The 133,690-nt window shown below is 43.0% G+C and overlaps 8 protein-coding genes and 1 non-coding gene across 17 annotated transcripts; 3 read left to right on the top strand and 6 right to left on the bottom strand.

The window, feature by feature from the left end:
• The first annotated feature begins 12,786 nt into the window (after positions 1 to 12,786).
• AK3 (adenylate kinase 3) lies at positions 12,787 to 24,228 on the top strand. 2 transcript variants are annotated; one of them, XM_050328536.1, is made up of 5 exons: positions 12,787 to 13,245; positions 17,448 to 17,567; positions 20,422 to 20,594; positions 22,119 to 22,237; positions 23,874 to 24,228. In XM_050328536.1, exons 1-5 carry the CDS (start codon positions 13,098 to 13,100, stop codon positions 23,995 to 23,997), a joined length of 684 nt encoding a protein of 227 aa, XP_050184493.1. In that variant the 5' UTR covers positions 12,787 to 13,097; the 3' UTR covers positions 23,998 to 24,228. The 2 variants fall into 2 exon arrangements, with proteins under 2 accessions (XP_050184493.1, XP_050184494.1); XM_050328537.1 differs by lacking the exon at positions 12,787 to 13,245 and adding an exon at positions 13,541 to 14,864.
• Positions 24,229 to 27,442: 3,214 nt separating this feature from the next.
• On the bottom strand, positions 27,443 to 35,655 carry CDC37L1 (cell division cycle 37 like 1, HSP90 cochaperone). Its single transcript, XM_050328529.1, is given in 8 exon segments — positions 27,443 to 28,188; positions 29,122 to 29,277; positions 30,164 to 30,286; positions 30,569 to 30,684; positions 32,712 to 32,802; positions 34,014 to 34,295; positions 35,552 to 35,595; positions 35,598 to 35,655. Coding segments are annotated over 8 exon segments (972 nt in total). The 3' UTR covers positions 27,443 to 28,086.
• Positions 35,656 to 44,397: 8,742 nt separating this feature from the next.
• On the bottom strand, positions 44,398 to 47,392 carry LOC126646862 (killer cell lectin-like receptor subfamily G member 1). Of its 2 annotated transcripts, none has more exons than XM_050328534.1 (6): positions 47,259 to 47,392; positions 46,477 to 46,575; positions 46,033 to 46,173; positions 45,459 to 45,613; positions 45,128 to 45,237; positions 44,398 to 44,706 (listed from the first exon to the last, which is right to left on the bottom strand). In XM_050328534.1, the coding sequence occupies exons 1-6, from the start codon at positions 47,329 to 47,331 to the stop codon at positions 44,538 to 44,540; spliced, it is 747 nt and encodes a 248-aa protein (XP_050184491.1). In that variant the 5' UTR covers positions 47,332 to 47,392; the 3' UTR covers positions 44,398 to 44,537. The 2 variants fall into 2 exon arrangements, with proteins under 2 accessions (XP_050184491.1, XP_050184492.1); XM_050328535.1 differs by having other exon boundaries at positions 46,477 to 46,591; positions 47,259 to 47,363.
• Positions 47,393 to 49,916: 2,524 nt separating this feature from the next.
• Positions 49,917 to 53,300, top strand: LOC126646868 (C-type lectin domain family 2 member B-like). The gene is made up of 5 exons (XM_050328543.1): positions 49,917 to 49,974; positions 51,236 to 51,334; positions 52,024 to 52,196; positions 52,531 to 52,637; positions 53,087 to 53,300. The coding sequence occupies exons 1-5, from the start codon at positions 49,917 to 49,919 to the stop codon at positions 53,298 to 53,300; spliced, it is 651 nt and encodes a 216-aa protein (XP_050184500.1).
• On the bottom strand, positions 52,319 to 56,238 carry LOC126646864 (butyrophilin subfamily 1 member A1-like). The gene is made up of 3 exons (XM_050328538.1): positions 56,099 to 56,238; positions 54,989 to 55,091; positions 52,319 to 54,563 (listed from the first exon to the last, which is right to left on the bottom strand). Exons 2-3 carry the CDS (start codon positions 55,062 to 55,064, stop codon positions 54,052 to 54,054), a joined length of 588 nt encoding a protein of 195 aa, XP_050184495.1. The 5' UTR covers positions 55,065 to 55,091; positions 56,099 to 56,238; the 3' UTR covers positions 52,319 to 54,051.
• A 3,719-nt stretch (positions 56,239 to 59,957) lies between these two features.
• Positions 59,958 to 66,048, top strand: LOC126646855 (zinc finger protein RFP-like). 3 transcript variants are annotated; one of them, XM_050328526.1, is made up of 9 exons: positions 59,958 to 60,109; positions 60,597 to 61,623; positions 62,317 to 62,412; positions 62,502 to 62,720; positions 62,823 to 62,845; positions 63,135 to 63,250; positions 63,589 to 63,711; positions 63,856 to 64,040; positions 64,202 to 66,048. In XM_050328526.1, exons 2-9 carry the CDS (start codon positions 61,228 to 61,230, stop codon positions 64,220 to 64,222), a joined length of 1,179 nt encoding a protein of 392 aa, XP_050184483.1. In that variant the 5' UTR covers positions 59,958 to 60,109; positions 60,597 to 61,227; the 3' UTR covers positions 64,223 to 66,048. The 3 variants fall into 3 exon arrangements, with proteins under 3 accessions (XP_050184483.1, XP_050184482.1, XP_050184480.1); XM_050328525.1 differs by having other exon boundaries at positions 63,664 to 63,711; positions 63,856 to 66,048; XM_050328523.1 differs by having other exon boundaries at positions 63,856 to 66,048.
• Positions 66,049 to 70,726: 4,678 nt separating this feature from the next.
• LOC126646847 (glutamine-rich protein 2-like) lies at positions 70,727 to 78,836 on the bottom strand. Of its 5 annotated transcripts, XM_050328504.1 has the most exons (16): positions 77,027 to 78,836; positions 76,673 to 76,777; positions 76,315 to 76,419; positions 75,612 to 75,926; positions 75,408 to 75,478; positions 75,109 to 75,259; positions 74,774 to 74,956; positions 74,375 to 74,500; positions 74,090 to 74,152; positions 73,575 to 73,739; positions 73,300 to 73,418; positions 72,561 to 72,626; positions 72,155 to 72,256; positions 71,638 to 71,737; positions 71,372 to 71,465; positions 70,727 to 71,002 (listed from the first exon to the last, which is right to left on the bottom strand). In XM_050328504.1, exons 1-16 carry the CDS (start codon positions 77,444 to 77,446, stop codon positions 70,953 to 70,955), a joined length of 2,235 nt encoding a protein of 744 aa, XP_050184461.1. In that variant the 5' UTR covers positions 77,447 to 78,836; the 3' UTR covers positions 70,727 to 70,952. The 5 variants fall into 5 exon arrangements, with proteins under 5 accessions (XP_050184461.1, XP_050184459.1, XP_050184460.1 ...); XM_050328502.1 differs by having other exon boundaries at positions 73,300 to 73,739; XM_050328503.1 differs by having other exon boundaries at positions 73,300 to 73,739; positions 74,375 to 74,497.
• Positions 78,837 to 78,973: 137 nt separating this feature from the next.
• On the bottom strand, positions 78,974 to 132,940 carry SLC1A1 (solute carrier family 1 member 1). The gene is made up of 12 exons (XM_050328518.1): positions 132,690 to 132,940; positions 117,916 to 118,056; positions 100,817 to 100,909; positions 99,046 to 99,160; positions 96,792 to 96,834; positions 94,853 to 94,960; positions 93,340 to 93,524; positions 91,813 to 91,920; positions 85,652 to 85,774; positions 84,935 to 85,129; positions 84,324 to 84,458; positions 78,974 to 81,096 (listed from the first exon to the last, which is right to left on the bottom strand). Exons 1-12 carry the CDS (start codon positions 132,778 to 132,780, stop codon positions 80,850 to 80,852), a joined length of 1,584 nt encoding a protein of 527 aa, XP_050184475.1. The 5' UTR covers positions 132,781 to 132,940; the 3' UTR covers positions 78,974 to 80,849.
• On the bottom strand, positions 131,456 to 131,528 carry TRNAG-ACC (transfer RNA glycine (anticodon ACC)). The gene has a single exon. It is a non-coding gene; the product is annotated as a tRNA-Gly (tRNA).
• Positions 132,941 to 133,690: the final 750 nt, after the last annotated feature.

Genomic DNA, 133,690 nt, shown 5'->3' with positions numbered 1-133,690 from the left:
AAACCGAGTAGAGGAACGAGGCAGTGTGACTTGCAGTCCTTGGGCCAGCCAGTTTGCTAAGTGACAGTGCCAGAGCCCAGCTGTCCTTATTGAGAAGACCGAGTGAAGCGTTCAGCCTCTGCTTCAAGAGAAACGACGATTACAGTGAAGATGTAACAGTGTCAATTGCTAGGCTACATTTAGGTGTGTTGAAACGGAACTTAGAGTAGTTCCAGTTGGAAGGAACCAACAACAGTTATCTCGCCCAACTGCCTGAGCACTCCAGGGCTGACCAAAAGTCAAAGCACTGTCCAAAGAGTTATCCACTGACAGGCTTAGAGCTTCAGACCGCCTCTCTAAGAAGCCTGTTCCAAGGTTTGACCACTCTCTCTGTAAAATGCTTCCAAATGACAAATCTGAATGTCCCCTGATACAGCTTTGAACCATTTCCACGTGTCAAATTACTGGATCTCAGGGATAAGAGATCAGCCTTTTCATCAGACTAGACAAGCCCAAAGTCTGTAGCAGCTCCTCACAGGACATGGTAACCAGTCCTTCCACCAGCTTTCTTGCCCTATTCCAGACACATTTGAGGACCTTCACATTGCTCTTAAATGGTGGGGCCCAGACCTGCACACAGCACTCAAGGTGAGGCCCTGCCTTAACGCTGAATACAGAGGAACAGTCACCTCTTTTGATGGCTGGTGTTGCTATGTTTGATGCACCTAGGATAGGGTTTGTTGCCCTCCTGGCTGCCAGGGTACATTGCTGGCTGCTACAGAACCTACTGCGAACCAGCACCCTAAAGCCCCCTGTACAAGGCTACTCTCCAGCCACCCCTCTCCCAGTTTAGACTTGTGTCTGGCCTTTCTTTATCCCAGGTGCAGAATCCAGCATTCTGACTTGTCACTTTCATGCCATTTGTGGTTGCCCAGTGCTTCACTCTATTCAGACCCCTCTGCAAGAACTCTCATCCAGCAAGAAAGTCAATTGCACCTCCCAGTTTAGTTCAGCAAAGGTCAGACTGCTTTCCTTACAAAGAATAACAAATTTTTTTTCTCAATAAATTGTTTTTCGAGACCAAAACTTTTTTTTTTTTTTTTTTTTTAAAGCCATGATAGGGATGCTTTATAGAAACTGCAGGAACTAGACCTCCTTTTGATGGCTGCTTGCTGACTCAGTTTTTCTGATCAGCATGCATAAAGATAATTTTTTGTGTTAAGAAACCAGTCTGCATCTAAGTATCCTAGAAAAACAGAATGACTTGTGTTGGAAGGAACCTTTAAAGATCACTTAGTTCTAATCCCCCTGCCATGGGCAGGGACAACTCCCACTAGACCAGGTTGCTCAAAACCCCATCCATCCTGGCTTTAAACACTTCCAGGAATGCAGTGTCCACATCTTCTCTGGGCAACCTGTTCCAGCACCTCACCACCTTCATTGCAGAAAAGTTCTTCCTTATGTCCATTTTAAATCTACCCTTCTTTCAGTTTAAAACTCTTGCCCCTTGTCTTGTAACTACTTTTTGGTAAAAGGTCTCTCTGATAAGCCCCCTTAAATACTGGAAGGCTGCAATGAGCTCTCACCAAGGCCTTCTGTTCTCCAGGCTGAACAACCCCAGCGCTCTCAGCCTTTCTGCAAGGAGAAGTTATTCCAGCCCCCTGATGATTTCGGTGCTCCTCCTCTGGACTGTCTGTATCAGATCCATGTCTTTCCTGTACTGAGGGCTCCAGAGCTGCATGCAGGAATCCAGATGGGGTCTCACAAGTGGGGAGTAGAGTGGGACAATCACATATCTTGACCAGCTGGCTTTATGCAGCCCAGAAATAAGGTTGGCTTTCTGGGATGCAAATGTGAATTGCTGGCTCATGTCCCATTTTTCATACACCCAGATTTCTTCTCCACTCAATTCTTCCACCAGCCAGTACGTACAGATATTCTGGATTTCCCAGACTCAGTTGCTAAGGCAAAAAATCAAACCCAGAAAAATTATATGGGTGAATCAAAAGGCCACATCTGTGCTGAAACAAAGCCTAAGAAATGTTCTTAAAGGAAGCAGGCTGAGAAATTTGTGAAAAATGAGGATCAGAGAATGACAGTGGTAATACTGCATTAATTTACAGTTGCAATGCCCTAGATTTCTGAGATAGGGGTGAAAGGGTCTAGAGCTATTTGTGTGCAGATGAACATATGAGTCTTGTTTAGAAAAAGGGGAGTTTGTCATGTTTTTGTGGAATCAATGGAATGTAGTTTTCTGTGTGTTAGAAATTTGTTGTCAGTTGCAATGAGCCCTGCTACACGCCTTAGTAAGGAGGCTGGCCCTGTCTTCTCAAGTAACCTGCTCATGGGTGTTAGAAGGCTGCTATTAGGTACCTTGAAGCCTTCTTTCCAGTCTCAACAAGCATGGTTCTATCAGCCTATGGCAGGGCTTCTTCTACAACCCCTGATCATCTCGGTCACTTCCTGCTAAACCTGCCCCAACTGATCAATACCTGTCTTTTACTGAAGAGACCAAAACTGACAACAGTACACAGGTGTGACCTAAGGAGTGCCTGATACAGGGGGCTAATTGTTTCCCCTGATGTAGCGGCTACCCTCCTGTTAGTATGGCCCTGGATGTTAGTGGCCATGTGCTGGATGGTGCTTAGCTGGCTGTCCACCAGTATCTCCCACACTTCTTCAGCAGGACTGCTACCCTGCTGGTCAATCCCTAGCCTGTGCTGTTGGAAGCAATTTGTGTGTCCTGGATGCAGGATTTTGCACCTGCCTTTGCTGAATTGTCATGGTTCTGCTTGGTCTCTTTCCCCCCCTGTCCCTGCTGAACTCCACCTCCTGCCCCTGGGCCTGCCCACTATGGTTGCATGGTTTGGAATTACTTGCAAAGTTGACGAAGGTGCACTCTCCTCCCAGGGCTGTTTACAGACGTTAGACAGGACAAGGTCCCAGGGCAGATCATGGCAATCCACACTCATTAACAGCTTCTTGGTACTGTACAAAACTCTAACCACTACACTTTGACCTTGATTTTCACCTATCTAATTGTTCACCCATCCACCCAAATGAGTTACAAAAATTATGTGGGAGGCCAGATCAGAAGTCCTAACAAAGTCAGTATACTATAACTTTTTCCTCATGTAAGCAACCATTTCATTTTGGTATACAACAGAACACTTGGGAAGTACTTACCAAACAGTACTAAAGGAATTGTGTATCAAACGCAAAAGAAAGGATTTAGATTTCCAAGGAGCAGACATGACAAAAACTCCTTTGACAATTAAACCTTAAAAATCCTATTTAAGGAATTTCTCATGTTTGAAAAAAATGCTGAGAAATCTGATAGATTCTCTACAGTAAAGAACATCTGGATTTGTTTGAAACAAGATTTTGATTTCTGTCCAGTTGTTGCCCGTAATGAGAACACAAACTAACAGAGTGTCAGTTTATGCGGTGCTTTATTCAGGGCCCGGGGTCCCTGTGGACTCCTGTCCCAAGACAGGTACCCAAAGACCCACATTTTGAACGCATCTTTTATACTATTTTCCAAGCAAGGTTGCATGATTGGTTTTACATTTCACAGGAGACATAGCAGTTAAACATAAACTTACATATCACTTTGATTATATTCAAATATTAATCCATTTACCTGACTGTTAATCCATTTACCTAACTGTAAACATCGTGTAATTAAATCCCACCACCAGATTACATCCTATCTCTAGTTGCAAATTTTTCTTGTCTCGGTTCTGCTTGACTTATTGATTCTTTTTGGTCAGCACAGCCTTAATGTCCAACCAGTCCCAACTTAGCTCTGACAAGCCCTGACTTGTTTCTGGCAGGGGCCTTTTCAGGCCTATGCTCCCGACAAGCCTTGACCACACTGCAACAACTCCCCCCTTTTGAGCATTCTTCAATCTTCAATTGCAAGGATGCTCAAAGCTTTCTGTTGTCGCTTATGATTCTTCGGGAGGAGAATCACCGTCCGGAAGAAGGACTTCTTTTCGAGTCAGCGCCATCATAACTCGCCGAGTGTGTTGTCCTTCTTTTGCGATTATTCTTAAGAGACACTTATATACTATTAAAGCAACAAGAATTATTATGCTAAACATTAAAACATATTGAATGATGGAAGACAGCCATCCTGACATATGAAGACCGAGGGAGCTGAATAATTTGCCGATCCAATTATGTTCTGCGTCTTGTTGTAATTTATGCATGTTTCCTTCAATTTGTTCTAATTGAGAAATATCATTTTCAATCTCATGTGTGACATTTGGGATGTGGACACAGCAGTGCTCATCCCGTGCGTGCAGGTAACCGCAAATCCATGTTGTTTCAATAAAATTAAATCTAACGCCATTCGATTTTGTATGGTCATGCGTGTGGTTGCTTGTAATTGAACATTCATATCATGAAAACCTTTCTTGGTAACTGCAGTTAATCTTTCAGTTTGTCGCATTAGTTTAAACAGCATTTCTCTATTGCGATATGATGCTATCGGTGCGAACAAAGACTCCATTGCCCACCCAAATTTTATTCCGTCTGACGGGTCATGCCAATTTTCAGAGTCTTGTTCTGTATCTCTCTTTTGCCTAGGTTGCATGTCAAGTGTGGTCAATTTTCTTGATTTCTAGTATGGGCAAAGCGTAGGAACACCCAAGGTAATTTGTGTCGCCGGTCCATCTACGGGCATGTGAGTGGTCCATTGTCCATGTCCTATTACCCAGACTAAATTTCCTGGACTTGCCACCGTGGTAGTTAGGCAGTCGAGACTACGTAAATTGTTGTGACCTGTCATAGAGTGATTATACCCACGACACTCATAGTCTAATTGTAAAAGTATTCTTACAGGGACTAAGCTAATGTCATTATTGGGAGTGTCACATGTGTAAATTCGAGTGTAATTCCACAGTCCTGTGGGTGAGACTATTTTCCGCCACTGTTTGTGTTTCGGATGTAAAAAGGAGTAATCCTGATTTGTGGTACCTACCCAGTGGATGCACCATTGTACCTGTCCAATGTAACTATAAACTTCTAAGAGGCTCGGCCCCCAAATTGTTTGCCATTCTTTCATTGTAGTGGAACTAGTAATATTTTGACATATCCATAATCAAAACTCATTCGAATCCATACTATGCAGGAATATACACCATTTGCATTAGAGGTTACATTGGGTACCTGCAGGACGGTATAGCCTTTTTGCTGTGTCACATTCCATACTGTAGTCACACCATTCATCATAATGTGGTCCTGATCCATCTTTCGCCATCTAGCACTCACTTCTTCTAATCCAGCTCCCTGGTCGTCAGAGAAGGAACAGGTCAGATTGACAGCTGTACCTTCGGGTACTAAAAGAGGAATTAGAAACACTGACTTTAACAAATGCATTAGTAGTATTTATCAATAATAACAATATTATCGCTCGTGTTACAGTCCTTATTTGACTGGCCGGAACACCATTTTGGTCGGTGCAATGGGTTCTACAGACCACAGCTTGGGAACTTTCTTGACCCTCGTGTAGTGAATCCAGTTGTCGATGCCTTCGACCTTGACTGCTGTGTAGGTTGTCATCAACACCTGGCGAGGCCCGTCCCATGATTCTCTCAGTGGTTCTGCTGACCAATTCTTCAGGTAGACCTGGTCTCCTGGAGAGATGTCATGCACTGGATTTTCCAGAGGCAGGGGCCGATTCCACTGTAAGGCTCCTCGGAGTGCTGCAAGGGTCTTATTTAGAGACAAAATATAGTTAAATACAACTTGGTCTCCCAGTATATGAGGATCACCCTGGTAGGTTGCTGCATGGTATGGTTTTCCATATAGGATCTCATATGGGCTCACTCCGATTCTTTCTCTGGGTTTAATTCTAATTCTTAACAGAGCAAGCGGCAATGCTTGGGGCCACTGGATTTTTGCTTCTTGACAAATTTTCTTTAATTGATTTTTCAAAGTCTGATTCATTTTCTCTACCTGTCCACTAGATTGTGGTCTCCATGGAGTGTGGAGATTCCATATTATTCCTAATGTTGTGGCTAAATCCTGTACAACTCCTGCAATGAAATGTGGCCCTCTATCTGAGGACAATCCTAACGGTACTCCAAACCTCGGAATGATTTCTTTTAGGAGGGTTTTCACTACTTCTTTTGCCTGATTAGTTCTACATGGGAAAGCTTCTGGCCATCCTGAGAAAGTACACACGTACACTAGTAAGTACTTGTATGTTTGAGCTTTTGGTAATTCTGAGAAATCTACTTGCCAATAATCCCCTGGAAGTTGCCCAATTTGAAGTTTCCCCATTTGTACCTGTTTCCTAACTATAGGGTTATTCTTAATGCAGGCCGGGCAGGTTGCATTCACCCTTTTTGCTAGTGTTAACATCTGATTTGAGAAAATCTTATGTTTTAGAAATTTTACCAAAGCCTCTGCACCCCAATGGCACTTACCATGTTCAACTTCAAGTACTGTCTTCATTATTCTGATTGGCAGTATTACCTGTCCAGTAGGGGCAATATACCATCCTTTCACATTTTTCTTTGCTTCCATCATTTGGGCCAGTTTCTCATCCTCTGGTGTATAATGGGGTTTTTCTTCCATGTGCACTGTTGCTGGATTATCACGAGTTGGTAACAAAGCCATTTGAGTCCAAGTTCCTGTAGCTACCCGCCGAGCTGCCTGATCTGCCAGTCTGTTCCCTTGAGACTCGGGTCCTGAATCAGGCCGGTGTCCTTTCACATGCATTATTGCTACGGCTGCTGGTTGATGTATGACTTCCAGGAGTTGTAGTATTTCGTCTCGGTGCTTTATGGCTGAGCCTTGGGAAGTAAGTAGCCCTCTTTCCTTCCACAGTGCCCCATGTACATGGACTACTCCAAAGGCATATTTAGAGTGAGTCCATATGTTCACCCTTTTTCCTTGACTCAGATTCAGGGCTCTCACTAGTGCCCAAATTTCAGCTTTCTGTGCGGATGTTCCTGGGGACAGTGGTTTTGCTCCTACAATCCCCTGTGGAGTAACCACCGCGTACCCAGCATACCTGGTTCCGTTTTCCACAAAACTTGATCCGTCTGTGAACAGTTCCCAATCTGGATTTTCCAGCGGTTCATCTTTCAAGTCCTTCCGACTTGCATAGACCTGCTCGATAGTCTCCATGCAGTCATGTTCCAGGACTCCCTCTTCCTGTGTGGACCTGAGAAACTCAGCTGGATTGAGATGGTTAGTGACTTTTAATTCAATGTCATCCTGTTCTCTGAGCAGGGCCTGGTATTGCAACATAATTCTTGTTGTTCAGTGCCCAGAAGAATGTCATCAACATACTGTAGTATTATGTAAGAGAAAGGAGAGTCCTTTACCTGAGTTGTCTTCCAATATTCGAGTTCCTTTGCCAATTGATTACCAAATATTGTAGGCGAGGATTTGAACCCTTGGGGTAGCTGCGTCCAGGTGAGTTGTCTTTTCCTTCCAGTGTCGGGGTCTTGCCACTCAAAGGCAAAAAGGTGCCAGCTTTCCGGTGCCAATCGGATGCAGAAGAAGGCATCTTTCAGATCTATTACTGAAAACCACTGGAATTTCTCAGAAACAGATGTTAACAGGGTATAGGGATTTGCTACGAGAGGGTAAATGTCTTTAGTTAACAAATTGACCGCCCATAGATCTTGTACCAATCTGTATTTTCCGTTAGGTTTTCTGACTGGAAAAATAGGTGTGTTAAATTCTGATTCACATTCTTGTAATATTCCAAGAACTAGAAACTGTTTGATTAAAGGTGCTACCCCTCTTCTTGCTTCTAAACTGATTGGGTACTGTTTTACCTGTACTGGCTGTGCTCCTTCCTTGAGTTCTATTACTACTGGGGTTGCTGCTTTGGACAATCCTGGGGCCCCAGTCTCCCATACCCAAGGGACCACTGCTTGTTCTATTTCATGAGGAATTGCTTCTGTTTCTATTTCATTTACAGCAAATATCTGTGCCACATTTTCTTCTGGAATCTCTAATTTGACCCTACCCTTTTCAAACACAATTGTGGTTTGTAGGGAAGACAACAAATCCCTCCCTAATAAACATTCCGGGCTATTAGGCATGTAAAGAAATTGATGATCTAATTGCTTTCCTCTAAATTTAATATCCAGTGGACGCAAGAATGCCCTTTCCTCTGTTTGACCTGATAAGATCTCAACCTATGATAATCATCTGCCACGTTCAGATTCCATTCTGGGTCCCCCCCGCGGCACCCAATCATTCACTGTCCCCTGTCCTGGCTGAGCACGTATCTGGTCCCTGGCTTTTTCAACCATCACTCGTAATACCATTTTTTTGGTAGAATCCAGAATTGTATCCAACAAAACCTGTAAATCATTCCAATCTGGATTCTGAGTTTTTATAACCATTTTAATAACACGTGCCACGCGCTCAGGGTTTTCCCTGTATGTTCCCGCTGACTGTTTCCAAATTAACAAATCATTAGGTGAAAAAGGAACTTTTACCATCACCCGCGCTCCCCCCCGCCCCAACCGCTTCGAGCAAAGGAGCCATTAACCTCAGAGGGGAGGGTGACACAGCCCTCCTTTGTTCCCGGTGTTTCCCCCGCTCCCTTCCCCCCCCGAGTTTTTCTCGCTAACGGTGTTTTATCAAGGCGCTCTTTTTCTTCTTCGTCCGTAGATGATTCTAATGGAGGCATGGGTGGAGAAGCTGCAAGCACAGGGGGTGGGGGTGGAGGAGCTGCCAGCACCGGGGGTGGGGGTGGGGGTCTGTACGCATCGGCGGCGCAGTAGGGGTAAGGCTTGGGGATACCAGCAAAGTCCTCCTCGGGTTCTAGAGACCGCATTTTTCGCTCTTTACATTTCACATATTCATTTTGTGATACCTTTTAATGCCAGCATCCCAGATTCCTCCAGCCACTCAGGCTTACGTTTTAAATAGTAAAACAAGTCCAGATATGGTATTTCCTCCAACCTATTATTGTCTCTCAGATATTGCATTAAAGGAGTCATTATTTTTGATGTTATCGTGCCGTTTCTCGGCCATCGCACCCCCCACAGTATCATACTGGGGCCACACAATATTACAGTAATTGATTAACTGTTTCTTACTCAGTCCTTGCCCAAAATTTTCTTCTTTCCAGTGCTTTATTATACAACCGAGCGAAGAATCGTCAGGAATTTCAGAACACGATAACGCTTTAGAGGCTTTAAACGGCATCATACCCACAGCAACACGAGACACGTACGTGAACTACAAATACCACAAGTAGTTACGAGACTGGATTTTACAACCCGCCGGCCGGAAAACGCCGACTTACCACAATCTTGCCGAGCTCTGCTGTTTTACAGCGAATGCCGGCTCCGCGCAGTTTCTGCAGCGCCTACGACCAACGCTATACGCGACCACAAACAATTTTCGCCGAACCCCGCTGCTTACGGCAAAATGCTGGCTCAGCGCCGCTTTTCGCCGCGTCTAATGAACTAGCTACCACAACCAATTCCTGCCGAATTTCCCTGTTTCCGGCAAATGCCAGCTCGGTGCAGCTTCGCTGCGCTTACGGCTAGCAGCCTTTTCCACAACCAATCTTGCCGATTTCCCCCTTTCGACAAGTGCTAGCTCGGCGCAGCTTCGCTGCGCTTTGCAGCTAGCAATCTTTTCCCACAACCAATCTTGCCGATTTCCCCCTTTCGGCAAGTGCTAGCTCAGCGCAGCGACCGCTTGCGACTTATTGGCTAGCGCCTAGGCTTCCCCAAATTCCTCTCTTTCGCCCAGCCCAGCGGGTATACACAGTCCCGTCTAACAGGTAGGCTTTTACCACCGATATTAGAATAAAGCACCTCCGGGCTTACCGCGTATGGTTGTCCGACGGGCGCGGGGTCGGTCACGGGTAGATGTTCTCCCCAGGAATCACCTGGCCGCCGGCGCGGAGTAGATCGGCTCGTGATCCGCCCCAGCGACCCTCGGAGTCCCTTCGTGGTCGCCAGAAAACTGTTGCCCGTAATGAGAACACAAACTAACAGAGTGTCAGTTTATGCGGTGCTTTATTCAGGGCCCGGGGTCCCTGTGGACTCCTGTCCCAAGACAGGTACCCAAAGACCCACATTTTGAACGCATCTTTTATACTATTTTCCAAGCAAGGTTACATGATTGGTTTTACATTTCACAGGAGACATAGCAGTTAAACATAAACTTACATATCACTTTGATTATATTCAAATATTAATCCATTTACCTGACTGTTAATCCATTTACCTAACTGTAAACATCGTGTAATTAAATCCCACCACCAGATTACATCCTATCTCTAGTTGCAAATTTTCTTGTCTCGGTTCTGCTTGACTTATTGTTTCTTTTTGGTCAGCACAGCCTTAATGTCTAAGCAGTCCCAACTTAGCTCTGACAAGCCCTGACTTGTTTCTGGCAGGGGCCTTTTCAGGCCTATGCTCCAGACAAGCCTTAACCAAACTGCAACACAGTCATTACAAGGGCTACTTCAATAAGCTTACTGAGCAAGAGTTAGGATTTTAACTTACGACTGTAGGATACATATGTGAAAAAGATTAATCGAGAATACAATGCAAGTTGCATTAATTAAACATTGGCTAATGTGTTAGGATATGAATAATTAACTCTGAATTAAGACAATACAACATCATGTCCCAAACACCAAAATTAGGGCTGAAAAAAAAAATCATTTGTAAGTCTTTAAATACAGAATAGTTGCTTAAAACACTATATACAAACTAGTGAACCACTGACCTATCTATCCCATTGTTTCCTTTTCTAATTCTAAGTATGTCACAACTATTGCACAAAACTACTAGGACAAGATTTGGACTCTGGCCAAGAAACAAGGAACAGTAATTTTTTTAACTAATAATTTTTGTAACATAAGTACCCACTGTTGTTCTGCAAAGGTCATATGTTAGTAAGCACCTCTGTGTGTGTGTGTGTGTATGAGAAGTGCCTTTCTATCCATTTCCACCCCTTCTTTGTGAATCTGTTATGAAGTTCAGAGAGGCTGCTAAATAGTCTTTAACAGTGGGATTATTTTAGCATTCCTCTCTGGAGTTTTTCTGACCTGCTCAATAACACTTGTAAAGAGGCTGAACATCGGGTTCCCGACTTAAACAGGCAGATAAATTATTGGGTTTTTTTATATATGGTGGCATTGGAGATAAGAGTTAACAATCTCTCTGACTAGTCTAGTTATTTACTGGAGATTATTTTCATGTAATACCTTTCATTTTCCCACATACTTGCTTTACGGACACTTGATTGTTGTCTACACATATTGTGCCCTTCCACCATTCAGAAATCTGTGAAGTGTGGAGCTTAAAACGAACAGCAGAACTTCTAACATTTAAATAGCTTTGTGCTGCCAAATTTTAAGACTCTGGTGCTTTGGCAGACTAACGTGTTGCCCTGGAAACATTGCGAAAGCCCTGAATGTTTCACTGTTGCTGCCCTACTGCATTGTGGAACAGATGTATTACTAGGTTCAATTATGGAGTTCCACACTGCTCAATGTAATAAGATTTATGCTCTTAGTAAGCTTTCTGTGCAAAGCCAGTGCCTTCCTACTTAATTGTTAAGGCAATGTATTTTGTTGACTGGGCAGTTTGGGGGCTATATGCCTATTTCCATATTGTCCTTAAGTATCAAACATCCTTTTGAATGTATTCTTGTTACTTTACTTGTTTCAATGAGAGCCCCTGGTGGTCTAGTGGTAAAGGCGCCACACTGTCACTGCCGAGACCCGGGTTCGATTCCCGGTCAGGGCCACTCCCGGGCTGATGGAGCTCGTTAACCCTTAATAGGCAATCCATCTACGTCCTAAGGACCTCGCTGCCACCGTCCAAGCTCGCTTGGCCCCGGCAGATGAACCTTAGGATTAAAGGGTGGGCTCAGTTCCGCGCACACTCTGTCTCACCTAAAAAATCCAATGCGCAGGCTGGAAGGTGTAAAGACCTTCCCCGGATCTTCGCTCGCGAAGACTGGCCATTTATTACTTGTTTCAATGTAAGACCACTGAAATGAAACAAGATTTTAAAACAGAAAGCTGAATTTCATTATTGTTTTGGCTCTAAGTCTGCTTTCTGTGGGATCACTTTTTCACTGCGGCTCCCAGTGGTCGAAATCTATCAGCATCTCCTTCTCCGGCTGTGGACATGACAGTGAACAATCAGGACACAGAACAATCTTCTGTTTTGGTGAAAACATTGTGTTCTGCCGTAGCTGAGAATTACTGAATCACATCTGTGGGAAAGGAGTTCTGCGTGTCCTTTGGAACAACATTGCCCAAAAGAACCTGCAGCTGTTCACATTCATGTATCTTAAACAAAGCTCAGGCGCAGCTCGTTAAAAATGCAGCTTCCTGCTGCCAGGCAGTTGGAGCTTATTCTTTAGAGACCATCAAAAGCAGAGCTGCTGGCATGGGGGTGAGTGGGCCGAGTGCTGAGCACAGCACACAGCCACAGCCTCAGGGCTCTTGAGCAGGGCGGGGACAGCAACGGGACGTGTCCGCAGCCCAGCAGTTACCAGGTGACGGCCAGGTAAGGAGTCATGTTCCAGGTCTAGGAAATCCTTGTGAAAGTTCAGGGAAATGGGGGTGTCACTATCCCTGGGGGTATTTAAAAGGCGTGATATGTCAGTTATAGGTACATAGTTCAGGGTGGAATTGGCAGTGTTGGATTATTGTTGGACTCCGTGACGTTCTGGGTGTTTTCCAACGCAAATGATTTCGTAATTCTGTGAGTGAGAGCGGAGACAGGCAGTGGCAGCGGGCTCCGGGAGCATCTAAAATGGGTCTCCTGGGCAGAAGGGCGTGGGGATGTTGGTCAGGTCCAGTTCGGACAGTGATGCCTTAATGCAATCTGATGCGACTTTCTAAAATGCAATTTGCTTTAGTTATCTTTTATTATTATTATTATTATTATTATTGTTCATTTATCCCTCCCTCCCGCCGTGCATTTACGTAAAGGATCTTTCCTTCCTGCCGCTGATTGACAGCCGGAGAAGCCGCCGCTGTTTCTCCCTGGGAGGACCGGGCTCGGTGCGAGGCGGCGCTCCCGGGAAGGCGGCGCTCCTGCCGCGCCCCTGCCCGTGCCCGCCGGCGGCCGGAGCGGCAGGAGGGCAGGGGCAGCATGGTGGTGTCGCCGCTGCTGCGCGCCGTCATCATGGGGCCGCCGGGCTCCGGGAAGGGCACCGTGTCCGCTCGCATCATCAAGCACTTCGGCGTGAAGCACCTCTCCAGCGGCGACCTGCTGAGGGACAACATGCAAAAGAGGACAGGTGGGAATGGGGACGGGGCGGGGGTGTGCGATCCCTCTCCCCGCGCCGCTCCACGGGCACCGTCCCCACGCCGCCCGGCGGGAGCCGCCGCCTGACGCGGCCCCGGGCACACGGCACGCCGTCCTTCCCCAGCCGCCCTCCCTCCCTTCTCCCTTCGGGAAGCCCTCGGGCGCTTCTCGATGGGGGGTTTGCTGTTCCCCAGCCCCAGCTCAGTGCTCCCCCCTCACCCAGGCAGGGGCTGGGTGTCTTCACACAGCTCCTCTGGAGGCCGGGGGCAGCGGAGTAGGCCTCGTACCTTCGGCCCCGGGTCCTCTAGGAGGTGCCACTTGGCATCTTTGAGAAGGTGTACGGGGTTATCTGGGGTTATGTCGCTTTCCTTGCTTTGTTACACCTCATTTTTTCCTCGTCTTGGTGCTTTTTGTAAGCACACAGTAGTTTTTGTAGGTGTTTCTTATAGCTCTGCTAGTCTCTGATACTTTTTCTAGCTGGCAGCATGTTAAAAGAGAAAAATACACTTTTTAACAGTCAGGGCAAGAGGAGGGATTCTGGGCAATTAGACTTCTTCAGATCTCCATTTGATGGCTAGGAGTACAGGCACCTAGAATTATTACAAGCTATTCCACAATTAGAAAGCCTTGTCCCAAACAGGCAGGCATAATGGTAGTGGTGCTTTCCAAAAACGAACAAATTTCAAACTGCTTATCTTACGCTTTTATTAGTATTGTCATCTTACAAGTTTATATCATACTTAGGTTGCAGCATGGTCTGTGTTTGCATGTAGCACTGCTTGTATGAGGTAATGATGTGAATTATTCTTGCTCTATAGTCCTAGCTTGACCTCTGGCCTCTGTTGAGATGCCATAGCCCCTGCCTGTGGGGGATTTTTGCAATGATGAAAGGTCCCCTCCTGACTTCCATGCCTGCTTTTCTTCATGCTGGGGTGAGAAACCTTGTAAGAACCATTTCTGGTTGCATATGATGAAGCAAGAGTATTGTTATTTCCAACACTTTAAAGCTGTATAGATAGCATTGTATTAATCTCTGAGTATCATGGTAACTGGTACTCTTTGTTTTTGGAAACTCATATCTGTGTTTGTAGTTGAAAAATTAGCTGCATTGTGAAATCAGTTGTGGTGTGATTTCCACATCTCTTCACACAAATTCTGTTTGCCCAGTAAGAACAATGACTTCATCATAGTGACCAACTTTACTAGAGTTGATATCCACAAGTTAAGGATTTGCTAGGAGCACCCCCTGTGCAGGCATATCTGATCATATTCATGGTATTTCTGTCTGGTTGGTTGCACAGTCAAAAGTTTTTATTTACCGAGGGTCACAAAACTGTTTGTTATTACATTTCAGTGTAAGACCTAGTGGGGCCATTTTGGAAGACAAAGGAAATGTGTTATTTTTACCAAGTGCTTTGGAGTTTATGTTACTTACTAAATACTTTAAGTTTTGTGCTCTTTCAATATGTCTTGGAAGCAAGATCATAAAGCACCAGAATCAAGCTGAAGGATGTGTGAGAAGAGAAAATTGCAAGAGGAAATACCATGTTGCTTGATTCGAGGAGGGAGCCATGAAGTGGTGGAAAGAAGTGAATAGGCAAAGAATTCTAGGTGGGTTGGAGAGATGACAGAATGTGAAGCAGAGCAAAGGTGTGAAATGAAAATGTAGCAGACATGTTAAAACCCTGAATGGGAGGAGAGAAGCCAGTGGAGGGTGTACGTAGTGATGGTTTTCTCTGACTTGGCTAGCACAGAACTTAACAGAATCTGCTATAGAGTTTTTCATTCACTAATTAACCCAAATAAAGTTCTATTGTAATTTCATTGAAAGTCAGTCACTAGTTACAGAAATGGTCTCTGAAGGGTTGAGATGAAGTATGAGGTAGCAGGAATAAGTAGTACACTGAAGATAGGAGAATAACAGGCAACTCAGAGAGCTTTGATAAGTTCAGTCAAGGCAAAGCATTTGAGTTTTGATCATAATAGAAGAGTCCAGAATTTCCCTTTCTTTGGGAAATGTCGTATGCTAAGATGGGCAGTTAAAACACTTGGAAAATTAGATATAATTAACAATAGTTATATGGTGCAAATTTTGGCATTTGCTGTCTTGTGAAAATGGACATTGTTGAAAAGTCCTGTTGAAGATGTGTCTGTAGCAATTTGCAGTTACTACCACGTCCTACTGCTTTGGAGAGTGGAGAGTCTGTGACCACCTCTCTAATGCTAAGGAAACTATTGTCTGATTATGGCTAGAGCTTGTTTGCTGTAATGTGGTTAGAACATGCCAATCTTTTGTAAAAACCTGAAATGTGGATACCTGTTATCACCTAGAAAGAAAAGAAACCTGTGTTCCCTTTAATTCCCAAAACTGCCTTGCCTATAATGTTTTCAGACCCAAGCTGACAAAAACCAGAACTAAATAAACCCAACAAAACCTCACAAAATCTCCCTCCCAACAGCAGGGAAACAATAACAACAAAAAGCTATGATCTAGTGTGTACAAACTTTTTGTCTTAATATAGAACTCTTTGGGTAAAGTTTTGCCTATTTTTCTCCTTCTGTAGTAGTAACTTTCTAAAGTACCTGAGTTCTGTAGAGAAAGGTAAGAGGCACTACGTTTCCAACTCTTTTGGTCTAATAATAGGACCTTGCAGCTTGCTGTGTTCTAAACCTCTCTGGGCCCAAAAACTCATCAGTCTTTCCAAAGTATATTAGAACTGTTCTCTGTGAACTTTGCCTTGCACATATTTTTAGATCTTTGTGGCTAGAGCAATGCTGCAACATAAATCATAGCAGACCCAAGCATCAAGTAAACATTAACCTATCCAGAGGTGATTTGTTCCTCCTCCCAGTCTACTTTTGCAGGGTACATGGTTTAAAGTGCACTAGAATAGTAAGAGGTGTGACTTGCTGATCTTGAAGAAGGAAGGAAGGGAAGGAAAAAAGCCCAGGCAGATTCAGTGTCTATTTCATGGTCTTCAGGCTTTTCAAGCCTGACTACAGATGTGAACACTCAATACGGGGGAAATAGCCTCTTCATTGTTATGGAGGGATTTTTGTTTTGGTTTGGTTTGTTTGGTTGGTTGATTGGTCTTTGGTGGTTGGTTTGGTTTTTTGTCATCACCAAAGCTATTGTTTGTTTTGCATGTACTACTTTTCAATTGCCTTATCTGAAAAAGAGCCTCTGTACTATTGCATATTCTGTGCACTCAGTGACTGGACTGGCATTTTTCATTGCTTTATGCTGAAAGTGGTTATATCTTGTGTTGGTATGTCAGTCCATCCCATTTCTCTTCTGCTTAGTTTTCTGTAACTAGATCTGAACTGGCTGCAAGTAAAGGCTTCAGCAGATACACAATAAAACCAGTCTAGCTGCTGCTCCGGGTGACTTAACATAACTGGGTAATTGTTTTGCAAATGAAAGCTATGGAGACTTTGTGCCTGGGACAGAACTGAGTTTCTTCCTGGCTGTTGCCAATTATACAGCATGCAACTGCCTGTCACGTAGGAGCATGGTGTGTTACCTGGAATCGTGATGTGTGGATGTAATTTTAGTGAGCCAGTGGGCTAAATGACTGGTATTAAAGGTTAGTCAGTTCCATGGGAAAATACTAGTGCCTGTGTGCTCCCATAAATAGTTTACAACATCTATAAACATCCTGTTGTAACTCTAGTAATCATAAAAATACATATCTGGCAAGCGTGTCACACTGCATACTACTCTCTTAAATGCCAAAGACATTTTCTCTTCGTAGGGAAGAGTTAGTAGCTAACTGAGAAACTAACTTTTTTTCCTGGAAATCTGAGGACTGATATATTAATAAACTTGTATCCTGTATATTTCTTACTTTGAAGACTCTTTTGCCTAATGGTCTCTCCCAATCTTAGTTTTATGAACTTACTATTTCAAATACTTACTAGTAAACTTTTTCAGGGGGTGTGGGGATAGAGGTGTGTTCTGCCCTATTGCTGTCTGTCAAACTGATCAAATGAATCCTATAAACATTTGCACAGTCAGATCCTACCTGATCATCTGTTTTTTTTTTTTTTTTTAATTTTAGCAAGCATACTGTCTGTGTTGTTTACAATTTTTCTGTGCCATCCTGATCAAAACAAATTTCTTGCAGGCTTGTGGGAGGTCTTTGCTTGCTGGAGGTCAGAGATAGTGTAATACAACTTCTCTTACTTTTGCAGAAGTTGGAATCCTTGCCAAGTCCTACATTGATCAAGGGCGGCTTATTCCAGATGACATCATGACACAGCTAATGCTGACTGAGCTAAAAGGTCTAGATCAGTACAACTGGCTGTTGGATGGTAAGTTAGCATACTGGTAATCAGTGTATATGGAGAGAAAATCTGGTCTGGGAAGCTTGGAATGCTTTAGTCTCTTGTTGCCAGCTTGTGAAACCTTCAGCAGCTAGTCTGCCTCAGTTTCTTTGGCTGAAAGATGCTTTGGGTGCATCCTGCCTTCAGTACATTACAGGGATATTTAACTCATGTTGAAAACTCATGTTCAACTCAATATTCCAGTAAAATTTCAAAACTGGCAGTTCTGGTAGTTTTTATGATAATGATTCACTGAGAAGTTTATTTTTTTCATGTCTTTTCTTGTTAAAGTCCATGGGAATGGAAAAACTTTTGAAGGATGGGGCTGAGTAATTATTTAAATAGAAAGATAGGCATGTGATGCAGTTGACAAGGTAAGTACTGCACCAGTGTGGTGTGTAATAAATCACTAACAAAACTAGTGCTTAAGTGCTCTAAAAGGTCTCTTTCTTTTTTTGTTGGGTTCTGTTCTCTAGAGTGAACTGTTTTGCAGTTCTGCAGTGTAAGCTCATGCTTCAGCATTCACACTAGAGAGAAAATGCATTTGCCAACGACTTCATGAACTGGATGGTTCTTCTTGTTCTAGCCCATGAGAGTACACTTGGATGAGCAGCACAAAGACAGTGCCTAGGCTGGACTTTTCAGACTCCAGTCACAACATGTCTCAGTAGATAAAACTAAAAAGTTATTGGTGTGGCTTTTTTTTTTTTTTTTTCAGAGAGAGTGAAAAATCCCCAGTGTTCTCTGTCCTTAGTGCTTTATTATAATTGCTTCTAAGTACAGTGATCTGTTCCGATGGGTTTACTCACAGTAACGTTCCTCCCTGAGACAAAGGCTTCATTCCACAGTGAACAGCACAATGTAACCTAATTAATAAAGCAAAGAGCTGCAGGTTCTTTTTTCTTTTTCTTTAGTTCCAGCGCCTGTGTAAGCACAGTTCGAGCCTTGTGGATCTCAATTTGCAGCAGCATAGCTGCACACATTGGCAGATCTAACCAGGAAGATTGTGTGGAGACCATAAGAGAATTTAAGTCAATTTCTGTTGCATGTTAACATGCTGCTGCCTGTAAACTTTTGGAGCAAAAATTTTGTCTGCATCAGCATGTGGAATGAGACTCAGTGAATTTCACCAGGGTAGAGCTGGCGTAGTAGGCTTTGTAGGAACAACACTGTTCTGTTGAAAAATGTTAATCTGAAATCTTTAGTTTGATAACTGTAATGGAGAACAAACAGCTGAGGTCAGCTGTCTCAAGCCAGAGTTGTTGAACTCCTTGTATTCTCACTTAGCCAAATAGCCATTTACTGCCTTATGATAGGTTGGTGGCTTCTAGAATTATAGCAGATATGGCAGTCTAAGTCATATATGTCTGTGGTTATAATCTGTTTAGATTTATGTGTGGTATAATTTAGGGCACTTTTCTGTTTTCCTGGAATCTTCATCACATCTTGTAGATTTTTTTCTGTATCAAGAAAACACTGTGTGCAGCAAACACTGGTTTATTTTTAATGAAATGTTTTTGTAAAGGCATTTTAATTTGTTGAGGAAGTTTCTCATTACTCAGTCCCACAGGAAACTCCTTTTCCAGCTGCATAACTGAGATGTGTGGTGGCTGACTATCTCACCAGTAGTAAGAACAGCAGTGCTGAAGTCACAGCTCTCCCTCTGCTCTTAACATTTAGAAGCACTTCTACGAGATAATGTGAATGTGTGAAAAACAGGATGAGGGCACCTGATGACTGTGATGCAAACCAGGTGCATGAGACTTAATGCACAAGCAAGAGCTTTGTCTGAGTTAATTAGCTCTGTCCTTTTATCATGTTTTAGATCAGACACAGTAGCCTTAAGACTTTTTTTTTTCCTCTTGTAAGACTAGTTCTTTGCTTGTTCAGGCAGTTGACTGATCAATAAATGCTATTCAAGAAGAGTTTCTGAAGTTTGTGCTTCTAGGTACTTGCCTTTATGGAGAAGTTTACTTGTGTAGTATGATGAAAATTACAAGCTACTGAATTACATGAGACTATGCTAGAGCTTTGTGAGTAGAGGCATTGTTTCAGTGAATAGCATGTTCTGCAGTAGCTTTGACCACCAAAGTTCTTGTTCTTAATTTTTCATTTTCAATTCATTGTGGAGACCTTTGTTTTCTTATTCTTTGTTTGCTACTGCATGCTTTCTAAAGTTTCTCTAATAGTTGAAATCACAGAATAGGGAGCTATAAAGTTCATGGGGCAAAATGCAGTCTTTTAGTGAAAAGACAGGTTTCTCCTGTGCAGCCTGGGTGTTCTCACAGTCATCATACCCCAGGACAGCTTGATACTCTAGAACTTCTAGAACCCCTCCTAAAGCTACACTTTTATATAAAATCAATCCTGGGCTGCCTCTGGTATATATTTGGTTTACTGCAACTGAATAAAACAGGTTTGTAGTGGTCACCGCCTTAAACCAGACTTGCCCAACTGTGGAAATAAGAGATGTCACAAATGCTTCTAAATTATTCCAGACATCTCAGTGAAGCTTTTCACTGGAGCTTTTATTGTTTCAAATGCATATATAGTGCTTTTATGCAATGTAGTGGTATGTGGTACATATCAGTATGGGTTCTTTTTGCATTTATGTGTTACACTTTTGGGAAGATGATTCACTGAAATGAGGAAATGAAAGCTGGGAGGCATTTAACAAGTTAAAATGCTGTTATAGACTGAAAAATACTTGGGAAATCTGATATCTCTTCAACTTTTAGAGTATGATAATGGTTTTTCTTTTTATTTGATAATTATTTTCTCTAATGACTGAATCCAGGTAACTCTGCTTTTGGAATTTTATGGAGTTGTTTCCTTTCAAAAGGTTTCCCCAGAACAGTTGCTCAGGCGGAAGCCCTGGATAAAGAATGTCACGTAGACACTGTAATTGACCTAGACGTGCCATTTGAGACCATAAAGTGTCGGCTCACAGCACGTTGGATCCACCCTGCGAGTGGCAGAGTCTACAATCTTGAATTCAGTCCTCCCAAAGTGCAGGTAAGCATAATACATGTTGGTGTGGCACTAAATAAATGCTGCATTGGGTAAAATGTTGTTTGCATATATTGTTTCAAAACACAGTGGCTCAGAAAAAGAGGGCTGATTTAATCTCTTGGGAGCGAGCATAGAATCTTTCCGGTAACACCCTGCCTCTGAGAGAATGTTAGTGACCTGGTAGAACCTCAAGCTGGAATACTGTCTGCCTCGCACACTGGCATAGGATCTGGGCATATTCTTAGCCTGTTTGCAGGCTGTATAAGCCAAAATGTAGTTTCCTTTTCCGTCCTCCAGAGAAGTAATTGTATCTAGGAAGCACAGAATCCTCAGTCAGAGGAATACACTTAGTGCTTTCCCTGTGTTTATATTTAAATAGGATGGGAAGGGAAGGGAAGGTCAGCTGTACTGCAAAATTGGATGTAGAAACTTGCAAGTCAGGGAAGCTTTTCAACAGATCTAAGAGGTGAAATATCCTAAAGTGGAACTTGAAGATATGGATTGTACATTGTTCCCTTAAGGTTTTTGAAGAATTAGGATTCTCCTTAGTGCAACTCAGCTTAAGCTGTATTTCGTCTGCAATTCTAAATAACTTAGCTGTTGGCATCACATTTCACCTGGAAGCTCTAATAAGTTACATCAGAAGCACAGCAGGCCCTATAGTTTTTGGATTTCAGTGTTGCAGGGAAAGAGGCCAGCTTGAAGTAGCAGGTAAGCACTGGAACTGAGCAACTGAAAACATTGCCTTTGTTTTGCTTTAAAGGAGGTGTATAAAATCACAGTTATTTTTAATTGCAGAAGAGCATGGGCAAGCTGCAACAGAGAATTATCAGACCTACCAAAGAACAGGCTTCAGCTGCCAGAGCTGTGATACTAGGAACGTTGCTTTACCTTTTGCTAATTAGTGGGCATATCACAACATAGTAGATTGCAATATATAAGTGAAACCATGGAATAGAGCTGAATAAGTGAAATACAGTTGTATCTAACAGACCTGCAAAACATTTACTTACTGAATAGGAACAAGAGATTATAGTTCAGACATTAGGTCCCTACCTCTGTAGGGAAAGCTTCAACTGACTTTTACGCCGTTTTTTTATACAGCTGTTGCCAAATGATAACTCTTCCATTTTGCAACTTAAAATCAAAGGCCCTTTAAAACCTTTGCCCATTTTAGTATTGTCAAAGGCCCATTTGGTCTCTTATTTGCTGCTATGCAGGAATGTATTACTAACAATATTGTTTTCCCTTCTACGTGAAGGCTTTGTGTACATGTTCCCCATATTCTACGAATGCTTCAGAGGACAAATTAGTCAAATTACTGTGATAATATTCATTGGCAACGCTGAGAAAATATTTCTAACCAATGGACTGTTTTACTGGAAAGTCAACAACTTGTATTGCAGATAAGATACAAGCAGCTGCCTTTCTCTTTATAAGCAGAAATCTACACTCTAACTGGCAGCTGATCATAATTTAAACAGAAATAAGAAATATACTCCAGTGTTTGCTTTTGACCCTGATTAGGGCATTGATGATATTACTGGTGAGCCACTTGTTCAGCGTGATGATGACAAGCCAGAGACGGTTAGCAGGAGGCTGCAGGCTTACGATGCACAAACAAAACCTGTTCTAGAATATTATCGGTAAGTAGTAAAATCTATTCTTCCATATTCTAAAAGCTCATTTCCCACTAGCATAGCAATGAACAGATCCTCCCAGTTACAGAATATCTTATACTGCAACACTGAATGAGGTGTGAGTAGCCATGTAGCTTTCATGGCCTCAAAAAGAAATCAACCCAGTAGAATGTTTTCCACTGTTGGATGGGACCTTTTCAGGCATCTGCATAGTAAAATAGCCTGTCACCACAGCCATATTTAGCTTTATAAAGAGCTCTATGCATTATTCAATACATCATAGGACTGTTCTGAGGAACACAGCTCTGGTGAGTAAGGTAACAGAGACATTTTCTTTTGGAAGATCTTAACAGTATTTTGATTTCTGAATGTGTAAGTAGAAACCCTCCTAATAAGTGCAAGGGTTCAAGAAGCAACACACAAATAGAGAAACTGCCTAATGAGCATTTAAAAGTGTCTGTTCTAAGAACAGGACTGTGAAGGGCCCAGCTAGCGAGACTCTTTGGGAATAAGAAGCTATTTAAGTATTATGTCATTTGCATTGTGGAGTGATAACAAATTACTAGTTCCCTCAAGAGCCAAAATTATACAGTTTCTTCTGATGTAAAGCAGCAAGTAGTATCACACTGCTAATATACAGATAATAGTAGGTAACCATGTAGACCTTTACTCTTAACTTGCCTAGACAAAGAAATCAGTCTGACAACATCGTGGAGGAATTGTCCTTCCTCTATCTCCCTATCTACCATCCTTCATTATGTGCTAACAGGATTGTTGAGCAGAAGATTAAGGGCTCCATCTTTGGTGTGGTTAAGTTTTAAAGAAGTTTTTCTAGAGTGACAGTGGTATTCCTGATTTTGTTGGATTTCTGAAGTGAAAATGCCTCAAAGACCACAGTAAAACAGGTCTAAGCTATTGTTATTATTGATAATAACATACTGTACAGATAAAACTAGCTACTAATTCAGAATAACTCAATTGTGCTTGGTAATCTTGCTTGTTATGATGCATATCCGTGAGGTGCAACTTTACAATACCTGTTAGTCACAGTTTGGATGACTGCTGTACAGCATGTGCTGTATGAATATATTGCTGCTTATCTTTATCCTAGGAGCCCCTGGTGGTCTAGTGGTAAAGGCGCGGCGCTATCACCGCCGAGACCCGGGTTCGATTCCCAGTCAGGGCCACTCCCGGGCAGGTGGGGCTCGTTAGCCCTTAAAGGCAACCCACCTACGTCCTAAGGACCTCGCTGCCACCGTCCAAGCTTGCTTGGCCCCGGCAGATGAACCTTAGGATTAAAGGGTGGGCTCAGTTCCGCGCACACTGTGTCTCACCTAAAAAATCCAATGCGCAGGCTGGAAGGTGTAAAGACCTTCCCCGGATCTTCACTCGTGAAGACTGGCCATTATCTTTATCCTGCTTGTTAAGCAGACAGCAGTCAGTTTTGTGAACTGATGTGGCCATTACATCGCTGTTTGAGGAAGAGAGTAATGAATGTCCAGCCTGCATTTTCAATATTATGTCTGTTCTTGGTGTTAAATCACACACTTATTCCTGCCAGGGCAATCTTGGAGTGAAGTGGAGGTCTCGGGACAATTAAACAATTTGATTTCTTTAACCATTTCTTCTTTTTCTTCCTTAGGGAAAAAGGGTTATTGAAATCCTTCTCTGGAACAGAAACCAATAAGATCTGGCCACATATCTATGCTTTCCTTCAAACCAAGTTGCCAGATGTGAGCCAGAAAAATGATGCCGTTCCCAGGTGAAAATAGGTCAGACTTCTGCTCATCTGTCATCACTCGATCTTGATTACATGAGACTCAGCCATCAAGGATTTTTCCACATAGTCTACCAGACTGATCAACAATTAAAGTCCAATGCTGTCCTTAATTTACATTATGATAGAATTGTGATGCCTGTGGTTCTCACTTTAATGCTGTAATTTTTTATATTAAATATACCTAATTTCTAAAATATAGTAACTAACTTTAACAAAAGCAGCTACTCTCGTGTCTCTTATTTGGAAAATATGTTTGCAAACATTGACTGGTGCAGGAAACACATTTCAGAATACAGCTTAATTAGAAAGCACATGGGTTGATTTACTCACTCATTAAAAGAAGCAACGATGAGGATATGAAAGCACATTTCTTGAATGCATCGTAAGTTGGGGCTAGCCAGAAGCTGTGGAGAACCATGACCACTGTTCTGCAAAAAGCCATTTCAGACCAGAACTGGCATTTACAGATGGGTTGATCTCATGGAAGAGTCATCTTCTTGTAAGTTTGCGTGCACAGATGTTAAGGTGGCTTTGCTTGGCTTAAATTACACTTAACACTCACTTTGGTGATTTGCCTTATTACTAAGTTTATATTTCTGTCCTCAGAGCAACTACCTTGCAGGCATAGGAAATAAGAGTTTCAATGAGTTTCAATTTGGTCAAGCTTCTCTCTAAAAGACAGCAGACACTGAACAGATTAACTGTATCCGGTGAAGCTACAGCCGGATGATCTTGATTAGTGAACATGTCTTTTCTAGCATCTCTGAAAACAACGGCCCATTGATGCCAGTGCCACAGTTTTCAGCGGTCAAATTATTAACTTTGGCATATTACTGCAACAAGTTTTATTGTAGCAGTTGGACAGGTTTGATGAGATTCTTGTCTCTGACCTGCTCTTGTGTTTATTTATTCACTAGATAGCTGAATTACAAACCTTCACAACCCACACAACCCAGGAAGTGCAGACACTGCTATTTTTCAGTGAACTCTCCCAGCCCTTTTTTTTTATGCTCACCAGATCAAGAGTTTAAAGAAAAGAGTCAGCAAAGCTTGAGCAACAAACAACTATGTCTAGGCAGTGTCTGAAGGTAGCTCTGTCCTAGTAATGCAGGCCACAATCTCCTTTTGCAGTGACTGTAGGCAGCTGCAGAGCTGTGATGTTGACATACCTTGGACTGCATTGGCTCATCAGGTTTTAGAACTGTCAATATTGAGACATGTTTAAGTCTAAAAAAAGAGATGGTCATTGCAGAATTTGTAAGGCTTTCCCATTACTATAAATAAGCAATATAGCAAGCAGCTATCACTACAATCAGTTTTCCTTACATTTTAAATAAGGCTTGCCAAAAAGGTAGCCCACTTGTACTTGTCCTCTTCAGAAATGTCTATATGGAGGCTGCAGACTGAGTTTAGAGATGAGCTTCCTTAAAATCATGGTTAGAAAACAGTAGGTACCATATTACAGTGAGAAATCCTGATGTGTTGCGTTGCTTACCCTGATTTTTGCATTTTGATTTCAGTAAAAAGCAGTGATGATTGGGGTTTTTTGCTAGCCAACATAAGTTTCAGTGAGCCAGAAGAGAGAGGGAATATCCTTATTATCTACCACTTATTCCCACACCATCCAATTTATCCCCTTAGAAACTTTAAAAATAACTCTTAAGTGTACCACAGGTTGCTAGATCAATGGCTTTGCTCCTAATGGTAGCAATTGCAAGTCACTGTGCTACACTGCCCTTACTATTCTTACATATAACATTCAGTTAAAAAACAACCTGAAGTTACTAGTTTTCCCTTAGTTTCCCTTAATAATTAACTAATTATTAACGACAAGGCAGTGTTTACTTATCCCTTCTGGAGTATCTGTCAAACTTGAAAAATACAAATCTCTGCTGAAGCTGGTTTTCTTCAGTTTGCATGTGGGATAGAGCTGCTGCTTGCTGCTTTATCCACAGTCTGTCTGCAAAAGAATGCTACAGAGCACATGAAAAGATACTTCTGTGGATCTGCTGCTGCATTTGTACGATTAATACAATACAGACTATTGTACTAGCAGTCTATACTCTGGTATAGACTGCAGACTTACACTTTTCCCTATTTTGGTTGTAGCCAAAGCTGAAGATTACAGGATCCCAGCATGGCTTTTCATAGAATCTTTAAGGTTAGAAAAGATTTCCAAGATCGATTCCAACCTCTGACCAATCACCACCATGTCAACTAGACCATAGCACTGAGTACTATGTCCAGTCATGTCCTGAACACTTTCAGGGATGGTGAGTGCACCACCTCTCTGGGCAGTCCATTCTAATGCCTGACCACCGTTCCAATGAAGAAATTCTTCCAGATGTCCAACCTGAACCTTCCCTGGCACACCCTGAGGCTGTTTCCTCTCATCCTATTGCTAATTGCCTGGGAGAAGAGGCCAACCCCTACCTGGCTACAACTTCCTTTCAGGCAGTTGTAAAGAGCAGTAAGGTCTTCCCTGAGCCTGCTTTTTTTCAGGCTAAACAAGCCCAGCTTCCTCAGCTGCTCCTTGTATGACTTGTCTCCAGACCTTTCACCAGCTACTATTGCTTCACCGAACACCCTCCAGCACCTCAACATCTTTCGTGGAGTGAGAGGCCCAAAACTAAACACAGGATTCCTGTCACCAGTGCCCAGTACAGGAGGTCGGTCACTTCCCTGGTCCTGCTGTTTCTGATACAGGCCAGGATGTCATTGGCCTCCTTGGCCACCTGGGCACACTGCTGGGTCATGTTCAGCTGCTGTAAACCAGGAACCCCAGGTCATTTCCAGCTTTCTAGCCACTCCTCCCCCAGCATGTAGTTGCTGGGTTGTTGTTTTGCCTGAACTAAAAACTGCATGTAGACTGTATTCGTTGAACTATTGAAATCAAAACCTTGTGTACAATCTGAAAAATACAGTAAAGGATAGAGTGTGTGTACTGATACCATTATTTGAGGTGTGAGCTGTCTTCATTGGAGTCTTCCAAATGAAGTACACATTTTATGGACAGACCTGGTGTAACAGCAGCAAGTTAGAAAAGCACAGTAGAGTTTTGCATTGCAAAAGTTCTGTGGAAGGAAGACCTTGTCTAGAAATAGTGTTTGGATTTCCAGCTCCTCAAACAGGAAGCTTTCAATGATTTTCCATTTTGATTGTTTGAGCTGACAATATTAGAAACCCACTTTGGTTTGGTAGCATAATGAAGGACCTTTCAAACACCACATGACACCTCACCCTGAATGACCTGTGACAAAGCATTTTGTTTAAGCTGAAGTCTTAGCCTAACACTTGTACCTCAAGTTATCACCATCCAATACTTCTACCCATAATGACACTTGGTTTAAAAAAAGGATCTGAAATTAGCCTTAAGAAGAGAGTCAGACTCTCAGAAATCATACAAGTCAGCACTCATTTGTACACAGGTGTTGCTTAAATGTTAGGACAAAACCAAGTTACGTTTAATGAAGGTACAATATTACATTTATATCCCCTTAGTAGAGGTAGAAAGCCAGTGTTTTAATCTAATCCATTCAGATCAGAAATACTCATACCAGATACTGATTTATTGCTATTAGTGGTAACCAAATTTGAGAGCTTATACTGTCAGCAAGGTAGCATGAATACAGTTGCAATCTCCAATGTTCAGAGTAAATCATGTCCACATCTGTAGTAAGACAATAACAGATTCTACCAAGAATCTGCTACTTCTTGTAAACATTGTATTTGTGCAGATTTGTTTTTAACTTTAATTTCTAAAGTCATGAAAGGCAAGGTTAGTAGCAGAAAACACATCCAGTTTCACATTCAGCAATATAAGAACCCTGCTCTTCAAGGACAACCAAAAACCTAGCAGCACATTTTCAAACAATATTACAAGTTTTTCTGAATTACCCACCCTTCAGAATCCCTTTCCCCCTAAAACCAAACAAAAAACAACAAAAAATCTGACACTAAAAATAAAGTGCAGTACCCAGAAAAATAAGTGTCAAGAAAATAGCCATGTTTGTTTCTTTGGGGAAAAAAAAAAAAAAAGGAAACAAAAAAGTACTTGGCCTCAGTCTTGAAAGAACTATAATGTGTCCATCATTTTTGATTCTTCTTCATCTCTTTGTATCACAGAGTTGAGACTGCAGACATCTGTGTTTATGGAACCTTGTAGATCTCCTGTGTTCTGAAACAGATGAAAAACTGACAGCTTAATTCTCCACAATTATATACATGGAGAGAGAAGGAGAGTGAAAAACAGATTGTAGTTTAAGTAAACAGTTTGTGTTGTCCATCTTATGATGAGACAAATTTGCAATAGTAAGAAAATAAACTCTGATAAAACCATCAACCATCACTGTGTCAAGAATTTTTAAAATTTGCGGAAATAGCTTGTGTTTTAGCTTAATATTTCTAGCACCTAACTGCACACTTACTTAAAATTCAGCTGTTTGATCTTATGTGAGAGATAATTTAATCAAATTATTTCAAATAAGTACTTTCAATTGTGACACCTTCCCTAATACCTAATTTTGGACAATCTTTTAAGTTGCATTTTCATTCCAGAATGTGGCCATAAGTAGAACTGTAAAAAACACCTAAGTATGCTCAGTTTCCTTTTATCACATAAGGAGATTTTCCTTAAGCTTGACTTGTCTTGCCCAGAAAAGTTGTTGGATCCCTGGAAGTGTTCAAGGCCAGGTTAGATGGGACCTTGAGCAAAGTGGTCCAGTGGAAGGTGTCCCTGCCCATGGCAAGGGAGTTGGAACAAGATGAACTTTCAGGTCCCTTCCAACCCAAGCCACTCCACGATTCTGTGACTTACCAGAATGATCCCATGAACAGGACTAGTTATTTTACATTGCTTGTGGTAAAGACTGTGACTACAAAATGTAAAGGCACTGAACAAACATATGCTTTTGACCTTATGCTGTTGCTTTCTGAATTCCAGCAAGTAAAAAGAAAGCCTATATATGCCTTGTGTATTAATAATACTGCATGCTATATCCCAAGCACTAGCAGTTCCAGGAATAACCTTGTTTATATCTCAGAAAGGTACAGCTTCTCAAGACAAGACCTAATCTTTAGTTAAATTAATGTCTAGAAATAATAAACCTACCTGTAAAAAAGATGTCCGCTCTCCTACACAACCAGGATTGACATTGAGATCATGTAGTAACATAGTTTGAAAGCCATGTGATTGTGACCAGATTCTCACTCTCGTCTTGAATGCCTCAAGTTCATTTTTAAAGGCCTCAAAATAGCCTTCACCTGTCTTCAAAGAGAATAATGAAATATTTGCACTTCTTTAAGATTTACTTTTTAGTTGTAAGCATACAAAGTGCTGAAAAAAACAATGCGGGTACACTACCTTTACAGGAATAACAACTGTGAACAACTCAAGAATAATGTTAGTCAATTCAAAACCACATTTCAGGTATTTCTTTTTAAGACAAGCTGTAGCATTTATATGTAGAAGTAACTGATTTTATCTAAGGGCATATAAAATTAAATCTAATTTTAGCCTTTCATTTATTCCAACTCAGAAGGTACCCTTGGAATAACAGGTGCTTATTGAAGCCCTCTGATAAAAACTAAAGCACAAGCTGAGTCACATTTCAACTACACCCCTTTAGGCAATACTAGATCCATCAGAGTCTTGAATAACCGAACACAGTCTACAGCAAACTACAGTTTCAGTTTTCCCACGTTTCTGCTGCATAGTTCTGGATTGCTCTATTACAGCAGTGAGAAAGGGACACTATTTCGGGCCCCACTGTAAACTGCAGATAAAATGGAAAGTTGTGACAATATGTAAGTACACTTTGAAAACACAGTGTAATTACTCAAAAATCAGTCCTTAAATTGGTCTGTGTTTGCCATTGTTATTTAGTTATTACTTGTCCACAATACCCCTGTTATCCCCCTGCTGCATCTTGTTTTCCATCTGGGGCAAGCAAAATCCACTCAGCTTTCATTTTCAGAATTAGAATTACAATAAATTATTTTGTATAGAAAATAACTGCTAACAAAACACTTTCCCATAAGCCTAAGTCAGTCAACAAATTATATAGCCTCATATGGTTAAGAAGAAACCTCTAAAACACTGGTCTCTTTTCCAGCATCAAGACTTTCTCAAATCATTACCCAAGTTGACTTACTTTGGCTTTTTGGAAAAAGAGACGAAAACATCCTCTTGGATCCACATTGCAGCTTTTGGCAATTTCTATAATAAACTGCATTACAACTGCTTGGTGTGCTACTTGCTCCATCAGAGCTCTTTTCTGGAAAAAAAAAATTGAATTTATGATTTAAAGAAGATTCCTGTGACTGTACTTCTAAAATTCAGCATAATTTACTTTTGTTCCAGTTCCTAAACAGATGAGAATTGATGCTTACAGAAGCAAGGGGACTTATAATTAGCTGTAACTAAACTTATATGTGACAATGCACTATCAATAAAGTAGCGAAGGAAAGAACAGTTACACAGTTGATCAAGTTGGTCACCTTTTTTACAGTGCAAGTGAGAAACCACAGGCTTTCAAAGAATTTAAACATCTTCATACCTGTTCAGCTTCCAGATGAAAACACCACAACATAAGATATCTAGATGTTTCTTCGCATACAAGGTATGGGTGATCAGACAAAAACCTTTGACTATCATCCCATCTGCTCAGCATGCCTATTAAGAGAAACATAGATATTTGAAATGGATAAAAGATTTAATACAGCAAGGGCCTTACTTGCATTGACACCCCAGTACATGTAACAACTTTGCAAGTCACTAACCTTAGAATGACAGCATGCAGCTAAATCTGGGGGATTTATACATAAATGCTGAAAAAGAGCATTACCAGAAGGTATAACTAGACTTTCAAGTACTAAAAGTTGATTATAACAGTCACGCATCTCTAGCATTGTTGATAAGTTATTTTTAATCAATTCTCATACACACTAACAAAGTGGTATAGGTATCTGTTACATCTTCAAATAGCTTAAAAAGTTTATGGATAGAGATTTACGTTCACTGATTCTGACAAACACAAATTCTTTAAATGTTCACAAATAAGAATACAAAGAACAGAACCTGTAATTCATCAAAAATGAAAGTGCTTCTAAAACATGACTTGCTAGGTTTTTAGAAAAAATTGAAATTAATTACAGGAACAGCTTGATCTCAAAAAACAAAGCCACATCAGTATTGGATAGTTAACTAGAACTTGGAATTGTAATATCACGGAACTACTTTCATGTAACAAGCTGAGTTTAAAAATCAGAACTAAATACTTGGACCACTTAAAATCGTCTTTCAGGTATCAATGACAATCATTACTGGCAGCAGGTACCAGATGTACAGCTTTACCCATCTATCATTGTATCTTTATAACTGGGCTAAAGATCATTCAGTGGTAAATGACATAAGCTCATCTTAATTCTAGGAAACAAATGCCTAAATAGAAAACAATAGCTAATATTTCTTTTGACTGTTTTCACGTCATTCTGTGTAAGTTCTTTATTGCTTGGAAGCCAGAGCAGGATTCAGAAACAGGATTCATGCGATATAGCTAGTGAAGTACAGACTGCGCCTTGGCACCACTTAGCATGGAATAAGAGACTTGAGAAGGTGTTAATGTAGTGTTGCTTTTACCATGGACTTATGTATTTCAAATTAAAATAACAACATGGCTTTGAATTTAGGAGATATGAAAAAAATTTATCATCTTCTTTAACAAGGTTGCTTCTGTAACAGTTTAATCTGATAGATAATGAGTAATTTTACCCAACTCTCAGCTAGGAAACTGCAAGGAAACCTCTTTTTTTTTTTTTTTGTTGAACTGCATGGCAGGGCAGATGTCTCCTGATTCCATTATCATTATACTGAGCAGTTAAGGTAATTGCGAGAATCTGCACCTATTACTGCTATTTGCATACTCCGAAAGCATTGTGCCTCAGCTTGGTACTTGCAAGCCTTGCTAAGGATAATAGGGCTAGAAGCCTTTCTTAAAAACAGCTTTAATAGCCTTAGAAGCCAAACAGCTTAATAAGAACAAGTTTGTTAAAATAATTGAATTTTGCCATCTCCATCCTGTTCTTGATTGTTCTGGAATTCCAAATATGGCTACACTATAGCCTGAAACCAGTCTGTAACTAAGAATGGAAAGCACTTCAGAGAACCATCAAAATTTCAGATTACTGAAAGATCAGCTTTGTTCTTAATTGCGTTCAACAATTATGACAGAGCCAAAGTGACACCTAGTGGATAACCGAGTGTAGTTTTAAATGCACAATTCTGTGCACACATACTTTCAATAGGTGTTTACAAACATATCCGTTAATCAGTCATTACCCTTGTAGCTTAACAGATGCCAGGAAAACATTTATTAAAAGGAGAGAGCTATGGACAATCCCATGCACTTTTATACATGACTTATATTTCCATGAATGTCCCTGCCTTTTCCCCCTGAAGAGCAGAGAAAGTTGCAAGAATTATACTTTTCATGGCTTGTCCTAGTTTCAACTGGGATTAATAATAATTGTAATGAAAAAGAGGGTGAGGGTGTGTCGTGGTTTTAAATTATTATCTGTCTTGATAAATAAGGCTGAACAGTCCCTTATCCAGGTCCTTAATTTGTTAGCATTCATTCTATACAAGGAGTAAACCAACACAAATATCGTAGGGACTGCAAAATGTTGCAAAAACAGACTCACCAAAGTGTCTAATCTTTTGTTCATGTTTTTGCATAAGTGGTTCAGACACAGCTTCATCTTCTATTTCTCTTCTTTTTTGATTAATAAAACTCTGAGGAAGAGAAAAATTGTACTATCACAGAAACTCCAAACATACTATTTAGTGATATAAAGGAGTATTATATTTTACTATGCTACTATTTAAAGGACTATGTTCTAATTTTAGATTCACATCATATTTAAGAAGGTTTTCTTTTAGAAAATGCATTACCTCATAATAGAGTTTTAAAGTCTTATTATAGTCTCTGAGAAACTTCTGTCCTCAGATGGAAACTTACTACCTGTCACTGATAAGAACCACATACACTGCATCCTGGATGCAGCTAAATCAGTGAAATTAGGAGATGTGCTAGCCGTTGAAATTAAACTGTGAAATCAAAGCTGAGATCCTACTATAAAAATACTTTGTGCTAAATAAGTATTCAGCATTAGAAGCAAACTAAGTTTCACATTTTGGGTTGGCTAGGACAATTAAAGATCACAGTTTCACTCCTCCCTGACATAGACAGGGACATCTATCTTCCACTGGATTGGCTTGCTCAAAGACCCATCCAGTCTGAACTCTGTTGCTTCCAGGTATGGGGAATCCACAACTTCCCTGGGCAAACTCTTCCAGTTTCTCACCACACTAATAATAAAAAAATGTCTTCCTTATAGCCAATATAAATCTACTGTCTTTCAGTTTAAAACCACTGCCCCTTGTCCTATCACAACAGAGTGCAATGAAAGTGTCTCTGCATCTAAGGTCCCTTTAAGTATTGAAAGAAAACAGTAAGGTAAATAAGGGCTCTCCAGCAGCTTTCTCTTCTCCAGGCTTAACAACCCCAGCTCTCTCAGCCTGTCCTCACAGGAGAGGTGCTTCAGCCCTCTGATTATCTGGACCTGCCCTAATAGGTCCATGTCTTTCTTGTACTGGGGAACCCAGTGCTGGATGTAGCACTCTGGGGGGTTTCACAAGAGCAGAGAAGGGGCAGATAAATGACATCTGTAACCCTTCCCTTGTCCACTGCTGTAGTCACTCCATCATAAGGCCACTCAGTTGGTTAAGGCAGGACTTGCCCTTTGTGAATCCGTGTCCCCAATCATTTCCCTGTCCTCCATATATATTAGCATAGGTTTTAGGAGGATCTGTTTTATGACATTCCCAGGCACACTCCATTTTTGTGCTGTACTAGACACAGAATACACTCAGAGATTAGCAGCAACCAGAATGAACAAAAGAGCCTAAGATTTCTTTTCCATGCACACCAATATGGGTCATACCTTATTAAATACTTCCTTACTAACAGGATCTGTGTTCCATAGATTCTGTCTTTCCCTCTGGTTTAGTGCTTCTTCTTTTCTTCTCCATTCTTCCTCTCTCCATCTCAACTCTGCAGCTTCCGTCCTCGCTTGAGCAGACTCTTGATCGCAGGATTCTGAATTATGCAGTGCTAAGCTACCAAATTTTTGCTGGGCTTCTGCTAGGTTCCACGTGCATTCTACAGAGTGCTTGACAAACTCTCTTTCTTTTTGGCAGGCTAATTCAATCCCCTGGTTGTATGTCTGTGAGGAAAATCAGACATGCTATTTATGGAGGGAAAATTGTCAGTTTACAGTTTCTACAGAAGCAGACTGGCCTAAATCCCGAAGTTAATAATAATGCACCTGGATAGCATCTTAGATATGCAGCACTATATCAGCAAGAGTGATGAAGCATGGCATTGCACAGCTGTGTTTTGTACAAAAATATTTCCAATTCAAGCCACCTTAACTTTATTAAGTGTGTTTGCATAATCCTGGAACATATACTGCTATCAGTAAAAGTCTCCAGACTGTAAAAATACTTTTGACACAGCTGAACCCCTCTGGCTATGTTTAGGCTGAACATTAGCAGCAGCCAAGTGTGACAATACTCTAAGCATACACTTCTAACGAGAAATTATCATTCTGGTGATGTCAGATCACAACAGTAAAGTAACTGCTGCTGCCTGCGTTCCAGTATGGATTAGTACTAAACAGATGGCCAATATCTTCTTCCCTTGAACTGCTGAAAGAGGAATTTAAGTTACAGAGTGGCTGAGGCCCAGCACACACATAGGCTCCTTTTGGTCAAATCTGTTGAGGAGGTTATCGCTCACAGCTGGGAGAGAAAAGTATCCTCTTAAGCAACTCTGCTTATATTACTTCCAGGCGTGTGCTGGGAATTCACACTCAGTAATTTAAGAAATTATGCTCTATAGCATATGCCATGCCTTTTCCACCAAGAGTGAAGAAAAAAGCATCCATATGCATTAGTTCCTCAGTGTTCCAGTGCCATGTTATGAAATCGGCGCTACTGATAACCTCTGGCAGGGGCACACGAAGGACAAGCTGTAAAAGATTATCTGAAGGAAACTTTAATGCAGGTACATCAAAGTTCTTTTCCTAGCTTTGTTTCGGAATTACAGCATCTTTACTTCTACAATAACAAGAAGAAAATCCCACTGCTTGGAAAAGTAACGCAACGACAGCTTCTTGCGAGAACATACAGAATTCCCGACAACGTGTTTATAAATCGCCGACCTGCCCTGGCCAGCAGAGAAACACACCGCCTATGTATCTTCCCTGCAGCTACAGGGATGCTGGGATAACTCCATCCCAGCTCCTCGCACACCGCTTGCCCAGGGCGGGACCGCTGCCCCGGGCCGGCGGCAGAGGCCAGACTGCCCCGTCCCCGCCGAGCACCAGGCGGGCCCCTCCTGCCCCCTCCCGCGTCCCCGCCGCTCCCCAGGGCCGAGGCGCCCGCGGCCCGGCTGGCCCGGCGCGGGGCCCGGCTGTACCTGCACCTCCGGCAGGCGCTGGCGGCAGGCGGGAGCCTGGAGCCCGCCTCGCCCTCCTCCTCCGCGGCGCCGCTGTCCCGGGAGCGCGGCAGCCACAGCGCCATGCCCGAGCCGTCCCGGCGGCGCCACCGCCTCCCCGGAACTGGGCACAGACACTTCCGCCGAGCCGGGCGGGGCCGGAGCGCCGGGCGGGCCCGGGGGCGGGCCGGGCCGGGCCGGGCGGGGCTGGGCCGACCGCTGCTCCTCCCCGGCCGCTGCTCCTCCCTGGCCCCTCCCCTCAGCGCTGTCCCTGGCTCTGCTTCTGGCCCTCTCCCTGTCTCTGCCTCTGCCCCTGCCCATCCCTTCCCCTACTGCTTCTCCTGCCCCTGCCCCGCCACTGTTCCCATTCCTGCCCTGTTCCTGCCGCTGCCCCTCCCCTGCCCTGTCCCCTCCCCTGTCCCTGCCCCTTCCGTGCCGGTGGAGGGCCGGTCACCCCCTGCAGGCACGGCCCTGGCAAACTACACGTATGCGCGTGGGTGGGTATTTGTATATGTACCTAGACGATCAGTTCTAGGAGCTCCTGGGGTGCTGTCTGGTTGACAGTAGCTTGGATCTCGTCTGGGAATGGAAGTTAGCTAAAAATGAGGCCATACCTCTGCAGTGGTAATACACCCCTGAAATTAAAATGTGCCCTTGTTGTAGCCCTGATTTCTCACCCATGGGTTGGTTATTTAACTCTTCCTCCAAACAGGAGGCACTGAGGCACGGAGTACATACCCTGCTAGGTATGAAGTCTGCTGGCAAGTGTGTGCAAGGAAAAGGCTAGGTTAAACGGAGGGCAGGGACGATGCTTCTTTTTGTGTAACTATTATTGAACGAAGGGATTACTGCTGTGGTGCAAGTGTACAGTACTTGTATCTTGGCCATAACAGATCTCCTTATGAGATATAAGAACAAAAATAGTGGTTTTCATTCATCGTTTCTTTGTAGGAATCAAATGCTTTCTCTGTATAACACTAAGGTCTATGAAATCAGTCCTAGAATCAGGGCTAGAAACTGTCGTCTCAAGCCTTGTACAAACTATAATTAATTCCAAAATCTTATTTTTCTTTACAGCTGATAGGTTATTTTTGTTTCAAATGTATCTTGACATAATAAGATGCAGTATTTGGCCCATTCCTGGAACTGAACATTTCTTTAAGATTTTATGATCTGGAGCTTTGACAGAAGTGGTGATGAAAGGTCATCTCTCAGATGGATAGTTCATATGACAGCAGTCTATATGGATAGTTCATATGACAGCAGTTAGGGGCCCCTGGTGGTCTAGTGGTAAAGGCGCCGCGCTATCACCGTGGAGACCCGGGTTCGATTCCCGGTCAGGGCCACTCCCGGGCAGGTGGGGCTCGTTAGCCCTTAAAGGCAACCCATCTACATCCTGAGGACCTCGCTGCCACCGTCCAAGCTCGCTTGGCCCCGGCAGATGAACCTTAGGATTAAAGGGTGGGCTCAGTTCCGCGCACACTGTGTCTCACCTAAAAAATCCAATGCGCAGGCTGGAAGGTGGAAAGACTTTCCCCGGATCTTCGCACGCAAAGACTGGCCATTATTATTATTAGGTCTCTATGCACTGGAACCCCCTAGCCATATTCTGATGAAGTGGGAAATACAATCCACTCCTGTTGAAGAGCAGTTTCTTACATATTTACCTAGCCATAAGAGGAGCATGAAAGTAATTACCATGAAGTAGTTGCTGTTAGATAAGTTCATCTTTTGTCTTACCTCACAGTAGTGTGCTTTTGTGCCTGTGAGCTTTATTAGTAGGTCTTAACTTGCATGAAGCAACACATTTTCTTAGAGAAAACATGACTTTACACAGCCCTCTCAAAAAAAGACTATTGCTAAAATATTGTCTGAAAACACTGCTATTGGAAGGATGCTGATGCATTCAGAAAAAAAAAGAGAGCAGCAAATATTAATAAAATAAGTGGAATGCAGCTGAGGGCATCTTCTTTAATTAGGTAAAATGTCCATCATGAATGTCCGAATAAAATTCAGTGTTAAGTTCCCATTTGCTTCAAAGGGGTCAGAATTTCACTCAAAGGCATGAGAAGAGGAGGATAGGTTTCTTTGTCCCTACACAAATGACTCAACTGTGATAACTCCACTCTAGGGAAACAATGGGACAATTCACACATAGCCTGAAGGTATTCATCTCTGCTGATGGGCCAGAATTGACTCACCTGCGCTGAGTAACAAGCATCTGTAACATCTTAAAAGGTGTCAAAGGCTCCTGAAATGTCCAGTGATCCAGTATTACAGCAGCCATTGTAAAACTCCCTGTCACAGGGGAGGTATCAGGGGCATTCCCACCTGGCCTAAGCCCAATAAAACACCACGGGCCTCCACTCAACACATGCTCATCCCTCACCACTTGGACTTTGCGTACCACGGACCACACACACTCTCACCACACAGAGGCTTTTCCCCCTTACACTCACAATCTTCCCTCTCTACAGTGGACTTTGCTCACCAACGGATTTCTTCCCTTACCACCAGAGACTTCTTCCTTCACTGTCTTCCTTCACCACACTTCACTGAGACTGATACATTCCTTCACCACCCTGGGCTTCTCTTGACTAATCCAGACTGCAGCTATCACTTTGACAAGATCCTGACTGTAAGGAAGACCCCAAGAAGAGGATCAATGGGACACCATTGGAATCCACTGAGTGGTGATATTTTTTCTGCTTTATCTGTCTCTCTGTTACTCTCTCCCTCCCCGACTCCTTTCCTATTCCTTTATATCTCTTCCCACCTCACATTTACTGTTAAATAAAAATCTGTACTATTATCTTTGGCATATGGACTGTTTGCAGCTTAATTTGGACAGAGGCATCTCTCTAATAATTTTAAAGAACCTGATCATCGTAAGGTGATATCATAACTAATTTTATTTTTATAAGATTTTCAGGCAAGTTTTACATAAAGGAAAACATCCTCGTATTTTCTCTTTTGTTCATAAAAATCTCTGTGGAAAATTACCTGTGCTTTAAGGTGTTTGCATTTAGGGCTTTTCATTCTTTCTTTTGGGTTGTGTCCTATAGGATTGGCCAGGATTTCAGGTATTTTCCAGATATAAATTTCCGAATTGTCCTTGTGGTTCTGCTCTCTACAGTCCATAGAATTTCACTTACAGTACTATAAACATGATTTTTTTTCATACAAAGTACAGACTGTTCTGAAGTTGATGCAGATATGGATGATACGAAATTTCATCTTTTTTTTTTTTTCCAAAATATTGCATAAAGTACGCAATCATAGATATATATAATATTAACTAAGTTTGCTTTTGCTTAGTGGCAGCTTGACAGAGAATAGGGAAATTATTTTGAATAGATAAAAAGTGTTTCTAGGAATACTAGGCTGTTTAATTAGTTGGTGCTATAACGAATATGTATTCACATAGTGTGTCTGTGTCTGATTTTGTCTTTCTAAAGTACATGACCTGGTAGGTACATATTGGTCCTCTTATATGTTGCTCTAAATTAAGTCCTTTGAATGTCAGACTCTTACTAGCTCCCCTCAAGTCAATTATATAATTTTTCTATTCTTTGGACAGTCTGTGTTCTGGCACCTAGTGTTAGCACTAGGCTAACTTGACAGTCTGCTTTTTATTTTTCCATCATCACTTTTGAAGTCTGTGACAAGTCATTTATTTAATGATGAAGTAGTCTTTTAAAAGCCAAAACCTTATCTATTTTTTGTAGGGGGATGGGGAGGGAAAGAAAAAAAATTATTTATAACAATGGCCTGTCTACATTCTGTTTTGTTATTGTTAGTAACCTTTGGCCAGGCTACAAGGCAGATGTTTTGTTAATTTAAAGTATTTTCATCCCTTAACTTTAATTTTGTCCTTCTGGAGAAAGCCATTCCTGAAAAATCAAGAGAAGATCAAGCAGCAACCGCTGACTGTCCCCTTGTCCTGTAAAACCATTAGTTGTCAACCACAGAGGGTAGCTTCTTCTGATATTTCTTTCATGTATGTTTCTATTCTAATATTAAAAATATTAGAATAAATACTCGAGGATGCCAAGTAGAAAGTATCTTCCCTCTCTTCTATCAGTTGTCTGTTCTTCTGATTCCTTAGCTCTCCATTCTCCATCTCTTTCTATAAGGTTAGTTTTTGATTACTGTCTCAGACATAAACAGTCAGTCTATTCCAGTTATTCAGCCACACTGCTATAATGTAGTTTTCATGTCCCGGGTAATAAAGTTTGAATTAACTCAGCTTGTGCCTTCAGGGATTAGGCAAGTAAATATTTTTCTGCATGCTAATTAATATGAGACTGTAAAGGATATTAGTAGGCATTTGTTTTATGCCATGCCCCCCAGCTTTCTCTCCCTCACAAATCTGAAGATCTCCTCAATGGTATTACCTTATACTCCATCATTTTGTTAGGTACACACTTGATGAAAAAAAAAATCACTTTTCTGATTAGACTTATTGAATAATTTGTTATGATCAGTCATATTTCTTTAGTTTCTTCACCCTAATTTTCATATTTTCTGATAGCAGTCTAATTTGCTGGTAACATTTAACTGTAACACAAATAATGATGTAGAGTTCAACTTGGCAGATAGTCTTCAGGTTGTGTGTTTCTGTAAGATGGGAAAAAAGCAAATAGACACTGGGTGGCAGATGAGTGCAGTTGTTGAGGTCACTGATTACAGAGCATTTGTATATATGCTAAAAATGCAGGCAATTTGTTAAAATTGGTTATTGTTGTCTTATGGCAAATTAAAAATGTACTTTATGTTCCCTGTGTAATAAATATTGTTTGTACATTTTGTATTTATTTTTCAAAATCCTTTCATTTGGATCCCATTCTTCCCCTTTCTTCTTTGCTTTTAAGGGTTACTGTTATAATAAAGGGTAATTTGTGATGTCATTCCTGGTTCTAAAACATCAGTGACACTGGAGAAGGAGGTGCAAAGACCAAATTGATAGAATCTATTATTACCTCTACATAAAAGCCAAGGAAAAAATAAAAGGGGGGGGATATCTGAGTTAGTACAGAGAGTGCTCATCTTTTCATATGATTGCTTTCATGCAAGCTTTGTGGCTGTCACACTGTCAGGTATCTAGGTGCAGTGTGTAATGCTTGTTGTCCCCTGGGTGTAGCAGATTTTTTCTGCATGTGTCACGACAGAGAAGACTGTTCAGCAATAACTCTTTTTAAAAGAGATGAGACAATTTTAAATGGTGGCAAAGGATATAATAATCTCATCAGGATATTCTGGTCCTATAGAACCCCCTGTAGAACCTCTTTATTCTGTATAGTACCTACATATCTTTCATGACTCAAAGTACAGGTGCTTTCTTTGTTGTTGTTGTTGTCTGCAAAAATATCCGTCTTAAAGATTTTGCTTACTTTTTGTACAGTAGGGTATGTTGTCTTCTTTCAATTCTCTAAATTAAAAAAATATTCCGAAAAATAAAATGTATTCCTCAGGAGACAAACCAGTGCCTACCTACGTCCTTGCTACATTAGAAGCCAGATCTCATATGACAAAACTGACTAATAACTTCTTTCTACATGCCAAAAGTTCACAGAAGAGTCCCTGGTTATTGTAAAGCTGGGATCCATTAGAAAGGCAGACAAGAAATGTGACTAGAGGAAATGAAACCTGAAACAGAATTAAACATGTTAATCTCATTATTAGCTTTCTCTGAAAATTGTCAAGCTTGTACCATAGTTTTGTTTGGAGACGGGCAAACTGCGGGGTTTGTTTTCAGTCTAATTAGAAGTGAACATGTCCTCACCTCTGTAAAGACACAGAACTCATCCAAGTGAAGGCAGTAGCAACTATTATAGCAGAATATCCATTGTGATAAGCTTAGTGTCTCATTTCAGGAAGGCAAAACCCTGGCTGTAGTTTCTAAGCCAGATATTTGACAGTATAGCTTGCCTCCTGTGCTGGGAGCTTATGAAATATTTTCTGTCTCTGATTGTGTCACCTATACAGAGCAGTGCTGACCTCTTTCAGTCAGAACACAGTTAATGGGCTTCTGAAGAAAGAGAAGAACTAGAGATAAGTGTGGTGTAGGGCTCGAGAAGTCTTTGCTATGGTAACCCAGAATAGTTCATCTCCCTCATCCAAGTATGTATCTTGTTGTCATGGTAATCTGGGGTACTTCATTTCTTCCCATCCACATATGCAGAGTCCCAAGCACATTTTATCTCATGAGGGTAGCCCTGGATAGCACCCACCTTTGCATAGGCACCAATATAATGAACAGCTGCAGAACTCAGAATTCAGACCACAGTCCCCGCATTACTTCAGAGTTCACTAGTGACAAAAACAGGACTTTGCATAGGTTTGTAAGGCAAATCAGTTAATCAATGCAAGTTTTATTATCCACAGTTCTGTCCTTTGAGCTATACTTCCAAGCAGGGTTCCACTCTGTCAGGTCCCTCTATTTAATTAGTGTTGGTATACTGGGTTTCCCACCACGGCAACACCGCACTTTCATTAAAGCCAAAGCTTTCACTTGCTGAGTGCTGTACCTTGTCCCTGAGGGACTGGCATGTCCTTTTTGCTTGTAATATACAGATACTTATACTCTCAGTTAGTAGGACATGCTCTCATGGTTGGTTGGCCAAATTACACAATGTTTGTTTACTACATGCTGGCTCTATGGAACAAATACATGTCAAAAGGTATGGTGACTGTCAACACTACTGAGTGATGACACATTTGCTGAACAAACCTTGGAATGTTGTAATTTCATATAAATATTTTTTATTTCTGCAAGAGGATGATTAGAATATTTAGTTCTCTTCCCAATGAGGTGACCCTTTGTCATACTGAAAACAGTGAAAAATCGGCTCAACCAAGATTTAGTATGCTGTGTACAAACACATACATTATACATATTTTGTAAAATATGCATTATACTTGCATGACACCCTCTGTCACAGCTTTGGACATTCTCTACAACACAACCATGTAGTCTGCCTTCAAGCTTTTCAGTATTCTCCATCTCCAAAAATTTTCCCAGCATCAGGAGATGTTTACCAAGTAAAGCTTGCTTCAGGATTCTCTCTTTTTGTCTCTAAGCTGTGATCCAGGCAACTGGCTCCTCCCTTGATTACACCGTTCCCAAGATCAACATCCCCAGTTCTCCCAGTTTCTAGGAATAAAAATAAAAATCCCATTCTTCTGCTTTTTAGGACTGCCCAAATATCTCACTTGGCTTTCTCTTTTTTAGTTATCTTTTGGAATACCATTTCCCTCACCTGAATTTTTTCCATGTGTGCCCAGACACCTGTCTTGCTTTCCAAAGAAAATGCTATTATTTTTCTGAGGCTGAGGGCAATTGGACCATCAGTTAGGAAACCTGCAAGGCCCTGGAGCTTCACTGGCCATTGTAAGCACCATGGAAGAAGTGATAAGATCTGCGCTTGTGTCTCTATGCCAGCACCAGGACAGGAAACATGAAAGCAAAAACAATAAGATTCCAGCCCCAAACTGCACCCAGTGGTGTAGCCAGGAGCGGATACTTTGGGAAAAGCACCGTCTCTGTGTGGAGTAATGGACAGAGATGGAAAAGAAGAGGTGGGAAAGACAAGACTGGCTAAACTATGATGTTTCTTTGCTTTGCAGATTTTCATTATATGCTATAAAGTGAAGCAAACTACTGGCTTGCAAAGGGGGAATGGCATATAGTGGTGGACAGATAGCACAGCCTTCAACAGCAGGTTGGTCCCTCTGTCCATGTTGGGAACTTGGGGTCAGCACCTGGGTTAGGTCTCTCTCTTAGTATGGTTGGAAAGGTCCCGGGGGGACTGTTGCATTGCTGCTCCCAGCTTGAAGGGATTTCTTAGTGGATCTGAGAATGACCCATCCTGGGATGGGGACCTTCTCCTGACACTATGTCCAGACTGCTCCTGGCTTTTGATAGGAGGTTTGGGATGGACCAAGGACCGCACAGCAATCCCCTATTAGATACCCTCAGCAAAACACTACCCCTTCTCTCCTAGAGAGGAAATTGCAGCTTTTCTCAATGTTTTGCAGGTAGTTTCCTTCTGTTCTTCTCACTCTCCTAGGTTGAGCACAGCTTCCTTTGATAAATCCCTACATGGGAACCTATCACCAACACATAAGAATTTGTATTTTCATGAGACTTTCTGCCCAGAAAAGCTGGATGGCCATTGCTGCTGGAGCACTGCAGCAGCAAATCCTATTGATAATTTCTATGCTATTTTGAAAGCAGACTTTATCTAATAAAGTCACTCCAATGCATAAGCTATGCATTTGGGTTGAATTAATTTCAATGAATAGGTTTCTCTGCTTGACAAGAGTGTCAAAAAATGGTGGGGAGGGAATTCAGTAAAAACAACAAAACCAACCAACCAAATAAAAACCCAACCTGCCTCCAAAAAAAACTAAAAAAGCAAGTACACAAACAAAAGCCAAACCAATAAAAACAGTAGCAACTAATAATCCCAAACAAACAAAAGAAAAAAAAACAGAAAAAAAGTGCAAAAGACAACCCAAACCCTTCAAAAATCCCCAAAACCCAAGCAAAACTTGTCTGTCTGCATCAGTCTGTGTGCTGACACTCTCAGCAGTGCCTGGAGAGATGCATACAGGTAACTTCTGTCACTTAGGAAAGCTTTTTTGAGTTGAAATTTGCCATGTTTATATGTGAACCATGCTGTACCACCTGTGCTCTCATCTGAGTTATTTCACTAAATCAAGGCAAACCACTTTGATAAGCTTTTATTGATGTTGTACCTCTATCCTCTATCAACAATGTGCATGAGGCACAGGTTTTTCTGATTTCCCATTCAGGGTCTCATCTGTGCCTCCCAAGCTGGTCTTGATCCTTGTGGGAAGTGGATTTGCAAACCTTGAAATCCCCTGCAAAGAAATGATGATGAGGATGGGGCTGATTCTACCCCAGCATCTCATGGGATGGGTGTTTTGGGGTGGGCATGTGTCAGATGGAGGTATCATGTTTCTCCTCGCCTCCTGCTGTCATTGGGTAGAGCTGGAAAGGGTTTTTTTTGCAAACCCATTTGTGTTTGGTGTCACATCGATGAATCTCAAAGCCCTTGGCTTTCAGTGTCCCGCACCCTTCACCCATCTCCTTCAGGGAGGTGCCAAACCTGCAGAACAAAAATTACATTGCTCAAGAGGAGGAAATTTTCCTAGACTTGCAGAAAAGAAGGCGGGGGGTGGGGGGTGGGGGGAGGAGGTTCTCCTGCTCTTTTCCTGCACTGTCTCATCATACTGCACCATTTCACTGGTGGGTGTCCCGATCTGAGAGGAATTGGTGTGTGCAAAGTAAGATCTGTGAGGAGTGTTTGTGGAGCATGAGAAGCTGTGTTGCTGCATGGGTCTGATGGGAGCTGTAGGCTTACTGTGCTCTGCCATGGTACCCCAGCTTTTGGTCTGCAGAGCCTTGGGAGGGGGAATCTGAGACCATTGCATAGACTCCAATGTGTTGGAGAGATGGGTCAGGGCATGAACTGGGTCTGAAATGAAGCAAAGCTGCTTTTTATACAAACACGCTGAGGATACACTCACATTTTGGGGTTGAAGGGTGTGTCATCCACCCATCTCCACTCCTTCTGATGTGATCTTAATCCAATCCACACTGGTGCTGGGCTTTTGCCTGTAATAACCTTGATGTGCTCCTGGAAAATAGAGGTGACCAGTTGCTCCCAAAATCTCTCTGTGGATGGCTTTGTGGGGTGCAAAGCCATGGAGTAAATCTGATTTCCAAACTGATGAGACATGAATGTCCCCCATGATTTGAATGCTTTCCCAAATCCTCCTGCTGCTAGGCACTTTTTGCTTCTCTGCTGACCTAAAAAACAGGACTTTGGGGTCCTTTTCAAGCCTTCTCCCTGTTTACCCTTTCTTTCTTTTCCTGGAGCACCACCAGCTGAGAGTCTTGATTTTTGCAGCTTTTTGTGCCTTGAGTCCAGTTTCCCAATTCCTCAGAAAGCCAGTAGCATCTTTCCCCATGGAGCTGCCAGTCCTGGGGACACAGCTTGCAGTCAGCATAGGCTGCAAGAAAAGAAAAAGCCATGAGACACCCCAAAGGGTGGTCAAGGTCTTCCCCATCCATCAGCCGAAGGCATCCTGGCTCTTTTCCCATCCTTGAGTTTTTTCTCATCATTGTGGTTTTCCTGCTCAGCCACCAGAGAGAAGGATGATGACTACAGCTGGGTGACCACAAGGACAAAAGTGCCTGGTGAGGGGCAGGAAGGATGGTGAGGAACCTCCTCCCTTGGGCTGACCGTGCTTCCTTGCAGAGGAGGGATCAGCAAAAATTGCATGGAAAAGATAGTTCTTCCTGGCAACACTTTTCTTTGCCAAATAACCCTTGGTAGCCTTGCAGCCCCAAGGGCATCCTAGCAGGAAAATCCTTCCACAAACGTCTCATCTGAGCATTCCCATCTGAGGCAGGAGGAATGGAGGATTACCTGTGAGGCTCTCCACTTGGGCCTTGCAGAAATACCGCACCAGGGATGAAAACATGCATTGCTCCTTCTGGTTCCTTCCCTGGATCTCACCATCTGGCTGGGGAACTCTCATCACCACTGTCTGTGGAAAGCCCTGAAAAACTTGGAGTAGTGATTGGGGGTGAGAAGCTGCAGACATTTGGGGATAAAAGCCATGAACCCCACAAAACCAGGTTTCATTTTCTCGCACAGTTAATTAAACCAGCCTGAAAAACATGGCTTGTATCCTCCATCTTTGTTTAACAATAATGTTTTTAACTTAGAGCTTATTCTTAGTGGGTGATGTTCCATCTCTATGGGACAACCTTGTCCCCTCCAAAGGCTGAAATGCTTCAAATAAACCCTGATATCCCCTCTCAGGCTGCCTTCTGGGGTGTGAGATGTAGGTAAGAGCTGATTACTCACCCTGCACACTCAGCACCACCACCAGGACCAGCAGGATGAATTGTCCCAGCCCCCCGGCTTTGAGGAGGAGCCCATGCCACCATGGACAGGAGACAGGAGCTGAAAGAGGCCACATCTGCTTTAAAAAATGACACATGAAAAATCTGGGGTTTTACAGGAAAAAGAAAAAGCCCCTTTGTCAAGCTGGTGAGTTTGAGCAGAAGTTTACAACTTCTTTGCTTCCTCTAAAAAAGTAAATCACCACGGATAAGGTCTAGAGTGAGGGTATCACCCACTGGTGGTTTCTCAGGTGGTGGAGGGGCTGCAGGAACCTCAGGACCAGCTTTGGGCACCCAGTGACAGAGCTCGAGAGATCTGAAACCTTCTGAAATTGGCTTAATTTTAGAGCTCCCAGTAGAGCGGGGAGTCAGTGAGACACAGGTCTCCCCAGCCCTCATCTCCACCAGGATTCCATACAGGATCTCAGCAGCTTTCCTTCCCATTCAGATGTGTTGGCTTATGTTGGGCTTCTTGGACCCATTTTGCCTATAAAGTGAAGAGTCTCAGAAGCAAAAGTGTTCTACTGCCATATGTTTGTCAGCCTCCCCCATCCCCTTCTTGCTCTTTTTCCTCCTCTTTTCAAGCCAGAATCCCACCTTAGAAGACATTTAGCATATCTAATGTACTCCATAATCTTGAAAACCTCAACGTGGGGATGGAGAAGCAAGAAAACCCAAAAGTAAACAAACCCAAAAGTCTCCCCAAAGCTTGAAATAACAATTTTTCCCCAAAACAGGACTTACCATGATGTTTCTCAGCAGGAGAAGAACCATCTCCAAGATGCCTTAAATCAGCATAAACAATTTCCCCAGCCATGGCCACTCAGAAGGCAACAGGAGCAGCTGAAAAGTGACACTGTCCTTGGACAACCTTTTGCCTTGTGACCTATGTACTCATGCCTGCATCCGCCTCCAGGAAATGGTATTGACCAGGGCTTTTATCTGCTTTTTTTCCCTTTTTAGTACATATATATATATATATATATATATATATATATATATTCTATAGCCTTCCCTTGTAAATGGAAGGCAGTGAGGGAATGGGTGTCCTCCAGCCAGGAGGAGATGGTACATCTGGAGTAGGTGCCTGGAGGTGTAGAAACACCTATGGGTTTGATGGTTGTGTAAAACATCTGTGAAAGCATGCAGAAATTAATAAAAAATAATTTAATACAGCCTTTAAATAAGGTTTTTCAGGGTAAGGCTGAAGCATATCAGGGACTGGATCAGTGGGGCCACAGGCGGGTAATTAGATGAGGAGGAGGCAGGTGGCATTTGGTATTTCTTCTCCAAAATATGGACCGGGAGTAACTTGGGATGCGTTTTGCTCTGTGTGACTTTTTCTGCTCTTTTTGACACAATATTTGGCCTATGTTTTATCCTGTGTCAGAGAGATTCAATGTGGTCAGGGGTTGCTCAGCTCCTGTTCTCACTAGGAGGAGGTGAGAGTCTGGATTTTCTGCATGCTGTTACTGAATTTTACTGTTTTATTTTATTTCATTTTATTGCTTTATTTTATTTTGATTTTGAGTTTTCTCCTGCAAACCTGTCGCTCCCACTCCGATATGTCCTTTTACAAAACCATCCAGACTCATGTTTCCTACCACACTGGGGACACCTTGGCCACTGCATGGAACGATCACCAATTCCCAGCTTGTGCTGACCTTTTTCCCCTCCTTTTCTTCATTTTTTTAAGTGTTAACCCAGGTTTTGGCCAGTCCTGTAACACCCCCAAGCAGCACCCTTTTTGTAGAGCTAAAACCAATGTTTTTTTCCTGAGACACCCAAAAAACAGCAAGAAGAGAAGTAGAAATTTGCCCCAGTACCTGCCAGCAGCAAGAAATGGGATAAAAAGAGGGTAAACCCAGAGGTCCAAAGGTCCCAGAAGGAAAAGCATTGCACTGTTTTACTTTTTAATTAGTATTTTATTTTAATTTTCAATTTTTTATATATTTTTATTATCTCATGTTTATTTCTATTTTATTTTCCAACCACAGCCTCTATTACCCTCACAGAAAGTTTTTGTGGTCAGCTGCTGTCAGTCAGCTTTCATGCCCTCTGCAAAAGCAGCTGCTCCAGTGTGACCACTGATTACAAAAAACCCCTCAGAACTATAAAGTAAAGTAGGTTTTAGGGTAAAACCTTGCAGCTGGGTAGCTTAATTGCAAGAGTACTTATTTTTTATTTTTATTTAAAAAATGGTAAAATTGTCTGAAGGGGACTGCACTTCATCCCTGAAGTCCCTTCTGGGGTGCCTCAACATCCCAGGGCAGAGCAATCCCCAGCAGTGTTCACCAGAAAAAACAATTTTGGGTAACCTCTCCTCACCAGCTGAGAAAAAAAGCTGGAAATGCAGGAAAAGATGTTGGAGGGGATGCAGGGTGGAGCTGAAGGGGAACCCCTGGTTTGCTGGGTGGGCAGGCAGGTGGCCCTGGGGCAGGCAGCCTCATAACCCTGTAGGAGGTGCAGGAAAATCCCTGGGAAAAAAACTACAAAATAAACGAAAATAACTTTTTTTTCTTACTGTGCTTCTGTTTCTTTTCACTGAAGAAGGTTGAGCCTCAGCATCTGGCTTGTTCCCACCAGGTGAGGGGGCTTGGGGTGGGTGGGGGGACGGAGGGGAGGTGGTCTAAAGTTTTAATTTTGGGGACAGAGGGGAGGTGGTCTAAAGTTTTAATTTTGGGAAAGAATTTCAATTGCTTGGAGAAGTTTTAATTGCTGGAGAAAAGTTTAATTGGGGGAGAAAATTTTAATTGAGGAGAGAAAATTTGACTGTGGGGAGAAAACTTTAATTATAGGGAGAAATTTTTTTTTGTGGGCAGAAATTTCAATTAAGAGGGTTTTAATAGGGGGAGATTGTTTTAATTGGAAGGAGGAAACTTTAGTTTGAAGGACGAAACTTTAATTTTGGAGAGAAAATATTAACTGAGTGGAGAAGATATTAACTGGGGGAGAAAACTTTATTGGGGAGAAAGGTTTGAAGGGAGGAAACTTTAATTATGGGTAGAAAATTTTAATTGAAGATATTTCAATAGGGGAAGAAGATTTTAAATGAGAGAGAAAACTTTAATTGGGGGTGAAAGTTTGATTGTGGGGAGAAAACTTTAATTGCAGGAAGAAAAAATTAATTGAGGGGAGAAAAGTATTATTGAGGGGAGAAAACATTGGGGGAAGAAAACTTCAATGGAGGGAAGTTTGATTGGGGGAGAAAATTTTAATTGCAGGGAGTAGATTTTAATTGTGGGAGAAAACTTCAACTGGAGGAGAAAAGTTTCATTGCGGGGAAAAAGTTTTAAATATGGGAGAAAATTTTGAGTGCTGACAGCCTTTGTGGCACCTCTGACAGATGGAACTTTGCTTGGCAGGTGAAGCAGGAGCAGCTGTAGACGTGGAACCCCAAAAATGGAGGAAATGAGAGATTATTCCAGATTTTTGGGCACAGAAAGGAGCAAGAGGGCAGGTAACTGTAGGGCAATGAACTGAAGAATTGCTGGGTTTCTTTTTCTTTTTAATACTTCTGTAATTTGAGAACAAAGCCCAGATGAAGTAAGGTTGTAAGGGAGTGGGGAAAGCTTTTTCTAGCACTTCCCTGGAGGGAAAATTTTTGTCACTCAGCAGATGGAACATTTGCTCTAAACAGCCCCATTTCAGACACTGTGGGTTATTTTCATTTAGGATTAACCCTTCCTGAGGCACTCGAGTAACTGATTCTTTTGGGTATATTTTTTCCACAAATATTTCAATTTTCTGATTTATTTTGGATGAGAATAAAGAAATTTTTGAAGACCCTAACTGTTAAAAGGCCCCAGAAAGAAGTTTGGTCTTTAAATGCAACTTGGACACATCAGAAATATATTTATTAATTTCTTCTTTCCCTTCAACACTGCCCTCTTTCAGGTCTCCTGATTTTGCTCCCATCTCTATCATCCTCTTGGTCCACAATAACGTAAAAAAGTGGCTTTGGGAGTCTTTTCCATTATCTCAATCTATTCAACCAGGGACTAAGATTTTTGGGGATTTTTTTTTAATTTAGTACATTTGTTGATTTTTCTTATTTGTTGATTTTTTTGTTGATATTTTTCTTTTATATATATGTTTTTGTTAATTACCTGATATATTTGGTTTCTGACTTACTTTCTAATAACATTTTTCCAGGAGGAAGAGGGGAAAGGAGACTTTGTCCCATGAGATTTGGTTCATGTCATAGATGGGGACAAAAAGGAAAAAGCTTAAACCAAAAATGGAGGTAGTCCCACTGGGTGAAACCACTTAGATTTTTAGGTAAAACTGCTAGGAAACAGATTTTTCTTTGCTCAAAGTGAAGGGAAAGAGCATATTCTGGATCACAGGACCCAGAGATGGAGGACATCCATGACTTGGATAATTTTCAAGACTCAAAGTGTCTCAGTTAAGTTAGAGAAAAAAACTCCACTGAACTTTAACAAAGACGTAGAACCCAAAAATTAAAGCATGATTTTAATTATGGTGCATTTCAGGAGTTTCAGGCTGGAGCTGTGGAGGAGACTCCCCATAGAGTTCCCATTAAAAAAAAAAAAGAATTATTCCATGTGGAGAAGAATTTTTTTATATTTCTCACCCAAAATGACACCAAGTCCCCCTGGCATGGGGAAGAGACCAACCTGTCATCATCTGGGCATGACCTGGAACATGTTGCTCCCTTGAGAACCTTGCAGAGGCACTGAAGGTCTGTTCTCCTGCAGGTCACAGCCTGGAGATGAGGCCGGAGGCACGTGTTGCCTGCCAGGTGATGCTGGCAGCACTCTTCACAGCTCTGCTCGTCACAGCCATCACTTTTGCAGGTGAATGTCAAGGTTTAATATGAGGAGGAATGTCTCTGAGATATTTTGGGTTGTTGCATATGTGCCAGATCTACCTCCACTTCTGTGGAAGACAGAGCCCATCCAAGCTGCTGTCCTCTCCAGGAGAGGGACATTTCAGAGCAGCCTTTCTACAGAAGAGCAAACTCATCCCCTTGGTGTAGGAGCTGATGTTATCTAGAAATCCGTAGAAAATCAACAGGAAGAGCCATTTCATACACACAGCCAGCCACTCAAAAGTATGAGAGGAATGGTCCTAGAGGTGTTGGCATGAGTCCTACCAAGCTGAGAAGTCTCCAGGAATAGGAGAATTTCTTTTCTGTCATTTTCACTACATTTGTATTAATGATAGAAAGAAATACCCAAGGGCATATTTAGGGATAGGACTATTCTGAAATTCCTCTTAAAACTGTGGTTTTCTGAAGGCTAGCACCCTGTTTCTTTCTTTGAAGGTGCATCAGTCATGTTTCTTGGCCAACATCACAAGCTGGGCCATGATGTGAGCTTATTTTCTCCCACAGTTTCTCTTCGTATCTTAATTTTTTCCTTTAACTCAATGTTGAGGCAGATGCAAGGCCTTCAAAGACCATGGGGTGGAGGATGACCTCCCCACTCGAGAGAGGCAAGGGGAAGGTGCTTCTCCTTAACAGTGTTCTATTTTTTAATGACAGTGCAGGCTTTTCAGCCTCATCCCCAGCCCTACCTTCAGTGCCCCTTCGACTGGATCAGATATAGAGGTAAATGCTACCATTTTTCGGAGACTGAGGGGAACTGGACATCCAGCCAGAAAAACTGCTCAGCACTTGGTGCTTCCTTGGCTGTGCTGGACAGCATGGAGGACTTGGTAAGGAGACAAGAGGACACGCTTAGCATTAGGAAAAAAAAAAACCCAAGACAACATATTTGACACCTCATGGTTTCTTTGACTGGTCTTTCAGGATCTTCCTTGGAGATCTGGGGCAAGAACTTGGGGAAGAGGGTTTTCTTGAGGGTTGGTCATCATGGGTCTCTTCAAATTCCTCACCAAAGCCAACGGCTGCCAACTGTAGCTAGATGACACATTTTTTTAGCAGATTGAAAGGTTCAAGCCCCAAAGAAGCCCTAGAGAAGCACAAGCAACTGGTAAAATGGAGATTTTTGGCTGGAAGGAGGTAAAAACCTTTTTTTCTCTATTTTAGAGCTTTGTGATGAGATATAAAGGCATCTCAGAGCATTGGGTTGGCCTTTTGCGGAAAGATGAGAAGCAGCCATGGCAATGGGTGAACCACTCACTTTTATTGCACTTGTGAGTCTGTATTTTTCATCATTACATTGTTGGTTGATGTTTCCCCAGCTACAAAATGTGTATTTCTTCTGGCACTTGAGGTGCATCCAGAGGTAGTAAAGGGACAGTGATGTTTGGAAAGGGCAACGCTGCACCTTGTTTCTTGCCTTGACCTAAGATATGGGAGTGGTGTGTTTGGTGAGAAAATACTGAGATTTTTTTATTAGAAGTTCTTTTTTTTCTTGCAAAGCTTTGGATTTCTTATTAGAAATAATAATAAGTCAGCATCAGTGTTGGCATATTGATGCTGAATTATTTCTACTCCTATATAAGAAATATATATTGGTATTTTGGCATGTTGATGCCCACAAGGATGCCTGAGAACTGAAATGGGGGGAAACCTACGTGTGACTTTTCTCCTTTTTCCTGCTGAGCCTGTCTCAGGGGGATTGTCTCCTCTGTCCTTCCAGGTTTCAAATCCGTGGTGGTGGGCTCTGCGCTTACCTGGATGACAAGGGGCTCAGCTCCTCCCGCTGCGGCACTGAGAGGAGCTGGATTTGTAATAAACCTGAGCTGCAGAGCTCAGGCAAGGGCAATGGGATGAGATGGGCTAAAAACCTCTGTGTCAGCTCCTTGGGTGCTGCAGGGAGGTCTTCTCACACCCAGATACCTGCTGCACCATGAAAGAAGACCTCAAAAAGGCTTCCAATCCCCTGGGTGAGGGGTTCTTGAGGGTACCAGGGGACCAACAAAGTGTTGGTGGGAAAGGGCAACCTTTGGAGGCCCATGTAGGGCAGTCCTATGGGTTCCTGGGGGCTAGGGCAGCCTTAGGGGGTCTTTTTAGGTCTAGGGCAATTTGGTGAGAGGTCAAATGCAGACATCTCCTGCTTGTTAGAAAAAAAATTTATTATATTTGGAGCACATTTATATCAATTGCATGTTAATTGCTTAGAAATACATTCCAAGCATGGAAAGAGTGGGGGAAGTGAGTGCGAGCACATCCTTGTGATGACAAAATCAGTTTTAAAATGAGGCAGCAGCTGGCATTAATGCAAAGCCTACAAAAATTAAGATTTTTAATCTACATTGGAAGCCTGGCCAGTGATGGGCATTGAGGTCAGTAAAGGAATTATCAGAGAAGGCTATCTGGGAAAAAAAGTCAAGTTTTCAGGTCAAAACCAGTTCAGTGAATCCCAGCTCATGTTAGGAAGCTTTGAATGAATTTAATGACAGTGGCTTTGAGATGAGACCAACTGTGCTGAGCTCAGACTCAAAATCCCTGGACATAACCCAAAATAAAGACATCTAAGATGAAGGTAGGACCATGAGTTGAGGTGGAAATGACTCCAAGACCTGGAATAGAAGACTTGAAGAGCATCAAGGAGCATTTCAACCACCATGGTGCAACCAGCTTTGGAAGGATCTCGTCAGTGCATCAGCCCTTGGGGGACAGTTTGATGGTTGAGAGGAGGACACAGAAGTAGGGGAAGACCTTCTCCCCACTGAAGGAAGCTACAGGGAAGGTGAAGATGCACTGGCGGCTGCCAATGGCATAGAAGGAGACCTGTCCCACCTCGTAGTCCAGGTAGACTCCAATCTCCCCATTAAGGAGCGGGATGGAGGTGTTGGATGGAGCTGTGAGGGCAACACAGAGCTCATCATACTTCTGCAAGCCCCAAATCTCAGTGCTGGGCTTGAAGAGGACCCGGCCTTTCCTCTGAACCGACTCACGGGCCACCCCCACAGCCCAGAAGCGCCCATTGGCCTCTACCTCCCAGTAGTGGCGGCCCGAGGTGAAGCCCTCGCTGCCCAGCATGCACGGATCTGTGTCAAACCGGCCGGGACCCTCCGGCCACCGGCGCTGAGGCCTGCCCCAGGTGGCCTCCTTGAGGTCCTCGGAGAGGATCACCTCAGGACCCACTGTGGCTGGATCCAGGGTCACATCCACTGAAAAGCAAAACAGAGGAGGGATCAGAAGCCACATTTAAGTGTAGAGGAGGCACCCAAAAACCTGACCCAAAAGTCACTGCTGACTTTTCAAGGAGAAAGGGAGAGAAGGGTTGAGGTTGGAGATGGAGGAGTGAAGAGGTGGAGGTTGGAGATGGAGGTTATCCAGCTGAGGCTGGAGATAGAGAAGTCAAGAAAGGGAGGCTCTCCAGTTGAGGTTGTAGAAGGAAGAGACAAAATATGGATGCTGGAGATGGAGGATCTCTGGGCCAGGTTGGAGATGGAGGAGTCAAGACATGGAGGTTGGAGATGGAGAACCCAGGGAGACAGAAGGTGGAGCTGGAGAATCTCCAACTCATTAGACATCTCATTTGATGCAGCCCAGAAAACACCAGGAATTAGTACTTTGCTCCTGCTTTGATTACCTTCAAACTGTTTGGCAGTGTGGTAGTCCAGGGCAAGGTCCAGTGTGCATGGCCGTGGTTTGAGGAAGAAAGCCATTATGCCTGCAGTGTCCTCCCCTTCTGGCTGGAGGCAAGAGAAAGATAAAGAAAGAAAAAAAGAATAAAGTCAAATTATTATCCTACGAACAGGCACATATCAGCTTTCTGCCCATTTTTATGTCAGGAAATGGGCTCAACCACCACATTTAATCAAAATACTTCAAGAAAATGCCAATTTTTTTCACTAACAGTTGTAACAGAGCTTGGTTCATTTATGGAAAGACCCATGGAGATAGGTTAAATCAATTAATTTCCCAATGACTATGAAGGGAACGTGAGGAGCACATTTGGATGGACCCATCTACCTTGTAGATATTATTATAACCCAAAACCCCATTTCTGTTTTCTGTTTCTTCATGTGGTGGCTCAGGGCTGAACCTATCTTAAATACATCTCTGCCTCCACCATTCATCAACCAAATCTGACAAGGTTTGTTTGAGCGAGGAAACTTCTTAAAATTGAGATAAGCCACGTCTACCTATCACGTCCAGAGAAATCCTCTGAGGGGGGAGAAATTTCCTGCTGGCCCCCAAGAAAATGTGTGAAGGGGAGATAAGAGCTGGCACTGAAGGGCCTAAAATCCATCCTCCAGAACCCAGTGTGGGGCTTTGTATGCAAAGGGGCCTGCAAATGAGTAATAAAGCCCAAGAAGAGTTGAATAAACCACACTGTAATGGTTGAAAATGAAAAGGTTGTTTCATTTCCTTTGCTGTTTGTTTCCTCAGCAAATCTGCAGAAAGGGGGATTAAAGCAGCAGGGGGATGAGTAAAAGTGGGGAAAAGGTAAGAAAATCACCCTTAAATAAAGATAAAAACAGGGGCCATCCTGTTTCTCACCCAGATTTCCCCAGATGGATTATTACAAGCAAATATCACCATGACCCTCCACTGCAAAACATCATGAAATCTGAAACAAAGACCCGGAGGTCAAAGCAAGGGTAAATCCACTTTTCTTCCTGTGTTAACGGGATGGCAAGAAAGCTCAAAATCCCCTTTTTTCCCAATAAGACAGCAGGTTGATGTAACCACCTACCGGCACTGCAAGTTCCCCCCTCTCTTAAACCTCTTTGGTGTTTTCCTTGGTGTCACTGGTGCTGCTTTTGGGTTGCTTTTCCTCCACTGGCTGCTTCTCCACTGGGTTTGTTTCCACTTGGAATTCTTTTCTACCCTCTCTGGCACAGGCTCAGCCAAAGCTCTGTCCTGTCTCTGCCTCTGCCAGGTTTTATTGCCAAGAAGGGAGGAGTCCTCCTATCTCTCACCTCCAGATGGGGCCATGACGTGCTTGGACACCTCTTGCACCCTCTGATTGCACCTTTTTCCCCCATTTCAGGGCCGTTTACTTTCTGGATGCAGGCGCTGCAGAGGGAAAGGAGGAAAATTAAGACAGTGCAAAAAAAAAATGCATTATTGCACGTCACCACTAGGAAGAAATTGGTTACATTTTGCCCCCTAGTGGCCCAAATCTGAGTGTGACCCCTTCTGCACAATGGAGCTGAACAAGGCAAAGCAGGGACAAGGCTGAGAGCAGCTTCCAGGTGAGGGATGAGACAGCAATGCCTAGAAATGAGACAATCTGGGAGAAATAAAACATCTTTAAAGACAGCTGTGGGTGAGGAAATTGATTTTCCCACTGCGGCAGGTTGTGCTGGGAGCTGAGCGCAGGAGCACCCAAGGGCAGTTCAAGGGCAGGCAGCTTCACCCATTGCCACTGCCAACCCTCAGCATTCCCTTCTCCTCACTGGAAGGGCAGTGAGGCCACAGCAGTGGCACAAAACCTGCATGCTGAGACCAGCCACAACTTCCTCTCTCGGTGCTGAAGAGACAAAACCCCTCGGGGTTGCATGGCTGCTGGAGGCAATGGGTGAACCGCCACAGACTGTGGTCATGAAGATTTTTGAGGGGCCTGCAGAGACCTGCGAGATGAGATCAGCCTCCTAAGACTTATCAGGCTTTGCTCCCTCCCTTCCCTCCCCTTTTCTCCCTTTCCCCCTCCTTCCCTGAAAAAAGATGCAAAATGAAAATATTTTAATTTCTTGGTGGGAAAGCAAAGCTCCAGTGCCTGGTTCTTGTCATGGGAGAAACATAAAGCAAGTTGATCCCTGCTTTCCAGGGAAGGGAGCACAGGGGCTTTTTTTGAAGATTATTAGCTTTCCTCCCCCAAATAATTTAAGATTTTAAAGGCGGAATTATACAAATGATCTGGGCTGATCACTTACACTTTTTTTATAATAATTTTTTACTTTTTTTATATTCAGGAGAAAATCCAGTCCCACATACAATCTCTAAGGAAGGTGTTGGCAGAGTTTCTAGGCTGGAGAGCGAGCAGAGAAGTGGCACTGGGGCTACCTGCTACAGGGGGCCTCTTGGTGTTTTGGCAACCCAAATGTGTATTTATTTTTCCCCCAAGCCCTGTGGAAGAAACATACAGGGAGTACCCATACATCCATGAGGTATCCCAGTGCCCTGCAAAGCCTCATACCCGGCTAGAGTGGTTGGTGCAGATCCTTGGCAGGTTTGACCACCTCCATGTGCAGGTGCTTATTATCCACATTTTAAATCACTGCATTTTCATGACATTGCTCATTATCATCCAAGACTGCATCCTAAAGGGAAATTTGTTAATATGGAATTAACCCTCCCCCATGCTTTCCAGGGCCTGATGTGGTTTTGGACAGAATATAAACAGGAATGACAACAGTGAAGGAGAAAGAAGGAAAACCATGGGCTGAAGTTCTTAATTATGCTGCAGTTGCTAATTAGCCACATCCTTAGCCCCAGTGTTACAGCCCCCCAGCTCCAGCCACAGTGGTTTTGTCCTTTAGCTTGAAATGGAAAATTCAGCTCTGGGCTTACACAGGGGTTTTCTGTCTCCTCCAGGAGACGAGCAAGGCTGAGTGGCTTGGCATCAAGGCCGAGTTCAAGCGGCTGTGCCAGCTGCTGGTGGAGTAGGAGTGGGTTATGCTGGGGTGGCTGGCAGAGCTGAACGATGCCTTCACAGCTGCCCAGGCCAAAAAATCCTCGTGAGTGGCTGAGGGGATCACACAGCTCCATGGGCTCATTTGGCAGCTGGAGGCCAAGCACTTGCCCCAGGTGAGAGCCCTCCTTACCCAGAAGCCCTTCCAAAGTGCTGCCTATGAGATCCTGACTACATCCCCCACCCCTTTATCCCCCCTTTTTATTTTTAGGATGTTGGGGTCATCCCAAGCAGGTATGTGGAAACTGCTCAATTCCCCCCCTTGTCACCCCACCTGTGGAGAGGGGCTCAAATATCCCTCGCGTGATATCTATCCCTGTCATTTATCTTCCCACTTGGAGTGAAATGAAGCTTCACTTCCCTTATGGGCTCCCCACGGAGCTTGAAAAGAGCCTGAGCTTCTGCTGCTGCTCTGCAGGAGGCCCTGGAGGAGTTCAGAGGTGTTTGGGGAGAATTCTCCTATTTCAGGAGAATTTGGAGGCATTTGGGGAGGAATGCAGAGATATTTGGGATAATTCAGTTATTTTTGTCATAACTCAGAGATATTTGATGGGAACTCAGAATTATTTTGGAAGGAATTCAGTTGTATTTTGGGATAATTCAGTTATCTGGGGAGAAGCCAGGAGGAAGAGGAGGTTGTCCAAGGGAAGGCCAGCAGGAGGCTCAGCACCCACTCACTGCTCATGTCCTTCCCTCCTCCCAGGCATGGGTGCCTGCATGAGTCTCCCTGCAGCGAAGGCAACCCTGGAGCCTGGCATGGCTCCTCTCCCACAGCTCTTGGCAGACAGAAAAAGCATGTGGTGGGATGAGGAGGAGAAGCAGGATGAGGCTGGAGAAGCCCAGCGAGGCCAGGAGCCAGCTGGCACCCAACAGGGGGTCACCGCCGGGAGATGCAGGACACAGATGCAGTAGCTGGACTCTGAAAGATGCTGCCACAGCCCAGAGCCCCGGGTGCTGCCTGTGTTCCCCGGGACACAAATGGTTTCCTGTCGAGCTTCCCTCCCAGCTCAGATCTTGCCACAGAACAAGATCTGTTCTGCCCCAAATTTACTGCCAGCAGTTACTCTGCTGCTTTAACGAGCAAGTGGTCTTGCGCTGCTGCTCAACATGAAGGCCATGAAATAAAAAAATAGGAAAAAAAGAATCCAAAATTTTTTTTATGAGTGCGTGCATAGGATAGATATTACGGCATTTATTGCTTCCGCGGGCTAGGGAGACGGCAGCAGGATACACAGGTCCAGGTCCTTCGGTGCCCAGTTGCAGACCTGTCCCGGTGCCTAAGAGCTCGGGGACTTGGCTGAGAACGCCATGCCCCGCTCCTCCCCGCCGCTGGAAGCCACTTTCCCGGCTCTGTCTGTCGCCTCTCAGCCCCGGCGCGGTGCCCTGGGAGTCCCCGCTCGTCGAGCAGGGGGTGTGCGGGACGGGGAGGATCGATCCGAGCCGCGCCTCGCCCGCCCCTCGGTGCCCCCGCCCCTTTTTAGATGCGCGGCACTGGCCACTCCCCGCTGCGGCTCTTTAGTTCTATTTACTTTATTCTGTTCCATATATTCTATTCACGCTTCGCCCTCTTCTCGGTGCAGCCCTTCTGGCGACACCTGAGAGCCGTGCCGCGATGCAGGTCCTTCAGTGACACGAGGCGACAGTCACTCCCTGGCGCGGCTCTTAGAGACTCGGGTGAGCAGCCACCCCTCGCAGCCCCGCCACCACCGCCTGCGCGCCTGCCCCACGGCGGCTTTCCTGCGGCATCGTTCGGCTGGGCTTCCATCCACCAGGAAAAAAAAAACCACTGCTAAACCGGTACAAATTACCCCAGAAAGCAAAGCGATTGCAATGCATATGGGCACCGAGGCGCTGCAGCTCCAAGAGCTGTTTTATTGGCTTCCCCACTCCCCTTCCGACCAAGAAACCTTAAGTAAGGTGGAAACAGCGGTTTGCTTTTACGTACATGCATAGAGATAGCAAAAATGTACAAAATAACAATTTCTGGGGAAAATATATCTATCACATCTCTGGTTTTTCCTCCTGCTGCAGAAGCCTCGTGTAGGCTGAGATTCCTCTTTAAAAAGTACAGTAAGTACCTGAAATAATTAAGAATTAATTAAGCATGAAGTTGGTCTGCCGTTAACTAATTTTTCAGGCATTCTCTAGAGAAAAAGCATACTTAAAAAAAAAAAAAAAAAAAAAAAAAAAAAAAAAACCCACGATTTTAGGGTGTTTCTTCCTTTCTGCCCTGAGATATCAAACTTTGCATTTGGTCTCGGTTCCTCCCGTTTCATCCTGTCCCTTTCTATCGTGTTCTGCACCTCAAAGTGTGTTTTATCAGCCTTATTCATAACTGATTAATACTTTAAAAATTATTTTTACGAGGGTGTTATTTTTATAATTCTGTACTAACATTTGCAATTACAGTTAAACACATCTAATTATATTTTTATCTATATTACATAAAATACACTGAAACAGTTAACACTTTTATGATAGTTAAAATAAATATATAAAAATTATATTTATATTATGCTAGATTATATATATTTAACATACTTTTATTATTTTATAGAAGTGAAGCTTCCTGCTCCAAGACCCTCGTTTGGTTCAGTTTCCGAATTCATTTCATTGCAAAACTTCATTAACATTACGCCCTCCTGGAATTTCTGCTCTAACACCTCCTCCCCCTACAGATCCTGAACCTAGTTTTTTTACTTTTCCCCCTTTGCTTCTTATTTTTCCCATCTAATTTGGGTGCTGAGCAACAAGGCTCGGTTTTTATTTCACCTTAACACTCCCCCGCCCTGCCCCGCCCCTCGTTCCCCAGCTGATATCCACGTGAGCTCCAGGGACCTGCTTTAATCCCTGTTTTCTACAGCCACCCTCTGGCCGCACTTTGCTTCCCCCGCTGCAGCCGGAGTGGCAAAAATTTGCCTTGTAAATAATTCATGCCTCCTAACGCCTCCCTCTCCGCCCCCGCTGTCGCTGCCTGTGTTCACTTCTGTCCTTAAATCCTTGCTGGCCTTGCCCTTGGAGGCGGTTTCGTCACTGGGGCAGTGGGAAAATCGGACCAGCCCTACGTAGCTTCTGCCCGGCAGGTCCCGGATGCCGACACCGGGGTCCCGCCCTGTCGCCGCTTCCAGGAAAACCCTGGCCAGGCCCCTTTATGTGCGCACTTCCCGGGGTGCGCTGTAAGAGCAACCATGGCTGCGGGAAATGCCATCAGATATCTCCAGGAGGAAACCACCTGCGCTGTCTGCCTGGACTTCTTCCACGACCCTGTCATGATCCTCAGCTGCGGCCACAATTTTTGCCGCCGCTGTCTCGGCTGTTGCTCGGTGGATGCCTCCGGGCGCGCTTCCTGCCCGCAGTGCCGCATCCCTTTCCCGCATGGCGGCTTCCGTCCCAACCGGCAGCTGGCCAACGTGGTGGGTGCCGTCCGGGAGCTGGACACGCCGCCGGCGCAGGAGCTTTGCCGGAAGCACCAACAACCCCTGACTCTTTTTAGTCACCGGGATGGAATTCTCGTCTGCGCTGCGTGCGCTGAGCATCGCGCTGAGCCCGCCGTGCCCCTCGAAGAAGCCGCTCGCTGGTACAGGGTGAGCGAATGCCCGTTTCAGACGCTTGTCTTCGTGCCTGAGAGACGCTAAAACTCCAGTTTCCCTTAAAACTCTGCCCCCAAAATACGTATTTTGAGATGGGGCAAAGCTTTCCCCATCTTTCCAGGAGGAAAAAAAAAAATTACTATGAGCATCCAAAAGTCAAAAGTGAGCTGAAATGCTGCGATTTGCTGAGGGATAAGTATGAAACAGGGCAGGAGTGTGGCAGCTTTGGGACTAAAACTGCATATTGGTGAATTCAAGCTGCTACTGTCACCCAGTGCCTTTGCTGTGGAGGATTCCTGTTCTGCTTCTGGGTGTGGAGGAGAAATGGGGGTCCCCAAGGGGGTTTGGACCTGGCTGGGTGTGCAAGGATGGGGGAAAAGGGGAATGGGAACTGAAGGGTGGTGGAAACTTTTTTACAGGAGAATTTGGAGAGATAGGATTTCCCAGCCTGGCTGGGAGGCCTATAATGTCCATTTATCAGTATATATTTACATATTTCTACAGATGAGGTGAGACTATCCATAGAGCATAACTATAAAATTAATTATAACATGGATATGCAGTGCAGCTGGAGAGGAGGATGAGGAATGGGCCACCTGCTTTGGCCATATTGCAAATGCTTTAGGGGTCCCAGCCCCACCTTTTCCTCCTCCTCCAGGAGCCCAAACCCCTTTTTCCCTTTTGCAGAAGCAGTTTGAAGATTCTCTAAGAAGCCTGCAGGAGGAATATGAGCAACGTGCCAATCTCAGTGAGTTAGTGAAGGAGACAAGACAAGAGATGCTGGTAAGTGCTGCTGCAGTTCAGGTGCACTGTGGGGGCAAACTGCTTCATTCTCCACTCCAGCAGCATCCTGATTCTCCTTCATCCCCTAGACTCGAGTCAGTTCTGAGAAGCAGAAGCTACTGGTGATGACAGAAGACCTCCGGCGGGTTCTGAGTGAGCAGGAATCATGTTTCCTTGCCCGGTTCCGTCGCCTGTGCTGGAGACTGGAGGAACAGCAATGTGGTGAAGCTGCCAGGATAACCTGGATCCAGCAACACTGTGCTGAGCTCCAGGCCAAGTGTCAGCAACCGGATGTTGATCTGCTACGGGTGAGCCAAAACTTTCCCCACAAATCCCTCTGTTCCCCCACTCCACCTTGGCTTTTATTCCCAGGAAAACAGTCCTAAGCATATCTCTCCCTTCCTCTCCAGGATGCCCAAACCACCCTGAGCAGGTACCGGGGCCAAAAACCATCACCAGGAACACCAGTTGTGGGCCAAAATGCTCAATTTCTGGGATCTCCTCCTCACCCTGCATTCTTTTCCTCTGAGATTTTTGCTTTTGAGGTGGAGGGGGTTGGTGGTTAATCCAGAAGTTGGTGAAGATGGGGGAATCTGCCATCACATCTTGCAGAAGCTGGACCCTTGCCAAGGGAAATAAAGATGTCCCTGGGGTTTTCCAGTGGTGGAGAAGGAAATTTAGGGATTTCTTGGCATTAAACACGCCGATTTTCCCCCCTTGAGGTGCACAGAGAAGAAGGTGCAGCCGATGCTGCTGTCGTTGCCAGAGCTGGAAGCAGAGCTTGAGGATGTTACCTGGAAAACCAACATGCTCGCAGAGGCAGTGACACAGTTTAAAGGTGGTTGTAGGGGAAAAATTGGCAAAAAAGGGGATTTGTGAAGCAGAAATGGGAACCTAGAGTGGGACTGGGAGGAAAGAGACCCCCCAGGGCTGGCAAATTTGGTTGGACAGGGAACGCATCACTTTAAATTCTCCATTAATTAAAAGAAAATCAGGGATTCATTCTCTTTATAGCAACCTTAAGGCATAGGAAACTGCAGGTGGGAGATGCAGAGGGCTCTTGGTGGTTAATTGGCACCCAAGTTAGGACATTATTATGTGTGGAGGCGGCTGATGCTCTGAATGAAGGGGGTTATGTCTCCCACCTCTGATGGTCTTGCCCTCTCCTTGCTGCAGGGAATGGGTGGATGTGGGGCAGCCCCAGGGCCAGGACCAGAGGTAAAAATCTCTGGGGTCATCTTCTATTTGCAGACAGCTTGGGCTCTTCACTGGAGGAAGACTCAGGGGGATATCGGAGAGGTGAGTCAGGCTTCAAGGCTGATGCTCAGATCCAGCATTCAGAACTGGGGCTCAGCTGCAGAACCTGGAGCTGATGTTCTGGTGTGATTTTTGAAGCTAATACCCCAATGCATAGACCCCCACTAACATCTCTCTTGCCTCCAGCAACTGTGACCCTGGATCCAGCCACAGCTCACCCCCAAATCCTGGTGTCAGCAGATGGCCGGACCGCACGCCGCCGGGAATCACCCCCAGCTCCTCTTCCCTCAGGAAAGGAGCGTTTTGAGTCTCTCTGCTGTGTTTTGGGTCAGCAGGGCTTTGTGGGGGGCCGGCACTGCTGGGCAGTGGAGGTTCGTCATGGTCCTGACTGGGCGCTGGGGGTGGCTCGGGAATTTGTGTCTCGTAAGGGCTGCTTTGGTCTCAGCCCTGAACGTGGAGTTTGGGCTGTGGGCCAGTGGTTGGGGCAGCTGCAGGCTCTCACCTGGCCCAGCCCCACATGTCTGCGCCACAGGTACACACTCCGACGCATTGAGGTGGCTCTGGATTACGCTGGTGGGCGGGTGGCTTTCCGTGATGCTGACAGCCAGACTGAAACCTTTGTCTTTCCCCCCGCCTCTTTTGCTGGTGAGTGACTCCGGCCCCTGCTCTGGCTGGGTGAGGGGCCAGCTCTGCTCACTTTCTGCCCCTGAATCCCTCCAAAACCGACCATGAACCTCCCAAGCACAGACACTTCCACCACCCCAGCAAACCCTCCACTCAATAAATGACCCCAACTCCCCCCCCAGACCCATTTAATTTTCCTTATAACATGTAATTTAACAATATTAATCACATTTCACTCTCTTGCTCCTCAGTGGGAGAACAGAGATATTTTTATTTCCCCAGCTGTTTGTCAATGGAAACATAGCCTAGAAAAAGGGAGAACCTCCCTAAAAAATTTTGAAAACTCACTTTGAGGCAGAAAATGGGCTTTGCTTCTGCATGGCTCGTAATAAGATTTTGCAAGTGGAAACATTTCTGCTTAGGCTTTGCAGAGAATATAGGGGAAATGGGATAAAACCACCTTTTGTGCCTGCTGGGATCACTGTGGCTCATGGTTTTGTCCCTGCCACAACATGAGGAGGGAGAGAGGCCACAGACAGGATTTTATCCCGTATTGCACCACCTACAAGTTGAATAGAAGGGGAAAAAATAAACTTTTATCTTGAAGCAGCAGAAAGCTGTTATTAGGGTTAAACCATGTAATAGCTGTTATCAGCAAGCACAGGCAGGACTGGGCAGGTCTCTGCCTCTTACAGCCTCAGTCACTCCACCTTTACTGCCAGGCTTGCCTCCCCATCCACAGCCATACTTGACATCAAACTGAGGAAGGGGAGAAAACACAAGGAAAGGCAGCAGGGAAGGCAGCTGCTTTTATCTTCAGGGCCCTAATTTTAAATAACTGCCTTGACAAACTGACAGGTCACTGCTAAACCCAAATTACAGTCCTGGTCAGTTGTATAATTAGTTTTTTCCCTGTTTGGTTCATGGTGAGGTTGGTCCTGGATGCTGTCTTCCTTAAAAGACAAGGCCCAGCGATGTGTAAATACAAGTACTTCTTTGCAGCATCCTGCTCTAAAAGGTGAGCTTCCAACACTCCATTTTATCCACTTTTCATCTGAACAGCTTTACTGATATTTAATTTGAAAGTACGTAGAAAAAACCCAAAACATAAACAACAAAAAATTCTGCCTTTCTGCATAGCTCAGCAGGTCCAGAGATGGCTCTCCAGTGTGGGAGTGTGTGGGGGTTTGGAGGTGGGCAGAATCAGCCTCTTTTCACCCAAAGGCAGCTCACCAGCATCCCAACAGCAGTTCCAGTGGCAGATCCTTGGCAGGGAGGGCGCACAGCCCCCCCTCTGAGCAGAGCCAGCAGATGTGCCTCACAGCCCTCCCACTGCTGCCACTGCAGTCCCTGAAACCCTCCCAAGTGACAGAGACACCTCGTTCCAGCCCATGAAAAGAGACTTTGGGGATTAGCTGAAGGGGTTTTTTCTCCACAGGAGTCAAAGGTTTTTCCACAAGGCTGGAGCCCAGGGCAGGAGGCAGATGTGTTTGGCTTGTTTTGGAGGTTGAGAACAAGCGTTCTTGGGTTTTTTTTTTCATCTGTCGCCTCCTGCTTCTACCCATGCTGCCCCTCTCCCACTAACTCCCTTGGAACCAGACCGGAGTTGGAACCTGCCCACGAGGGAAGCGTGGCAGGCATGCAGGAGCAAACCTGAGTGAGGACTGCAGGTTCTCCATGAGGGTGGGGACATGAAACCTCCCCTACTCCTCACTGGAGTCTATTTTAACTGAATAAAAAAGGTGGAATTGTGGAGATGGGTTTACAACTACTCAGGTTAATAATTGGCAGGTTTTGGCAGGTGCTTATAAAAATGGGACTTAAAAGGCACTAAAATCAGCAGCTCATAATACCTAGAGGACACCAATTAGTGTAAATTTTGCCCCAAAATACAGCTCCAGAGCAAACCAGGGAGATGTCAGGGTTTTTAATCCTCTGCTTTTGGGGCCGTTTGCTCCATTTTGGACCTTTTCCCCAAAGGAGCAGCCAGCGTGCTGGGAAACGGTGATTTTCCACCTTGAAGTGGCTCTCACAGGGAAGAAATTTCCAAATTAGGGAGCAACTGATTAAGAAAAGGTGAGCAGGGCTGCCTCAAAGAGAAAGTGCTGTTAAACTGCCATCCCCTTTGTTTTTGAGAAAACTGTCACTTTCTAAGTGAAAATAAGACGTAGAGATGGGCAGGAAACAGCTCCAAAAGTGTCCCTAAACCCCCCCAGAATTAACCCAAACCTGCTTGGGAGGGAGGCATAAATTTGTCCAAGTGTCACCAGGTTGCCCAGTTTTCCCCTCACTGGCCTTTTCCCCTCTTAACCAATTTATTGGGATAAAATGTCATTGTTTCGTTTCATCTCCATTTCATAACTTCATCTGCTCAGAAAAGAGGTTTTTCTCCCCAAAATGAAGCCAAACCAGACATTTCTCCCCCCACAATTTCCCTCATTGTCCAAAATACCCCCCAAAAAGCCACATCGGATGTTTTATTTAAGCTAAAAAGAGCATTTTTTAACAACTGAATATAGAGGATGAGACCCTGTAGTGCATTATAGGGCCTGGGCAGCATGAATGAAGCTGGTAGCTGGGCTGAGCAAAAGCAGTCTGAATTGTGGGTGATTGTTAGGGGGTTTTGCCATTTATTCTGTAAAATAATTTCTCGGACACTCTTTAGACCTGAATTTCCCCCACAGCAGCACTGGAGATGTGGTGAAGTAGCACACCAAATCCTCTACATGAAAACACATTAAACCCCAGAAAACTGAAAAAAGGACAAATTGTGATAGACTGAACTTTGAATAAACAAACTTGTTAAGCTTGGCAACTTGTGTCCCTCATAACCTAGGATTGATGTCTTATAGTGGTTTTGAGCCAGATAATGGAGAAGGCTGATAAAAAGCAGCATCCTGTGGAGGTGTGGTAATGTTTTTTATCATGACAATTTCCTCCTTTCCTATGAGGCCCAACTGGCACCACTACACAGTCGTGAGAAGCAGGGCCAAACAGCAGTCACATCATTAGAATGGGCCATAAACCATTGCTGTCCCCCAAACTGACTTGGAGAAGTTAGCAGCATGGAAGGGTGCTGTGGGGAAGGGTGAGGATTCAGTGATGGCAGGAGCAGGAGAGCATGGGGGGCACCCCCCAGGCTGGGTAGTGTGGGAGGACTGGGGGTGTGTGCCCGGGGAAAGGACTAGGGCCAGGGCATGTTAATGAGCCAGGTGGAGGGTCTGGGCCTGCCCCCCAAACCCATGGGATGGGGCGGGGGGGGGAAGAGGTGGAATCCCTGGGTTGCTGGTTTCCCTACACGGGTGCTGGTGCAACAGGCTCAGGGTGCACCTGCAGTGGAATTGCTCTTTGGCAGGGCTGGGGTGGGTGGCACTGCGTGACTCGAGTCGGGGGGAGCCCAAGCAGCACTGCCCTCTCTCCCACCCCAGACTCAGGGGGGCTTTGACATCATCATCAAGCCCTGGGAATGCAGTGAACGGGTGGGACCCCAGCAGGGGGTACTCAGAGCCCCAGGATTCCCATGGAAGGTGCAGCAGTGACCCCACTGTCACTGCTGTCCTCACCATCCCTGCCATCTGCTCTGTCCATGATGTCTCTCCCCTCTGTCCCCACAGGTGACTGCGACCATGCAGCAGGTACAGGAGTTCCTACACCACTCATCCCTCACAGGTCCTCAAAGTGCCAGTGTCATATTGTGTGTCACATCCTCATGTGTGTCACTTTCTCCGGTCCTCTGGGGTCCCTCAGCCACGTCCTGTGGTGCTACTCCTAGGGTGGGGACCTTCTGACGGGTAGGGACTGCCAGGGGTATGGGAACAGTCAGGGATGGGGATATCTGGGGGGCTGATCTGTGAAGATAAAGACACCTGGGGTGGGTTGGGGACAATTACGGGACAGGGTGGATAGGGACATACATAGCGACAAGGACCTCTAGGGTCTGGCTGGTGACCCAGGGAGGTCAGGGACTCCCAAAAGCACTCAGACGACACACAGGACTGCAGGTCAGGGAGGGGTGACCTGCCCATGTTGCAGTGGCCCCATCCCCAGCTCCATAACCCTCTGCTTCCACTGTACATGTTTTCTGGGTCAGGGCCAGGGTCAGGGTCAGGGCTTACCATCCTCATATCTCTGTCCTCAACAGTCAGTCCAGGGGAAGAATGAACCTTGTGCTGGCACCTATGTTTAACAGGCAGTGGTTGATGTTTTCATAAAATCATGGTGCTGAGAAGCTGGAAGACATTGGCAGTTTAAAGGATGTTCAAGCTCACTGTAGAGACCAGATTCACACTGCATTCATGCTGTAAATGCAATGGCCCGAGAGAAGAGGTCAGGAAGGAGCACTCTGTCTCTCAGACCACTTGGAGATGCTCCAGCTCACTCCTGCTGGTTCCAGAGTGGAAATCATGGACCCTATGGGTCCACAGTGTACCATGCCTTATCCTGCTCTCACATCTCTTCAACTGCTGCTGTGGGCTCCCACCTCAATAGCTCTCTGCCCACAGATTTCCAGCTGGCCTTGCATCCTCCAATGCAATCCTCACTGGGATCTGGAAGAGCCAGAATAATCCTGTCAGGGGCCCTGGCAAGTCTGGGGAGCCTGGCCCCATGTCCTTTTCCTTACAGAAGCTGCAGTAGTCTTCCCACGGGATGGAGCTAGGGGATGGATGGGGGCAAGTCTGTCCTCCCTCCTGGAGGTGCTCTGCAGCCAGAACTACATGGAGAGGAGATGTCATCCTGTGCAGAGCCTCTGGCTTCTCAAGCACGGACAGGAGAACTTCTGTTAAATGTGGAGAGCTGGTTTTGATGACTAATATTTTGGCTGATGCAAATTCAGAAAAAGATAGGAAGTTTTCAGAGAAATTCTGGAGGCAAGAGGTTCAAATGAAATTGGGGAAAAATAACACTGCTGCAAAGCCAACTGCATCTGACACAGGAGGAACCAGAGAAAGAACCAGAATGGTGCTGGAAATGCTGCTGCCCACAATAGTCCCAGCAGTGACGAGGTAAAGTTTTTGGAGTAAATATCCACTGTCTTCCAGAAACAGGTCTGAACCTGCCAGCCAGTCTTGGACTTACCCTCCAGCACGTGGCACCAGGCATCCAGCCCTGGGCTCTCAGTCACTTCAAATTCCAAGTCACCCTCATCCCACAGCATCCTGATGTCCTGCAGCAGGGTAAGATGTCCCCATCCTCCTCCTGCACCTTCAGCCTCCCAGTACCCCTAGTCCCACCCCTCCTCAGCCTGACTTCCCAGCACGCTCTCCTGATGGTGTTGAGGTGGACAGTGCCAGCAATGGTGACTGCCTGGATATGGCCCAGGGACCCCTGCCCAGCACCATGTCTTCCCTGCAAGGACACCTATGGTTCCAGGGGACCCCCCACCCATCCACCATCACCCCATTCTCACCAGGCAGTGAGTGGTCACCAGGATGTAGGGTTGTGAGGAGAGAGGCATTGCCCCTGCGCCCTTGGGTGCCCACAGCTGAGCCTGCTGGGTGCTGAGCACTGTGGTAGGTGGGACAGCCAAGGTCCCAAATACCCATCCCTTACCCGCAACCCTTCTTGTCCCCTAATGCCCTGGTGTTTCCCAAACTCCCAAACCAGCACCAGAGGTCTCTGACCCCATAGTTGTCCCCAAACTCCGGTGGTTGTGCCCAACATTCCAAGGACCCCAACACCCCTGACATCCCTGTCCCCATAGATCAATTAATGCATGGTCCCCATCCCCCTGAAGGTCCCCACCTGGGGGAAGCACTCCAAGGTGGGGTTGAGGGGTCCCCATGGGGCCAGGGAATATGACACAGATGAGGATGATGTCACTGGCACTATGAGGACCTGTGAGGGATGAGTGGTGTAGGAACTCCTGTACCTGCTGCATGGTCGCAGTCACCTGTGGGGAGAGAGGAAACACGAGGGACAGAGCAGATGGCAGGGATGGTGAGGACAGCGGTGACAGTGGGGTCACTGCTGCACCTTCCATGGGAATCCTGGGGCTCTGAGCATCCCCTGCTGGGGTCCCACCCATTCACTGCATTCCCAGGGCTTGATGATGATGTCAAAGCCCCCCTGAGTCTGGGGTGGGAGAGAGGGCAGTGCTGCTTGGGCTCCCCCCGACTCGAGTCACGCAGTGCCACCCACCCCAGCCCTGCCAAAGAGCAATTCCACTGCAGGTGCACCCTGAGCCTGTTGCACCAGCACCCGTGTAGGGAAACCAGCAACCCAGGGATTCCACCTCTTCCCCCCCCCGCCCCATCCCATGGGTTTGGGGGGCAGGCCCAGACCCTCCACCTGGCTCATTAACATGCCCTGGCCCTAGTCCTTTCCCTGCCTTCATTCTGGGGGCACACCCCCAGTCCTCCCACAATACCCAGCCTGGGGGATGCCCCCCATGCTCTCCTGCTCCTGCCACCACTGAACCTTCACCATTCCCTGTGGTACCTGGCCAGCTTTGCAGTGGCAGCTCTGAGGCAGAGGGCGGGAGGGTAGTTTTGAAATCAATCTTAGAAAATTTGAAACAACAAGAGGTTAATTTTTGTTTTTTTTATTAACTTGAGAAGAAATCCCTTTTCTTTGGGCAGCTGTCCCAGCCCAGGTGCTGGCTGTCCAGGTGCTTCATCTGGGGGGACTAGGTTTGCAGCAAATGCCATTTGTGCCAGGGGTCAGTGGCTGGGGTCCGAGGCTGGGCGGTGCTCTAGTAAGGTGGTAGGGCCTGGGGCCAAGGGACAGGGGTGAGGCCCCCCAGCCCAGGGGCAGCCCTGGCTGGAGGCAAATCTGCCACCCCAGAACAGGACAGGCAGCAGGGGCACCTGCCTGGCCAGAGATCCTGTGGGACAATGTTGCCCCTGTCCTCCAGCAGACAGGCTGCTGTCCCACACTGGCCAAGGCCATCCCCACACTGCCTCCAGCTCAAACACCCCCATCCACCAGGCCTCCCCTCCATCCTGTGTCCGCCCCTCCTCAGCCCACCTCAGATCACAGTTCTACCTACTCAGTCATGCACACAGAGCCCTGCTCACCCATTGCTGGAAAACAGCTGGAGCTCACTCCCCCCTTCCCCAGTGCCCTCACAGGGCCATACCCAGCTTGTCCTGTGCCCTCACTGCCACCTTAGGCCTGTGCTTCTGACTGTGATCAGTGCGGTCATCTGCACCCAGCAGCTCGGTCACACCAGGCTGGGAAGGAGAGAGTGGCTGGCTGAAATGTTGAGCCCAATTCAGCACCCCCAAGTAACCTTCCCCATGCAGCTTTCCCCGAGGAAACTAAGGCACAAATCCGCACAGATGCTCAGAATCTCCCTCCCAGCCTTGGTGCTCCCTGATGTATCCCTCCCTTTGCCATCCCTACCTTTTTGGAGAGCCACAGGACATCCTTCAGCTGTGCATTGGACGTGTACTGGCCCCTGCCATTCTGCAGCTTGGGGTGGGACCTGCCATTGGGCAGCTTCCTGGGGGCCAGGGCACAGAAATCATCAGCACCCAGCTCTGTGGTACCCTGAGCTTCATCCCACAGTGCCAGGAAGGGGATTCTCCCCGGTGGGACATGTCCTTTCCGACTCCCCTACAACTGCTGCAGCAGACTCATGCCTGTCTCAACGTGCTAAATCAACCCCCCACCAAGCCTGAGGTCAGGCTGAGATCAGATACAGCTGTGATGATCACATGTGGCACTAGCGCCACTGAGACCAGGGCTGGATGGGGCAGTGCAGCAGGAGCTCTAAAATCACCGAGACCTGGGGCAAGGACAGCTGGCCCTCTGTGGCCCCCAGTGCTTCCCTGCCCTGCCCAGGCTCCCCCTCTGCCTCTGCCAGCAGAGGGACTATCCTGCAGCCCAGGGCCCAGGGATGGGTCCCCATGTGCCCTACCTGTAACCATGCTGTTGTGCTTGCTCCTCTGTGATGATGGTAGTGGGGTATGCAGCATGGCTGATGGGCAGCGGTGGATAGAACGGGAGTGTGTCAATGTGCCTGGGGAAGACAGGAGCCACGGGTGGGTGATGGGGGACAAACAAGCCATCCCAGCTTGGGACAGCACCCCAAAACCCATAGGCTTGCACCGCACAGCATCCCCCTGCCTGCTGCCCTCAGGCAGAGGTTCCCTGAGGGGTCCCCATTCCCTGGCTGACAGACAGGGCTGTGGAGGGTGCTCAGCAGAGTCAGATCCCAAGGCAGACACCCTAGCCCCCATGCCTGACACAGGGCACTGTCAGCACCCGTCCCCCCCATCCCACCCATGCAGCCCCCTGATACACCAGTGCTGGGTGCTACTCACGGGCCAGGCACCTGCATGTTGAGGTCCCGGTCACAGGATAGGCACTTGTAAGGGACCAGCAGCTGCCTAAGGGGGGAAAGAGTCTGGTGAGCTCCTGGTGAGGCTGCAGTGCTGCCTGCATACAGACAGCAGCTCACAGGCAGCTGCAGGTGCCGGGCATGTCGCTACAAGGAGTCATGGTGTTTGCATGAGGAACTGCAGGGTGTTGAGCCTGATTTCCCCCACAAAAGAAAAAAGAGACAAACTCACCCTGACCATGCTGTAAACTCTGAACTATGTGGCTGCCCAGGGCAGGTAGGGAGGGATGTGAGAGGCAGGGGGCAGGTGCCCATGTTGCCATCTGAAGAAGCCCTTTCCCCAGTGTCACCGCCTTGTCAGCACTCATGAGCCCCCTATGCCTGGCCAGGAGGGCAGGTCATGACCCGGCCCTGTGGTGCCATGTGTTGTGCTCCTGCCTGTGGGAATGACCTGCTGTCCCCTATCCTTGCACCTCTGCACCCACATCCCAGTTTTGGTTTGGAGGGCTCCATTCTGCAGATGCCCCTCCTGGTACCTCCTTTGATGTGGCGAACCTTCTACTGGTGGATGGAGAAGGCAGAGTCATGCTTTGTCACCATCCCTGCGGTTCGCTGGCTATACTTGTTGGATGCCAGGGTACCACATGGGCACTGGCTGGGATAGCTGGAGGAAACGAGGCCAGTGATGTCCTCAAAGCCAACACCATGCCCATCACACTCACTGCTTAATTCCTGCAGCGTCATCTGCAGAGACTGACATCTCGTCCTTGAGCTCCTTGATCATCCTCCCCCAGATCTCCTCCAGCTGCTTCTGGAAAGGTCCCAGCTCTAGGCGATCCAGCTGTGGGCAGATGCACACCCTCAGACAGCTGCCCCAGGATGAAACATGGTGGTCCCCAGGGAAAAGCCAGGATGGGGATCCTTGGAGGGATGCTGCCTTGAGCTTCAAAATCCCAAAGGAGCCAGTTCTGTGCAGTGGGGACAAGGCACCCTGTACCTTGGAGTCCAGTGCATCACGGAGCTGCTGGTGGACCTCCTGCCAGCGCTGCTCCTGGCCCAACACCCGTTTCAGCATCTCCCGCATCCTCTCCTCCAGACTCTCCATGCTTGCCTCAAATTGGGTGCAACTGACTTTGCTGCCCAGAGCGGCTTTGTCGTCTTTCTAGCAGGAAGGAAAGGCAGGACAGTGGTGGGGACAGGGCAGATGTACAACGGGCAGGGCCAGTGTCTGTTGGGGACAGAGGTAAAACTGCTCCTCTAGGGACATTGTGGCCCTTTCAGGGATGCATGGCCTGATGCTCACCCCATCAGCCCCGTGGGGTTGATCTCACCAGCCGAAGGGACCCAGGGAGGAAGAGGAGATAGAGGGACCTGGGAAGGGATTTGCAGCCAGTCTGGAAATACACCCTCCCCCCTACGCCAAAGGCAGTTTTGCTGAGTGCCCAAAGGACAAGGGGCATTTATCGTTTTGCCTGAGACTCCTTGGTTGATGACAGGCCCCTCAAGACTTACCAGCAGCAGCAGGTCCTCCTTATCTGCTTTCTTCTCCAGATTCTCCAGGGACCGGAACAGAGCCTTCCAATACAGAAAGCATTCCATGACACTGCAGCAGAGTCAGAGCTGCCTCTTGGCCAGCCAAGCACCCCATGTTCTCTGCTATCCAAAAACCTCTGGGAAAGGCCATCTGAACCCACAGAGCACTGTGAGCAGATGAATGGGGGATCAGATCTCTGGTGGTTCCCAGGCTGGGGTGTGCCTGGAGGATACTCCCGCCCTGCAGGGGGTTCAGCCACCCACCTCGATATCTTTCTGCTGTTGGCGATGGTCATCCCGGAGGCTCCCTGTGACATAGCCAAGCTGCTCACAGTCCCCTTCCACCCGCACAACTGTGGCTTGGATGCTCTTCAGCAGCTCCTCATCCTGCTGCAGGGAGGAAGACGACAAGATGGTGCCATACCAGTGATGTCTGGCTGCCCCAGAGAGACAGATCTAGGGTACTCAGCAAGTGCCACAAGCCCTCAGTGCTAGCACAACATTTGTATCAAGGCTTTAATTTCCTGCTGACTTCCATGCTGCTGACTTGTCCAAATCAATGTGGGAAGACAGCAAGGGGCTGCCCCACATTACAGTGAACACAACCCAACAAGAGGCTCCTGAGTCACCCCCCTCAAGCCCCCCATGCTGCCATCTGCCCACCTGGCTCTTCTGTGGCAGTGACCTCTGCACCTGCTGTGGTGCCAGGGAGTCCACTCGCTCCTGGAGTATCTCATAGTCGTGTAGGAGCTTCTTCAGCACCTCAGTGTCTGACCTGTGGTCAGGGCTTGCTGCCTCTGCCTGCTTCTGCCCTGTGCTCCCCACCATCGCCCTCAGCTCATCCAGCTGCAGGAAGGAGAGGTAGGATGGATGCAGCCAACAGACCTGCATGCCATGGCGGCTCGATAGCCCCAGCCAGGCAGCGGATGTGGCCAGAACCCCACAGGGAGCACCCTGCTGTTTGGGACAACAATGGGCATGCTTCCGCTGGACCTTACCTTCTCCTTAAGCTGGTTGGCTGTGACCAGCTCCTTCAGCGCAGCCTTGGTAATCTTCTGCTCCTCTCTCAGCTCCTTCTGCTCATCTCTCAGCTCCTTCTGCTCATCTCTTAGCTCCTTCTGCTCCTGTTTAACCTCCTGCAGTGCAGACCTGGCCAATGAGACAGGGGCACAGGTAGGCTGAGCTTCCACAGGATCACTCGGAAGGTGTCCCTCACTGCCCAAACCGGATGCTCCTGGCCACCTTTCAGGCTCCCTTGCAGCCCCACGAGATACAAAGCCCTCTCCCATCCTCTTACCCCAGCTGGGAGGTCTCATCTTTGCCATCAGCCACACATAGCTTTCCAAGGGCATCCTCCAGCTGCCTGATCTGGGAAGGGTGGTTGTGGCAGAGTCAGAGCATGCACCTTATGTTCTCCCAGCATGGGGTTCTTTGTCTGCCTCCTCCCTGCCAACTTCCCCTGGCATCCCTGCAACCCCCTCAGGGACTGCCACAGGCTCACCTTCTCCTTCTCACCCTGCAGGTCACTGGCCAAGCCCTGCAGGTCACTGGCCAGGCCCTGTAGGGAGGTCACCTGGCCCCGGAGCTCAGACAGGTCTCTGGTGATTCTCTCCACTGCTGGGTGGCCTGCTTGGGATCCAGGCTGTGTCCCGGTGGTGCCACTTTGAGCACTGGGGGTCCCTGTCTGTATCCCTGGGGTTGTGCTCTGGGTATCAGGGCATGACCCCAGGGTTTCCATGTCTGAAATGTGGGGCTTGGTAGGGGCAGACTGGTCATGGAGAGACAGTGGATGGCCAGCAGGATCCTGGAGGGTCCGCTAGAGTAGGATGAGAAGACGGGCAGCAGTCAGGACCCAGGAATATCCACAATTGATCTTGTGCACAAGCTAGAGGGACTCTTTACAGCTCTGGCTGTCCTGCACTGGTACATCCTTATCTTCTCTCCTTTCCAGCACCCATGCTCCCTTTTTTAAGGGCTGTTTAGTTCAAAGTGCCTCAGGATGCCTTTGGCTAAGGCAGGCAGTGACCTCTACCACTGTCCTGACCTGCAGGCAGAGGTGGGTGGACCCTTCTCACTCTTCTGTCGTGGTGCCCTTCATGCTGGGCAATAGAGGGCCACAGGCCAGGGGTGGCAGGGCAAGATGGTGAGAGGCAGGGAGGCTGTGGGCACCCAGCTCCCTCCCTCCTGCACTGGCAGCAGCTCACCTGGCCAAGAGCTTTCTGGATCATCTGGATGTCTTCTCCCACGTGGGACTGTGTGGCTCTCATTTCATCGACCTCTTTGCGGAGATCCTCACAGAGATCTGTGGCCTAGGACAGGGGGATGGTGAGGTTCAGCCCCAGGATACCTGACCTGGGGGTCCCTGAAGGACCTTCATCCCTGCCATGTTCTCCATGTGCGGCACAGCAAAGGGTCTGGTGAAGCCTGGTAGCCAGGCACTGTGAACAGCACTCTCCATTCATCCAGCAGGGCCAGATCCAGGGGTACTGAACCTCTAGCAAGCAGAGGCAAGGGCACTGGCTGCTCCCTCGGATCCACACCTTGCTGATGGTGGTAACTCACCTGGCCAAGTGCCTCCTTGATCCTCTGGATTTCCTCTCCCATGTGGGACTGTGTGGTCTTTATCCCAGCCATATCTTCATGGGAATCCTGGGATAGAGCTATGGCCTAGGAGAGATGGGTAGCAGAGGTGAGCCCCAGGTGAGCAGCTCCCCAGAGAGCCCCCGTCCCTGCCCTGGGGAGCTGATGGCACAGCCTGTGTCAGCAGAGACAGACTCTGCATGAGGAGGATCCAAAGCACCCAGAGCAGTGCTTCATCCCCAGCTCTTCCTCCCCAGAACTCCCTTTCCCACAGTGAAACCCCAAGTGCTGTTCTGAGCTTGGGCTTCAATCAAACTTTGGTATAAGGGCACAGACCTCAGAGGAGGATGGGGGTATCTTGAGGGGAGCACCCTGGGGGCTGGGAGGAGCCTCTACATCAGAGATACCACTCTCTTTGGCTTCAGTCTTCTCCACGTCAGTGGCCATGGAGGTGACTGGAGAGCCACTCCTGGTCCCCTGCAGCAGGTCCTTCCCAGACAGCTGCTCCCCTGGCTCCTGGGGCTGCTGCCGCATGCCCTGGGCTCCGGCCTTGGTCCTGCCCTCCTTCTGCAGGCCAGGGTATGATCCGGCAGGCTGGATCTCCTCCACAGCTGAGGGGGGCACGTCTTGCAGGCCCAGCAGGCTCAGGTGATCCAACATGAGCTTCAGCAATTTTCGGAGCGCCTCTAAGTTGACGTTGACCTCAGGGGTCCCGATGGCATCATCCAGCAGCTGCAACATGCTGACTGAGGCCATGGCTGCTGCCCTGTCTGAAATCACAGCACCAGTCCTGGGGGAATGGGAGACACTGTGCTCGGAGGGAACCCGGCAAGTTAGGAGTGTGGGCAGCCAGCAGCCCCCTTCCTCCTCCGCCTCCTCCTCATCTGCCTTTCTGAGCCCCAGCCGCAGGCATGCATCTGCCTGTGTTTGTGCTCTCTCTTGTTGCCAGGTAACACCTGGCCCTGGCAGCCGGTTGCAACAGAGCTATGGAATCATGGAATAGTTCTGATCGGAGGGGACTTTTTACAGATCATCGAGTCCTGGGCTTGCAGCCATGGTGGGTCAGGATCCCCTGGCTGTAGGGTTCTTACCTGATGGCTCCCTGGTTCTTCAGCCATCCCACCTGGGCTGGGGGAACATGAGGTTAGGGACCCAAAAATTCCCTTGGTCCCCTTGATGGTCATCTGCATTCCACCCTGGGCTGGAGGGGACAGTGTTAGGTGTACCCCAACCTCTTCCGGCCCCTCAAGTATTGCCCCACCTTGGGATGCCCCTGTACAGCGCAGTTGAGGGCAGTGATTCAGCCACACAGAGTGCTGCAAGTCACCAATGGGTCAGGAATTGGGGGCTGAGCAGACATCATGCTCCTGGAACTCAGGGTGCTTTAGTATCAGGCATGGACATACACACACAGACATATGGCCTGAGCTGGGGACCCCTGGACAGTACCACAGTGCTGGGGAGACCCAGGTGGCTGGATGCAAGGTTAGCAAGAGAGCTAGTGGTGTCTGCTGACTGCTGTTCCTTCTTTGGGCTCCTAGAATTGGGGGGCAAGTGGCACTGCAAAACCCTAAAGGAACCAGATGTTTGGGGTGCCAACCGCAACCAGGAGGGGATAGAACTGTCTGGGCAGCTCCCCAAAGAGATCCAGATTTTGGGGTACCCTTCACAACCCTGAGGGGACCTAGATGTCCAGATGGCCTCCCAGAACCAGGAGGGGGCCCAGATGTCTGGGTGTCCCCCCACAACCAGGAGGTGGACCTGATGGTACTTGTCTGATGGGAGACTGTCCACCGCTCTCCAAAGCTTCCACACCAGGCAGCTATGGGAAGAGGACACATTGCCCATACAGGGTGTTTCCACATATACGGAAGGTACATACTTGGAATATTGTGTCAAGAAGAGCATCCTTCATTTTAACAGTACCTTCAGTATGTGGTTTGGTCTCTTGGTGGAGTGGATGGCAAAACAGCACTGTCAAGCCCTGCTTAGCTGAACTGATCCATATAAAAAACTAATAGATAAACAATCCCCTGCTTAGTGTGTGTTTAATAGCATATTCCCAATCCAGATCATCCGTAGCTAGAGGACTTTCTTGCAATCTCAGCACTCTGCTCTTAATGAGATATTTTAATGGTAGAAGAGAGTAATTCTTGCCAAAGTTACAGCTGAGTCAGTAGTGAAGATAACACAAATGCTGAATTCAACAGGGTTTGGTTTTCTTTTTATAGCTAAAGGAACTCAACACTCTATAGTAAGGAGAGGATAGCAGGATAAAACAAGTAAAGAGAGAAATTATTTATTTGTAACACATTAGGAACACTGTTCACAGTACATCATTAACAGGGTGACTACATAATGAGGTGATCATAAAAGGGTGACTTAAAAAGCTAGTTAAAGACAAAGCATAGATTATAGGCTAGTCATGGAAACTGGTAGGCTTTTTCGTCCCATATGCAAAGCTGCACAAATAAAGACTGTCTCATACTGTTTCTGCAAAGGTAAACGATTGATTTACTCAATCGGTACATTTTCTTTATTTTGTATAAACATACCATTACTTAGATTAACATTTCCATATAGTTTATGATGTTTAATTTAAATACAGTATTATGTCTCATTAATTTAAGGTGCAATTTATCAAAATCTACAGTAAATATTTTTTCGTAATCAGTTCTCTTTGGCACGCTTCTGGTTTGTTTCAATACAAAAGTGTAGGATTGAATTGAGTATATAACACTGCAGGAACTTGGAGGGGTTTTTTTGTTAGCATATGAGTGAGATATTATGTTTACCACAAGCTTATTTACAAACAAAGAACTGTATATGAATTTCAGTTTACTTTATATATAAAATGGCTAACTACTTCAATGTGCAAGGCAAAAAAAAATTATTACAGCAACTCCTCCCTTGAGAGAGTGGTTTTTGCACCATGGAAATCTTGTATAAAATGTTTTAGAAAATGGAGATTTCTTATGAGGAAGTTCTTGGTGCTTCTTATTCTATAGCAAGCCATCTGAGGACATTAATTTCTGGGTCCAGAAATGGTTCATAAGATACAGTTTAGCCATCATATTGGCACTGTAGTGGTGCAGCTATAAACTTGCATGTTCAACTGGCAAACTAAACCAAGGAGCCAAAAAAACCAACTGGTCTGTGTAAAAAGTTTAGTCAGAGTGTCTTCTTTTAGAAAAAACAGTCTGACTCCTATATATCTTGATAATATATCTGGGTTTATTCCAAGGAGGAAAGGTGTAGAATTTGCACTGTGCAATTTCATCTTCATGACCTCTGCTTCTTTTGGGCTGACTATTGTTTGGTCCGAATCAAAGGTCAACAACAAAAACCAGACTTTCTTCTCTTTCTGATGGAAATGTACTAGGAGGCCATCCAAGTGGACCTAAATAGGTGCAGTGTCAATTTACAAAAGCTCTTCAAATGCCAGAAGAGCAAACTTGTAACAACGTATTTCACATCTGAAGGCCAATCCCAGCTGGTTGGCACTCACATGAAAGGCATGGGGAAACTTAGCTACATAAATACTAGAAATTCTTCCATGCCCAATTATTTCATAATTAAAGAAAACCTAAACTCTGTTCACAGTAAAATGTACTTATTTCAAGGCCCTTCTGGTCTGTTTTTTCCTGAATCACGCAAGTAGTATCCCCTCAGCTGCAGAAATTAGCAATTTGGCAAATGATCAAGTTACAGGAGGTGTCAAGTACAGTGTGACCTGTTTAGAAGGCAAGGATGTTAAAAAGTATTTCATATAGGTGCTTTGTGATGTGGTAAGGTCTGAAATGTTGTGCTGCTCCTGAGTAAAACACATTTGGCCGTTCCAGCTAAGGTACCCACTTATGAGCATGCTGATTCCAAGGAGGCATTTCATAGCCCCAGCAAAAGTGTATATTCTTAAAAAAAAAAAAGTATTTTACAACTGTCTTTTTCTTCAACTATCAGCACATACTAAGAGTGGTGAGTTCAAACTGTTGAGAAAGATGATGAGAAGGGGACAGAACTGGTAAGGTGAATCAGAATCTGTGTAGTAAATCAAATGCTAGTGAGACGTAATTCATTCTCAATTATCCTTTAACCTTTTTGAGATATTGCATATGGCCATGTACTTTAGTGCTCCTGTTTTACCTGAAAGCTACTGGCTTTAGAACTGAGATGTCTGTGTGAAGGATATGGTGTCAGACTTATCTATAGCAAAGCCTCCATTGATGTAAGATTTCTTGGTCTCTGTTTCATCATTATCAAGCATTGCTGTTTCCAAGGCAAAAGGATTGACTATGTTGACTTCAGAGGTGACATCCATCTGCTCCAGCTCCTTTTTAGAGAGCTTCTCCACTACCCCTGTACCAAAGGCATCTCCCAAGACATTCACCATTGTTCTGAATCGATCCCTATGGAATAAAAATGTTGTCAGACAAACCATTCAGTACATTACTTAGAAAATCCTTTAAGTAAAAGTAAGCCTACTCTAGCAAATCCAGCACTGTTTCTCTCCCAATTCAAATTTAGGGTAATTCTTCAATTAAAAGAAAAAAGAAATAGAATTTTGCCCATATGTATTTGAAGAAGCCTGGAGTCACTTTCATGACAAGTTATTGTGTATAAGTCATGCAAAAATGCAAGTCACGTCACTTGTCTGCCCAGAGCAGTAATTCCACTGCTGTGGCACACCCTTACAAAATGTTGCAAGGATCACCTCTCAGGCCCTGAAGTATGCTACGCAGCTGGTTTCCTTTGTGGTGAGAGACTGTGGGGTGCAGCAGAGTCTACACTGTGCTTTTTGTGATTCTAACAGTCATGTCTTCAGCCAGATGAGCCCAGCATATTCAGTATTCTGCCCCAAACCCTGGAGAGGGGAAAGGCTATCTTCTGCTAGCTTCTCATTGTTAAAGGGATGAAGTTTGACACTACTAGCAAATAGTTTGCAAAATAATATATTTTAGGCAGTAAGTACAAAAGGTGAAAGTGTAAATCAAGTCACTTAAAGGAATATGATAATTCTGCATTGTTGACTTTCTCCAAACAGAAATGTGACTTGCAGGCCTTAAAAATCTGCCACTACTTGGCAGAGGAGCAACATACCCATGCAGCATAACAAAGTTTAAAAATCTATGTGGAAGTAAGGTATGCAAAGTGGAAGGCCATTCTTCCCTGTTTTTCTTTTCAGCTACACAACAGTGCAAAGGGTCTGTGGCAGAACAGGTTTCTCTGTCTACGATGTTGAGGCTGATATATTCATAATATTTTGCAAAATGTGCCAAAACAGTGAAGTGAATTGGCATGTCTCATATATATTCTTCTTCTAGAACTGATGAACTCCAGAGCTAAAAAAATTCCCACATTTTTTTCCATGTGGAATAAAAATATGTGGTAGGGAAAGGAAGAGAGAGGCAAAGTAAAATTCTGATAAGACCAGTGTGACAAATCAACAGAACTGAAAGCTCATCTATTATAATACTTGTAATCTATTCTTCATTTAACATGAGGAAGAACTCCTCAAACCTATGCAATAAAACTTTGGTAAGTTCAGAATTAACTGGTGGGTTGTTAATGAGCCACTACTAGCAAATAGTTTGCAAAATAATACATTTTAGGCAGTAGGTACAAAAGGTGAAAGTGTTAATAATCTACGTGGCATCACGATGTGCATTCCATCTCCTGAGGTGCAAAATGCACTAGCAATGATCCCTGGTACAAAAAATTAATCTTTAATTTGCTTTACACAGCAAGAAACCTTAGTCTGAAAAATGCCTCAGTTCCAATGAGAAACATCTTGAATTATTTGTATGCTTCATGATGGAACAGGTAGCTTCCACAATTCATACTGAGCCTAAGAATCACATAAACTGTAGACTTTCAAAATGGAGTCAAGATCAGATCCATAAAGTTATGATTGCTACGAGAAAATGGGAATTACTATTCTCTTTCTCTCTCACTCTCACAAAAGAAATAGAGGGCTTCAAATAAAATTATTAGGATGTTAATTAGAACAAACAAAATTTAATATGTCTCTGCACAACACTTCATTACGATGCAGAATTCCCATGTTCCACAGGAATTATGGAAACATGGGTCCCAAAACAATGAGGCATTCAGGGAAGAAGATGACAAAAAACACCTCTAGCTCAGGAGTTCTGTGAGCTGCAATTTGCAGAAGGCTGGAAGAGTACTTTGGGAAAATAACCAATATACATTTGTTCTGTGCTTAGACTCTTTAGATAACTGCTCGAAGACAGTGGTTTGTACTGATCTGCACTATCCTTAACAAAGTTAAATATCCACCAGGAATACAGCAAACAAAGCTATTGGACCCCAATGCAGACAGATGATTGGGAGAATGTACTTGTGGCTGGAGCTGGTTGTTTTGGAGCAATTATGCTTATGCAAATATTGAATTGATTCTTGGATCCATCTAACAGCCCTGATTTTCTGGAGACTGGCATTTCTCTCTACTTGCAAAATTAAGTTATATAATAAAATAAATGAAATAGATCTGTGAAATACATAGGTTGCTGCCAGAAATCCTGCAATAAAGTTACTGGAAAGAGTTAGGGAAGAACAGGAAGGCATTTACCTTGAGTGTAAATATGAGCCGAAGAAGACATGCAAAGATTACGAAACAATCAAGATCTCTGGATTGATACAAATGAAAGGTCATCCATGCTGAGTTACTGCAGGTGAACAAGACCTTGGCCTGAGCACTAAAACTCACACAGTTTAAGTGGTAAAAAAGCTGTATTACATACTAAAATTATACTCCTTGACTTGTGAATCCTGTCACCCTGTGAATCATGGGACATAACCGAGTGTCAGCATCCTTCTGAACTCCAGAATACACTCTGCGATTCTTTGGGCTTTTGCAAATGTAGCAGAGAAAAACCTCCCTGCAACTCAAACAGAAAAGATTTCTGGTGAAAAGGCTTCTCTCCAGAAAGAGTTGCCAAATGGGACTATGGGGTTTTGAAGTCCTCTGAGATGGTTGGGATCAGGCATAAGGAAAGCCTGCCGAGTTTACGTGTGTTTGCTGATCAAGGTGCTGGGCCAGTGCTCTTAGTGAAGAACAGCCCTAGCTAAGTAGTGCCAGCAGCACAGCCCCACAAACAGCCCACTATGTGCATGTCTGTGGAGTCCAGGGACAGCTTTGCTTAGTTCATGTTGTCCTTCACTACCTCTTCACCAGTGTATGGATTTTATGTGTTTTGTTGAAATCAACCAATATGTTATGCTTGTGGCTACACCTAATTTTTATGAATTGTGCCTATATTTAGCATAATGTAGTGTCTGCTGACATTTCAGAGGCACGCCTTGGTACTGTCAAGTTTGTCTTTCCTGAGCATTATGCTCATGATTTATGTGGCTGCTACTTTAAGGTTGATAGCACTTCTGAATGTGAGATTATTCACTGCCATCCCATGCAGTAGGACTTCTCTCACTGTTAAAGCCTGCATTCAACTCTGAACAAGCCTGACCATAAGAATAACATTTGTCCGTTTCCTGCAGTAGTTCTAAATGATTTTGTTGCTTTCTTTCTCAGACTCACATATTCCCAGGTAATTCATGTAAACATAAAAAAAACACCCAAACCAAACTAATTAAATATCAAGTGCCATAAACTCACAGAAGCCAGTCAACTGCAATGATCAGAGTAACATCCTCGGCGGGCAGGCCAACGGCGCTCAGTACAATCACCATGGTGACAAGTCCAGCTTGGGGGACGCCTGCAGCCCCAATGCTGGCTGCTGTAGCTGTGACACTAAATCCCAAATAAAGCCCAGAAAAGGCATTTAGAATGCATATTGTTCACAGAAACACAGAAACCCAAATGTTCCAGTTTCCTCTTGAATTGTATCTACTCAAAGTCCAGTGTCAAGCTTATGGGGCAAGTCATGTACAGATACTGTTATGGTTACACTGCAGATTAATAGGCAACATATGTATAACAAGCAAACTGGACAGATCAGAGGTAGAGGCTGAGCTGGGTTTGCAAGTGTTTGCAGGGAAGAATAATGGCAATTTCCAGAACAATGCTGTATACCAGCTGCATGCCCTGGCCCACCCGTCTCCTCATCAGGTTGCACTGGCAAGGCCTCAGAACAAGAAGTGAGAATGCTTGTTATTTCCTGTGCTGTCAATGATAGTCTAAATTTTCCTGTGGGGTATCCAAAGTTAATGTACCATTCACAAAAATCCTCACTGCCCACAAAGAACATGTAATGGCTTTAGTCTTACCTAATGGTAACTATTTGGCCAATATCCAGTTCTAAGTCATTCAGTTGTGCGATAAATACGGCTGCTACTGCTTCATAAAGAGCTGTGCCATCCATGTTGATGGTAGCTCCAACTGGGAGAACGAATCTGGTGATTCTTTTATCAATCAGGTTTTTTTCTTCTGCACAACGGAAGGTGACAGGCAAAGTTGCTGAACTGGCACATAATGAAACACATAAAGTAAGTGCAGGCAAAACCACACTATTTCCCTTGTCTTTCCTTTTTCTCAGAGCATGACCTGCTCTAGGACTCAAATGGAGATCTAAGGCAGGAAGAAAGGCTGCACCTTGGAAAAGCAAGGCAACTTTTTTTATATCTTCTAGTTATTGAAAGAAATCACAAATTCTTAGTTATTCTCAAAATCAGAGTACAACTGCCCTGGCGTATGTAGTCACAGAAACTGTGCAACAGCTTCAACTCTATCAAGTCTGTGACTAATCAGCTGAATGGCAAAGAACTGCCTCCTCCTGGGAGAGGCAGACCCTCATTTGGCCAGCACGATCTATTGTGTCCCTTTGGGTACCACAGAAATAATGATGAAAGCAATACTTCAATCTCCAAGGCACTGTAAACTGTCGAGTTGATACCAGGACTTTTAACAACATAGCAATAAAATCAGAGCCCAAACAATGCAATTACTATTAGGAACATTACAGAAAAGATGTTTCTTTTGTTTACCTGGAAGAAATCATGAGGGCTGTCAGAAGTGCCTGAGCCATCCCCATTGCGAAACGAAAAGGATTTTTTCTTACTATTATTAAGTAGATCAGTGGCAGAATTATACCAGAATGGATTGCAAGTCTGCAAAATAAAATGGACTAGTTAAACAAATGGATCCATCTCACTATCTTGCTTTACTAAGATGGTAATAATAGGTATCTAGTTCTGTCCTCAAGAACACTTACAAAACACTAAAGGTGACTTTATGTGCAAAATTTAGAAAGAATAAGTAATATTGTTAATAAATGTGAATAAAACGCAAACTAATGTTGTTCTACACTTCCTTTTGGAAGGGAGAGAGAGAGATCATATATGATTTGTCTCTGTTTCCTAAGCAGAACACAAATGAACTGATTTATTAGAAATAATTTTAAACTGATCAAAATGAGAAGCCTAAAATAATACGTTATACTTAAAATGAAGCGCAGAGGATGAGTTGAAATAAGACCAAAACACTTCACTCTTCTTTCAAATCCTTACAATGCAGACCAGAGACAAATCAGAAAACCAAACCAAATTATTGTTCTAAGTTTATTTGCCCTTATTACAGAACATGTTTTGGAATTAAATGTAAATATGCTTTCCAGTCAGGGACAGCTGAAATCTACATCCTTCTGCAGAAACTTCAATCATAAACCTATAGAAAAATCCACACCTACTCTGAGGAAAACCGTGTAAGGTCTGTAATTAAAATGTAGTGATATTGTGAATGACATATATGTAGTCTCAGCATCTTTAATATTAAAAGATACTGAAATACTATCCTTTGAAACTATTAATTTTTAAAATTGTGTTGACTCAATTGCCCTCTTGACTTTAGCTGCTCAGGTGCCCGCATATCTGTGTAGGTTTCAGGGTCAAATTCATCCTTTAACTTGAGCATTGATTTTGAACACTGTGCAATAATTCCATAGGCATATGCATGCAGTGGTTGTGGGCATTAAGATTAGAGACAAACAGAATGCTTGAAGCACATTTGAAACAAAATATATGTGAAGAGTCTGTGAAATATTCCCTATGTTTGAAGGTTGAAAGTAATTATTGCAACATCAGCTTCTTGTGAAAAGAAGTTATAGCATGAAAACATAAATCCCAGAACTGTTGGCATGTATGACCTTGGAATTTTTATTCTGTCCTCACAATATGTTAATGTGCACATTACTGTGTTTTAATAATGCTTTATGATTTCAGAGCAGCTGATAAAGGTAGTGATAAATCATGGTACCATTTGTTCTGCCAAAAATAGACAATTAAGAGAGCAGTAGTCACAGTACAGAAATCCACAACAGCACCAAAAATCACCCACAAAATCTATGTATTTTTTCCCTTGGGAAAATCACTTTTTTAAAAGCAACAGACATTAAAGTTTTCATTCTGTATGTGAAGTTATGATTTATTTAGTGGAATGTAAATAACTGCAAGCAACACATATTGATAAAATTTTGCAAGTAACTCTAGAAAGAAACCTAACCATTTATACCATGGTGCCTGAGAACAAACTCAATTCTGCAGAATATGTAGAAAAAATATAAAGTGGTATGGGTGACATTTGGTGTCTTAGTAAAATGTTGGTGGGGGTAAACATTTCAAATATGTCTAGTCTAAAAGCGTAGTGACTTAGTTATTTTGAAAAATTTAGATCCTCACATTTTTAGTGATAGCATGAACATGTAATTTTCAAAATAAAGTATTTGTGCGTATCTGCTTTGCTACTACTGATTTCCATGAAACAAATTTGAAGTAATATTTATTTTCATGCATAAAATGCAATTCACAGCAAGAAGCAGAAATTTTTAGACCAAAAATCATAATCATAACTGAAAGTAGGAGTTCTAATAGCTTTCAGTTTTAAGATAGGAATAATTTTGTCACTCAGAATCCCAGGCTGCCATTCCTTATAGCATCCAAGGACGCAGCTGCCTTGCTGCTTTCAGAAGAGACAAAGGCATGGGCAAGGAGAGTCTCCTTGCTGCAGCTTACTTTTTGCTTTTTTCCCCACTTCAGGCTGAGCTCCCTCTGGTACTTATATTATGCTTTCTACTTTGACTTTCCTGTGCTGTAAATGCTATCCTCATCCTGACACTGCAATCATTAAACTTAAGAGGCTTAAGACATTTACTGGCAAATTGGACCAAAGGCACTGAGAAAAGTCTGTTCTCTCATGGTGACCTGAGTGAGACATAAAACTGAGGTGTGCTGCATACAGTGGGGGATGAGAGCTGGTAGGGCTAAAAATGTGAAATTCGGTCATGAATAATAAAGTTGAGAAGAAGGTGAGATCAAAGATGAGCTGGATATGAATGCTAAAGGAAGAGGAGGATAAGAAACACCAGTCTGCATGATCTTGCACAACTTTCTTGATAGGGAATACAAGAAATACTTAAGACAATTTGTAATTCTCAGGATCAAGTTTAAAGGGACAACAATAAACAGAAGATGCTGATGAACAGAACACACAGCAAATAGGCAAGGTCAAACAAATAAGAACGAAACCCAAAAAGATGGTGAGAACAGCACCATCTAAGAAATCAAAACAACAAGCAACATTTCTCCTGTTTGCTGAGAAGTGAGAAAAAGGGTGTTCCTACAGGCTGGAAAACGTACAACAAGTACCTTTTCCCTGCAGCCCATAGCCTTGTATGTGTGTTGTCTTATCTGCTCCTGTGATCTGATTACAACATGATCCTGATGGTCAGTTTTGCAGAGAATGTGCTGCTCTCCAAAACACCTTAAACAGCCCCCATGGGACGCCATTCTTCAAGAGACAGAAATGCTGGAGAGATGTCCCTGAGCACCCTTGAGGGAAAATGGTGTCATGTGCAAGGTAATTCAATGGAATAGAGACTTTTTCTCTCCAAGGATGTAAAGGTGGGCACCCTCACTATATACAATTTTTTTGATGGCACCCGGGAACCTACTTAAAATTGTTGTGCCTGTCAAGCCAAGCCCATGGCCACCAGTTGAACAAGAGACTATGTGGTAGCAGTTTACTTTGAAGTACTTTGGAGAAGGCACTGTGTCTTCACACACATCCTAAAGAAGACATGCCTTGTCACAGTACAAATAGTAATCATAAATGGATAAACAGTCATAAAACTTTCTATCAACATCTAAAGTTCTGATAAAGCAAGTTCCTCAAAATGATCATCTCGCTTCATGAGGACCAGCGCAGTCAAGTCAGATATAGCGACACACTTTCTGAGCCGTTTCCAATAGCCAACGGTGTGAAGCAAGGCTGCGTTCTCGCATCAACTTTATTCACAGTCTTCTTCAGCATGATGCTCCAAAGGGCCATGGCAGACCTCGATGATGAAAACGGTGTCTACATTTGATATTGTACTGATGGGAGCCTATTCAACCTAAGGCCCACACTAAGACCTTAAATCATCTTGTCCGTGAGCTGCTTTACGCTGATGATGCCGCCCTTGTTGCCCACACAGAAGTAGCTCTGCAGTATTTAACATCCTGCTTTGCAGAGGCTGCTGAGCTTTTTAACTGGAAGTCAGCTTGAAGAAGACAGAAGTTTTCTATCAGCCTGCACCTCAGGAAGTCTCCCATCATCCCCATATCACCATTGGTGAAACAGAGCTCAGATCAGTCCAGCAGTTTAATTACCTGGGAAGCATCATCTCCTCAGATGATAAGATTGATGCAGAAATAGACAACAGGTTAGCAAAGGGGTACAGAGCTTTTGGTAAACTCCATAAAAGAGTGTGGCAAAACAAACACAGATCAGCAAAGATCAGCATTTACAGAGCCGTTGTACTGTCTACTCTTTTATATGGATCTGAATCATGGGTCATTTACCGCCACCACTTGTGTCTCTGAGAACGCTTCCGTCAGCGCTGCCTCCATACAATCCTAAACATCCACTGGACTGACTGTGTGACCAACACGTCTGTCCTTGAACAGGCAGCAGTCATGAGCATTGAGGCCATGCTGCTGAGAACACAGCTGCGCTGGGCAGGGCACGTCTCCAGGATGCAGGACTGCCGTCTCCCTAAGATCGTGCTCTATGGGGAACTTGCCACTGGCTGCTGCAAGAGAGGAGCCCCGGAGAGGAGATCCAAGGACTGCCTGAAACAATCCCTCAGCCTTGACCATATTGATCACCACCATTGGTCTACCCTGGCCTCCAATCGGGAGGCCTGGAGACACAGCATCTATAACGCTGCTGCTGCTTTTGAGAACACACGCAGGATCACTCTCGAGGAGAAAAGACAATGCAGAAAGAATCGCGTCTCGTCTGTATCACCTGGCGAGTCTTTCTGCTGTGCCTTCTGCAACCGGACTTGTCTACCTCGCATTGGCCTTTTTAGCCATCAGCGTGCTTGTAGCAAGCATGGGTAGAGCCCTTCTCAAATCTTCGTTCGCGAAGCCTAGACGTGATGATAATGACATCTAAAGCTGTAAAACTTGGTATCTGATGTAACACTGAAGTCAAAAGGCTTCATCCAACATATTCCTCCTCTGAGTCAAGTGGATTTAATAACGTAGCAAACCTGCAGAAGTGATACACTGTCATTCTGTCAATGACTTCTATCTAACTTCTTGTCAGGATCTCATTTATAAATTGTATAGAAAATACTAGACTCTTGATTTTGAGTCTCTTGGTAAACATCAACTTTTGTAACCTTTAAAAATCTGACTTAATTTCCAAGTGTCATCAAAAACTTACAAAAAACTGCGTAATGCATTAGATGAACATAACTTGCACTTATCTCTATAACATTTTCAAAAAGTCATGATTCAGTGCTATTTCTGGTGCTGTAATTTTAATTTAGGAAGTTATTTAATCTCTGATTTTCAAACAGCTAGTCCAAACATACTGATTTATGCATAAAACAAAACAACGGTTTTGAAATAAATGTGTTTATCTAGCACAGATTTATGGAAAACAAAAAAAAGAGCTCCTTCTTGACTATTTATTGAGAAGTTTGCATTTAAGACTAAAATATTACCCTTCTCTCTTCTTGCTTGCCATAAAGCATGTGAATGACGTTTGAAGAATAACATGCGTATGCGTAATGTGGGGAAAGAAGCTCTTGAACAACTTTGGATCTAGCATCTAGACAAATCTATATAAATCCTTGGCATACTGAAGGAATTATAGGAGTGGATGTTAAAGCAATGAACCAAGACAGCCTAGAAGGTATGCTTCACTGAATTGGAAATAGAAATTTAAATGCATTTAACTTACTGGGCCTGTAATATCCATTTATCTATCACAAGGCTCCTTTGTAGGATAGTCTTCAGAGACATAAAATGACCTGTATTATAACCAATATGATTTGGAGCAGTTAAGCTCCTCTAAGGCTCTGCTCCTGCAAGGCTCCATGTTGTGCAGGTGTAACCTCCCCTACTCAGACTATCCTACATAGCCAAGGGTTTAGAAAAAAAATAGAAAGGGATGCTTGGCTATGTTATTCAGATTGCAACTCCTCCTTTTGCAGCTTCACCATCTAACTTTGCCTTGAAGGAGTAATTAGCAAATATTTCAATTCCCAGGGCTTCTTTTGACGTCAGCAGCCTGCTCTGAACTGGGGAGGGAAGGGACCAGTATCCTTTTTGGTATCATTTACTGTGCATTGCATTTACTATGCATTTGGATTTGGCAGGGGAAACTGGGCCTATGCTGGTACACCTTAGGCCCAGAAGTCCCATGGAGGTTGCAACATAATCCAGACATTTGGGTATATTTGATAGGCTGGCAACCCCTAATAAGCCATAATTCATAACCTCACTCTTTTCCAGTTTCTTCTAGCATCTAACAAAAGCCTTACTACTCTCCAAAATACAATATTGTTTGTTTCAGCACCAAGCTGAAAAGATGAAACAATGCATACAAGGAAAGTATTAAAAGTACTTGTGTTTGGGTTTGTTGTTGTTGTTGTTGGTTTTTTTTGTTTGTTTATTTAGAATGCAAGGCAGTAACTCTTTAAAACAAAACATACCTCCAGCTAAACATGCATTCAATCTACCGTCCCACATCCTTACATAATTTTCACTGATAAGAATTTTTGTCTCTGACCTAGAAGAGTAGGTGTAATGGATAACTAAGTGGTAATCAACTGAGCACTAAAAATTGAACACAATTTCATCTTTAAGAAATTACATACCCACTTATTACTGTAGCCATATAAAGACCCAATTTACGAAAGATTTCCCAGTCCTCAACTTCCACTATCTTCCCAGCAATTAAAAACACGATACCAATTGGCATATACCTAGAAAGCAAAAATAAGGCAATCAAAAATGCATTTTCAGAAATACTGCATGCTCACCATGAAATAATTTCTCTCCCACTATACCTTCTTAAAACAGATAGAAAACATGTTTTGGTATTCTATTACTCAACTGCAGATTTTTTTTTTTATAATCTGTTATACAACTTATTTTATTCACCTGCAGCAAGACTACAACAGAGGTGATGAAAAAAGATTAGGAAATCAGAATAAATGTAAATCTATGTGTAGTCTAACAAGTACTATATAAGTTGGTGTCACAGAATACACAGAAGTTGGGATGTGGTGTGGGCTAATACCCCATGGCAGCATATATTTCTGTATAGATGTAAACTTCCTTGGAGGTGGAAGTATGCAGGGCTGAGACCTGCATCTGTGTATTCTGCAATCACACCCAGGTGGGAAAGGTCTCCTGTACTTACAGGAGCTGCCCTCCAGCACGGAAGGGGGGCTATATCTGTGTCACCTGCACCAAATAGAGTGATTTTAGCTTGATGAGATAGTATGCTCCTCAGTGTGTTGCCTGAGGGAGGGGTCTCCATCTGACAGTAAACTTACACAAGGCCACACCTTACCACATGAAAAGCTGCATGGACTACTGCCTACAGAAAATTCAAGTCAAAAATCAGGAATTATGTTAGCAGCAGCTCCACTGTGTTCCTTCTGTGGAGTTTCACAAAAATGAGCAGAATATTGTAGTAAATGGGATAAGGCACTCCACGTGTGAGATCAAACTCTTGAAGGGATTATGTATGCTTATAGTACTGATACTGTAATTGTGATCTGTGTGGACAAGAGCTCTGTGAATAGCTGTGAAGTCCAACCAAACATTACTAGGTGAGTTGCTACATTTTTAAATTGTTTTCCCTGTCTGAGAATATTACGAATGTTGTCTCACGAAACCTATTAGCAGGAGGTAAATGATGCTAAATTGTATTTTGCATACCATGCTGGATTTTGCCCTGGGGTGTGCCTTGTATATTAATTCATTTTCCTAAAGGAACTTAGATCCTGTGAACATAATTGCTATCAGGGAATAATGCTCAAGACTGACAAGGGCATATGGGCGATAATGATTCTACAGTCCTCAAAGTACTCCTCAAAGTCCTCAAATAACTAGTGCAGTTGTACTGGTTTTATATAAACCTCTAGCAAGAGTGTCCAAAAACCTCAGGTTTCTTTTACATCAATGGAACTGTTTCTTTAGTATGTAGTAAGTGAAAGCTCTGTCTCCAGTTTCTTCAAAAGAATCAGTTCTTTTTACCAACCATTCTTTGAAAGTTGCTTGCTGTAAAGCACTATAGAAAAGCAAACATGAAGTCTGAGTCCGGTCCTACCTCTTCAATGACAAAATCCACTTAAAGAAGTTGATAGAAAATGCCAGTATAACCTTGGACTTACCACATAATTATCTGAACTATTCTCATTGTAGCTTCGTTCAGTGCATTGAAGAAATCCAAGAGCACTTGTCCTTTCTCTCCCATTTTCCCAATAACCATTCCAAAAACAAGACAAAAGACAATCAACCCCAGTGCATTGATGCCATTGGAATACACGCCCACGATTTTGTATTCTTGGGTTTTGTTCTACAGAACAGAATAAAGAGAAAAAAAATACCATCTGAAAACATTGAACTTACTTTAAGGATTCACTAAAAGGAAAACAAACTTGGATTTTTCTTTGAAAAGACATGGAGCTCTTTCCAAGTCACTCTATTCCCTTTCTGAAAGTGCCAAGTGGGCAAGTTCAGGAATGAAGTTATAACTAAACTGAACTTGAACACTTCGTATTTTAAAGCCATGCAAGGATCTGATCAAATCCTAGCAGGAAGTAAAGCACTCCTTAATTTATACTGTCCTTTCTATAGACTTCTGACATGAATGATGGCAATGTCTAGGTATACACATTCATGCTTCAAGATTTACTCCCCTACACTCGATTTACTCCTCACTGTGGAGAAAAAACCACAGCTGTACAATCATTGTGGATATTTCTGAGGAACTCAAGGATTTTTGTCTTGATTTAAGATAAATTGACCATTGAGCAACAACTGCTACATCAGTGAAATTCCATAATTTAGAGCAGAACTGGATGCACATAACATAAACATCCTACTAAATACATAGGTATTCATGCATTCCTCTGAGCTTGTGCAATATGAACATATGAAGGAAAGGGTGCAATTCTTCACTACATCCTGCTTCAGGATTTAATTCATGTCTCTTCATGAATTTTGGAAGGAGATGAAATTCGGAAGGAGTATAATAAAATATGTATTGATTTGGTAATGTTTGTAGTTCTGTGTTCACATTCTTTTAATTCCTTTCTCCCTCTCCTCCAGGGTAAGTCTAGGCTTTATAAACCATCAATACCTACAAGCCTTCCACACCTCTAATGAGAGGCTTGTTAAACCTCTTCTTCACTTTTGTCTCTCGACATTCTTTCTTCTGAGAAACAAATTATTAATTAACAAATGCCTGATATTATTTTGCTTTCCCTTAAAACAATTTATGATTTTTGACTCCTTTTCTTCTTTTGTGCTTACAACTATGTCCCTGCTGCTTGAACATGTTGCACTGATATACATCTAGTCTTTCTACAGTGAGTGGTTTAATTTCTCAGCAAAATGAAAATTCATAAGGATATCGATTTAATCAAACTTCATCTAGTATCTCTGGATTGCTTAATAAGCCGTGGACTCCTCTGATGCTCTTAAACTTACTGGAAGATCCTCATAATGATCTCTAGCACTTTTGAACTTTTGTGCTCTTGCTAAAATCCTCTATGTGCCACTTCCTGCCTTTTCTTCATCACTAACCACATGAACGAAATCAAATTTAGTCTGTGTTCTTTATCCCCACTTCCTATAATATGAAGGAATACAATGATAAAGAATACATTGATAAAAAAACACCTCTGAAGCCGCTGCTGTCGTAGCAGTTGTAATGGGTTCGCCAGGAAATGTGGAGATGTTTTTATCCACAGCAATCGTAGCTTTAACTTTTTCACGTTTGGTTTTATACTGGAAAAGTTTAAAAAAAAAAAACAACAGAAGAACTTATTTAGAAACATGAGGAAACTGAAGAACAGACAAAGGCATAGCCTCTGACCAGTAAAAATAAGAGAAAAATGAAACAATCTGTCTTGAAGGTAGCAATCATATTAAAGACATTATTTCCCAATTCATTTGAGCCATTCGGGTTCTGTAGCTCAGACGCTATAGATTCAACAAGTGATTCACAGATATGTTATGAATTCTGCATGGAGCTGCTGCAGTCTTGTGGGCCATGAGATAGAGCTCCTGACAATGGCAAGCAGACTTTTTTCCTGAGACAGTCTGGAGAGAATTGCTGACAGCCACCCCACTTGTGGAGCAGATGCACCTCATACAACCACTCCTGGTCATTAATGCAAGGCAAACATTCATTCTTTGTGGCAGAACTGGTCACATAATTGTTCCCTTTCCCCTCGTTATCAGGCCCTCAAAGTCCAAGCACCAAGCGGATAGACCAGATAGACTTATTCTTCCTCTCCCCACTGGCCTCCAGATTCCTGGGCAACCAGGCTGACCAATCCTCTCCTTATTGGCCTTAAAGGTTCCAGGCACCCAGGCAGATGATCCCAGTCACAGAACATGGAGGACTAACAGCACCCAGAGCACTGTCCATAAAACGAGCAGGTACAAGTCCTAAGGGTAACTTGGACCAGAGCTGCGGCTGGACAGTGAGGCCTGGTGGTCAGGGATGCCTCCACCATTGTCTGATTCCTCTGGGGACTGAGTGACCAAGCCACATTATTTGAGACGTTTCTCAAGTCTACAGTATGGTTGCTATGTTGATACAGCAAACCAAGTACTAAGGTTTGGCCAAATCTGCAGAGGGTCCAGCTGATTAGAAAACATAAGCTAAGTGGTGCTATAATAAAATCGTACCACACTGGTTCTGCTCATAGAAATCCTGTGCTATTCTGATTATAAATTCTGTGCTATACTAATTATAATATCCTGTTAAGAAAATAAAACTAACAGTAACTATCATTTAGTGCCACCATCACTCTGCCAAGGATCCCTAGAAGAACCTATCTGTCCCCTTACTGTTGGGTGACAGTAATTAATACATAAGAATTACTACATGGAGAAGTTTTATAAAGAGGAAATACACTGAGCTGTGCACAGCAGCACATCTGATATCACATCCTGGGAAAGGTTAACTACCTTACATACAAATTTTAGATAAACTGTAGGCAGTTGCTGGGAAAAACAAAAGGAAAGTTGAGAGCATCACAGGAAAACCAGTTGATGTATTTACAGGTAAAGATGACTGAATCTGAAAGAAATCCAATATATAGATAAGACTTTCTTCTTTCATCTTGCAACTCTCACTTTTCCTGAAAGATGTCTCAAACAGACTCTGTCTTTTCCTTAATGTGGATTATTTAGTCTAGCAATGGACATTAGATGTGAGACACATTAGGGTGAGGGCTAAAATATGCAGACATCATCAGACACTGAGAGACCTTAAGAACAAGGAAACACATCCTCATAGGAAGTTTTTCTAAATCTTGTCCCCAAAGGAAAAATCCTGTCTTATACACTGCTTGGTTTTTGCATCCAGCTCCTGAACAGCGTCTTTTTGCAACAGAATATTAAGGACTATATAGCTGGTAACAGAGTGTTTAACATAATGGAAATGAAACCAAGATACCTTAAAACCTCACATCTTTATAGGAGATTAGAAACTCCTAGACTTTTCAGAAACAGTCTTACCTGACATAGATCTTTTTGGGGACATAAGAGAACAATTTGTAGTTAACAAAGAAAATCCACAGAAGTGAAGATGAACGTTCAAACTTACCTGTTGAAAACAGGCCTGAACAAGGTTCTCTGGGAACATATTCCTGGTAGGAAGCATAGAAGCATTTCAACGTTATAGCATACTAAGAAAAAGTTGTTTGTATAAATAAAATGACAAAATTTGCTGCTTAAAAAACAGATCGCATTTCCTTTAAGCAGAAAACAGTATATTTGGCATCATCAGATATAGAGTCCAAAGAAATTAAGGGTTTGAGTCCCAGCGATCAGTTGACCGTTTTCCTACTGTTGAATTTTTGGGCTTATTTTTCAGTATTTGATATTTCTATTGATATACTAAACCCAATGTATTTTTTTCCCTGCTACATCATCTCCATTACTTGCATGAGGAGTACAGGACACACCATTCTTATAGGATTTGTCAGAAATAGGCAGAAAAGAAAAATAAAAAACTTCTTATAAAAGCTATACTGAAAGAATCAGATATTTGGTGTACTCTATTGTAGTTTTGAATTCAGAAACTAATCTTGGCTAATGGAAGATTCCATTGTGTTACTTCAGGGTCCAGAACCATTTTCACACACTGAAAAATTAGGAAATTTAGTTCAACCCATTTGTGTTCCTCCTTTCCAACAGCCAATTTCAGATTCAATTGATTGCAAAAAAAAAAAAAAAAAAGCATTCATTACATATTTAGTGAATATCCAATCCAGTGCAGAAAAAGACATTTTATACACTGAAGCACAAGTTTTCATCTACCTCACAGAATGTTCACAAACTTCTGCTTTTAGTTCTCAAATTTTTAAAGCAAAATCTATTCAAAAGCAAGAGCAGTTTGTACAAGCCTGGGGTTTTCCTTTATCGTTACAGGACTGTCTGGATTTGAATCTTAAATCTGATGAGCATAAATATGTAGGAAAATTAACTCTAATTCCTTTAAAACAGGATTTCAGGTCCCTAACTCCTAAATACAGTCTTAACTTTTTTGCAGGAAGTTGAGCTATAAACTATAGCAAACACCCAAACAACTACCAATTACAATTCACACCACTTTTTGCTATAAGAAGACTTTTTGTGCATGGAACTACATCAGCCCTGTGAGTATGCATGGAAATGTTCATGTGGAAGTTACTGGTAACAGACTGGCTACATTAGGTTTTATAATGAAACTGATTACACAGTTCCTCTCATTGATTCCTGGGCAAGTGACCATGAGGAATGAGATGAGCTATCCAAGAAGCTGTCATTGTGGTCATTCACAGGCAGGAGGGGACAGACGCTGGGGAGAGTTGTGAATTACTGGACATGGGGCTTTGGGATTGAGGACTGTCAACTATCTCATACACAAACCTCAGAGAAATTGAGTTATTTTCAAAGAGGTTTACCTTGACCTGTGTTGGGGCAGAATTGCCCCAAATGACACAAGACATTTGATAAAATATAGGACAGTGACTATCTGGAGTTGCATCTGCAAATGCCATTCATATTTCCTAAAATAAAAAAAGCTGAGAAATCCAATTTTAGATATGTGCCAGTTGATTCTTACATGACAGATAAAGTAAAAATTCAACAAAAAGAAAACAGTGGGCAGGAATAGCCCACAGAAGAGAGACTCATTGCAGCTGGAGAAAAAAAATCCACAGAAACATTCCTGAGGGAACTACCTAGCCACTACTGGAAATGTAGCCCTTTTTTAGTGAATTTTTCTTCTAATTCTTTAAACACATTACGTCTGAAAATCTGCACATGCCTTCTGCAGGCTTTTCTAGGGTTTTCCTCCTTCTAACCACTTTAAAGTATCTATAATTTTTCAGGATGCTGATAGGGAAAGACTTTTTATAAGGCTGCCTTAGATACTGGTGATGCAGCAAACTTGATGGTGGAACCCTTAGAAACCTTTACATACTGCATCTGTTACTCTGCATCCTGCCTTGAGGAGGGGAGTACAGCACTACAATTTCAGGTGGTTGTCTATGCTGGATGACAAAGAAGGTGCCAGTTAGCAATCCACCATTAAATCCCTTATAGATCTTTTCTTCATAGTAGATTAATCTTGCATATCAATTTCTGTGAAGGAGGGATTTTTCACCATTGGTTTATTAACTAAAGTCTGTGGCGTTAAACAAGCTGCTTTCAATGTATTCTTAAATATCTAACCTGTTGGAATACAAATTATTCTCCTCTTATTCATCCAAATGACATTAGAAAGCATCTTATTGTACTACATATCCCAACGTTAGTTGTGTTTGCTTGGACTTCTGCAAAACCAATATGGGAACTAAAAATTAAAGCCTCACCTGATCAGATCGAGCATGGCATCGACAGTACTGACTTCTGGGGTACTGCCTACCCTGTCGATCTCACTTGCTCTCTGAGTCACTCCAGGTTTAATGGTCACGACTAAGACAATTCCTGCAAAGGAGAAGCAAGAGTGCAAGAAGAGGCATTGATGCATTCTTCTTCAGAGTATCTTGTGTACCAAATTCTTTGTGAGCTCAACTCAATGAATGCTTTCCCTGGGTGCTCATGCAGATAAGGGGGTGTCAGTAAATGTGTGGGTAGCTACTCCAATACTGGAGCTACTTGCAGTCTTGCCACTGGACTTGGGCACTTTAGCTTTGGGCACTTCAGTATGTATGATACTAAATCACTACTGCTCACCAAGAGAGTAAATTACTTTAACTGGGTTTCAGACAAGGAGTTGAAGTTGAGTTGAGTACTCTTCAGTTGAAGGTGGTTCAGTTGAAGGTGGTTCAGTGAAGAGTACTACTCTTCAACTTTTGTATAGTGAATATTTTTAATTGCTTTCCCCTTCTGTAGCTCTTGTTACTAGCTTTCAGATACGAACACAAGTGAATCATCCTGTGACGTCAAAGTCAGAGAATGTTTTGGTAAAGTCAGTTATCAATAAAGTTACGTAAGAGAAGGGTTTCAGAAAAAGAAATAAAAAATTGTGGATTAAGAAATACTAGATTTGACCTTGTAAATACTGAAATCAATAACAAATTTTTCATTTACTTTAGTGGCCTCATTTTAGGCATTTTTTTAATTATATGAAATACTAGGCTTTTCCTAAGGCACATTATTCCCCTTTCCCCCTCCCCCCACCCACCCCAAGCCCAAAAAACCTAAAGCAAATGAAACTACTACATCTCCGTAAAGAGAGAAAGAGGCGTTTGGATGATGCTTCAACCAGCCAGGAACAGGTCTTTCTAATGACAGCTGTGAATAAAGGCAGGACTGCATCTGCATAGCCCTGCACTGTGAAATAAGTAATGCTGTTAAAATCATGGATTAGCTTAGAATACCAGTAACTTTTGGAGAGCCTCTGGTTTAACATACCACAAAGACTTGGGACAACTTCAAACTTAGACACATATTAATGTTATTCTTTATTAATTTTCCTCCCTATTCTGTATTCACAGAAATTTCCCAGACATATGAGATAGGCAGTTTTATTTTGTTTCTTATTTAAGAAGGCTGACTACACATGCTTCTTTAAGCAAATATGGAACATTTCAAGGTCATTTGTAGGGAATAAACTTCTTTTAAAAGGAGATGTGGACTTCAGAGAGCAGGAGTGGAGCCTGGCAGTGACAGAGTGGGTAAAACCCTTTAAGGAAGGAGATGAGATGACAAGGGAAGCAGTATTTTATGTCATTTTTTCAGGTGTGACACATTATATATTCCTGCACCTGAGAATCAGGAGCAATCCAGCACTTTTCTATTGAGGAAATTCACTTTGTAGTTGAGGTTGGCCTTTGATGTTCACTCAGCTTTCCCACTGCTGGTCACTGTTTATCTCAGCAGACAGCTCGTAATCTTCCCTGAGCTGAAATATATGGTGAAATTGCCTGTGGCTTCATATTGGGTATGAACACAGCCTAGTCTTGAACAGTGGCACTAACTTCTCTCTGTATCTGGCCACAAGTAACGTTAAGTTGCCTGGTATGATTCCCTGTCTCCTCTCCCCATCCTATCTTGGTAAATTAGTAATGTCACAGTGATGTAGTACATTTGTAATTAGGCAATGCTGATGATTTTAAAAGTTACAGAATCACAGAGTACCTAGTATTACAGCCATGACTGTAGTGCAGAGATAATATACGACTGCTCGCAAACCAATCTTCCCAGAAATGTTGGAATCCAAAGCAGCAACACCTGCAAAAAAAAGCCACAAAAACAAAACAATAAAAAAGTCTTACAAGAAAGTTATTTTGTAGAGACAACTAATTATTGTCTCTTATTTCTATGTTTGAAATTTTTCCTTATTCAAGATATTTCTAAATACCTAATTGCCAGTTGGATTTCTGAAAAATACCTGTAGCAGAATAACATATTTGCTTCTGCTTCTTTGCAAAAATCTGGTTTCCCTGGGTATTTCTAGAGAAGAGATAATTGAGCTTTCCTGATTCCTTGATGTTTGTGAATGAATTAGACTTCTTTGGCTTGTCAGAGTATCTTACAACAAAAGCTTCACTTTTTTCAGATTTGTAACTTTTGGCTTTAAAACTAAAAGCCATGGAGAGTTGCTCAGAATGGTTACCCTGGGTTGCTCAAAGGCACATCAGGCAAGTAAGGATGATTCCTGATGGTTTTGCCTTCATTAGTGGGTTTACTTTTTTTTTATTTTTGACTAAAGCTTTTATGAAGTCTGGGTTGTTCACACTTCTCTGCCTGTATATGTCATTGCCAAGAGAAGAGGGCAGTTTCGTTAATGAAGGTAGGGAAAGTGCTGAGGCAGGTATTATTCTGAGGTCAACTTAACTTCCAGCAACAATATTATATCAAACTTCTGGTGAACTATTTTTTAATTGTTTAAAAGATTTGCAGTTATATCTGTACACATATGATTCAGTAACCAGGAAAAAATGAGCATTGTGACTGTAAAACTTGGCTGTTTATAACAACATTAGTTAATAATTCACTTCTATCTCTTCATTATACATTTGTGATCCATTTATATTTTTACATTTATTGAGTTAGTTTATCAAAGACTGGCCAGATTGCCTTGTATAGGAAAGCAAAAATTCCAGGAGGATGTTTAACCTCAGAGAAGCATGCAGGGAAGAAGTTTGAAATGGAAAAAAAAAATCAAGTTACAAATATAACTTACTGATCTTTGAGCTCAAAAAGGATCTTAGCAAGCATACTTTAACCAGGTGCTGATGTCCTTTTCACAAGGTATATTAACAGCAGTGACAACTTGTGCCTAGAGTATTCATATAATGCCTTACTAGTTCTGTTAATTGTTATTTGAAATTCAAACAGTACTGGGAGGTGAGAATGAATGTTATTTTATTTCATAATCTATTTGATTATTTTGGGGTCATCCATGGGATAGTGCATCATCAGACTGAGTACAGAAGAGCTGCACATATATACAGAAATCATGGTGTAAAGATTATCTCACTTGTACAGCAAAAAAGGATAATTAAAGAACTATTCACATGGCAAAGGAATACAGAGCAGTGCACAGAAAAAGTACTGGCAGGGCTATCACAGGAGGCTGTCTGCACGAAGGATATTGTTTGAGGCACAAACAACAGAACAGACACAGAATGTGGACCATCATTGATATTTCTCACCTTGGGAACTGAGAAAAAAACAGGTAGAAAGGAGAACTTTGAATTGCTTTGGGCTCAGCTGTGGAAATCATGGCACTGAGAACTCTTGAGAATGGAGAGTAATAAATAATGTTTTCTGTAGACAGCAGCAGACCTGGTTTCAAATGCTGTCAATATTGAAACTTCCCCTGCTGATATATTAACTTGGAAGACTTTACATTAGGTTTTAAAAGAGAGCAAACTGGTACTGCCCCAGTTCCATATCTTTTAATGAAACGTTCACAAAAACTAGAAATCATGGAATTTTATTCTAGAACTTGTGCCTTAAGATTTCTTTTCTTTGCCTGACTGTCTTGCTGACTCACTCAAGAGTCTAATAATCATGCAAGGTTATTTCCCTGGAGTACTCAGTTATAAAGATTCTACAGTTAATATGACAGTAAGTTCCTATAACAGACGTTCTTCTGCTCCAAATGAAAACCATTTGCATACCATTATGCTCATTGGAGTTACAGAGCTATAATTAAGGGAAAACTTTGCCCCTTTCTTTTTAAACTGGGTAATGATCCTGTTGGTGAGCAAGCTGTGCTAGGATCCAGCTTATGCTTCCACTGTCATGCCACTGCTGCTTTGCTAGTAACCATAAAAACATACAAATCACTCAGGTAGGCATGACTATGTAAGGATAAGTATGGTCTCAGTGTGACAGGTGTGGGGTTTCGGGCTTTTTTGTAAGCTGCTGTACTCTGAAACAAAACTGCATTCAGAATGATGCTTCCATTTAGAGGCTGAACTGTGCCACAGATACATGTTTGCACTGGGTGTTTTATGCTGCTAAGCTCCTTTTTTCATGTTAGTTTGTTACACATAGGAAAACGTGATAAATAAAAATACATTTCCCTTCAGATATATCTTACAGTCATTACTGAGCAACTGGTAGTGTAATTGATAGCTACTGGCATTCCTCTCAAGCAAACTGAAAATTAAGATTCCCTTTGAAATAACATCATGGCTTTACAATTTTTTTTTTATATAACTGAAAGAGTTAATGGAAGATGTATTAAACAAAGCACCCAACTAACAATGATTTCAGTTCAGAAGAACTTATTTCTCAAACTTAGATGGCAAACACGTTACTCAAAAAGAAAAGCCTTCAGTGTCGTAATTCCAGATTAGATCACAAAAGCAGTACAATTAAGCTTGGCTATCTACTGTGGATTACCACTAAACTAATTTATTTGTTCTTTCCTTCCCTCAGCGTATCCCCAAGTCTGAAATTTAAACAGATTTGAGCAGATAAACTGTTAATACAGTCTACTGTATGGTGTTTAAACAGGCATGATGGATTCTCCTTCATCCCTGGGCATTTTAAAACCGCACTATTTCAGATTAGTTCCTTAAATTTTCTTATAAGAGATATTCTGACTCAGCTACAGCCACTGAAACATGGAATGCAATTCTGTGGCTGTGATACAGAAAGTGGAATGATCACAAGAGACACCAACTGGTCTTAAAATCTGTTAATCTATCTACCTCTCTGCCTGTATCATTTTAGCAGAAGAGAGTTAAGGTTTTAATAACTGCAGTCAAATTTTGGAATCAATTACCTAGTCTTCTGCAATTCACCTTCCATACTTTTTATGTTATGATCCAACCTGAAGCTCTTAGTATCCTACTCTCTTTTTGAAAAAAAAATATATTTTTTGAGGAAAGGATGGGAGGATGACAAACTAGTATTAATAATTTTGTTTGACAGAATATTAAAAGGCATCAAAATGAGGATGGTACAGGGACCTCAAGAGAAGACACATACTTTTGGGCAAGATACATAGACATCCCATGTTAAATGCTGAGGGAAAAAATAAAACACCAATCCAGCTGTTCCTAATGTCGTAATAAGTTTTTCTTATTCTCTACATGTTGGGGTTTTTTACTTGAAACCTCTTGTTGGTATAACCATAAAGCCTACAAATTTAATTTCCTTCTATTTCTATAGCTGCTATTTTGCTTGATTACCAGAGTATTCCTAGGACTTTCTTCTTTAAAAAATAACCACAATGGAGAACAATACTGTGAAACTTGCAAAAATTCAGAAGTGGAAAAATTGAATGGTTACAACAGACTGGTTTAATCCCATGTTGTGTTCAACTACTGATTTTAGCACGTGGAATACGTTGTATTACCAAATTTGAAGACACATAGCTTCTCCAGCTTTCGTTTTAGAAACCCTGTCTACCTGGTTAAGAGCATCAAAACCAAGAGTCCTGTAAAGACTGAAATATAACAATTTTAGTCATCTGCAACTTCTGGAATCTCTCTAAAATTTCCTTCTTTATATTTTTCTGTTCTTGATTTTTAGAACTGCTTCCCTAAACTACTACTGTATGGAGATACTTTACCTAAGGAAATAGTCTGGTTTAAACAAAACTAAGCCTAATACGTGGTGTTCCGGAATTTTTTACCAGTAGCCACTGAACATAAAGTGTGTTCCCTTTAGAGGCTTGTAAAAATATACGTGTATAAATGGCCAAATGGCTTTGGCTCAAGGTACAACACTGTAATTCTAGAGTTCTTCACTATGCTCTTGTGAGACCAATCCTATGGTCCCGTGAGATGTAGGAGTGAAAAGGGTTCTATTACAGTCTGGAAACAATCACAGGGATTTTCTGAATTCCAGTGCTTATCATCTTATTAGCCCTCTACGGGATAACACCTACGTCCTTAGCATTTACTATACCATTCTACAGAGTGGAATATGTGCAACTGTGTACACTGATTTATGCTTACAGGTGTTTTTTCCAACATATTATGAGAGATTACATCTACAATTTGGTGCTGTGTTTCACTCTGTTCAGCAGCAACAAGCATACCTAAACACCTTGGCACTTTTTTCTGCTGTTCTACAAATTTCAGTGCCAACATCAAGCACATCTCTTGCAGTACTTCTTAGCTGTTCTCAAAGTTTCTGAAGATTGGTGGAAGCTGACAGGACCTGTTTCTTTCACCACCTCACCACTTCATCTGCACGACATACTGATCATTATATATAATCAGTAAAACTCCTTTAGCCAAGACTGCTACACTTCATGTGAATTTTCTCTGTAGAAAGATCGATACCACTTTGCCAGCTCCTAGCACTGATAGCAGGTTGTTCTTAAGTGTGACTCAGAGCCAGAAGGAACAGTCTGGCTCAAGGGCCTTCCAAGTTCACATGACTGCCAGCCATGGTGGTTTTCTTGACTAGTTTTAGGAGATAACTGCATTTCTAAGGAGAAATTACTCAAGTATGGCACACATAAACTGTACACAATTCTCTCAGGGTTCTGATACTAATTCTTACCTAATTCCCTATTGTAACAAAAATATAACAACAAAAGTTCCTGAAGAGTAGAACTGTATGGCTTTTACACCTTCTCATCTATGACTATGATGTTGATTCAAGGGCAAAATGCAGTTCTGAAACTGCTCCAAACTGCCATCAACCTTATTGTTTTAACTAAGGCATTTCTGAGGACACTAGAGGAATCATGAAATAATTCTCTACTTCTCCCAGATATAGACATTTTAATTCTTCACGTCCACTTTGGCTGTTCTGGCTGCAATATGCAGTCATTAGGTCATAGACATAGTAAAAATTTTTTTACTGAATTTTGCAACAGACATATGAAAATAGAGAAATATAGGAGAATTTTAAAATGCATATAGAGAATTTTAGTGGGCAATCCTTCTAAGGGGACTACACTGTATTATGTAAAAATAGTGTTATTGCCGGGGTACATGGCAACATGTGTTGTTGCAAAAAGGTAAGATTTATTCTTTAAAAAATACTAGGGGAAAAAAAAAGAACAAAACAGTGCTGACACAGTACCCTTGATTTATAAATGGAGAGCTGCCTGAAATGCATGAAGTTCCTTGGCTTTAGAAAATGGAACTGGGAGTGTTTCTAATTTAAGACATGAGCAATATCAAAATTTCAGCTGCATCTAACTGTGGCATGAGCTCCCTGTTCCAATGTGCTTTTGGAATGTCATTTACCTCTTACTGAGTGTTCTCATTTAATCCGCTGATTATCGAAGAGCTGTTGGTCAAGTCATAAAAGAGTTCTTTCTTAGAGGAAGGTGAAAATTTTGAATTTATTGCCATACTTTTCTTTACTTGCAATGGGAAACACTATCAATACTAAAACAGTATTTGGCCTGTATCTTTAGAATAGAGATATGATTTTTACTTAAGAAACGAACATCAAATTCTAGCTCCAGTGTTGACATGTGTAGCAAGCTTATTGGTTATTTTCTTATTACACTGTGTATCTACGAGAATCCAAATTTGCATTCTTGTTCCACGAGCTAGTGGAACTCTAATCAGCTACTGCCAAGACAGGAATGTATCTCACACATATAAGACTAGATTTCATTGTTTTTCCATGCAAATTCTGTCATTGTTTGATAGCTAGGTGACAGATACAAATAGGAAAGTTTCCTTTTCACTGCAGGGAAAGGTCCTATCTGCTGTTCTATGAACCTGGGACATTCAAACATGGATTCAGAAGAATGCTTCTCTTAGGGCTTCTGAAAAGGAAGGATATCAAAGACAGTTTTCCTCTGTCCTTTTGTCCTTTACCTATGCTCACTTTTTGAAGAGAAAACCCTTCTGTATACACTTCAGACATTAAGTGTGGGAGGGGAATCACCATAACGGTCATGAATTCAGAGCCTATGCTTCTTTTATTCGCACAATCTTGTAGTAAAAATCTACTCTGATTGTGATTAATCTCCTGAAAGCTCACTTTCTTCATATTCTCCCTGCAATTTAAGTTTCCAAATAAGGTTCGACAGGAATTACTCTTGCTTCCTTCTAAGAGCTAAATGTTGAATCTTTTGCTCTTTTTCTGCTATTCTGTGGAATTCTCCAGAAAATGCAATACCACACTCCTTGTGTATGAACAAGAGAGTCAGGACCAAAGAAGTCATTCACAACTGCCCACTGAAATACCATCCATATTCAGGACTACAGACTGCATGATATTATGTACAACTAATCATCTGAGACAACAGATTCTGATGCTATAATTACCTTCAGATCATTAGCTAACATCTTTCACCTGATGTGCATTTCATAATGTTATTTTTTCCTCCTGTTTGCTGTGTCATCGGGCTTTGAATAATCTTTCATTATCTAGTCTTCCACTAGGTAACTGAATTACCTCTACAGCTAAGTCTCATCAGGAGTCAGATGTTGGCTGAGAGGATCAGGTAATGAAAAAGCTATAGCAAATGAAGCCCCAAACACACTGTGATATGCAGTCTCTCAAATGAGATTTTTGGTGACTCACTGTCTTTAGTGCTTGTTACTAGAAGTCACAGAATCACAAATTATGTTGAGTGGAAGGGACACACAAGGATCATCGAGTCCAACTCTTACCCCTGCACAGGACCATGCCCAAAAGTCACACCATGTGCCTGAGAACATTATCCAAATGCTTCTTGAGCTCTGTCATGCTTCATGCTGTGACCACTGCCCCCGGGGAGACTGTTCCAGTGTTCCAACCACCCTCTGGGTGAAGAATATTTGCCTAATATCCAACCTAAACCTGTTGTGATGCAACTTCAGGCCTTTCCTTTGGGTCCTGTCACTGGTCACTATAGAGAAGAGATCAGTGCCCGCCCCTCCTCTTCCCATCACAAGATGTTTCAGACTGCAATGGGGTTTCCCCTCAGTCTCCTCTTCTCCAGGCTGAACAGACCAAGTGACCTCAGCCACTCCTCACACGGCTTCCCCTCAAGGCCTTTCGCCATCTTCGTTGCCCTCCTGTGGACACTTAATATCTTCCTTATTTTGTGGTGCCCAAAACTGCCCACAATATTCAAGGTGAGGTCGCCCCAGTGCAGAGCAGAGCAGGACAATCCCCTCCCTTGACCGGCTGGTGATGCTTTGCCTGATGCCCCCCAGGACATGGTTGGCCCTCCTGGTTGCCAGGGCACTGCTGACTCAGATTCAACTGCCATTGACCAGGACTCCCAGGCTCCTTTCCATGGCACTGCTTTCTAGCATCTCATTCCCCAGTGTGTATGAACATCTTTTTCTATTCAAACAGTCCTTTATAACAGCAGTTGTACTATCTATTCAAATTTCATTGTTACTTACTGTTAAGGAAAAGGATTTCTATAGCAGCTTGTAGCAATTACGTTTTCAGTAGACTTGATATTGGAACAAACGATTGTTATTCCACTAGTATGGTTGTGTCAATGAAACAGAAGAATCTCTTATAAATGAAATGAAAAGAAATAGCACATGGCATGGGGACAGTGGGAGGGAGAGATAGGAAAGAGATAGATGCGTGCAGGTAATGCATAAACATCTGTTTGCGCTATTAAATACCACTGAAGAAGTTTAAATCATAAAACCAACAATTTCTACTTACGTGACCTAGTGAGACTAACACTGGATTAGCATGTCAAATATTAGTCTTCTAACTTTGAAGAGGCATAGAAAAAAAAAATTAAAAAACCCCCAATGAACACACAAAAGTATGGAATGCAATAATAGTTACAAAGAACAGTCCAATACTGAAAGATACCCTGGATCATTTAGGATGGGGTTGAAAAAGTAATTGTAATGAACCTTTCTAAATGCCAGGTAGAAAGGGGGGAATAAATAGGAGGTGAATAGTTTATGGCAATGAAAGGGATGAGATCATTACAAAATGGAAGGAATTTCAGATTAGATGTATAGAAAAATTTCCGATCTTGAATATCAGTTTGTTAAGGGACTGTTGTGCTGCCTTCAAGGCAGTTGGCACAATCAGCATTGCAGCATTGTATCATGTTCTTTTCCTAGAGGGCTTATGGGAGACATGCAAAGAAAGAAGGTATTGGTACTGCCTTGCATGCATCTTTTTTGCAAACAGTATCACCTGTAGGAAAATTTTAATTTTTCCTCTAGAGAGCTCTTAGAGGTTATATAATCTGAAGTTAACGCCTTTTCAGGAGAGATGATGTTCCTTGGTTGGAATATAGTAAAAACTTATAAGAAGGGAAGATGATACATCAATCTGCTACGGTGGCAGGCTAAAAAGATTCATAAAAGAAATCAGATTCGGTTCACAGATGTAGGAGAAATATATACCATCTGCACTGTGGCCAGTGAAACATGTATGGACTGAGTACAGAAAACCTATACTACTGAAAATACTTGAATTCCCTCAAAATTATTGACAGTAAAATGCATAGGGGGACAAGCTATTAAAAAGAAAACTTTAACATGTCACTATTTTTTCAATAGATCATGGAATCCGCACACAGGAAAATACATTAAACAAGTGAATGTAATCTGGTTTATATAGTGGAATTGTTGTTTATGTTCCTGAGCTTCACAACAGAAAAGCAGAAGACAGCAACTGACTTTTCCACAGTAGTGCCACCAGCAGTCCCCACAGTGCCTGGGAGAGGAGGCAGTAACAGCTGATGGCTGTTGTGTAGGGGCTCTTTGCCCTTGAGAGCCGGTAGTAATCATGCTCCATGAACCGGAATTGCACTTCCAAGTTTTATTACTATAATTCAAAACCTTAAATAATGTTGGGGTTGTCTCAGTTGCATAAGGTCAATTGATATCGATGGGTAAGGAGTAGTAGACTGTGATGGAAGTAATCTGAAGAGGATGGGCACAAAGACTTGTCCATTAATAGCCCCTGACTCTGCAGTCCTGCCTGCTTCAATGACTGCACATGGACAGAAGGGACAGGACCTCCAGCATCCCTCAATACAACTGAAGCCAAAACTCATTAACAGTAATGTAACATTTCCTATCCTTCAAACAATGTACATGTTACCGAGGGACAAAATGAGTTTCCTGCCTGAGCCCAGATAACTAGTTCACTAATATTACTTAATGAACCTGACTTTCTTGGGGGGAAGGGGTCTTTTGGCTTAAGAAATAGAGCAAAGCATGCAAAGAACATGCAGGTATTTGAAAGACAGTTCTTGAGTATGTTCAGCTAGACCAGAGGTCTAGTGCAAGGACTGTGCTGGTGATGCACACGGCCTGTTAAGGACACCTCAGTAACAGAGCAACTCTGTATAGTTGTGCTTCGTGGACTTGTAAAAATGGAAACTGCTGAGCCAGCGGCCACCCCAGGAACAGTGATACCAAAGAAATATTGATTTAGAAACCTTGTATTTTAGGAAATGAAAGAGATTTGCTCTCACACCATTTCCTTATCTGTGCTCCTTTACAGTACTGTAAATCTGTATATATTTGTCATACAATGGAACCAGCAGGTCTATTCCTGGGCACAGGCACAATCTCATTGTCTTCCAACTTAAATTACAAATACAGTGGGCAAAAAAATAAAGTAAATAGTTGTTTAAATATATTCTGATTCTCAAAGATAAACATGGGAAATTAGAACAATCTGACTAATACTCTATTTCCATTTTTTTTCTTATTGCATTGTAGCTCTTTTGTCTCCATTCAACCAAATTCTGTGGCACTGTGATTAAACAAACTAGTGCCTTGCCTGCTAAACATAGATACAAAGTGTGAAGTGTCACACTTTAATTTTGAACAACTGAAAAGGATAAATAACCTAATCAACATACCCATCCATCAGCCACAAAATAACATACTCCTTACACCGGGCAAACAATGGTCTTCTGCGAATAGGAAAATTCACTGGTCCAGGAATTTCATTGGAATATTTTTCTCTCTCAAGCAGATGTCAGAATAAGCCAGACTTGTGGCGGAATCATTACCTTTGTACTATGAGTAAGAAGTGCAAACAAAAGAGGGTATAGTTGGTTCTGGCATGATGCTTCAGACAGCACTAGAACAAAGCAGGCCCTGCAGTAAGGCAAGAGTTTATTTCTATAGTCATGAAAACTTAGCAGTTTTGCCAGACCCACAGCATGGCAGACATGGTATTTATAGGTCACATACAGCTGTCCTCAGAAAGGTAATAGATACTTTTTTTCCCACTCTTTCTGAGGCATGCTGTGTGTAGCTGCAAATACCTCATCAATTGCTTTAAGGAATCCTACTGTCCCCCATAGCTGATTCTGCACAAATTCACAATCCAGGAAACTCCTACACATCTATTTTAGTGTCTTTGAAGCTGCCTGTGAAAGCTGCAAGTGCAGGGAAGGTCAGAAACACAAGAAGGAGCCTTATTAATATTTTGTCAGGGAGAAAATGTAAGAAACAAGAGAAATTACTGTAGAACTTAAACCAGATTTTAAAAAGCTGATAAAATCATGTTACAAATATTGAGATCTGAGAAATGTACCTTCTGTGATATGTGTCACATCTTTTAATCCAAAGCTAAAATTGCTGGAAATTTTAAAAGGAAGGTCATTTATTAGATATGTGATGCCAGCTTTTCCATGAAGTTTTTGATAGAACACATTCTAGCCCTGAAAAAAGACCTCACACCGAGATCCATGACTTGTAGTTTGAAAATCAATGAGACAGCCAGTGTGAAATAACCCCATGTGAGAAGGACTTAATGAAGAGAGACAAGGAGCACAGCCATGGCATTCCTGTAATATCAGGATGTTAGGTTAAGATCCAGATCTGACACTAGTTACTAACAAGGAACTTAGGTGCAGGAAATAAGTTCAGACACCTTGTGTGGATTAATTAGCTTCAGGCTGGGCATGGAAGTTTCTCCAGCTTGTGCCCAAGTACAGGAGAATAAGTCAGGTTCCTGTTCAGGAAACTTGACAGTTGTCTCCAGTTTAAGTTCTGCTGTGATCCTGACAGAAAACAGATTTGCAAACATTTACAGCCATTGCATACAGTGTGAAACTCACTCCATGAAAAATAAGGCTAAAAGTGACTAAAGGAAGTCTGCCGAGCATGCACCCGTGATGAAATATACTGCACAATATACGCTACACAGAGAATTTTGATTCTCTGAGTGAAATAGTGAAATTAAAGCTGTGAATTTCCAGGATTTTCAAAGACATTTTATTTTAAGTACTCCTAAAATCCTTAGGTATAAATCCCAAAACTCCCACAAAGTACACAAGAGATTCCTCTCAATTCTTTCTCCCTACAGGGCACCTAAAAATAATATTTTTTTGTATTGGTCTAATAATTTCTTCTATTAGAGCATTACTTCAAAAGAAGTAGATTTGGTGTGTGGAGTGTTACATTCATTAGAGCTGTAGTTCCGATGTCACAGTAATGATCTTTAGCAACACTAGGCTTTTGATTTTTATTTTCAATTTTCCCATGTCACTACAGCAGGAGCAAGAAAATACAAATACTTCCTTCAAATGAATGATTCATTAGTGTACTTTTAGCTAATTTGAGGGACAGAAATCTCAGGGGGATGCAAACAAGTCTCATATTTTGCACTGAATTATCAGTGGTGGGCTTTTAGGTCAGAGTAAATAAATTTACATCTGCATCCATTAAAATGATTATGAGAAGAACAATTAAAATTTGGCTCTGGGGCAGACTAAGAATAACTTAAAAGAGCATCACACCGCTCAGACTATTCCCCAAAGGAAGGATCTATTAACCACATTTTGTAATTTTTTCTCAAAAAAAAAAAAAAAAAAAAAAAAAAAAAAAAGCTTTAGTGTTTATGTCTGCTTTTTACTGGGCTACAGTTAAACTTCCAGGGAGGTTAGTGCAAAAATTTCACAGATTGAAACTTGTTACACTATTGAAGTATGTAAACAATGCTTCTTCTCTTTTACACTCAGAGGAAACTGGGTTTGTGAACAAAAAACACATTCTACAGAGCTCTACATTTAACCAGAGGGAGGATTTTGCCTTTTGAATCTGAAAATAGACAGGGGGAAGGTGTTCTTGCTCTAATAAGAACTCTAAATAGAAGAAGGAAGTGTGTTCCTCATCTAAGTGAAGAAATCAGGGAGAGTTTTTCCACTAAGATGGAATCTCCAACAAACTAAAGGTACTAATACTTTAAATTTTGCAAAAAGTCCTGGAATCTCAAAGAGTGATTCCCACCTCTGCTCTCTTTGCTGTGGGCTTGATTTACATCATTACATCCAAATGGGCTGGGCTCTGGGCATGAGACACGCATTTGTGCACAGCTCACTGTCTCTAAAATATAAGCTGCTTCTTTTCAGGATGCAACATTACCTTTTAAGACATTCTAATCATAAAAATACTACAGACTGTATTTTCAAAAATGTCTTGATGATTCTTGTGCAAAAATGTTGCTAGTATCCAAAATCCAGTATTTCGACATGATATACATTTGCAAAAGGCATCAAAACTTCTTAGATGCCTTTGGACCCAGCATCATGATCTGGTTACAGTTATGCACCAAATGAGCCCCTGCAATTATCTCTTGTGCACACACTTGGCCTGCCGCAAAGGCACAATGACAGGACAACGTTGAACTTTCTCACAGTGAGCTAAGCAGCATCCCCTTAAATTGTTTACTAAAAAGACAGTCATTCAGGACCACCTGAGGTATTGTCACTAGTTTTACTGCAGTAACTTTGCATGTATTGGGACCATAAATATCTGCCACTAAGTAGGTGCATGTGTATATAGGTTTGACAGCCGTGAACATCAGATATAGGTCTTACTGAGGTCTGCATAATATGCAAATCCCAAGGAGGTGGACATCCTCAGAACACATCTGGTCCCACCAAAGAGCCACCCAGAATCCAGGCAGTGGTGCTTTCCTTGCATGTCATATATTTAGTTAATAATAATGAGGTTACTTCAGAGGAAAATGCTTTTGTGTCTCACCCCAGGAAACGTACAGCCAAATGCAAAAATATGTGGCCTTGCCACTAACAGTGAGATGTTTGTCTTGTTTAGAAACTTAACTAAAGACACATCCTGGATCTTCCTTAAATTTTTTAATCCCATCCTTGTTCTGTAAAGAATTTACAGTAATTTTTTTTTTAAGTGTGAATTTTGCTTTTGTGCTAAAATTCATAATTGCAAAGAGATCGTGTGGTCTAACTTGACTTTAGTGAGGTTTTTGACACTGTCATCCATAATAAACCCGTGGAACAACTGACAAAACACAGCTTAGACAATTGCAAAGTGAGGTGAATTGAAACCTGGTTGAATGTGCAGGCCCAGAAGGTTGTGATCACCAGCACAAGTCTGGTTGGAGGCAATTCAGTGATGATGCACCCCAGAGGTCAATACCAGGACCAATACTGTTTAACATTTTATCAAGGACCCAGTGATGGAGCTGATGTTGAAGAAGAGTGGTTCCTCAGCAAGTTCATAGGATTTTTCTGTCTGAAGGAGAGAAAGTTACTGAGAGATCTTGTATCAGTACTTGCAAGGGCTGATAAAAGAGATACTTGCAAGGGCTGATAAAAGAGATAAAGAAGGACTTTTTACAAAGGCATCTAATTCTAGGAAAAATGGGAATGGCTTTAAATTGCAAACAGGTAAGTTTAGTTTAGATATTGGAAAGAAATTCTTCACTTTGAAGATGATGAGACACTAGAACAGGTTGGCCCAAGAAACTGTGTTTGCCCCATCCCTGGAAGGGTCCAATGCCAGGTCAGATGGGGCTTGGAGCAAAGTGGTCTAGTAGAAGGTGTTTCTGTTCATGACAGGGGATTTGGAACTAGATGATCTTTAAGGTCATTTCCAAACAAAAGCATTCTATGATTAAAAATTCAGAGGAATGGCTGATACGTGATATGGTTATACTGTCACTCAGAGATACCTGGATGGGCTGGAGGATTTGTCTGAAAGAAGTATCATAAGTTCAGCAAGAAGAAATGCAGAACCCTATATCTGGCGAGGAATAATGTAAAGCACCAGTACATGCTGGTGGATGGCTGGCTGGAGAACAGCTCTGCAGAGAAGGACCTGAAGGTCCCGAGAGACAACAAGACAGCAACAACTCATAGCAAAGGTGGCCGGCAGCCTCCTGGGCAGCATTCTGACAAGCACTGCCAGCATGTGGAGGGAGGTGATCTCTCTAAACACAACACCTGTTAGGCCACATCTGGAGTACTTTGTCTAGTTGTAGGCTCCCCAGTACAAGAAAGGGATGGACTGACTGCAGTTGAGTCCAGTGAAGGGCCATAAACATGATGAAGGGATTGGAGCATCTCTCACATGATGACAGGGTGAGAGAGCAAGGACTGTTTAGTCTGGAGAAGAGAAGGCTCAGAGGGATCTTTTTCATGTATATAAATTGCTGATGGATGTGAATGAGTACAGAGCCAGACTCTTCACAGTGGTGCCCAAAGACAAGCCATGAAACAATAGGCAAAAATGGAAAAAACCCACGACATTTCATCCGAACAGGAAAACACTGTTTTCTGTGAGGTTGGTCAAACACATTGCCTTGAGAAATTGTGGAGTCCCCATGCTTGAAGATTTTCAAAACCTGCCTGGACATGGTCTAGGGTAACCTGCTCTAGCTGGTTACTTTGTTTTAGTTGAGGATTGGACTAGAGGGTTTCAAGAGGTCTCTTCCATTCTGTATGAAAGAGGAAAAATTACTAGTGTGCTTCATGATTATACACAGGTCTATTATTCAATTCAAATTTGCATTTCTGATGCTTGGAAGGTTAATATGTCTCTTTTAAAAAAGAGGTAAAATATTTCCTCAACTTCCTGAGGATGAATGCAGGTAAACAGTGAAAACCATCATGCACAAAAACGAGTAATTCATTTGCTTGCCACACATTTCAGCGTTACTTGCGTACAGGCAGCTAATGCTTTTGTTTTCAATAGCAGCAAAGCCCTGCGTGTTCTGTTGAAATAGCTTCTGTTCCTTATCAGTCTTGTTTCCTTTTTCTTTCCTAGAAACTGAATATAGAAGTGTAGAAAAAACATGCCCTTATTTTTATGGAAATGGGATATGCCAAGGTCAGAATCAGAGCATGTGATTCTCCTCTCTTTATATGAATTTAACTCCTGTAATCTGCAATCTTTAAAATCCAAGCTTGTGTTAAAAGCTACAAATGCAGTTTACTCATACTGGAACATTAAACGTTAAGTAAGAGCCTAGTATTTTTAACAGGATGATTGCCATTTCCCCTTGCAAGTGCTGGACAGGAATACATTTAATAAATAATTAATCTCAAGGTTATCCTAATGATATAAATTATTTCTGAAGACAGTTAAGCCCAGCTTAACTCAAAAATAAAAGCTTGTTGAAGAAAAGAAATGTATTAATCTTATCTTGGCAACTTTTCCTGGATCTCCTGTCACAGAGTAAAGATTTCCTCTCCTTAACATACTAACAACTGTTTCATCTCCGTTCCTTTGGACACAGCTTTTGACTATTTTGTGCCATCATTTCTCACTCTGCCTTTGGCAGCTTTCCCTTCTGGATCTTGCAGCTCTTGACATTCTCCATTTCAGTTCTAACACTGGGTTCCTGTCACTCTGCATTACAGATATGCTTGAAAGGCCTTGGCAGCTTCCCTCAGGATGCTTCTATCATAGGCCCACTTTGGGGTGTGCTCTTGTGAAATCAGTCATATTTTTGACCATGATCTTTGAGGAGCTTGAAAGTTTGTACTCAATATCCAATTCTCAAAAGCACTTTCATAGATGACTGAAATTCCCCTTTAATTTTCTGATCACAGCATGCTCTCCCTTTCTGTATTCTGAACTCTGATCCATTTTCACTAACTAACATCCAATCAATCAAAAAACACCTGGGCACAAATACATTCACAAAACAGAGGCTTTGTGGAGATGAAAAGGGACAATATAGTGACGAATGTGCTTTGATTCACTGTAGTAAGCTAAAAGAAAATAGTCACCATCCTTGTACCTTCACTAAAGGTTTACAAAATAAAGATATATCTGCTTGGCTTTCTTTCCCTTTTTTAAATTTATTTACTATTTTTAAAGAAAGGCTATTTGACATTCAGTTCAGGCTCTTTGCTTTAAGCAGTCTCCACCAAATCTTTCCAAATCTTTTCTACTGGGTGAGCTGTTAGCAAATTCTAGCATGCCATGGCAAGGTTCCAGCCAACGGCTTGCTTGCTTTTTTCAAGAGATGGAAGCTGTTCTTTTCTTTCCACAACCCCTTCCTGGCCGTACAGTCTTCCTCCACACTTGTAGTTACCCAAAACTCACAACTCCTTTGAACCAAGTGGATTTTTTCTCTGTAATTTATTTCTGTCAGTGAATTTAATGGACTCATAGAAGGATTCAGCAAATGCCAGAGCTCATGCAAAGTACCTCATGGGAAGTGTAGGTCAGGAATATTCTCTTTATGACAGTAAACCATGAGATTAGCCCCGCCTTTCTCGTGAAATGGTAACACGAGACTACTTAAAATAGTTAACTCTCTACCTCAGAACATGCTGTTGCAGCTTTGGGCTTGCAATTTGCGACTGCTTAATGCACTCCTGAAAACAGGGAGAGAGAGAGATACAAGAATCTAAAAACATGTAAAGCTATTACGTCACAGCTCTTTATAATGTACTTACCAGATAACAATACTAATCCTTCCAAATCCATACTCACTATATAGGGAAAAATTTAATCTAAATGTATGAAATCTGAATTTCTCATTATAGAGTTCCATCAAATTGTTTTCAGAGGTTATTTCCTTTAGAAAGAAAGCTAACCCACAATGATAACCTCATCATCTAACTGTATTTCCAGACATACCTGTGATCATACTTGATATGATTAATGGCAGAATGATGAGTTTGAGCATTCTCATCAGCAGTTCCCCAGGAAAGGCAAAGTAGACTTTATCCAAATTAGACAATTTGCCATATTCCCGCACCAGCACACCAACTCCAATACCTAAAAGGGACATAAAAAATGCGATACAAATTAGATGTAATTTATAGTAGAGACATGGGAAACAAGGAGAAAAATAGTAGAACAGTTAAACAAAAAGAGCAAGCAGTAGACATATTTTTACAGCTATGGTAGAACTTCTAAAGCAAACCAGACAAGAGATGTTTCCTCTTCTGTTCTATGATAAGCAAATGATATCTATGATGACGAGCAAAGTAATAATACACATAATTCTGAATCTGAAGGATGTCTCCAGTTATGTCTTTCGAAAACTCTTATTATTTCCTCTGATTATCACTCCAGTCCAGTAGTGACTCTTTACCTGCCTTCTCTAGTTCTAGAAGACCCCGACTAGTATTAAAAAAAAAAAAAAAATCAACAGAATATATATATAAACACTACCAAACATTAAAGAAAGGTAGTGATATAAATACTTTAGATGATTTTTATTGGTGAAAATAAGGCTACCCAGCAGCAACAGTTTCAGTAATTGCTGCTCTACATAATTAGAAAAGAGTGTGACTGTAATTACTAAATTAATTTAATAACTTCCAGGAAATTCATCAACAAAAATACATTCCACATATTTCACACTCATTCCACTACACAGCAAACCTACAATACCAGATTATAAATTCAATCAATGATTGAGCCATGGCACAAGGCACCTTTGCACTTCCTCTTATCTTTGGATTAAATGAATTATCAGGTAGTTCTAGCTACTGCAACAAATCACGGATAAGAGTTCTACCAAAAGAAAATAATGGCCAAGAGACATAATTTTGCAGTTTGACAGGCAATACCTTTACTTTCCATTTCAACTTGATCTCCCAGTTAAAATAACTGGTATAAGAAATGCGTTCATCAGCATTTAGAAAGCACTAAGAACTGCTGCTTTACAGGAACATTGTAACGCTTCAGTCTTGAATAAGCTGAGTACCAAATGATTTCCATTTCTAACTGGATCCAGTGAAACAGCAAGTCAGAAAAGTCAGAACCCTTCATTACCCTCTGAGTGCTAAAAGGTCTTATTTGTATGAATAAACCTAATGGAATTATTTATACCCCTTGTTATTTTGAGTGTATATTTTGCAGTGGGATTGTTACAAACAGCAGAAGAAGGTACCAGTGTACCTTTACCAGCCTCAGTGGCTCATGTAAACTTGCAAGGGCCCAGGAAAGCTGCTAGTGCCCAAGCCAAACGCACCTCTTCCCCAGTTTTATTTCTGATGGTGTACAAGGCATTTAAGTTAGATACTGCTCAAGAAGTTGGTGTACTGGTTGATTACATAGGCTTAGAGGATACATTTGTTTTAACTGATTGATGTTGTGGAGACAGACAATGCCAGCAGGTTCAAAATCAAATTTAGACCAGTGGAAAACTGGTCCGTACTGTTGATTCTGAAGGAAACAAACAGTGATTCCCATATCCAATTCCCTACTAAATACAAACTCACTGGCATTCTATTCTAGGAAGTAAGGAATTTTGCAAAAAATCTCCCTAAAGATTCATCATGGCTGTGGTTTGTGGTAGTTCACATTCTATTTGGTTGTTATTTGATGCAATTACTAGTTACCTTCAAGACCTTGCCTCCAAGGGGACAAAAGAGCATGAATCATCTTTTCTGTGCTCTATCTGCACCTGCAAGATCAAGCTAAAAAGAAAATTTGGGCAGCCTGTAAACTCCTACCAAGTCTTTCCTGTTAAGAAACAGATGGAAAATGAACAAGTTAAGCTTCCAAGTAAATGAGCTGCTTTAAGCAACTATTAAGGTTTCTGATTTAGGTGTAATCTGTGCCAGTGAACATGCACAGTTTAAATTCCTTGTAACAATCTTGAATCTTAATAACCTTGAAGATATTTGCAATATTATGCAAATGGCCTTGATCAGTGAATGATAAGACACAATGATCTCTATTTCTAATCTAGTGACTGAATTAGATGTGTTAAAATAATTACTCTGCACTTTAAGATAAGCCCAAGCGAGATAAAATTCCATTTGTAAAATGGTTGCATATATTGAAGTTAGTTGCTAAAACTGTGATCCTGAAAGTATCAGAGTAAATAGCTGAATCTAACCATACAGGTAATCACCATACAGGTAATCTCCATGTCTTCAGACAATTTACACAATTTAGTGTAGGCATTTGCTTAAATTACAGCAAGACTAGACTGCATGTTTAAGGAAGCTTGTATAATGCCACTTTATTCTGAGCAGGTGTGACTAGAACGTGTTCTAACCCATCTGCCTTTCATTCTAGGTGGTGACTCATATTTGACCAGCTGGAAGTTGGATCATTCTATATTCATCAGGATTGCTAGCAGGTACAAAGATTCACCCTCATTTTCATTCTTTTGTGTGCTCTTTTCCAATTCTTTAGATTTCACTACAAAAACTTCCTATGTGCTCTCCAAATTTTAGCAGGGCTTCCTTAAGCTTTTCCACATACATATTCGTATCTGCTTTGGGTTTGGATTTTTTGTTTGGTTTTTGTTTGGTTGGTTTTGTTTGTTTGTTTGTTTGTGGTTTTTAGGTTATTATTTATGCAGTGCCAATAGCTGAGAACAGAGTTCCTCATTCTAAAAATCTCCTGAAATTACATTATTGCTCTCAATTCATGTAATTTCTTTACCAGACAGAGCACTTATATGCCAGCATCTAGCATATGTTGCTTGAATTTAGCATGGGAATATAAGAAATTTTACTTTGTAACAGTAACAAGAGAAGGCTAGAAATTTAGCAGAATAACATTGCTTATATACTTGAAATGGAATAGATAAAACTTTTTGATCGTCATCTCAATAACCAAGTTCAACTGGAAACTTCTTCCTGGGAATTATAACACACAGAAAGAAGTACAGCCCAGCATACATTTCAGGTGGTCATCACTGCTTTTAGCATCACACTGATTATAGTAGCCCCAAGTAAGAATAGATGAAAGTCTTACAAAATCTCAGTTTCTCTATATGAATGCTACTGATACACCACCATTTTCAAAACAAAAATGTGCTTACTTCTAGCAACCACAAAACACACTACAGTAGGTAAAGTCTCTTCTATATATTAGGATTCTTCCTTTAATTTATCTTTTGTTTGTTTGTTTATGGAATAATTTACTACTACTTTTTTGAAGAGCAAAACATCACTTTCCTGCTTGCCCCCTTTATCTTTCCTCAGTTGTAACCACTCCACTTTTCCTCTTGTCCATGACAAATTGTTTTTATTTCTTTTCTATCCCCTCTCCTTGCTTTTCCTTCTTGACCTACCTGTCTAAGTTTGGTTATGATTTTTACCATAAGAGCAATCCTTAAGAACTTAATGACATACTGCTTAAGGTCCAGAGTTCTGCAGTACTGGGCAGATATGAAGAACGATGGTGGAATAAGCTGTACAATCCCATGTCTTTAATTTAATTTTCTAAGGCAAATATATCCTTACAATTACGCATAGTACAGCACACGCTGCATAGCATGGTGAGTACATTTTCTCTCCAAGCAGCCACCAACACAGAAAACAAAAGGTGCACTCTGAGTCTCTGGGATTGTAACACATGAAGAGACTACAGTTCTCTTGTCTGAATCCATATGAAACAAACATGCCTTGATTCCTTGTCACTACTCTCCCAGGCAGCACCTAGTCTTATTACAAACTCAGAAACAGACAGAATATCCTTCAAAGAGAGGCTGTAAGGCAGACTAAGAGAAGTGAGGGGTGAGTATGAGAAGAACTAGAGAAGAAAAACAGAGTACAAAAAAAGCACTGAAAATGAGCATACCAAGAGAAATCTGTTGGCATCCATCAGGGAGAACCAGGAGTCTCAGCTTAAAAAGCTTGGGGGAATACATGCTTCCTCTGTATGGGATGAACTGTTTTTTGCTGTGTTACCCGGGCAAAGGTGAGAAGAAAGTGATGCAAGGAGCTAGCTACCACCTGCAACTGCCTGCGCTGCATGTAGCACTCAATCCATCACGTCTGCCAAGCCTGGGGCTGTCCAGGATCTAGGAGATGATGGCTATGTGTAATAAGGAGGCATAATCAGTATGGCCTGTGTATGTACCACAGATACCAGTAAAATGTGATTTGGAAGACCACTATGTTGAGGGTTCTGCATATTTGCAAAGTTACCTCTGTGACATTTGGGTATCTGGTGAACAGACATTTATCACAATCTGCCCTTCATCTAGAGTGTCTTTTTGAATATTGCTGTTCTTTCCAAAATGCTGTCTAAGGAAAAAAGGTAAATTATTTGTTTGGGAACAAATATAGGGCTACTACATTTTTCTTCAAATACTGTGCTGCAATTCATAACACAGATTTGGAAATAAGAAAAAAGCCACACATTCTGTTCAAACAAATTGCACAATCTCTGGGCTCAGCTACACTATCACAAAATAGGGAGTGTCACATATTGTCCTACAGCTATAGTAAACTTGGAAGAATGTGCTGGCTGCTCAGCAGCCACCTGAGCAACCAAACATGGAGACCATTTATAATTTTTCAGGAAGTGATGGCTAAATCCTGAAGCTTTTTTTCTATAATTATGTGAAGTCAACACAGTTCAGATCTTGACTTCAAAAACTCAGAACACCTGAGTATCTGAATCAGTTCAGGACATGCAATATGTCATGACTGTACTTACTTGCTTACCATCATTGCCATTGTGTATTAATTGCTCTTCAAAACTTGATTACATCTTTGGTAATATGACAACAAGACAGTATGCTCCTTTACATTCTTTACCTTCACTCACAGGTAAAATAACTCACAATTTACAAACTAAAAAATGAAGCCCAAGCATAGAGATGCCTACTCCTACTTGTCCCTGAAAGTGAATATAAACCAGATAAAATTGGTATCTAACCGATAGGACTCATTATTTGCACTCATGGATGAGAAAAGTGGTCTAGGATGCACGGTGTTAATTGGCAGAGAGTTCTCACTCCATCAGTGTGCATGACACCAAAGAAACAGCAAATCACCTTCAACTCCCACTGACTTCATTATGGGAACAATCCTTAGGAATGAACCATAAAGACAATGAGAAAAGAAATCCAGCATGTATTTCTGCAGAACAAATAATGTGTTTTGCAAAATTATCTTTTTTGAAGTACGCCATATAGATCACTGAAAAAAAGAATTGTGCTATTTATTTTTCCTGTTTTCCTACAGTTCCAGAATGTGAAAACTCCCTTTCACTGGAGAAGTTAATGACTCTGGCTAATGCTGATAAACACTGGGGGAAATACAGGAATTTTGCTTTGATGCAGCATGGAAAGAAGAAGAAATGCCGCACCTGGTATTATTTAATTGTACTGTAGCAACGTGGACTGTGCTATTAACTAAGTGATTAATCTCTTCATAATTTCACATGATATGCTGTACATATGACACACTAAAACACAATTACTCTTATCATATTGATGGGTCTTAATTGAATTAACTTTACAACAGATAATTCATGGAACTGAAAACACTAGCAAACAAAATTCACTGGCTTGCTTTGAAACACAATACAAAACATTCAATATAAACATATCAAATTGCAGCACAGACAGGCAAAATTTTTGGAGTGCCTGATACATTCCGAGTCCTTTAGTAACACTTTATAAATCCCTTTTGTTCCTCCCTGTTCTCTCCACAGAGTTTCTGTTATCACTGGCAGTCTCTTAGCTACAAAGAAATACACAGTGTCAACTACAGCACACTAAAATAGAGGATGTAGAAAAATACATTACTTATAGTAATACTTATAAACTTAGTCTTTCAGCTTATTAATTCAGGTCTCTGCATTATTTTTAATACTTTCTGTTATGCATTTTACTATTTTACACTCTACTTGACAAGGTATCTCCCAATAAACATACTAATGTTGATTGAAAAAAAAAAAAAAAAGATTCTTAAAAAACTGCAGACAACTTCTGAGGTAGGATTTAGAGCTTCAGGGCTATAATTGCATGGCAACTGATCTTAACTCTCTGGATGCTGGATACTGCTTGCCCATACTACCAGCTTGCTTACAAAGATCTGTGAAGAAAAGTTCTCTCAGAAATGTTCCAGAAGAAGGTTCCCAAGTCAGATCTTGGTCTACTGAAGAGTATTTAGTAGGAATGTACTAGAGGAAGATGTGCCATTCCTCAACCACGGCAAGACCCCCAATCCTCTCTCTGATTAACCTATTGAGGGGTGCAGTGGTTGTAAATTCCTTCACACAAACAACACTGTCATCTGACTGCAGTGTGAGGAAAGTTCAGGTAGACAATGACTCCCTGTGATGGACCTTCAGGAATGAAGGCAAGGTGGAGTGCTGGCCAGAGGGAAGAAAAACCAGCTTCTCCAGTGCGCTTTACTCAGAGGAGGTATGAAGGCTACTGCAACCAGCAAACCCACCTAACTCCTGCTACTCTGTGTGCCGCCAAGAGCCTGTAAAGTCACTGATAACACAGAGTGGCCTCTCAGCTACGCACCCCTGCACAGGGCCTACCTCACCCCTAGTCAAATCAGGGGCAGTTAGTTCACTCAGCCAGGAAAAGGGAAATAGTGGCCATTCTCCTGTGACTATGTGTGACCACACTTCCCCTGAACACTGAACCAGTGCTAACCTAGAACATCCATGTGCAGATGTCTAACCAGTCTGATTATTTAACAATGTCTTCTACTAGATTCTCACTTTTCTCTCACTTATCTAAACATGCTGTAGATTAATTTCATGTGTACATATCTTCCAGATTTTTCCATATGCAGATGTAATTTCTACCTGAGAAAGTCAAGATAAAAATATACAGCTGCAGTAAAAAACTTTATGATTGTGCTTCATCTAGCTAGAACTGCTGTAGAGAACCTACCTAAAGGAACATAAAGTCCATACTCGAAAAATAGAGGTAGTGTGAAGAATTCATGCCTTTGTTAGTCCTTTACTCTGTTAAAATAAATTAAATTGTATCAGAGACACAATTTGTTTCTTTCAGTTTTTCAACAAACCTGTTGACTTACTAGATTTGTGTAGTACTGTACTTATAACCTTAACATAATAAACAGCACATAATCAAGATTATGTCATAAACTAAGTAATCTGAGGAAAATGACAGTTCTTTCCCTGCAGAGAAACTACATTTCTTCATGAATTTGGATGTGTTCTGATGAAAGCACCTGTTCTGTTGGGGAAGCCTGTATGAAACTCATTAAGGTTTCAGGAAGAGTGAACTCAAACTGAAGCACATGCAAAGGACCTGTAGAGTGATAAAAAGAATGAGGAGACCACCTTTTGAAAGGAGATTAAAGATCTTGCTTTGTCCAACAGGGACGAGTGAGGTAGAAGTACAGAAAATGGTTGAATAGCAGAGAATGAGCAATATTTTAACTAATGGATGCATAGTGAAACTTAATACCTTTAGACTGGAAATTTTCAGGCTTTCAACAGTCAGACTAGGAGGAGGTGCAGCATCAAGAAGCCTCACCGGCTTTAAGATGGAGGATGATATGTTACAGAATTTTACTTAAAATGTTGTAACCTGAAGCAGCAGTAGACTAGATATGATAATTTAGGTGGTATCTTTCTATCTCATATTCCTGTCTTTTACAGTAAAATTGAAATGTAACTTGAAAACAGTAATTGTCCTTCTTCTTTTGCAGACCTTCCCTACAAATCCTTTCAGCTGACATTTCTAAAACCATTAACAATTCTCCTCCACCCAACACACCTCTAACGTGACCCTTCTTTCTATGACCTCTCTCCTCTGCAGTCATCTAGATATTTACAAGTCTTACTGCCTCCTTCATGTCTCCAAATTCACTATTTTACAAAACAGTGTTTTTGTTTGGTCCCCTTTTCTCACTCATTTCAGATACTGTCATGTCCCCAGTCCTAGCATATAACATTTTGCTTATATGGTCTAACACACTACAACACTTTTAGCACCATTACAATGCCACCCCAAAAAAATTAATTTCTCACCCTTTCCTGTAAAAACACACTGATCTTCTGTTCTCTCCACATCATTTGATTGCTATCCCAAAGCTATATGAGCACCTTTGTACATCCTGGATAGCCCAAGAGATATCAGCTCAATAGAGCAGATCAGGAAAAATACATCTTCATTTAGGACCCCTAGAACAGGAACTAATGGGCTGGCAATGGTACAGAAAGGCGAAATACTAGTAATTAAATATCTGTCAGATTCTGACCATTGTTACAGCTTCTTTGATGAGAAAAAAGGACAGTAAACATGACATACTGTTCTAGCTATCCCACTGCTGGAAGGGCAATGGAATGATTGTGACTGAGATAAGCAGCTGGAAAGGTAATTTTTTGGACACTAAAGATAGACAGATAGTGACATGCAGAAACATTGTTATTCTGAAACTAATAAAGACATCAAAGTATTGAGAAATCAGATACATGACCTAGAAAATTAGCTCAGATTAAGCAAGGCCAGGTTGTTTCCCATTCCAAAAGCATGAAAGGACCACAAAATTTGGAACATTCACTCCAATACAGCCCTTATCTTCAGCATAATATAAGATACAGATGTGATCTCACAGCATGAGATAATGTTGTGGGACTGTAAGTACAAAGGCCTTGCTCAAATCCTATGAGGAATTTATGGAAACAAAAAATAATTAAAAATTTGCAAACAACACAAGCATTGTTTGTGAGTAGTCTCAACCTGAACATTATCTATTTGTTGGGGTACATATGATGAAAGTGTCTTTATGCTTTCTTTCTAAGATGTAAACAGAAAAGAAAAATATTTTTGTAATTAGATTGTTGCATTTTCCCTTAAATAATATTAGTAAATTTGACACAGTAAATATTTTTCTGGTATTAGTATTGGTGTTATTGTTTCAAATGGAAAAAAATACTGCATTGACTTTGGTAGTTTTGGGGCTTTCTAGAGTGTAGGTTGGCCTCAGTCTGACCCTTTCCAAAGGTCCTTTCATTTAAAAGTTCAGCTCTAGTGGTAGTTTCACTTCACTCTCATAAAGTGAAACCAAAGGTTTATGTTAAAACAATACAGGAAAACACTTTGCATGATAGAAGAACAAATAAAAGATGGGGTTTCTTTGCTTCAAAACAGCTCAAGAGCAAATGAGGCATCATGCTTAACTTCCTTTGGATTCTTTCACTGGATGACTTTCTGGTTTAGAGCATTTTTGATCCTCAGTAGTATGTGAAACTCTCAGATGACACTGTTAGCTCTTCTGCACTTATATTTTCTGTCTTTAAAATTGAATTCAGACACTTTTTTAGAATTGCTGGGTTTCACACATTTCTGAACAGATCCCATCCTATATCAAACTGTGTGCAAGTGCGGCAGAGAAGCGCAGAGAGGCACACAGCTGTCTAGTGAGGCATAAAAAGTCGTGTCATCTATACTGTTTAAAGGCACACCAAAAAGAAACCAGAAATCCTCTGTCAAATTTCCACGCCACCACCATTGATTCAAGATGTCTGGATTTCATTTGTTATAAATTCTAAATTAGTAAAATGTTATGTTTCAGAATTTAAGAAAGGAATCAGATGCTTGCTTTACAACTACACTTGTCAGAAACTCACAAAGGAATAATTCTCTTGATTTATTATATTCCCCTGAATTTATTTCCTGTGTTTTTACTAGTGTATTTTCTAGTGTAAGAGATGATTAATCTGTTTCACTGTTTGTAACCTTCCCACTGTATTGTGCAGAAAATGAGAAATGATACTGAAGACAGCCTAAACTAAGTTAGTGGGCCACTTCTTGGTAAAGGTGTAAGGAAGCGGAAATGAAAAACAGTGAAACCTTACTCCATACCTAGAATGGGCTTCTGATTTTTAAATTAAATTTTCCAGAGACAGAAGCAACTTATCATGAGAAACAGAAAGACTTTATAGGTTTACTGGGTTTAGGGGCTGCAGGTCACAAAAGAAACTCAGGTGTACGGTGAACTCCCTGGGTTCAGAGTGGCCTTTTCCATGGTGAAAGGCCATCAACATAGTGATAAGTTACTAATTGATCTGTTCTTGTCTTCATCCTGTGAGACATCCATTCTTGTAAGAATCCACTGGTAGGCTTCCAGATAATGCAAAACTACTGCTTTTAAAAGCAGCTGTCAAATCTCCTTGTGTCTGATTGCAGAGGGAGGACAGCCTTTCAATTAGCAGGTGTGAATACACCTGACTTATCTGGGAACAAAAAAACACAAATCAAAACAAAACAAAAAACCTATAGGGAGATATTGCTACTTAATATTATAAAATAACTTTCATTAACAATAAAGAGAATACATTTTTGGCATATGTACTGCTAGGGTGCTATCATAAAGCACAGACCAGAAGATCCAGCGGCTGCTGCACTCATCAAATCCTGACAAAAAGCTCTAGTCACAACATTCAAAGTTTCTCCAATGCTGGTGTTACAACAGGAACTATGCATATTTTAATCTCACTCTCAAATGAGAGGAGAGAAGGAGGTCTGATGCCAGCCTCAATCTTTCAACAAGGGAATTGCACAAACAAAGCGTCTGATGCTGCAGATGCCCAATAAACTTCATTTCAGAAGCGGAAAAATCTAGTATTCAGGCATGCTCCAGCCTGAATACCTGACCCCCACCCTTTCTCAGTCATTTCACCCCTGCCTCACACACCCGCTTGCTGCAGCTCCGCGTTTTGCCAGTTCTCCGTCTTCCCGGTCCGCGGGCTGCCTCCGAGCCACCTCGGACAGCTCCCGCCGCCCCTGCACCGCCCCGCACGGCTCCCGCCTGCATGGCCATGGCACCTAGGGTCCCTTCCTGAGGTGAACACCATGAGCAACACGCCCAAATGTGAAAAAGAATAGAGGAGAAAGCTAATGGTCATCACTGCCTCGCACTGAAATACCTCTGACGAACATGATCTATGGTAGGCTGAAGAAGTCACAGCCTCCTGTGACTGTTGGCTGTATCTATCTAAATACTGGATTTCTCGCATCTTCCTCGTGACTACCTGAAGAATTTCAGTGCACATGTGCTGTAGAAGAAAGCCCACTTCACACACTCGGGGGGGTGGGGGGAGAACTAACCTGTATATTTAGGCAAACTGAATCCCTCAGACTCATGTTGCCCCACCACAGAACTGCTACAAAAAAAAAAAAAAAAAAAAAAAGATAACGGTCTAATAAATTTCAAAATAAGTATTAAGAAGAAATTGTAACTTTTTTGTATATAATTTCTGAAAAGGTTAAAAGATCCCTACCCTAGGACAGTGTGCTACTGTAACTCAGTGCCTCTGATCATATGTAGGCAAATCACCTACACTTTAGTTCCCACTGCAAGAAAAATGTTGTTCTGCTGAAGAATTGCCCAGCATTATGAGCTATTAGCCTATGACATAGAGACTAATGAAAGAGCAAGTATTTATACATAATTAGCCTTTTACTTTCACGACTGGTTTGGCTGTATTGCAGCAGTGACCTCTTGGAGACAAAGCAATGACAAAAAATAGATGCTCCATGAGAATCCTGTGAAGTGTGACTTAATAAGTATCCAACTGCCCTTTGGACATGAGTTTCAGGGTGAGTAAATTTCAGGGACATTTCTGGTTTATTTTGACTTGATTGTAGAAACTGGAAGCAATGTAACTTTCCATATGAAAGGCTGAAGAAGCACTTGAAGCAGATTGACTTTTAAACTGCTTTCATCAGCTCAGCTGCTTTGGGCTCAGTAAGGCCAGTAGAGTAAAAAGATGCAAGATATGTCTGCTTTTGCAGGTATCTATGTGAGGCTGCTACTCTCATAGTCACAGATCTCTCCATATCAGTTTGGTGGTCTGAAACAGAATGTCTGCTAAGGTAAGAAAAATAATCTCTTAAGCCTTGAGTTTTGTTTTCTTTGAAAAATGCATTCAGGTGTTTTCACCAAAAAAATGTGATACTCAAGATGCCTTGTGTTTAAATCTTAAATTATCCCCTCCCCCCCCCCACTATAAATGCCAATGTTTTTGAAAACATAAACCACAGGCAAAGGGTTGAAAGCTTAAAAGATAACACAGAATCATTACTCTTGAAGCAGGTTTTTTTTTTTTTTCTGTTTCTGTCTCTCGTCAGAGATGCACACAATAAGTAATCGGGAAAACTTTTGAGCTTAGTAAGGGTAAACATATTTCAATTAGATGATGAACATGGCTTGATAATGATGAACAAAAATCATGATTCCTTATGATAGTGTAGGAATATCAGATACTTTCCAGCACAGCTGGACAGCTTACATAGCATATTTTCACAGCTTGCTGAATTTGTTATTTCCACTCCTCATTCATCATACTTTTCTGAAGACCCTAAAGGTATGTACTTCTTTCAAAATCATGTGCTACTCTTCTGCTCACAAATGCTGGATTGTTCCTCCAAACTAACTAGATTAATAACCCTCAGTACAATTTCCCAGTGTATATAAAAATGAATATGCAAATTTAATTATGAAGGGTTTGTGGACTCTAGGTATACTAAAAATTTTCCTCGAGCTGTAGTAAAACAATAACATCTGATTCACCTCCATTTTTACAATGGTTTCACTGTTCTTGTGTACCTTCACCTCAAAGAAATACTGAAAACGCAGTAGACAGATAGCTACATGTAAAATGTAATTCAAAGCTCATGGAATTCTTAAAAAAACTCTCTTGCCAATATTTGAGAGCTCCCCTGAGTTCTGGAATGTTAATTACTGTGTAGCAGATAGAGAAGACCAAGGACACAGGAGGCATATGTGTGCTTGTCACTCTCTCACTGTCGATTCCCACTGGGTATTACGGGGGATTGGGGTCATTATTGTCCCCACAGTTCCTGTACTGTCAGACTTTGTGGCTCCCAGAGAAATTTAATTTCAGAATGATCCACCTATAAAATCACATCACACATTTCAGTTCAAACTACAATCACTGAAGATAATGCAAGGAGAATTTTTCCTAACCACTTCTGTAACTGGGAAGAAAGTATGTCAGCTCATAGAAGGACACATCTGACGGGAGTATGTGAAAATGCAATTGTCTACACACAAACACAGAAACATACAGACACTCCTCCAGTATTACAGTCACATTTTCAAAGCAATTCCTTAGCACTTGGTATACAGAACTCACAAGAATCTTTCCACTTATGAAAGAGGTGAAAAAGAATGGATACCTTTCAAATACTGAATGTATCGAAAAAAGTGCACATATATATGTAATAATGGCCAGTCTTCGCGAGCGAAGATCCGGGGAAGGTCTTTCCACCTTCCAGCCTGCGCATTGGATTTTTTAGGTGAGACACAGTGTGCGCGGAACTGAGCCCACCCTTTAATCCTAAGGTTCATCTGCCGGGGCCAAGCGAGCTTGGACAGTGGCAGCGAGGTCCTTAGGACGTAGGTGGGTTGCCTTTTTTTTAAGGGCTAACGAGCCCCACCTGCTCGGGAGTGGCCCTGACCGGGAATCGAACCCGGGTCTCCGCGGTGGTAGCGCGGCGCCTTTACCACTAGACCACCAGGGGCTCCCACATATATATGTAAGCATAGCTCTTATCACAGCTTATAAATAGATGGGTAGAATTCCAAAATAATAATTCTCTCCTGAACTAATTTGCACTGAAATAGGTATGTTCAGCCAAAATGCAAATTTGCAGAAAAGTCATTTGAAAGAGACCCATCAGATAGCAAGTTAATGAAGTATTTAAAGCAGCACTTCTCTGCAGGAGCAATAATGTGAAGGAAGCTCTCCAAATAATCACAAGGAAAGAAAGGAGTAAAACGTGTGCGACTAGGGCCAAAATTACGCCCTATGGAAGACTCTTTGTCCAAGTAATTTGATGCATTCTCTTTGCCCTCCTATCCTTAGTAAGATGGTGTTCAACTCGTTTCCCCTTTGGAAACTTGTTGACACGCGGGGGGAGAAACCTTCTTACCTTTACAATGGAGCCCCTGAAAATCCCTCTGAAAGCTAGGTGGCATTGAGACACTTTTCACCCTGAAAGCCCCTCTGAAAAATGGGTAGCACTGCCAAACTCTTCAACTCCCCAAAAAACCCTCTGAAAAATGGGTGGCACCACCAAGCTCTTCCAGTCGCAAAGCTCGCTCGGGCCATCCGAAGCTCTCCAAAGCCACCACCAGCGCTCTCCGGCCGTGCAGCCGTGTTCGGCGAGGCTGCCCCGCAGGCTCACGGAAGGCAGGTGCCGCGGTCCCCCCGGGGGCTGCGGACGCCGCCCGGGGCACAGCCCGCCCTGGGGACCCGCAGCCCCGCGGGCTCACAGCCCCCGCGCCCGTCCTCCACGGCGCGGCTTCACGCCGCCGATCACCGACCTTTGCCACACGGGCCGGCGGAACAGCGGCCGCCCGGCCAGGAGGGCCCCGGGCCCCCTGCCGACCGGGCCGCTCTCGGGTGCGGGTGCCGCGCCCTCCGCCGCTCCCGCTTGGCCGTCGCGGCACCGCAACGCTGCGGAGCCGCTGCCCGCGGCGGTGCCGGGAAGGGCGGCCGGCCCGCCCCGCCCGCCGTTCGGCTGGGTCGTTGGCATCGCCCCGTGCCGCCCGGCCCCGCGGCCACCGAGCGCCCCTCGCCCCACCGCGGGATCCGCTCCGCGGCCGGGCGAGGCCGTGTCGTGACGGCAAGGCCGGGTGGGGGGCGGCGGCCCCGCGCTCCCTGCCGGCCCCCGCGCTCACCCGTCAGCACGGCGGCCACCGTGCTCAGCAGCAGCCAGTTCCTCCTCACGAAGCTCGGGCAGAAGCATCCCTTCTTGATAGTCTGCGCCATGGCGGGGGGCGGCGGGGCTGGAGCACTGGGCGCCCCGCGGAGCCGAGCCGAGCCGAGCCGAGGCCGAGCCGAGTCGAGCTCAGCCGAGCAAGCCGAGCCGCCTGCGTGCGCTCCGCGGGGCTGCGCGCCTACCGCGGGAGGCGGAGACGTTGCGCTTCACCTGGCAACCGGAGAGCCCGGCCCCCGCCCGCCCCCGCCCGCCCCCGCCCGGCCGGCCCACCTGCCGCACACCACACCCCGCCGACCCCTGTCAAAACGGGGCCCGGCCCAGGCCAATATCCGTAGCATCTCCCCGCTGGGCTTTATCCTGGTACGGTTACCAAAAGAGTGAAGAAGGGTTTATTTCTCTGTGTAGCTCCTTGACAATGATTTCCTTCTCCCTCGCCACCCAGAAGTGTGCTTAATACTGGGATCCGATTACCTGTGGGCTTATGGTAGGGTTTTCAGTATGTTTATAAACTTGTTGATTATGATTTTCAAGCCTAGAGATCAATCGATAAATGTAAAAAGGACAACTGCTTTTGTCTTGCTGAATGACACGAAGGAGTGTGAAGAATTAAAGTTTAATTTATCTTATTTAATTACAGTTGACACCATCCATTTCAAAACATTCACTAGTGAGGTTTGCCTGATTTCTTTCTATAGTGACTGGGTAACTAAGGCCTGGAGTAGATCAGCAAAAACTGCAATTGAAACCTTGTCACATTTGCTCTTCACACGGATCTGGTTGTTCTGGGTGACAGCTTGGGGAAAGAGACAAGTATGTATCTTGCTGAGTCCGTAAAGAGTGCTGAAATTCGCCTGGATGAGAAGCAAGTGCTGTCATCTATCCCGAGTCTTAAAGCCTAGACCCAGCTGCATAAATTTATATAAAGACACATAAAAAGTGGCCATATTTTTTAAATGTGTA

This window comes from Myiozetetes cayanensis, unplaced genomic scaffold, assembly GCF_022539395.1.
Source record: "Myiozetetes cayanensis isolate MyiCay16 unplaced genomic scaffold, myiCay2020 scf4, whole genome shotgun sequence".
Classification (NCBI taxonomy): Eukaryota; Metazoa; Chordata; class Aves; order Passeriformes; family Tyrannidae; genus Myiozetetes; species Myiozetetes cayanensis.
The sequence above is the reverse complement of the archived record's forward strand: the minus strand, read 5'-3'. Positions and strand labels throughout refer to the sequence as shown.

Bases quoted from the DNA above. Each gene is read 5' to 3' on its own strand.
- SLC1A1 (XM_050328518.1), bottom strand. From the start codon at position 132,780: ATGGCGCAGACTATCAAGAAGGGATGCTTCTGCCCGAGCTTCGTGAGG. The intron at 99,161-100,816 runs GTACTCTGTGAT...TCTCCTTTGCAG, and splicing joins AGTCATGGCTGTAATACTAG to GAATTGTCTTAGTCGTGACC. The intron at 91,921-93,339 runs GTAAGTCCAAGG...TTTGCTTTCTAG, and splicing joins ATAGTTCAGATAATTATGTG to GTATATGCCAATTGGTATCG.
- LOC126646855 (XM_050328523.1), top strand. From the start codon at position 61,228: ATGGCTGCGGGAAATGCCATCAGATATCTCCAGGAGGAAACCACCTGC. The intron at 63,251-63,588 runs GTGGTTGTAGGG...TCCTTGCTGCAG, and splicing joins GGCAGTGACACAGTTTAAAG to GGAATGGGTGGATGTGGGGC. The intron at 63,712-63,855 runs GTGAGTCAGGCT...TCTTGCCTCCAG, and splicing joins CTCAGGGGGATATCGGAGAG to CAACTGTGACCCTGGATCCA.
- LOC126646864 (XM_050328538.1), bottom strand. From the start codon at position 55,064: ATGGCTTTCTTCCTCAAACCACGGCCATGCACACTGGACCTTGCCCTG. The intron at 54,564-54,988 runs GTAATCAAAGCA...TTTGCTTTTCAG, and splicing joins CACTGCCAAACAGTTTGAAG to TGGATGTGACCCTGGATCCA.
- LOC126646847 (XM_050328502.1), bottom strand. From the start codon at position 77,446: ATGGCCTCAGTCAGCATGTTGCAGCTGCTGGATGATGCCATCGGGACC. The intron at 76,420-76,672 runs GTGAGTTACCAC...CCCCTGTCCTAG, and splicing joins TCAAGGAGGCACTTGGCCAG to GCCACAGATCTCTGTGAGGA. The intron at 71,466-71,637 runs GTAGGGATGGCA...TCTCCTTCCCAG, and splicing joins TCCTGTGGCTCTCCAAAAAG to CCTGGTGTGACCGAGCTGCT.
- LOC126646868 (XM_050328543.1), top strand. From the start codon at position 49,917: ATGGAGGAAATGAGAGATTATTCCAGATTTTTGGGCACAGAAAGGAGC. The intron at 49,975-51,235 runs GTAACTGTAGGG...GTTCTCCTGCAG, and splicing joins AGAAAGGAGCAAGAGGGCAG to GTCACAGCCTGGAGATGAGG. The intron at 52,197-52,530 runs GTAAGGAGACAA...TCTCTATTTTAG, and splicing joins TGGACAGCATGGAGGACTTG to AGCTTTGTGATGAGATATAA.
- AK3 (XM_050328536.1), top strand. From the start codon at position 13,098: ATGGTGGTGTCGCCGCTGCTGCGCGCCGTCATCATGGGGCCGCCGGGC. The intron at 17,568-20,421 runs GTAAGTTAGCAT...TCCTTTCAAAAG, and splicing joins GTACAACTGGCTGTTGGATG to GTTTCCCCAGAACAGTTGCT. The intron at 20,595-22,118 runs GTAAGCATAATA...GACCCTGATTAG, and splicing joins TCAGTCCTCCCAAAGTGCAG to GGCATTGATGATATTACTGG.
- LOC126646862 (XM_050328534.1), bottom strand. From the start codon at position 47,331: ATGGCTGGGGAAATTGTTTATGCTGATTTAAGGCATCTTGGAGATGGT. The intron at 46,576-47,258 runs GTAAGTCCTGTT...GGCCTCTTTCAG, and splicing joins TCCTGCTGAGAAACATCATG to CTCCTGTCTCCTGTCCATGG. The intron at 45,614-46,032 runs GTAATCCTCCAT...CTTTTCTTGCAG, and splicing joins CCAAGTGGAGAGCCTCACAG to CCTATGCTGACTGCAAGCTG.